Source organism: Pararge aegeria, chromosome 7, assembly GCF_905163445.1.
Source record: "Pararge aegeria chromosome 7, ilParAegt1.1, whole genome shotgun sequence".
In the NCBI taxonomy this organism is placed as follows: Eukaryota; Metazoa; Arthropoda; class Insecta; order Lepidoptera; family Nymphalidae; genus Pararge; species Pararge aegeria.
The window spans coordinates 20,014,104-20,158,282 of NC_053186.1; the positions used below are offsets into that span (position 1 = coordinate 20,014,104).

Below are 144,179 nucleotides of genomic sequence, written 5' to 3' on the forward strand. Positions count from 1 at the left end.
ATTCTGACAGCAGCTCGATTCATAGATTAGATATTTTATTCTACTTGTCGGCATGGATGGCGGCTGTCGCTAAAACCTTAATAATTCCTAGCAGTGTGAGACATACAGGAAAAACGGTTCCTATAATAATATAGTAGGTAGGTAGGTTTTGAAATAATATTGCAACATAACGACTTCTTGACTTCATGCGCTTCGGAATTCGTGTCAATTGCACAATGCACAGATAAAGAACATTTGATGTCAAGTGTCAATCTGCGTCAACTCAGCGCGATTCATTTCGTACGCTTTCGTATGTTTACTCGGCAGCCAATCGAGCGTATGTTTGGACTCGTGACCAATACGCAAACAAACATGGGTTTACTGTTCCCCCGATTGGTGACAAGTTCTACAAGGTCACGCGGTACTGTCAAGTGTCAGCACTGTCAGCTAACATTCATATGTTACAAAGAATTGCGCCACGCTATAGCACAATAACAATTGCGTTACCGACGGCAGTGGTTTGTTAAAGTTAATCGCTACAAATCTAGTGTCAATATCCAGCGGAGGTAACAACGAAGAGATATTTAATATCGACTAGTGCACGTCTGGGGCCAGGGTTGCGGCATCGAAGCGCTGCGGAATTTAAAGGTTAGTGACCTCTAAAAAAGGTTATTGACATCTCGAAATATTGTTTTAATTATTATTCGCTGTTCACTTTATTCGTCTGTGTAATTTTTATTGTTATGAAAGTACTTTTATAATATATAGGTAGGTATATATCTTTTATTTAAAAGTAGGTTAATTCTCATTTCGGTTCACAAAAGTGATACTGTAGCCAAAAATAAATAAAGTAACAATAAGTTTTATAAAAGCCTAGTCATTCTGCGAGGAGCCCCGTGCGCTGTAGTCGGCCGGAAATGGGTTGACAATGATGATGATGAGCTTCTATAAACCTAACCTTAGGTATAAAAGCAAGATAAAAATAAATAACACGTACCTACCTAAAGGCAAAATAAAACCAGAATAGTGAGTTTGTGATTGACCAGTTGCTATGTTATTTAGTCTATACCTACGAATTTAATCACTATCAATTTAATTTGCAGTGGCCCAGGGCCTCTCAGGCTCCATTTATGATGTTGGAATAAGTTATATCCTAACGTCCGACTTGAATAAAAATTCTTGGCCCCTGATCATCAAACCTCTACCGAAATCACAAAAAATTTAAGAATTTTAGCGTCTTTAAAATATTTCATCTTCATCATCAGCTTGGCAAGGGGGTGGACACCACTCATTTCCTAAATAAAATTTGGTAGGTACTGAGATTTACACCACCCACAGCTGGCCGTTGCTTAACCGAGAGCAACTGATCGATTTGCGCTCTCCCAGTGAGAAATCACACAACCTTCCACCAGTCCAGGCTCTGGCACCGCCGACAAAATAAAATGGCAACAAGATTGGAAATAAAATGTCGCATATACCTATTACGAGAAAAGTGATTTCTCGCCCGGCTGCTTAAAGGAGAAGGGAGAGGAGGAGGAAAACAATAAAGCACTAGGGTAGGAAGAAAAAAATTTCCGCACGCTAATGGAAAAGTTTACTTATTGAGCAAATGTATTAAAAAATAAATTCAATAATAAAATATTAAGATTGGTCGGTCGAACCCACAATATTTTTATAATATTGACGTAAATGGGTGTATTGAACCCGTACGACAGCGGTGATTAGTTGGGGACTTGTTATTTGTAGTAGGTACCTACCTAGATGTGGGGCAACGACATCTTATCTGGTTTTAATGTTTGTTTGTTGCATTTGATTGTAGAGTTGGAAAAGAAATACTTTTTCGATAGACCTTTCTAGTGTCTCACTCTTGCTATCGGAAGTAGGTACATTTGCGGTAACCCTTACCTAGTCATCACCCATCACCGGCCCACGTCCTATCCCACTACTGCCACTAGAACGGTTTGGTTGGGAGCGACAACCACACTGTTCTCGTGGGAAGTCGATAACTCAATGGATCTTGAGTTGAGATCTTTTTGAGGTAACAATATGGCCTTTACTTTTCCAAAGCCGTCGGCGCGTCGACTCTAAACGTGGATAAAAGCTAAGCTCTATTTTTCTCCGGTGACAGATATAGACCCAAGCGAAGATGTTATATCAAAAATGTTATTGTGATTCTCAATTCATCTTTTATGTTATGTTCTGTTGATTTTCAATCTTAACTTCTTATTGGGTCGACTGTTTTTTGAAGGACCCTGCGGTTCCAATAATTGTCACGGTTATATGGGCCTCATCACGCAAGTTCTTTATCTCCCTCCTTGTCCCTTAGAACCCTTTTTCCTGTCATACATATTTTCAAATCCGAGGAAACCCTATTGAAAAGTAGTTAATTAGGGTGTGCATCAGTCCCGACAGCCCCGACAGCGCAGACATGCGGCTCATCATCCTGGAGGACGCGGGCGTGGTGGCGGACTGGGCGGCGCGCTTCGTGCTGCAGCGCATCACCGAGTTCGCGCCGGGCCCGGGCCGCCGCTTCGTGCTGGGGCTGCCCACGGGCGGCACGCCGCTGGGCATGTACCGCAAGCTCATCGAGTTCCACCGGGAGGGCCGCCTGTCCTTCCGCCACGTCACCACTTTCAACATGGACGAGTACGTCGGTCAGTATGAAACTCTTACACGTAAGGACCACTAGCGCTGGAATTCGAGAACTGCTAACGGTTGCTCTGCGCAGGCCTGCCGCGCGACCACCCGGAGTCGTACCACTACTACATGTGGAACGAATTCTTCAAGCACATGGACATCGACCCGGCGCAGGCGCACGTGCTGGACGGCAACGCGGAAAACCTCGCCGCAGAGTGCCAGCGCTTCGAGGACCTCATCAAGGAGGCCGGCGGCGTGCATCTCTTCGTCGGAGGTGTGTGTGAAATGGAGGCGGGGTAACGAATACTAAGTGTATATAAATATTAGATTCAATGAAAACTAAGCTTAATTTGCTATACTTACCTACTCCGCGAAAAGCAGAACCATCTGTACGGTGTTATTTATAATTTCTTAAATCTTCATAATCCACACCAAACATATCTACGCATGTTTTACACACCGGAGCATCCTCAGTAAATGTTAACTTCACAATGAACCATTGTTAAGTGAAAAATGTTTAAAAATTGATATTATCAACTTACATATATTATGCGTAGAGAGTACATTGCCGAAAACGTGTTTGGTGTGGAGTATAAAGATTATCCTGTTTATCGCGGAGAATTCCAAAGTGCTGCTATAGTAAGGCGCAGGCGCGTGGCTGTGAGGCCTGCCAGGTAACGTAGTGCTATTGCCGCTCGCAGGCATCGGGCCGGACGGGCACATCGCGTTCAACGAGCCGGGCTCGTCGCTGGTGTCGCGCACGCGCGTCAAGACGCTGGCCTACGACACGCTGGAGGCCAACAAGCGCTTCTTCGGCAACGACGTGCGCAAGGTGCCGCGCCAGGCGCTCACCGTGGGCGTGGGCACGGTGATGGACGCGCGCGAGGTCATGATCCTCATCACGGGCGCGCACAAGGCGCTGGCGCTAGCCAAGGCGGTGGAGGAGGGCGTCAACCACATGTGGACCGTGTCGGCCTTCCAGCAGCACGCGCAGGCGTTGTTCGTGTGCGACGAGGACGCCACGCAGGAGCTGCGCGTCAAGACCGTCAAGTACTTCAAGGTGGGGCTCGGCTCGGGCGGCGGCCTCGGCTGGCTCGCTTCAGCACTGCTAATGACTGCTAGTTAATACTATTTCCCTGCAACACTAGTGCATCTCCTTGACATTGGAACCGATTTTGGTCATTCATTCTTTATTCAAAATGTGAACCGTTGAAATCATCGGTCTGAATATTTTGGTTAGTTACTAGTCCGCCTTTTTTTTCTTGCAAAATAGCAACCGTTGTAGAAATAAGTAATAAACTGGAAAGAAGCTGGAATCAATACTAACAATTTTTAATCAATACTAACAAATTAATAGAACAAAATCTCATACTTTCAGAAATAAAAGTTATCAAACTTGAACCGGTGAATTACAAAGTAACGTAGGCATCAATGGGCTCTACTATTTCTCTAAAGTCTATATTTATTTAAAAGCCTACGTACGAAAGGAAAAACTTACCTAAAAAGCAAACCTTTCAGTTAATTTTAATTTGAGCTCTCTTGTGTTGAGTTTTGTGTTGACCAAGTCCTGGTTATTACAAAACAGCAGTCAATTGCGTACCTACTTCTCAGTTTAGTTTTATCTAAGGCAATCAATAACATTTTGTTAGTTATATCTCGGAAAAAAATATAGAAAGACGGTAAACGAAAGTATACGAGATTCTGACTTCTTATTTAATTATTGCAGCCAGGTTGCGTACTGAAATATTCAAACCCATTTGACGAGAACCCTTGAACCCTGTCGATCTCCTTAACGAACATTATCGATCATTAGTACCTCTAATACAACAAGCAAGCTTACCTATATTCCTATAAAAGAGGCATGTCAGTAAGTAGGGCGTACTAACATGGTGTGCGGGCGGGGGCGGTGCGGGTGGTGCGGTGGCGGGGGTGCACTGAGCGGCAGCTGAGCGCGTGTTGTGTGGCAGGCGCTGAGCGACGAGCACCAGAAGATGATCGCGGGCGTGCCCGTGCTGGAGCAGCGCGTGCTGCACTGAGGCGGGACGCCGCCGCGCCCCGCGGCCACGCCGGGAACCCGCGCCTCGGTGCTGCTCCTACCTACTATTAAGCCCAACAGACACGCGAGCACCCGCGTGGCTTGTGCGAAAGCCCGACGGGACCATCCTGTCCCGCGCGGTGGGCACCGCTCAGGGTTACCTGCGTTCATCTCCCTTTCTATGGTGTTGTCAATCGTGATCGTCTGATAATTCATTACAAATAACACACGCCACGGCCGCCGGGTCGCTCGTCTAATTGTAAACTCAAACCGGGGGACCTGATCGAGAGATGTGGTACTGGCTCGTTTATGATGAGGGTAGCCAGTCCTGTCCCCCGGATGACTCCATGCGAATACTCACAAACATACAACTAGAATATCACTGTTCGTCACTCCTACGAACTCGCAGCGGTAGCCCGCTGCTACTCCCGCCCCCCGCTACACCGACCCTGCTTGTAAGCCTGATTTTTTTCCCTTGTTAGTGATGCTCGGAGATTTCCCTACTCTTAGCTGGCACTAAAACCCGACCTGAGAATCGAACCCCCGCGAGCCGCAGTCGCCGCGCTCGTCACGGTGTAGCCGGCCCAATAGACTCAACAATTACCGCTTTCGAGAACATACCTACTGAACTCATATTTTTTGGAAAATTTACAAAGCTATTTAAAAAAATATTTTTGTTTGAGACGGTAGGTATATGACCCATTCGAAGTAGGTAAAATGTAGAAAACTACTGGTACTCTCCTTGCTTCTATATAAAATGAATACTAAGTGTAAATGTACAAAGTTACCATGTATAGTATGATCTATACATGGTAACTTTGTCGATTTTACTTAGCACCGACTTAAATATGTTGTAGAAAATATTTATTTCTTGCTTTTTAGTTGCATTACAAAGACGGGTTCTTTTGTAAAACAAATTTCTTTCGAGACCGGACCGCTAGCGTATTTGCGTCAATCAAAAAGCACCGTGTTATCGGCGCGCTGTTCATTTGCGGATATCTTTGTGCATAGCGACCGTCTGGAACTTAACATTTCCATGAAACATAGAGTTTATAAACTGTTGCAGAGCCTGATGGGTGAGCATAACAAAATGATCGCAGGGACCCGGCAAACGGACCTTCCGCCCGACCACCGCGCGGCGCACTAATGAGATTGCTGCGCTCGCACCGTGCGTGGAAGCACTCGCATTCAAATATAACACTTAATGTCATGTGATTACTTATATTGTAAGGTTATTTTTACTTTTATAGAATATTCCACTTACCCAATGAAAAATTATATTTTATTAAAAAAAATTGACAAAGAAATTTTTCATCTTGTTTCTTAAAAAAACCCATCCACGCAAATCAAAGATTTGTAATTTTTTTTTATTAAATTACACTGACGCTGCCACAGATATAGGAAAGGTTTAGAATCGAATAAACGTCTTCACCTCCATCCAAATTAGTAAAAAAAAAAATCAGAATGGTACATCAACGCCACAGTAACGAAGTATGTCGATACCACACATTCGTTGTTTTAATCGTGACACTTGTATTTAAAAACATATGCTTTAGTAATAAAGTTTAATTACTTTCTACTGCCATTGCATACGATGTTAATAATTTATCTTTAGGTTTTAAAACTAGCTGTTATCGCGGTTTCACCCGATTCAACGAAAGGGTCGCAACGAAATATTTGGAGCATGTGAGCTGCGCGGGCACCTTACTGATAGAAGTAAACACCTCTCCCGCACGGCGCAATCCTGCGGTATTTAAAATGTTCATTATCTATAAACGATGACCAAATCATACGGTGTATCTATCTACGCAACGTAAGTAAGGATGTCTTGATGAACAAATGGGTTTTTCGTAACGATTATTATTCTATGGCTACGACTACGACCTTTGGTCACTTTTAATTACTATTTTAGGTTTAGGTTTAAAGACATTTATTCCCTTAAAAAGACCTAAGTCACTTACATAGGAAAATTAGTTTTCTATAATAAATTAATACACTTCGCCATTAGACTTAACTAAATTCAATTTTAGTATTATCTAATCATTCAATGTATTCGTCTTTAAATTTATTGGTATCACTTAATATATAAGAAGCTAATTTAGTTTTGAATACATTGAATGAGTTTACATTTTTTATTATAAAATTTGGCGCCTTCAAAGGTAAATAAAGGTAATTTTCGACATAAAATGCGACATTGGGTTATTAATAAGAGACAGGTATATAAATAGGCTTTGCATAATATTTCTAGATGTACTAAAGACCAATATTTTAGCCATTTCGAAGCGGAGATAGCCCCGTGGGTAAGACTTGGACTTCACTTTTGGGGGGTCGAGTTCGAATCCCAGCAGTTCAGTTCGTGAGGAAACCTGCATACCTGAAAGTTCCATAATGTTGTCGAATGTGTGTGAAGTCCACCAATACGTCTAAAGTGGACTGCTGCTTAACCTCTTCTCATCGTGGCAGGACACCCGTAGTAGTGGGCCGGAAATGGGTTGATATGATAATGGAAAACCAATATTTTGAAAGAACATAGTATTTTTTTTCACTCCACTACAAGTTAACCCTTGACTGCAATCTCACCTGGTTGTAAGTGATGATGCAGTATGCGGGCTAACCTGTTAGGGAGTATGGCAGTTATATTTAACCCATAACCCTATTCGGTTTCTACATCATGGCGGAACGCTAAATCGCTTAGCGGCACCTCTTTGTCGGTAGGATTGTAACTAGCCACAGCCCACACGGCCGAAGCTTCCCACCATAACCAGACCAGAGAAAGTTCAGAAATAATAAATTCCCAAATGTCCCCGATCGAATCCGGGACCTCAAACTAAAAACCACAGCGCTCTCCGCTTCGCTAGGGAGGTCGACAAAAAGTAACAATTATTTAAATATTCAGTCCATTTACGTCACTCACGTGTGTGGCAGCTTGTAATACCACACTTGTGTTTTATTCATGTCCCGATTAATTTACGCTACTTAGATGGACCATCATTCATTTAACTTCTTTTTCTAGAATCAAGAAATTGTTTAATTCGGTTATAATGGTCCACATTATTTTAAAGGAACAATTATTTTGTACATTCTTTATAATTATGATAAATGAGCACCATTTTCCGCAATTTAAAATGTCTAAAGCAGAGCAATAGTAGATTTGACTTCGTCGGAAATAATTATGAGGAACGAGTGGCGGGTGCATAGGCGGCTGCCACTAAATTTTAGAGAGTAGCCCACGAAACTTTTATATAGTGCAAATCAGCCTAAATTGACAATTAAACTTTGAAAGCGTATTTGGAAGTTTATCCTATTTATTTAGTTTCATAAATTTTTCGACTTGAAACTTAATGTTATTTTATGGCCAATTATAGCACAATATGTTTAGAAATTATAGCTTATGTGTTATAATTGTGACATAATTGAGCTTTGTGTTATAATTGTAGTACATTATAGCTTATGTGTTATAATTGTGACATAATTTAGCTTTGTTTTATCAACTTCCATTAAGAAGTTTATTCGTGAAAGAGTAACAAACATCCATCCGTCTACCCATAGATATATTATTAAGTAGGATTAGTGAAGATCGTGTTAACTTGCACTTCGTGTTGCAATAAAAATAATTTGCAGTTCTATAAAAAATATAATAGCACATAATTGAAATAATCACAGCATTCAACATTGAGCAGCATGTCGCAATGCACCCGCAGTGACGTCACAGCTAGCCGGCGGCGCGGCACAGGCGGGCCAGCAGCGCGGCCAGCTGCAGCGGCGAGCGCAGGCCGTCGGCCACGCGCACGTGCGCGGCGCCCACCTCGCGCACGAGGCGCAGCTTCGGCTCCTCCGCCAGCTCCAGCGACTTGCACACGCGGAAGATGTTGCCCACGATGTCCTCCGCCGCGTAGCCCAGCTTCACCAGCTTGGCCATCACCTGGCAATGTCCAGTCGTTGCTTTTAGTGGGAGTACAGTTAGTTCTTTGATTTAATTGCAGAGACGATCTAAACTTCAGAAGCGGGTGTGATAAAGTGCGATACGAACCTTGTACGCTGCGTGCATGTCCTGCCGGCTGCAGGCCTCCAGCATGGTTCTCACCAACATGGGGTGAGGCTCATCGCACACCTTGAAAACATTGTCGGGACTGATGTGTCCGAAGCCCTGTGCGGTTGACTGCAGATTGTTCAAGGCGGAGCGCAAGTCTCCCTGAGCTGTGAAAACAACAGCATTCACTCCATCTTCTGTGTATGTGAGGTTCTCCTTTTCACATACTTCTATCACCTGAAACATTACCAATTGTTCGTTGTACTTATCCTAGGTCCTAGTCCACCCAATTCCGGCACCTACGAGAATTGGTCGTTCAGTGCATTCAACTGAAGGCAATATTCAACTCAGATATCCACCTCAGTTTGGATTATAGAATTCTCTAACTATGTTCTGGTCACATGTCTGTGAGGGCAATTTGTAAGGAGAGCTTTTTACATATGTTCACTGAGAACCGAACCAACACAACCATACTCAGTCTATTGGTGTTATTGTATTATTATCCCCCTCATCGAGGAGTGTGAGATTACAAGCTTAATCCAACTGCTTCCTGTAATATTTATTGAAACCAATAGCTTTCAAAAAAATTCAAAATTTCTTTATTCATGTAGGCCTATCACAGGCACTTATGAAGCGTTTATACATACATATTTACATAATTGTAAGGGGATGGTGATAAATTTGTTCGCCAACTTAAACCTAAAGCTACGAATGTTCTATGACACATTGTGGACTGACAGAAAATATTTAAAAAAAAACCAATGTAGCCTGAAAAACTACTACTACACCTATGAGGCAACAACTATTTTTAAAGTGTCTTTTATTTATATTGGTGTTGTTTTTTAAAAAGAGAACTGTCTATTATAACTTATATCTTTCATCTTTGTTAATTATGCATTGTAGTAAGGTGAGCAGTCAGCAGTCTCAAATAAGTCACTAATAAAGACACACACATTTGAACTTACAACCCATCAATGAAAGTGAACCTTACCATCTTAAACAGGTCGAATCCTATTAAATAATGTGTGGCAAAATGTTCATTGTATTTGACAGACACAGCTGGAAAGTGGTAAACAGAAGTTTAAACTTGAATTTAACCTACAACAATAGGCAGACCTTGGACAAACTAACATAAAAATGAAAGATTTACAAGTCACTTCAGTGCTCACCTTGGCCAATATCTGTGCATCACTGAGCTTGGTGTACCGCAGCACAGCACAGCGAGACTGTATGGGTTCAATGATCTTCTCACTGTTGTTGGCGGCTAATGCAAACCTAGTGGTGCTTGAGTATAGCTCCATGGTGCGGCGCAAGGCTTGCTGGGCACCATCTGTCATGCTATCTGCCTCATCCAGGATTACTATTTTGTGTCTTCCTGGGGGTAATGTGACCTGAAAAGGATAAAGATACTTAAGAGTCTTAATAAAAATCTTTGGATTAATGTTCTATTCATTAAAATCTACTTTTGTTTGTTCTATCTAGAGATCTAAAGATAGTACTTTTCAATTTGTACAAAAAATATTTGAATGGACACTACTGAAACAAATAAATCAAACTTTCTTTATAGCAAGGTTACTGACAACTGGAATTTATACATTTTCTACAGTGTGAGGAGTGTATATTTAGTACAGTTATGATAATCTATTCTATTTCGGTGACGTGTTGTGCATTGAAGGTGAGCGATAACAGCAATGCGAGCGGCACCTTCTGCTGCGCGAACATCTTGATCTTGTTGCGCACCACGTCGATGCCGCGGTCGTTGGACGCGTTCAGCTCCAGCACGGCGTCGCGCAGCGCCGCGCCCAACAGCGCGCGCGCCAGGCACAGGATGGTGGTGGTCTTGCCCACGCCGGGTGGGCCCGCGATGATGATGTTTGGCGCGTTGCCCGCGCGCGCGAACACCGCCAGCCGCGACACCGTGTCCTCGTTGCCCACGATGTCGCTGAAGCTTTGCGGCCGGTACTTCTCTATCCATGGCAGAGTGGAAGTCTTGCTCGGCAAGGCAGCCGGTTTGCTCGGTTTTGGATTCGGTTCATCCACTTCCATGATTGTGACTTCATCGTCACTCATTTTCAAAACACTACTTTGAGGTGTTGCGTCAGTTTATTCTTACTTATTAATCCTTTTCCAATAATCTTCCTTCAAACAGCAAACAAATTATTTCAAAATTCAAAAAAAGGGGGTTTTTAAAATCATAAAATGTCAAACTCCAAAATTTGACATTGTATGACACCGACAATTATTGACAAATTATAATTTATGGTTAGAACTTAGATTTATTGTAAATATTAATTTAATATTAAATTAATAGTTTGTAATTTTTATGTAATTCGTAGCATCGAAACGCACTAATTTTGTGAAGATTTCTTATTCTTCTTCTTTTGATTTATGTTTGAGAAGACTTCAAAAAGCCATACTTATTAACCTGTCAAGCCATGTCAAAATCTAAATGTCAGTTTTAAGTATAAAAAAAATAGACGTGTGAACTAATAACAACGAATAATAAACGTGTGACAGATGAAAATTTTGACATTGACATATTCTGTGCTTTTGATGACAGTTGTTTGTTGACGTGAAGTGTAAAAAAGTTAATATTAGTAAAAAAACATTATAATATAACGTTTTCTAATGAAAATTACTACAAACAATGCCAAATATCTTGTTTTACGCGTAAAGCTCATAAGTGTAGAAGTATAATATTGATTGCCCTTATCACATTCGTCTAAAAAATAGGCAAGCATTTGTGTATCCAGTTCTTGATATATTGGTGAATCATCACTCCCAAACAAGTGTTCATCGTATGCTTCTGATTATCCCAAGGTAATTGTGGGAACCACAATTCTAATGTGTATATGGGAGTTCTAGGGCAGAAATATTATGATGCAGAAAGATTTTATCTTGAATTTGAGTAAAAAAATATGAATATTTGTTTGTATTGAATAAACTCAAAAACTACTTAATCGAGTTTAAAAACTCACCTTCAGAAAGAAACATACTCAGCAGGTAATGATATAAGCCACATTTCATTTCAGTATTAATATGATTTCAACCTGAAATAATAGTTTTTGTAGAGCATATTAAACCAATTATTTAGTCCCATTATCCCATTAGAATAAAATGAAACAACAAATAAAATTGAGGCATAGACACATTGAGAAACTCAAATTGGATAGTTCCATAGTAGTTTTTGAAAATACTTCTCCTTTTTCTGCTTGGTGCTCTTGTGAGTCACAACTCACTTGCATTGGTTGCAACCTTTTGTGGCACCAACGTTTAAATAAAAAATTTAATAAATTTTTATTTAGTTAAGGATAAAATGAAGAATTCAAATAATTTTATATTAAAGTAGCTTAATTGTAGTTTGCAATAGGCATCCCAAATGCCTGCTCTAATGTAACATTTCTTGTTTATTCACATCAAATTTAGTTGAATTTAAAAATAGCTTGGCCATAAATAATCCCGAATAGAAGAGGAAGGAGCTAGAAAGTAGGTTACAGCATATACATATATAATTTTCCAGCGCAGTGACAGTTGATTCCACAATGGAGTGGTTGTTTGGGCACCGGATGACCCCAGAGGAGATGCTGCGCAAGAACCAGCGCGCGCTCAACAAGGCCATGCGTGACCTGGATCGGGAGCGCATGAAGATGGAGCAACAGGAGAAGAAAGTTATCGCTGACATCAAGAAATTAGCCAAGGATGGCCAGATGGTTTGTTTTATCACATGAAATTATTTAAGACTTATATTACTAATATTGAAACTAGAACTTTATAATTTGATTATAATATAATAACTGCAAAACTTAACTTTTACAAAATTGAACTGTCATCAGGCAGAAATAGTTGAGCTTGTCATGTAGCTTGAAACTGCGTGCAAAGTAGCGCGTTGTCGGCGCATTAACCAATACGTGGGCCTCCGCCACAACCGCATTGTGCTGCAGGACGCGGTGAAGATCATGGCGAAGGACCTGGTGCGGACGCGGCGCTACGTGCGCAAGTTCATGCTGATGAAGGCCAACATCCAGGCCGTGGCGCTCAAGATCCAGACGCTCAAGTCGCAGAGCAGCATGGCGCAGGCCATGCGCGGCGTCACGCGCGCCATGGCGTCCATGAACCGCCAGCTCAACGTGCCGCAGATACAGAAGATCCTGCAGGTACTCACAGCTGATGATCCCAGTTGCACAGTTGCCGATTATTGATACCAGCTCAACAAAACAACAGCTTCGCATTTCCTGTTGCGAGCTATCGAGTCACAGAGCCTGTATGTGATGCCGGTCGGTTGCAGGAGTTCGAGAAGCAGTCGGAGATCATGGACATGAAGGAGGAGATGATGAACGACTCCATCGACGAGGCCATGGAGGGCGACGACGACGAGGAGGAGAGGTGTGTGGAAACTGTTTCAATAGAACTCTCCTTACTATCTGTGTTTTACAAAATCCGTAAGTTCTATTCCTTCAGTTGAAGAATGTGTTGGAAATTACAATATATGATAATGACAATTTACACTTTAGGTGTGCAGCTATTGATGTTGTGATGTTATATTTTTACAATTAAAAGTAAATCATAACTGTTAATATATAAACTTAAACCATTAAAAGTATACCCATTCTCGGCTGATTTAATGCTTGCCTGCGTGGGTATTCGAAGTATGATAAAAGCCCTCACACTCAATTATAAGGAATGTATCCTAATCTGTATACGAAGAGTCCATTTAGACATCTGTCTTATTCTAAAAAATGCACCCAGAATGGAGTATTTGTATGTATAAGACAACATTTAAGTATTCATACAACAAATAGTTATTTATATTTTCCAAAGCTCCTTGTGCCAGCGAGGGTCTGCGCTAATCCATCAGTGTCGAAGTTCTGAAGCATTCGAATGTCTCTCCGCAGCGACGCGGTGGTGTCGCAGATCCTGGACGAGCTGGGCCTGCAACTCGACGACCAGCTGTCCGGCTTGCCGCAGGCCTCGGGCTCGCTCTCCGTCGCCGGTGCGTGCGCGCTCCCAGCCCCGCCCCTCTGCCGGGCGTGTGGACCCGCAGGGTAACGGCAGCTCTGTCGCAGGCAAGGCGCCCGCGGCGGCGGCGCTGGCGGCCGGCGGCGCGGCGGCCGGCGGCGCGGGGCCCGGCGGCGCGCCGGCCAGCGACGCCGACGCCGTGCTGCAGGCGCGCCTCGACAACCTGCGCCGCGAGTAGCCGCCTCGCCCGCACGACTTGTTCTCGTTCCACAGTGCCCGGGCTATGAACTGCGACGTCGGCCGACACACACATTTATGGTCCTACGACTTGGTTCATACCGCGGGCACTGTACATAATTTTATTTTCAAACTGACTTTAGTTTCTTATGATAAAATGTCGAGAATGCATGTCGGCGAACCGGCAGAATACGACCCGCGGCACTTGAATGACAGTTGCAATAGATGGTGCCCGGCGTGCGATTTATATCTCCGATTCGATGTGCCGCGACCCCTGTAGGCTCGCGGGTCGTTGAGCGGTTTCTTACTAAGAAAACGGTTATCGATTTAACCTAGATTTCAGCTTATCCTAAAACCGGTTCAAAGCCCTGGCTTCCTCCAAAACTGTACGAGTTGCATGTACATAATATATCTACGCCCCGCACATAGTGAGTGGCGCGACGCCCGAACGTTGCCGGCGAATTGATTTTGCTATACTATTGTAAATATTCGCATATAATATATTTAATATTAATGTAATAAATATTAATTCATGTACTTGCTTTATTTTATCAATTCCTGCGAAGGAGACGAAGCTGCGATACAATATATACTCATCATCGCCATCGACGACCTTAACAGTTCACTATTGCACTACGAGGCCTCGAGGCCAGCTGGACTGGTTCTCCGTTATATTCCCTGACAACTGCATTCTGATCTGCCGTCACCACGCGGCTCATACAACGTGCAACGAAACTACGAAATACTGTTAAAGCATGCATAAGAAAATTTCATACGGAATCGCCCCGTAAAAATATTAAATCAAAACAAGCATATTTGTATGTTTCAATACTAACAAATTCCACGAGGGTTTTTGTTACTACGTCACTATAAATTACCATCATCAAACCGATAACTGATCTACATAATAAGTGTTCGCTGATTTATTGTGGCCGAAGTAAAGTATCAACACCAACGCACAATATCATCTCGTAGCAGTGCCGTGCATCTCGTAGATGCGTATTAGCAGTGCTTACCCTGATCTCTGGGCCTCAGTTTTGTTTATCTAATAATTCAAATGAATTACGTACACAACAAAGGTTTTTCAACAAATTTTTAATTTTTTTCAAAAAAATTACGAAACCAATAATTTATAAAAACAAACATAGGTATAAAGAAGCCGCAGTGTCTGTGTCGGGCGGCGGCATGCTCTGTTATCGATTGCGCAGTTGCCCTTTCAGAATAAGAGTGGTTGGATCATGTGCGCTGGTCAAGTTCAGCGATGCGGGCTTTGCTCACCTTTGAGAACAGTTTGTTGAACTTTCAGGCATACAAGTTGCCTCAAAATGTTTTCTTTCGCTGCTACGCGATTGGTCTTTAGTTCATTAATACCCACTCAACTCTGTAGGACACTGATTATTAGTGTCCTACCCGACATGAATCCCTAGTGTAATTTAACAAGTAAATTAAACATTATTTGATAGGTTGATGTATTAAAAAACCACATTTTAACGGGTACTTTTTTAATTAATACTAAAAAGTATATTTGAATATAACATCGAATAAAATATTACACAAAAATAGTAATTAATACGGGTATCTAAAATTTCTATACGACCTAATTTAAAAACGATCTACTTTACTATCACACCTCGTCCTATCCAATGTGAGACTGCGAGCCGTACGAAGCCCCTCTGTGCGCAGCGCCTGGCCGCCGGCGGATTACTAACTCCAGATTGCCCGAACAGACTACATCGGACTCTACCTCTGAATGCGTGAATGCAAAACAGTAGCTTTCTTTGGCTCAAATCGGCAATTGGCTGAGTTTAGACCGCCGCTCCGAGATATGGTTATACCTCGGAGAGCACTCGGGTTGACTTTCCGACGACTTAACAGCTAAGTCAACCCCAAATACTACCAAAAGTTTAGCCACAGACTGCCGTTTTCCGGATGTCATCCGGGTGGCATCCCGGGCCGGTGGTATTCACCGACTCATGCAGCTGGAGATGCAGCTAGGCAATTCTAACTCTAGGAGCGAAACTAGATGTTCGTTACTAGTGGTCACGTCCAACTCATTCTGCGAGTGAGCTGTCTCACGTCGCGGCGGCTGCGGGCATGCTATCACAAACAATACGCACAGTACTTCTACGAAATATAATCATAGCTCAGGGCAGCTGAGCATATCTAGATATGTTTTACCGTTGTAAGTTCTCTTTCTAATAATAATTAAATGCCTTTGGCACCACATTAAAATTAAGGCAGGTATAACAGAGATGCAGAGTCAACATAAAAGTTGAAACAAGCAGTTACAGTTGCTTGAAATAATGCTGTGTTATATTTAGGATCTTAAGCGAACGATCTTAACTAAATAAAACTGAACGTTTCATTTGTATTCTGGAATGTTTTGAAGTGGGTCGTTATTGACTTTTGCAAGTCCCGGGGCTCCAGAATCAGATGAAAATCTCAGTATCTATAATAATTCGTACAAAAATTAAGGAAGACGCGGGCGCGGTGCAGTGCTAACCCGGGAAGACCGCAGGCTTCGCTCGGTAGTGCATTCCACCGGCTAGGAGTGCGCAAATATTCCAAATTTCAAACTGAGCCGCAATAATTGATCTACTGAATGTATAATTTCGGTCGCAACTTAAGCTACAAATAAATGTCGACGTCCCTCGTAAAATCAGCCTCCGCAGCGACCGGGCCCGCGGCCACCGAGTGCCCCTAGCGCAAGGCGCTGAGCGCGATGGCCAGCTGGGCCAGGTAGTAGGGCGCCATGACCAGCGCGGGCGGCAGCGGCGCGCGGAACAGGCTGTAGCCCAGCGCGGCGTCGGACAGCGCGAACAGCAGCGCGCCCGCGCGCGCCGCCCCGCCCCGCGCCGCGCCGCGCCACGCCATGGCGCCCAGCAGCAGCGCGTAGGCGGGCACCAGCGCGCCCAGCGCGCCCGGCGCCGCCAGCGCGCGCGCGTAGCCCAGCGCGCCCAGCAGCAGCGCGGCGCCCAGGCGCGGCGCGCGCGGCCGCAGCCCGAAGGCCGCCGCGTAGCACGCGTGCGCGCCCGCGAACGCCGCCATGCCGCCCACCAGCCGCTGCGGCCACACCAGCAGCGCGTCGCCCGCCGCCGACAGCGCCAGCCCCGCGCCCACGCGCCGCGCGTAGCGCGCCCTGCCACGGGCGTCGCAGGTGGCGGTGAGTCTACTTTATATTTAGTACCCACTTCGATATGATTGTATGCTATGATAATTAGTAGTGGGTAGTTTCCCCTTGTATATGAAAGGAAAAAAGATTGTTATCGACTACCATCGAGATGATATTAGGCGCATGAGCTACAGGAATATTTTCGTATTTACAACATAGAGGGAATGGATAGAAGGTTGGAAAAGTCGCATAAAACCTCTTTTTTGAATAAAAAACATCTGTATTACCCAACTAGTAGTTGCAGTGAGATGCAAACTAAACCCAATCGGGTCACCATAAGCACAAGTACGAGTAGGTACGGTAATTTTAAAATAAAACACGCGTTCTAATATCTTAAATTTTGAGCCTTATATCGATTTATGATTGTCAATCAAATTAAGATAGGCAGCTATTTATCTGAGTCATCAAGTATCTAAATGACCGATAAAATAACACACTAATGTCAATTCCTACGACATTCACCAACAAGTCATTGTCCATTTGATCTGCCAAAGATTTACTCGTGAATTGTAGCTAAACTGTGGGGATCTTTATTTGTCCGGCACAATAGGCACCTGTGGATGACGGGCACTGCGAGCGCGGCGGGTACTCACTGATGTGCGGGCGCGCTGAGCAGCACGCACAGCAGCAGGTACAGCACCGGCGCGCACTTCAGCGCGGCGACATACAACGAGGGCGCGCCGCCGCCCGCGACGAAGTACACGCACACCGCCTTGTAGAAGGGCAGTAGCCGCCCGCCGTGGCCAAGCGCCTTGGTGTGTGACCACTGAGAGAGACCATGCCAGAGTCAGGTCAGGTCTAAAAATACCAGTCATCTAGTCCAATATTTCTTCACCAGTACTGGTGACAAAGATTGTTTACGATGTGCAAGTTACATTCAGAGAATAGGGCCACCACCACCACCTTGGTATGAGTTCTAACAAGTCATCATAATAGAGATGATATCAACTACATAGGATATCTCTTAGATGATCTCGAGTTTCCACTTGCTGGCAAGTTAAACAATTATTGAGTAAGAAGACATCAGGTTCAAATAAATACAAATAAACTTCAATCCAACTTCTAGTTTAATAAATCTTTATTCATACTTGATTGTACCTATTGTATTATGTCGCAATGCTTTGGCCATAATAGCTACCTTTACACTGGGTACAATTGATTTTAATATAGTTTGCTGTATTATTGCACTAGCAAACTTCACTTCTATAAATAGAATGCGGACCCCTCCACTTGTGACCGACCAGTTTAACATCACATCCTCAGAATTGCTCACATCCAGTATTATGTGTTCACGGCTGGAGATGTAAAAGAGGAAACAGCAGTATATATTACAGCTGTGGACAAAATAAGGAAATGATCTCCAAATCATCAAGCAATCATTATTGAATGGTTTACTAGGAATCAACTTCCTCCGATCCGGTCATTCCCAGTTGTCACCCTTCACGGTGAATCATGTTCAGCACGACGTAATTTAATTACTCGTACTACTTTTGTCTTTTGTTGTTACTACACTAACCTATAGTTTATTTCTTAATGACTTCCGCCTATGTGAAATATAATTTAGAAATTGCTTAGCTAAATAAAGATGTAAGCTTTTTCAAATAAATGAAATACTGACCAGTTCCGAGGCCGTTATCATAGTAGTTTCTTTTCGCAGAGAACTGCAATTGGGCACGGACTACAAATAACAACTAAACATAACGTAAGGAAGAATAGAAGACAACCACCAGGACACGGCTCTAATATAATTATGGATTAATATAAAATATGCACTTCTTAAATCCGTTAATTCCTTTAAAAACAAGATCTAATCAGTATATACCTAGGTACCTAACGAAAACAACAACAAAAAAATATTATGAAGTTCTAACTTTGACGTTTACTGGAATGGAACATGGATAGGTAATCGTTTGGAAATAAATGTAGATAATAAGTAGTGCAGAAAATGATTAGAGATAAGGGATAATCATGCACTTGAAATTTCACGAAATTAATGATCTTATTTACATTAAAATTTAATTCCAGTAGTTGTTATAGACTTTAAAGTTAATTATTTTGATATTTTTTTTCAGTTTTATCGTTTATTTTTTTTGGGAGTTTGCTTAACTCTCTGTGATGTGACAAATGACACTGACAATTGAATTGACATTCCGATTTCTCTTCCATTTCCAGTTTTTCCAAAGCCCAATCAGCTGGCTTGGGGTCGCATGATATATTTAAATTGCTCTTTTGTACGAATTTTTAGTAGAATTTACTTCAATCAAGATGCCTAAGAAAAAGACTGGTCAACGTAAAAAAGCTGAGAAACAAAAGCAGCGACAAAAAGAAATTCGCAACGCCAGGGAGCACGTCGACATCGCGCAGCACCCCTGCAACCTGCCCATGGAGTGCGACAAGTGCCTCAAGTAACTATCCTGCCTCTTGCTTGACCCGCGCCCGCTGGCTGCTGATGAGCAATGCGGGTATGCAGGTGCGCTAGTCTCGGAGACTATGGCTGCTTAATAAACAACGTGGCATAGCACCGTAACGCTAGGCAGCATTGTTATACAGTTTTAGTGTCGGGTACCCGTGATTAACGTGGTCCAACTGGGAACCGAACCTGAAGTGGTTACAAACAGTAGGTGGTGTGTACAGTTGTTTATTGAGGTGGAGAAGCAGCATTCTTTTATATGTGTAGAATGGATTAGGTATAATCACATGATACAATACTAGGAAGGTGGAAGATATTGATAGTAATGGTATTGATTCAAAGGCATTATCAAAAATCTTGCTGGCACAAGTTTCATCATTATGTCAACCCATTACCAGCCCACTTCTGGGCACAGGTCTCCTCTCACAATGAGCGGTTGAGGCCCACCATGCTGGCCCATTGCAAATTGGTGGACTTATTATGGAGAACTCTCAGGTATGCAGGTTTCCTTACGATGTTTTCCTTCACAGTTTAAGTGATATTTTAATTGCTTAAAGCGCACATAACATAGAAAAGTTATAGGTATGTGCTGGAATTAAAACTCGCCTTTGCTATCACCGCTTTGACTCAAGTGTCAAGTGGCTTCAGTAAAATTTATTGCCAGCGGCCCTGTACAGTGAATTGCAGCAACTGTAGGACATCTGAGGGCTCAGCTACCCGGAAGTTTGTATTGGTTTCCTAATCTGCTATAATTGTTGTTTGTGTAGGAAGCAGAAGAGCCGTGCCTTCTGCTACTTCTGTTCGGCGGTGCAGCGGCTGCCACAGTGCGCGCAGTGCGGCAAGGTCAAGTGCATGCTGAAGGCGGGTGATTGCGTGGTGCGCCACCCCGGCGTCTTCACCACCGGACTAGGCATGGTGGTATGCACATGCTTGTTCCATGACCCTGTGCTGAGGATGATGATAGTCTTATATACCCTTAGCATGGACTGTTGATGACCAGAGGCTCAAATTCACGACTGCTAGACTATCTATCCAGTAAATGGACATCAAATTGAGAATCTACTGAGATTTTGAAAAAATTAGTGGGATTTAATTATATCCCTGCTCATGCAGTCCTTTTAGGTCCACATCATACACATGGTCCCCTAGGAACCCTAGTTCCTGGAAGTGACCATGTGTATTCAGTGGCGTGCACAGGGTTTTCGACCAGGGTAGGCATAAAGCGGGTAGATGGCGTAAAATGGAAATAATCCTTCTCCCAGATGAGTTTTATAAGCATTTTAGGGTATGTATGTCTTCTGTGTATCTATGAAGTGCAAATTGCAACCCACTGTGTGTATTGTTCTAGCATATGGTTGTATTATGTTCTTTCTGTTTTATTGCCGATTTTTTGTGTATATTAAATCTATGGTTAGTATATCAGATAGCTTAACCTTGTTTTCCAGGGTGCTATATGTGACTTCTGCGAGGCGTGGGTATGCCACGGCCGCAAGTGCCTCACCGCGCACGCGTGCACGTGCCCGCTCGCCGACGCCGTGTGCCTGGAGTGCGAGAGAGGTAATCGTTACGACCCGCGAGGTTAATTGCTATTATGTCTATCGAACCAGCGGTAGAATGACTACGAATAGACAAACTCAATGTTCCAAATTTTGTTCTTCTAAAGTAGTTTGCCCTCCTTATAATGTAAGTAGTTAAGGATTTATTAATATTTATTTCTGGAGCAAAGCTTCTATACTTTTCGACACTTCAACACTGTTTGCATTTTTTTTTAAACAAAATGTATTTTGGAATAATATTTATTGGAGAGAGACCGCGCTAACGTCGGTCCCGTGCGCAGGCGTGTGGGAGCACGGCGGCCGCGTGTTCCGCTGCTGCTTCTGCCAGGGCTTCCTGTGCGAGGACGACCAGTTCGAGCACCAGGCCTCCTGCCAGGTGCTGGAGTCCGAGACCTACAAGTGTGAGTGTACCCTGCCAGCTGGCATGCAGTCTTGCGTATTGCACTTCATGTTCTTATCTCCTAAGAGAAACCTCAGATTCAATTCTGTAAATGTTTTTAAAGTTTTGTGCGAGTAAAGGGAGATAAATGATATGATAAATATAATTGAAATTCAGTGAACTGCTAGTCAAATGTGACGCCAAAGAGCTGTAACGGAGCCCTGCCCGCAGGCCAGTCGTGCAACCGCCTGGGCCAGTACTCGTGCCTACGCTGCAAGACGTGCTTCTGCGAGGAGCACGTGCGGCGGCGCGGCGCCCGCAGCGCGCGCGGCGCCCCGCCCTGCCCGCGCTGCGCCTACGCGCTGCACGTCACGGCCGACCTCAGCATGTCCAGTGAGTGCTGTTCCGTGTCATACCGCCGTCTCGCTCTAACGTATGCGAGGAGCACGTGCGGCGACGCCCCGCCCTGCCCGCGCTGCACGTCACGGCCGACCTCAGCATGTCCAGTGAGTGCTGTTCCGTGTCATACCGCCGTCTCGCTCTAACGTATGCGAGGAGCACGTGCGGCGACGCCCCGCCCTGCCCGCGCTGCACGTCACGGCCGACCTCAGCATGTCCAGTGAGTGCTGTTCCGTGTCATACCGCCGTCTCGCTCTAACGTATGCGAGGAGCACGTGCGGCGACGCCCCGCCCTGCCCGCGCTGCACGTCACGGCCGACCTCAGCATGTCCAGTGAGTGCTGTTCCGTGTCATACCGCCGTCTCGCTCTAACGTATGCGAGGAGCACGTGCGGCGACGCCCCGCCCTGCCCGCGCTGCACGTCACGGCCGACCTCAGCATGTCCAGTGAGTGCTGTTCCGTGTCATACCGCCGTCTCGCTCTAACGTATGCGAGGAGCACGTGCGGCGACGCCCCGCCCTGCCCGCGCTGCACGTCACGGCCGACCTCAGCATGTCCAGTGAGTGCTGTTCCGTGTCATACCGCCGTCTCGCTCTAACGTATGCGAGGAGCACGTGCGGCGACGCCCCGCCCTGCCCGCGCTGCGCCTACGCGCTGCACGTCACGGCCGACCTCAGCATGTCCAGTGAGTGCTGTTCCGTGTCATACCGCCGTCTCGCTCTAACGTATGCGAGGAGCACGTGCGGCGACGCCCCGCCCTGCCCGCGCTGCACGTCACGGCCGACCTCAGCATGTCCAGTGAGTGCTGTTCCGTGTCATACCGCCGTCTCGCTCTAACGTATGCGAGGAGCACGTGCGGCGACGCCCCGCCCTGCCCGCGCTGCACGTCACGGCCGACCTCAGCATGTCCAGTGAGTGCTGTTCCGTGTCATACCGCCGTCTCGCTCTAACGTATGCGAGGAGCACGTGCGGCGACGCCCCGCCCTGCCCGCGCTGCACGTCACGGCCGACCTCAGCATGTCCAGTGAGTGCTGTTCCGTGTCATACCGCCGTCTCGCTCTAACGTATGCGAGGAGCACGTGCGGCGACGCCCCGCCCTGCCCGCGCTGCGCCTACGCGCTGCACGTCACGGCCGACCTCAGCATGTCCAGTGAGTGCTGTTCCGTGTCATACCGCCGTCTCGCTCTAACGTATGCGAGGAGCACGTGCGGCGACGCCCCGCCCTGCCCGCGCTGCGCCTACGCGCTGCACGTCACGGCCGACCTCAGCATGTCCAGTGAGTGCTGTTCCGTGTCATACCGCCGTCTCGCTCTAACGTATGCGAGGAGCACGTGCGGCGACGCCCCGCCCTGCCCGCGCTGCGCCTACGCGCTGCACGTCACGGCCGACCTCAGCATGTCCAGTGAGTGCTGTTCCGTGTCATACCGCCGTCTCGCTCTAACGTATGCGAGGAGCACGTGCGGCGACGCCCCGCCCTGCCCGCGCTGCGCCTACGCGCTGCACGTCACGGCCGACCTCAGCATGTCCAGTGAGTGCTGTTCCGTGTCATACCGCCGTCTCGCTCTAACGTATGCGAGGAGCACGTGCGGCGACGCCCCGCCCTGCCCGCGCTGCGCCTACGCGCTGCACGTCACGGCCGACCTCAGCATGTCCAGTGAGTGCTGTTCCGTGTCATACCGCCGTCTCGCTCTAACGTATGCGAGGAGCACGTGCGGCGACGCCCCGCCCTGCCCGCGCTGCGCCTACGCGCTGCACGTCACGGCCGACCTCAGCATGTCCAGTGAGTGCTGTTCCGTGTCATACCGCCGTCTCGCTCTAACGTATGCGAGGAGCACGTGCGGCGACGCCCCGCCCTGCCCGCGCTGCGCCTACGCGCTGCACGTCACGGCCGACCTCAGCATGTCCAGTGAGTGCTGTTCCGTGTCATACCGCCGTCTCGCTCTAACGTATGCGAGGAGCACGTGCGGCGACGCCCCGCCCTGCCCGCGCTGCACGTCACGGCCGACCTCAGCATGTCCAGTGAGTGCTGTTCCGTCTCATACCGCCGTCTCGCTCTAACGTATGCGAGGAGCACGTGCGGCGACGCCCCGCCCTGCCCGCGCTGCACGTCACGGCCGACCTCAGCATGTCCAGTGAGTGCTGTTCCGTGTCATACCGCCGTCTCGCTCTAACGTATGCGAGGAGCACGTGCGGCGACGCCCCGCCCTGCCCGCGCTGCACGTCACGGCCGACCTCAGCATGTCCAGTGAGTGCTGTTCCGTGTCATACCGCCGTCTCGCTCTAACGTATGCGAGGAGCACGTGCGGCGACGCCCCGCGCTGCACGTCACGGCCGACCTCAGCATGTCCAGTGAGTGCTGTTCCGTGTCATACCGCCGTCTCGCTCTAACGTATGCGAGGAGCACGTGCGGCGACGCCCCGCCCTGCCCGCGCTGCGCCTACGCGCTGCACGTCACGGCCGACCTCAGCATGTCCAGTGAGTGCTGTTCCGTGTCATACCGCCGTCTCGCTCTAACGTATGCGAGGAGCACGTGCGGCGACGCCCCGCCCTGCCCGCGCTGCGCCTACGCGCTGCACGTCACGGCCGACCTCAGCATGTCCAGTGAGTGCTGTTCCGTGTCATACCGCCGTCTCGCTCTAACGTATGCGAGGAGCACGTGCGGCGACGCCCCGCCCTGCCCGCGCTGCACGTCACGGCCGACCTCAGCATGTCCAGTGAGTGCTGTTCCGTCTCATACCGCCGTCTCGCTCTAACGTATGCGAGGAGCACGTGCGGCGACGCCCCGCCCTGCCCGCGCTGCACGTCACGGCCGACCTCAGCATGTCCAGTGAGTGCTGTTCCGTGTCATACCGCCGTCTCGCTCTAACGTATGCGAGGAGCACGTGCGGCGACGCCCCGCCCTGCCCGCGCTGCGCCTACGCGCTGCACGTCACGGCCGACCTCAGCATGTCCAGTGAGTGCTGTTCCGTGTCATACCGCCGTCTCGCTCTAACGTATGCGAGGAGCACGTGCGGCGACGCCCCGCCCTGCCCGCGCTGCACGTCACGGCCGACCTCAGCATGTCCAGTGAGTGCTGTTCCGTGTCATACCGCCGTCTCGCTCTAACGTATGCGAGGAGCACGTGCGGCGACGCCCCGCCCTGCCCGCGCTGCGCCTACGCGCTGCACGTCACGGCCGACCTCAGCATGTCCAGTGAGTGCTGTTCCGTGTCATACCGCCGTCTCGCTCTAACGTATGCGAGGAGCACGTGCGGCGACGCCCCGCCCTGCCCGCGCTGCGCCTACGCGCTGCACGTCACGGCCGACCTCAGCATGTCCAGTGAGTGCTGTTCCGTGTCATACCGCCGTCTCGCTCTAACGTATGCGAGGAGCACGTGCGGCGACGCCCCGCCCTGCCCGCGCTGCACGTCACGGCCGACCTCAGCATGTCCAGTGAGTGCTGTTCCGTCTCATACCGCCGTCTCGCTCTAACGTATGCGAGGAGCACGTGCGGCGACGCCCCGCCCTGCCCGCGCTGCACGTCACGGCCGACCTCAGCATGTCCAGTGAGTGCTGTTCCGTGTCATACCGCCGTCTCGCTCTAACGTATGCGAGGAGCACGTGCGGCGACGCCCCGCCCTGCCCGCGCTGCGCCTACGCGCTGCACGTCACGGCCGACCTCAGCATGTCCAGTGAGTGCTGTTCCGTGTCATACCGCCGTCTCGCTCTAACGTATGCGAGGAGCACGTGCGGCGACGCCCCGCCCTGCCCGCGCTGCACGTCACGGCCGACCTCAGCATGTCCAGTGAGTGCTGTTCCGTGTCATACCGCCGTCTCGCTCTAACGTATGCGAGGAGCACGTGCGGCGACGCCCCGCCCTGCCCGCGCTGCGCCTACGCGCTGCACGTCACGGCCGACCTCAGCATGTCCAGTGAGTGCTGTTCCGTGTCATACCGCCGTCTCGCTCTAACGTATGCGAGGAGCACGTGCGGCGACGCCCCGCCCTGCCCGCGCTGCGCCTACGCGCTGCACGTCACGGCCGACCTCAGCATGTCCAGTGAGTGCTGTTCCGTGTCATACCGCCGTCTCGCTCTAACGTATGCGAGGAGCACGTGCGGCGACGCCCCGCCCTGCCCGCGCTGCACGTCACGGCCGACCTCAGCATGTCCAGTGAGTGCTGTTCCGTGTCATACCGCCGTCTCGCTCTAACGTATGCGAGGAGCACGTGCGGCGACGCCCCGCCCTGCCCGCGCTGCACGTCACGGCCGACCTCAGCATGTCCAGTGAGTGCTGTTCCGTGTCATACCGCCGTCTCGCTCTAACGTATGCGAGGAGCACGTGCGGCGACGCCCCGCCCTGCCCGCGCTGCGCCTACGCGCTGCACGTCACGGCCGACCTCAGCATGTCCAGTGAGTGCTGTTCCGTGTCATACCGCCGTCTCGCTCTAACGTATGCGAGGAGCACGTGCGGCGACGCCCCGCCCTGCCCGCGCTGCGCCTACGCGCTGCACGTCACGGCCGACCTCAGCATGTCCAGTGAGTGCTGTTCCGTGTCATACCGCCGTCTCGCTCTAACGTATGCGAGGAGCACGTGCGGCGACGCCCCGCCCTGCCCGCGCTGCGCCTACGCGCTGCACGTCACGGCCGACCTCAGCATGTCCAGTGAGTGCTGTTCCGTCTCATACCGCCGTCTCGCTCTAACGTATGCGAGGAGCACGTGCGGCGACGCCCCGCCCTGCCCGCGCTGCACGTCACGGCCGACCTCAGCATGTCCAGTGAGTGCTGTTCCGTCTCATACCGCCGTCTCGCTCTAACGTATGCGAGGAGCACGTGCGGCGACGCCCCGCCCTGCCCGCGCTGCACGTCACGGCCGACCTCAGCATGTCCAGTGAGTGCTGTTCCGTGTCATACCGCCGTCTCGCTCTAACGTATGCGAGGAGCACGTGCGGCGACGCCCCGCCCTGCCCGCGCTGCGCCTACGCGCTGCACGTCACGGCCGACCTCAGCATGTCCAGTGAGTGCTGTTCCGTGTCATACCGCCGTCTCGCTCTAACGTATGCGAGGAGCACGTGCGGCGACGCCCCGCCCTGCCCGCGCTGCGCCTACGCGCTGCACGTCACGGCCGACCTCAGCATGTCCAGTGAGTGCTGTTCCGTGTCATACCGCCGTCTCGCTCTAACGTATGCGAGGAGCACGTGCGGCGACGCCCCGCCCTGCCCGCGCTGCGCCTACGCGCTGCACGTCACGGCCGACCTCAGCATGTCCAGTGAGTGCTGTTCCGTGTCATACCGCCGTCTCGCTCTAACGTATGCGAGGAGCACGTGCGGCGACGCCCCGCCCTGCCCGCGCTGCACGTCACGGCCGACCTCAGCATGTCCAGTGAGTGCTGTTCCGTGTCATACCGCCGTCTCGCTCTAACGTATGCGAGGAGCACGTGCGGCGACGCCCCGCCCTGCCCGCGCTGCACGTCACGGCCGACCTCAGCATGTCCAGTGAGTGCTGTTCCGTCTCATACCGCCGTCTCGCTCTAACGTATGCGAGGAGCACGTGCGGCGACGCCCCGCCCTGCCCGCGCTGCACGTCACGGCCGACCTCAGCATGTCCAGTGAGTGCTGTTCCGTGTCATACCGCCGTCTCGCTCTAACGTATGCGAGGAGCACGTGCGGCGACGCCCCGCCCTGCCCGCGCTGCACGTCACGGCCGACCTCAGCATGTCCAGTGAGTGCTGTTCCGTCTCATACCGCCGTCTCGCTCTAACGTATGCGAGGAGCACGTGCGGCGACGCCCCGCCCTGCCCGCGCTGCACGTCACGGCCGACCTCAGCATGTCCAGTGAGTGCTGTTCCGTCTCATACCGCCGTCTCGCTCTAACGTATGCGAGGAGCACGTGCGGCGACGCCCCGCCCTGCCCGCGCTGCACGTCACGGCCGACCTCAGCATGTCCACTGAGTGCTGTTCCGTCTCATACCGCCGTCTCGCTCTAACGTATGCGAGGAACACGTGCGGCGACGCCCCGCCCTGCCCGCGCTGCGCCTACGCGCTGCACGTCACGTATGATGGCGGCCTCGCCACTCGCCAGAAGCGCGAACCAGTATGGACTGTAAAAAAACCCTCCAAAACTTTATTTTTTTGCCCGCGGGGTGTTAAAAGTAGAGTATTCAACGCAGAAAACCATCGATTGCTCGGGATTTGTCCGGTATCACATTGTTTTACGCCCTTGTTGTATAATCTACTTGCTCGTCACGTGGACCGTAACGTATCACTTAGCGTACTAGTATCTGAACCATTATTTCATCACACCTGCTCGTAACATGGATCCTACGACATCGACATAATTCTCATAATCCAAGATATAAGACACGCGTGTTTTATTTAACATTACCGCATTTTTACCGCGCGTTTATGTTTATGGTTTCCCGATTAAATTAAGTTTGTACCTCACTGCAGTTATAGAAGATAGAACCATTTTAATTTAAAAAGGAGATCGTTATTTTCTAAGAGAGTAAAAGACTCTCCTAGAAAATAACGAATTTTAACCTCTGTTTTTCCTTGCAAGTATGATCAAAGTCATATGAAACGCGTATGGTGCATTGCTCATTACACTCTCGGCTCGCTTACCGCGCTCGCTGAGAAGGCGAGGCGCATTGTTATTACATTGAGTAAACTGCAGGTATTTATTTCATTGAGCTACCTCTGACATGAGCGTGCCTGTTATTTATCCGCTAATGTGTTCTCTCGCAGCTCGCTCGCACCGCTACGGGCGCCAGGGCACGGCGCTGGCCGACGACGACGACGACTCCGCGGACTACGGCCACTCCGGTAACGCTCTCCTCGCTTCACTTTACTGCTACATCCTTAAAGCTTCTCCTCAACGGTTTGCGAGACTTCCTACAATCAGAAAGGATACGTGTCGGATTCGACCTGTCCATTCCCATCCGTTGGACTTTTATGTCGGAACTCATACTGCAATGCGACACTTGGTCACAACGTTGGACTGATAATATTATTATTTCTAAAAATAAGGTGTTCTATGTTTGGAGAGGAGACGAGGTTGGCATCCCATTAAGTATTATTGGGTTTATATTTAAATGCTATAATTGCAAACAAGCATTTATCAATGGTGCTACTTACTAGATTACTAGTATACCTACAGCTAGAAAGGTATCTAAAAACTTTAAAGATTTAACTGTTAACAGGATACAGCGCCGATGGCGGGATAGAAGGCGGAGACTACTCGTATTCGGAGTCGGATGATGACGACGATGATGAAGACGATGCCGAGGATGACTCCGAGGATGAAGAATCCGAAGAGGAAGAAGCGGAGGCTAGTTCCGCTGATAAGACCAAGACATAAAACATTACTAGCCCCCCTGAATGCCTCACTTGTTCAAGAGCTGTTATTATATAATCGTCTAGGTTATGTTTGATGGTTTGTAACATATATTCAATAAAAATGTTTGTGCTTTTCATTTTACTGTTAATGATCATCATAATCATCACCGGCTGACGAAGCCGGTTGCTGTCCACTGAAATGTATTTATTTGCTGGACAAGAGATCCTGGGCCGCTCCCAGCGACTCGCTTGATGTAGTCTGTCGTCTGTCCACCTCGTTGAAGCCTTACTTACGCTGCGTTTACCGGCACGGGGACGCCATTCCAGCACCTTAGGACTCCAACGTCCATCGGCTCACTGAGCTATGTGAGCACATTGCCACTTCAGCTTTGCGACTCGTTGAGCTATGTCGGTAACTGTAATTCTTCTACGGATCTCCTCATTTCTGGTTAACGTAGAGATACTCCTAGCATAGCTCTCTCGATCGCTCGCTGAGTGACTGAGCCTTCATATGAGGCCCATAGTAACTCTACCATGTTTTATAACACAGAGCTAATTAATTAATACGCCAAAAGGATTAATTATTAAGTACATAGGTACTAATACATGCAGGACGACTATTAATAATCATTATGACTTTGTTTCTTTTCTCAATATCCCCTTACAATTACGTATGTAAAACATATATGTATGCTTCATAAGGCCTATCACAGGGCTTCATGAATATAGAATTTTTGAATTTGAATATATAATATATCTATGTAATAATATATTAGTAATTTTTCCTAAGTGGGTTTTGAATCAATAAAGTTACAGGTTTGACTAATCTCTTATAGTTCTCTAATAGTTAGTTTAACGTTTTGATCATAAAAATGTGTAGGAATACGCGAACTAATATACGTTGCAAAATTTTAATAAGCACCTCGTATAAGATTCCAGATAGAATTGTATTTGAATTAAAATTTGCTTTGACCGACCGAATTGTGAGAAAATCAGAGCTTAATTGATTTATATAAATATAGGGTCCTTTTCGCGGTCCAGACACGATAGGAAAAATCTGATTAACTACTTTGGGTTTAGTTAAATATTAGTGTTTAACTATAAAAATATTAGATTTTGTTTACAGCGTACATTGTAGGTACACAAAAACAGTCAAAAATTTTTTTAAAGCTCTGACTTGTGTTGGCTGCGAACGAGGAAATCGTGTACAAAGGCTACTGTTTGCTTTAAGCATCTAATATCAAAATAAGGTTGAGACGATTTAAACCTGAGGTAAGTTATCCATTAAACACAAAAAACATCGCTCGAGTTAAATTCGATGCATCGATGTTTCTGAATTAAGTCAATGTGTTGTCGCCACCCTATGCATGTGACAGTTCGCATAGAGTAGGTAGATAAGTCATATTTTTAATAGTTATCTGGCGACTACAACCACAGACCACTGTCCAGTAAATAAATACTACAACTACATTTTCAATGTGACAGTAACATAGTACATATCAGTCTTTCGCTTTACATATTCTAAAAAGAAAAATAGGTGTTAACTTAGTGTAGATTTTACTAAAGGTGTATGTGAGTGGCGCGTAAGTGTCGTGTGCGTGACGTCACCGCAGAGCTAGGTGCAGGCGCGATGTCGCAGGGTCGGTGAAAGTCCCGCACGAGAGCGCGATGGGCGTGGGCCTGCAGCCGCTGGAGTTCACGGAGTGCTTGGCGGACAGCCCGCACTTCCGCGAGAACCTGCAGCGCCACGAGAAGGAGCTGGAGCGCACCAGCCAGCAGATCAAGCGGCTCATCAAGGAGGTCAAGGATGTGGTGCAAGCCGCCAAACGTAAGCCTCCGCCACTCGTGAGCACAAATTAATATTCTACATTAGAGCAGCGCTTGATTAAATCATACCAGATGGTAGGTTCATATTGAGCGGAGTATAGGCTGGTCTAAGTCCCTGCAACATTGAGGCCCTGGAGCTGTTTATATTTCGCGACTTTTATTTTATGTCCAATCTCTTTGTAAAGAATACAACAAGCACCATTTGTAATATCTAAAAGTATGATATATTATGCAACAGACAGGTCAATTAACAATAGTTAAATGGCTGAGTCTCCCTGTCCCTCTGATGAGAGATGAGGCACGTGCCCAGTTGAATCAGCCTAACATGAATTTTCCAAGGTGCTTAAATTAAGCCTTGATATAAATGAATTTTATATACTTGCTATCTTTTCAGTAACTAAATATTATAATCAACATAATGTAAAACAAATTTGTGATCAGTTTGTTATCTTAATAACTGTTATAAGATAAGTGCTAGAAAGATAAGTTTTAAGCAGATTAAGAGTTGATTATTTGATTATGATGAGGATTGTTTGAGCAAATTGTTTCCTTTGTGTTGACATCATATACAGCATTTTTATCTAAATTAATTGAATTTAATGGATATAGCAAAACATTTGTAATGCAGCAAGTCGTATGGTAACAAATATTGTTTTCAACTGGTAAACATGTCATAGAATATGGCACTACTAGTTTGCACACTTGACTAGCTTCTAACCTTATCCATGTGCAACTAATATTTTCTCATACAAAGTTTCATCCCCTATACCCCCAGAATATTTTAGAATTAATATCTAAAGAAAACCAGTATAATATGTAATTTTTAAAACATTTAATTTTAAAGCAGTTGCTCAACTTCAAAAACAGGATTTTAAAATAATCAATACAAATCTAGCAACCTTTATTTCAACTGCTGAGAGATAAGCAAAAAGTGGCCTTTATCATTCAGTCCAGAATCCTCTACGTCCCTCTGAATTCTCACAATTTGGGTCTAAATCTTTAAGTACAGGAGAGACAAACAATATTTTACTGTAAAGATAGCAATAAAGAAGGCAAGGCATTTTCTGCCGGGCCCTGATAAGTGATCAACAATGGAGGAGCATTGTAGTACAGCAAACAAAACTTAAATACAAGTTGTGCCCTTGATGCCTTGTAACCTTGAGTTTATTGAAAGTATTGTATTGTCCTTTAATGTGTATTGCGCAACAGCTGTAGTTCAACAAAGTATAACAAGCTTACAATATAGTATTACAGAGGTCATCAGTGCCTAGCAAACAATCTTGTCATTAATAAGATGAAAAATTGATTTCTTGATTCTTTTCTTTCTCTGCCAATCCATGGAGTTAGTTCTACCATTTGGTTTAACTTCTATTATCACCATTCAAAATTAGGCCAACTAGCTTTACTTGAATTAAAATAGTAAATTTTGTAAAGATTAAATACAAAGGAATAGACTAACATACACATCAATACTATTAAAAGCATGCCATGAAATACACAATGTCACAGGGTAGCGAATTTCAGCTTAGTTTTATTATTCTTTTGTAGTTAAATAATTTCTGCTCTGTGGCACTCCTGACTGCAGTCAGATTTGCCTCACTTTTTGTGGTGTTTCGACACTATAATAATGCAGAGGAGAACACCTTTTTCTTAAAGCTGGTAGAAATTGAACCTCAGCAATCAAGGGTATGTTTAAATAAACTGCCATAACCTTTACATGTTTATATCTTAAGACTGCATTGTCCAGTGTCCGTGTCACAATGGATCTCTGCATGGTATCAGAACTCAAAGTTGTTCTGTGTTTACAGCACAAGACATCCTCATGTCATACTTTCCTTGAATTCAATAAATGGTGACATATCTTAATAAAATAATTGAGGTAACAATTAACCACATACGGCGGAAAACAAGTAGTACGCAATAATTACACATGTGACTGCTGTGTTGGTGTGAGTGCACCTGTGACTCGGAGCCTCGCGTGAGTCAGAGGGTCACCGCTGCGGGCTCTGCCCATAGCCGCCTCCGCCGCGACTAATAACAATAGGTAGTGTTTTGTAGCATCGCCTTATCGCCTACCTATACAGGCGTGTGTTGAAATTCTATTATCTTTAGTTCCATTGTAGGAACATTGGTTTCCAACTAATTAATATTAAAAGCTATGCTAATTAGTCTTTCTGCCAATATTTTCAAGTTTTCGGAGTTCTTCCTTTTATCTGCCTTCTATATACCTAAATTGTGGCGCGGAAACACTACTTTACCGCCTTGCTGGTGGTACATTAATTCAAAAAGCGAAGAGTCTGAACAGTTTCCAGTTCGCTATTTGTTTAATAGGCGATGTTGATTATAGTGTGGGCACAGACAGTCCTGCGGTGGCGACACCGCACTGGAAACACAGTGCTTGTGATAGACGACATTGAGCGTGTCGCAGGGAGGGCCCGAACACACGTGGAACTCTGTGTATGGTAGAAAGCTGTGCTAGAGACCTGTAACCCAGCCGCACGTGTGCGCTTATTATCGTACGTCATGAAAACTGAGTTTTATGTAGATGGTAATTTGACAGGTGAGCATGCTAGGTGAAATCGCTTTGTTCTTCAAAACCGACATTAGTTGTCTCCAACCCACGCAACCTATGTAGGTATTGAAGAACGTATCTCCGAAAGAAAGCAGGCAGGTAATAGTAAATTGCGTAAGCAACTAATGATTGTCAAAATCGTGCGTCGCGGCCGATTCGGAAACGTTACGCAGCACATGTGCCGGTCGTAACAATATCTCAATGATGACCCTACTCCTAGTTACCCGAAGAGTCTGTAATGACGACTTAATGACTTTGGTAATTTTGCACATGAGTCGACGGGTTGGCTAAAAATGAAATGAATCTACTTGGAACAGTCTATCTCGATCGAAAGATTGCTCTGACTCCCCACAAAAAGCTACAATCGAGCTTCTAGAGTGGGTATTAGAAGCTTTGACATAAGAACGAAGGGATTAGCAAGGACTGTTTGTCATGGCGCATAAGGAATAAAGGGTGAGTGCAACCGCTGAGAAGAGCCCGCCTCGCTACAGATAGAAAAAAGAACAATATTGAATTTGAAAACATTCATACATTCAACTTCAACATATTAAAAACACCGGGCCCTGAGTATCTGTTTTTTAAATGTATAGAAGTCGGTCCGTACTTGCACTGTAGGTACGTGAAGTACGTTTCGTCATACTTAGTTTGCCAGGAGTGTGACAATTAGCGTCGCGTTGTTTATTTATCTGATACGTGCTTATCTCGCCGACTGGTAATCGCGTACTTACCTTGCATTGGTGGAATGTGGTTTCCTTTCGTCGTTTGCTTTCTGAAGTAATCTATAACTAGACTGATTATTCAATTTATTTCAAATATAGCGGTTTCACCCGCGTCAACTACGGGTCGCAGCATAATGGTACATAGTACCTACCTATACATTTCCTTAATAAATAGACTATACCTACCTAGCGCAAATATTTTTTCAATCGGACTGACAGTTCCATTTATACAAACAAACTGTAAAGGTTATTGATAATAACTATATTCATGTGGCGCGGTTGCACGTGCTGAAGAAGCTGCCCTGTGTAGGTCTGAGATACTAGTCGAAGATGTGAACGATAGCAGCGCGTTTTGTGAGTTGCCGCGGTTGAGGCGGGAATTTATAAGACGGAATACCTACACAAGAATAAAATTTGCTTAGGAGCTATTTGCGCAAGTGCGCCTGAACTGAGCCCCGGCTGGCGATTGCTAACGGCGCTGTGTGCAGGTCTGGGCGCGGCGCAGCTGGCGCTGGCGGCCAGCATGGAGCAGTTCGAGTTCGCATGCATCGGCGCCTCCACCACGGAGGACGAGCGCGTCATCGGCCGCTCGCTGCACCACTTCGCGCAGCTCATCCGCACCGTGGAGGACGAGCGCGACCGCATGGTGAGCAGCGCGCGGACCCGGAATTACTTAATGCTGTCCCTTCATATGCACGTGCTAAAAAAATATAAATAATGGAAGGCCCAGGTATTCAGATATTCACTTCAATACCCACAATGTTCAGGATGGCACTTAGATCTTTCATTAATTAACAGTATTATTGAAGCTAAATACCTAGTTTCTTATCAGTAATCATTTATTCTCATAACTATTATTCTTCCTTCCTATTAAAGTATTCATTTTATAAAAGAAATCTTTAAAGCCCACCAACCTGCTTTAGAGCAGTGTTGTGGGTCTGTACTCTATAAACCTGACTTCCCAAGGAGTGAAATAAAACAACTGGACTGACTCTAATACTGTATATTAAGCTTCTCTATAATTCATATTACTTGTTACCTTCAAATGACTCTACTACCAGTTCGGAATGCTGTCTTCGGCAGAGAAGACCACTGGCAAGAAACTCTACCGTTGCTCTTTTATTCAATCAATTAAAACAACTTATAAACACAATTACAACATCATCATTACAACGTCATATGTAATAACGCTAGGCCCTTTGATACAAGACATATTTTAAGACAGGTAAAACATAACCACTATTACCACTTATAACATCAGGACTTTTGGAACAAGTTGTTTGTATAGAGCAACCTCTGCTACATAAACTGTCGGTATAAAGTTATGCTAGGGCTCCATATATGATACCTAAATAAACCAAAGGATGAGATATACTTATCTAATGCAACATCAGGTACAACCATAGTACCAACAACTTTTAACAACTCCATCACCAGTACATACGACTTGTGTCGCCACAACAATATTTCTTTAAGTGTATCGTTTCCATTATAAATCATCTCAACCCAATTTGTAACGTTCTATCCACAATACTTTAATTAATCTCCTTTTCTTAATCAATTCATTTTTAAATCCGTCCTCACTTTTCTTTGCCGCCAATCTAACTTGTCAAACTCGCGTCTCCCGCCATAGATCCTATACTTTTATTTGACAGTTTACTAAAGTCCATTATTCTATTTTCAATACATTATCAATGAGTATACAAACTATTATTTGTTGATATATTTAATATAATCATCGGGTTTATCATAGATAAAGTGCTGTAATTCCCTATTTCCTAACACGGCCATTCTGACAAGTACTTCGTTCTCGAAGTACATAGGGTTATTCTTTTTAGGTATATGTATTGTATCATAAGTCTTTAGGTTCAAAGAACATCCTTATAAATACATCATCTTATGTACACCTCTATAAAATTAGTTCATGGTATATAAGCATAAAAAATCATCAAATCAGTTACATTCTGTATACACTTTTATCAACTGTAAACAATATTTTATCAAAAGATAGGCATAATCATAACATTTTATAATTAAAGTGAAAGAGACCAAAAAAAATTTTCATCAAAATTCCACACCATTTAACAAATTATAACAATGTAATACTTCTATCAAAGTAAAAAAAAGATTAATTTTCAACAATGTAAATCAAAAATACTCATTTTCATTTATCTTGTACATGTACAATCACAATCCAAATATTTCCATCTCAATATAAATCTCAAACAATTTATCCATTTGCCTCCAGTCAAACTTTATCAAAATATACACATAATTGTATTTCTCCTCAATTCTGTTATTTGCATTGTTAGTCTTATTTAGTCAGAGATGCAATCGGTACAGTCTAATAGTCAAACCAATATATACCAAAACACCAACACCCACTGGTGATATCAACAACATCATCACTCTCAAGTGATATCAATAACATCATCACCCACTGGTGATATCAACAACATCATCACTCTCAAGTGATATCAATAACATCATCACCCACTGGTGATATCCACATCATCATCACTCTCAAGTGATATCAATAACATCATCACCCACTGGTGATATTCATATTTTTTCCACTGTCCAAGTCAAGTAATATATAAGATAAATATAAATAAATTAATATAAAAACGCTAAGATGGAATTATTTCTATTAGTTTACATCTTTTTTTTTTATCATCTCATCATAAAAGCCAAAGTATATTCAATGTTTGTTCAATTGTTATTTCTATTATTCAATGTTTTATTTCAATCTAAACATCAATTAAACCACCTGTTTAACAGAATCATTTATCATGCAAGGACTCTTAAAATTTCACATAAAATTTGAGATTTTAAACAACTGTTAACCTAAGTATAATCTAATTATTTATAATGCAACTAATATATTTTCCTTTGCAGCAGCAACATTAATTTAGTTTATAATTGTATTTTATTTATATCATTTTTAAAAACTTCTCTCAACATCATACTGAAAGATCACTGACCTAACCTAACCCACAACATTTAAGCTGACTCCTAATTCTTTTCTTCACACAACCCAACATAGAAACTAAACTATTTCATTTAGCTATTCAGTAGTAATTTTCCCTATATGTATTGTTCTGACACATAATCATATTCTATTCTATTCTACCAACAAATTTTTTTTTTTTTTTTTGTTTTGTTTTGTTTTATGTGTATTCTTTTATATGTTCTGAATAATTTACACAATCTCTCCTATCTCGGCTTTCCTGACAAGTACTTCGATCTCGAAGTACATAGAATAGTTCCTAAATAAAAGTCGACAGCTTGGCTAACCTGACTAGTTGCTCAATATAAACTTGAAATCTTGTATGTAATAAATAAGAATTAAAAGAAAAATCTATTACACATTCCGTTCGGCTAACCTGACCAGTTAATTTATTTTAGCCTGGACAGACTAATAAAATAAAAGTTAACACAAATTCCATTTGGTTAACCTGACTAGTTAAATAAAACTTGAAATTTTAAATTTATCAAACTTATCACACATTCTGTTTGGCCAACTTGACTAGTTGCTCAATTTAAACTTGAAATCTTGTATGTAATAAATAAGAATCATAGGAAAAATATATCACACATTCCGTTCAGCTAACCTGACCAGTTTATGTATTTTAACCTTGACAGACTAATAAAATAAAGCTTAACACAAATTCCATTTGTATAACCAGACTAGTTAAATAAAACTTGAAATTTTAAATTTATCAAACTTATCACACATTCTGTTTGGCCAACTTGACTAGTTGCTCAATTTAAACTTGAAATCTTGTATGTAATAAATAAGAATCATAGGAAAAATATATCACACATTCCGTTCGGCTAACCTGACCAGTTTATGTATTTTAACCTTGACAGACTAATAAAATAAAGCTTAACACAAATTCCATTTGTATAACCAGACTAGTTAAATAAAACTTGATAATTCAAATTTATCAAACTTATTACACATTCTGTTTGGCCAACTTGACTTGTTGGTTATCACAAACAAACTTAATCATTTCAGCAAAATAAACAAAGAGCCACTAGGCCATATCAGTTTCAGGTAATAAGTACTATCTTTCAAAAGTAGAAACCACAAAAAGAAAAGATAAATAAAAATATCACATCAATTGGTTCCCCGGACCACATATACTTCAATGGAATTTTACCAAGTCTGGTGCTCTGTCTCCAGAGTGTTTCTGTTTTAGCACATACCAGCTATTAGTTGAGACATCATCAAAAACATCAAACCATGTACTATATCCACATTTGCCGGGATGGTTATTAATTGGTTCCTCGGACCACATATCCTTAAATAGAATTTCAACAAGCATGGTGCTTTGTCTCCAGAGTGTTTCTGTGTTAGCACATAGCAGCAAAAAGTTGAGGCATCATCAAAATCATCAAACTCTTTACTATGTCCATATTTGTCGGGATGGTTCTAAAAAAAGTAAATCTGCATTAGAGAAAGGCATAAATTGGACATGAATAGGATCCAACTTCTGATGCTAAAAAAATATAAATAATGGAAGGCCCAGGTATTCAGATATTCACTTCAATACCCACAATGTTCAGGATGGCACTTAGATCTTTCATTAATTAACAGTATTATTGAAGCTAAATACCTAGTTTCTTATCAGTAATCATTTATTCTCATAACTATTATTCTTCCTTCCTATTAAAGTATTCATTTTATAAAAGAAATCTTTAAAGCCCACCAACCTGCTTTAGAGCAGTGTTGTGGGTCTGTACTCTATAAACCTGACTTCCCAAGGAGTGAAATAAAACAACTGGACTGACTCTAATACTGTATATTAAGCTTCTCTATAATTCATATTACTTGTTACCTTCAAATGACTCTACTACCAGTTCGGAATGCTGTCTTCGGCAGAGAAGACCACTGGCAAGAAACTCTACCGTTGCTCTTTTATTCAATCAATTAAAACAACTTATAAACACAATTACAACATCATCATTACAACGTCATATGTAATAACGCTAGGCCCTTTGATACAAGACATATTTTAAGACAGGTAAAACATAACCACTATTACCACTTATAACATCAGGACTTTTGGAACAAGTTGTTTGTATAGAGCAACCTCTGCTACATAAACTGTCGGTATAAAGTTATGCTAGGGCTCCATATATGATACCTAAATAAACCAAAGGATGAGATATACTTATCTAATGCAACATCAGGTACAACCATAGTACCAACAACTTTTAACAACTCCATCACCAGTACATACGACTTGTGTCGCCACAACAATATTTCTTTAAGTGTATCGTTTCCATTATAAATCATCTCAACCCAATTTGTAACGTTCTATCCACAATACTTTAATTAATCTCCTTTTCTTAATCAATTCATTTTTAAATCCGTCCTCACTTTTCTTTGCCGCCAATCTAACTTGTCAAACTCGCGTCTCCCGCCATAGATCCTATACTTTTATTTGACAGTTTACTAAAGTCCATTATTCTATTTTCAATACATTATCAATGAGTATACAAACTATTATTTGTTGATATATTTAATATAATCATCGGGTTTATCATAGATAAAGTGCTGTAATTCCCTATTTCCTAACACACGCGTCGACATTCTGCGATGTCGCTCTACCCGGTAGCGGTCCCCAGCGACTGCGGCTACTGCAGCTGCTTCCGGGACTCTGACCTTCCCATTGAACTCGTACCTATAGATCTGCACGCTTGCGGTTTGGTCGTGAACGAGTATCGTAATTCGTACTTCGAAATAAAGTCGTACATGCAGTAGGTACTGTTTTGTAAACATTTCCCTATGAGCGCCAACTGTAAAAACGATGACCAATTGAAGCTTTATAACAAATTATCATAGTATTATTCACTTTTCTCTTCTCACTTTTCGAACACTGCGCCTGCCAGTGTCTCCTGGTAAGAACGTGCGGCTAGAACAGCCATTCATTTGTAGATTTTATAACAGCGCGTGAAAATAAAAATGGTATGGTATGGCTAAGGAAAGTTGCGAATTTTATACAATTTTACATTTAACGGCGTCATATTTAATACCCGACTCTTACTTTTATCGAAATCACTATTTGTTTATTTTTACTCGATAACCATTAGATTTGATAGCAACATCACCTTACCGTAGGTCGGTTAACCGTACAGAATGTGTGCCTGATCTACCTTCACCAAATAGAAACCTGCCCCAATATAGCGGGTCTGCATATTCTCGGCATGCTCGGAGCCCAGATCCGGCCAGCTACCGAGCTGACGCATACGTTGCAGTAGCCGATCCTTACGGACGCGAGGACTCTACCGCCGATATATCCATCGTTTTAAGGGACTCGCATAGCAGCACTTACGTCGGAAGCTTCCCGTAGTATAATGGAACGACCATTACGGCATTTTCCGATGCCACAAGTGTGTGTAGCGATGTTGTCACTTATCGAGCGTGTGCGACGAAATCTGGTGACAATCGCCGACGCGACGGCGCTCTCGAATGGAATCCGGAAGCCTTTACTGCCGCATATGGTCACGACTGACTTCAATACTGTCGCCGACAGGTATGGCCGTGAGCGCACGACGCGTGGTAGGGGCCGGAGTGGTCATTTCGCTACGGCCCTGATGATTGATTGATAATTTTTTCATCTATTACTAGTTAGCCCTTGACGGATGATGCAGTCTAAGATGGCAGCGGGCTGACCTGTTTGTGGAATGGCACCCCAATCGGTTCAGAGGCAACGTACCCTAAATCGTTCAGCGGCACTTTTTTATCGGTATGGTGGTAACGGCCTAAGCCTCCCACCAGACCAGACCAGAGATAATTCAGAAATTATTAATTCCCAAATAGCCACCGCTGGGACCAAACCCGCTAATACCATAACGATGACCTCTGCGCCAGAGATGCCGTAAAAAAAAATCTATCTAGGTATGAATGAATGAATGAATGAATATACCTTTATTGCACGTCATAAAACTACATTAAAAAGAAATGTATAACAAAACAACGTATATAATTTGGCTGCCTTATCGCTTCATAGCGATTTCTTCTAGGCAACCAATCGTGAAGGAAACAAATACAAATATAATATTTAAAATATTATATTAAATATTACTATATTTACGATCTTTTGGTCTTCAGAAACAAAGTATCTTAAATTATCTTTTAGTCCCCGTAGTTAGCAAGTTTTAAAAGAACATCCCTGAACCCTTAAAGCTACTCGTACTTAGCCGGCGTCGCAACCGGCCCTGGGTACTAGACCTACGCTCAAGTTATTGGAGCAATTGAAGAAGGCAAATGTCCTCACGCCTCACGCATTCGTACCCGGGACCTCGGCAGACGTAATCGTATCGACAGGCGCCGGATAGTTCCGGTAGCACGCGGAGCGCGGTGGGCGGCTCTGTCGGCCCGCCTGCGATAGGCGCGTGACTAACTGACCACTAACATCTGTTTGACTAAACGTTCCTACCTCATTGTAGGCTTCAGTCGCATACTTGCAAAATCTAATGATAAATTCAACGTTTTCTATTGCAATCAGATCTTTAATCAGTTTCATACGCACAATAAATTTCGTAAAAATGTTAGTTTTACAGCTCAAGTCCAAGACTGGTGTGAATTCACCGTAGTTATTGCCTTGTGGCGATGTATCCGCATCGATGCATTTAGTTAAGCGCGTCTTAACGCCCGCAATCGCTTCAATACTCCAGTTAACTAGATATATATATTTCCAGGAAATAGAGTAAAAAAGGTATATAATATGAAAACTGGATAAATTTATTTTACGTTCGATTAGGTATACCTGTGGCTGTTATTACGGATACTATTAAGTATTACACAGTCTATTATTCTAAATCGATGAGAAAATCTAAAGTGACAGAAGGTTCTGATATTTCTGATATGAACGTGTCCGCATCAGTATGCAATACTGGCGACGTAAATATAACTGGATAGTCCGTTCGGTGCATTCTTGAGTCACGTCCGTCACGAGTCATTACTGGCGTGTGACGTCACGCCGCGTCGTCGACGAGTAGGCACGTGCCGCGAGCTTCATTATCATGACTGCACTGACGTGGCGTAACTGCCTAATGCTGGCCGCACACAGCTGGGCCTGCTCCGCCGGCCGTACACGCATGAATTAGGAGCACCAGAACGTTAAGCAATTTTAGGCAATTTGGTTTCCTCAGCGTAGTTGGTTACCATACCCACCGGAGCATCAAGCAATGTACCTACGTTCTAGTACGATATCATATACAAACCGACTATGGGTACAGGTTTAATATTAATGCCTTACGTACTCCTTATTAGTCTTATCTAATGACTTCTAAATACGGATTACTATTACTAACTAGATAGTTACCGTCGCAGATCTAACAATAGAATACGGGATAACTAGGTACTTTCATATTTCGGATGGAATTGACGAGATACGCGACAAGGGAAACAGGGCCGGCGCGTGACTTGCCTGAAACGTGTATTGATTAATTATTTACGTTGTTTTTAGTCCACTTCGGCCCTAACCCAACAGCCCGCCTCTGTGCGGCGGGACGTGATCGCGCGCGCAATTGCAAACAGGTCACGTTTACGTGACGTTACATCGCCCGATCGTCACTGCAGCACGCGCGACACTATTAGTATGCTAGAAGCCTTTTTGCGGCGTGTTTATTGCGGCCTCTAGCTTTCATTTTAACCTTTTTTTTATGGGAGATGGTCTTTCTATCAATAGATTTTTGAATGTTACATATTCGATAGTAATGGTAACCCCATTAGTCTAATTTCGATAAACGACTTATAGGCAGTGGTAGCATAAAGCCCTTTGCTATGAAAAAGGAGGTCTGTGGCCAGCGGTGATGTATAAACGTGGTCCACGCTGGTAAAGGGTGTTCCTATGAGTTCCGGCTCAGGCCCATTTCCGAGATTCTAATGAGACAAACTTTGGTCTGATGGGAGGATTCTGCAATGGCTACCAATACCGTAGTAATCGTCGAGTCGTTAAGTTGTTCGATATGTTGCCGTTTAATTGACTTTGGTTTAATTTGATCATTAGTGTTCGCTGTCAGTGAAGCATGCTATTGAATAAAATGCTTGCAAATTGTGTCAAAACAAATTAATTAAAATCTACACGACTCAAAGTTCACTCTTCCGCCTCCTAGGCAATTGCTTATAATCTCCGAACAGCTAATAATCAGCTCGGAGGTGATCTTCTGTTGCACCACGCAGCAGTTAGATGGCACCTGGCACCAACCCTACTCGCGTCATTGTCGGCAGCTCGGCCGCGCGCACGAGCAGATCATCCAGCCGCTGGAGCGCTTCCGGAAGGACCACATCGGCGCTGTCAAGGTAATGCCACCGGCCGTATCTGAATGAACACCCTTACTTTTGAGTTTTAAGACCGCCTCAGGTTTACCTATTTTAATCAGTTAATGTGTTTGTATATCAGCCGTTCCTTATAGCTACCAAAATACAGACGTACTAGATTTTAATTAAGAAAGGGTCGACTTGGTCAGGATTAATAATATCAGGAGATAGGACATTATTTTATAATCTCCTATCACACATGAAATAAATAGTGAGGATTCATAAGTAGTGTTCGAAATGTTGAACGTGCTAGGTACGAAGCAGAAATGCTACAACTTTAAAACAAAGGTCATAAATCCAAACATTGTGAGAAGGAGTAAAGCCTGCAGTATATAAATATTAAGTCGAAGGCTAAGCTAAGCAAAACCAACGAGTGCGAACTGCACGCCCAAAAAGAAAGGGAATTGTGTCCGGTTGAGTTCAAAATACAAGTCAAAAATGTGGTACGAAGCTAGTCAAAGACGTACAACACGAGCCGGCTCGCAGTACCACAACAGAACAGGGCGCACACTAATTTATATACGACAAGTAGTTGCTCTTTCGTACATTATGGGCAAAGTGGGGACTTTTTTACTTTGCTCTGCGTGTAATGTTTCGCCGCGCACTAATCATAACGCGTGTTCTCGCTTGCAGGAGGGCAAGAAGAAGTTCGATAAGAAGACTGCCAAGTTTTGCCAGAGCCAAGAGCGGACTTTGTCGCTGTCAACTAAGAAGCCGGAGACGGTGTTTCAAGAGGTAGGCGTATGAGCGCTGCTCCCTCGGGCCCGCGGGCCCAGCCACGTGGGTCACCTCACTCACAGCGACGTGCAGTCTTTCCATACAGCCTGCAATTTAAAGCTTTATAATCTCCTAAAACATGATATTTTCATAAAAAATTTTCAAAGATTAATTAATGTTCTGTCTAAAAGTTCCGATCGAACACGTTTCTGTGAACTAGTGCTCAGTAGTATAATGTCGCAGGCGGACGCCGCCATGGACATGGCGGAGCGCGACTTCTGCCAGGCGTCGCTGGAGTACGTGTTCCAGCTGCAGGCCGTGCAGGAGCGCAAGAAGTTCGAGCTGGTGGAGACGCTGCTGGGCTTCGTGTTCGGCTGGTGGACCTTCCACCACACGGCGCACGACGTGCACGCCGACGCCGAGCCGCTCGTGCGCGACTTGCAGCTGCGCATCCAGCGGGTACGTGCGCGGCTCCGCGAATAAGTGGCAGCGAGGCATCATTTACGTTTTATGACGCACGTTTGACAGACTATCAATAAATCGAGCATCAGGCGAAAGACACACTCACATTACTCAGAAGTGTCAAACGACACAAAATTTAGGTTTGTTTTTCATTACGCAAGTCCAGCAGTGTTTAAATGAATAAAATGATGAAAGAAAAGGGTTTTAATTCGACTAAATGATGAATTAGCGTGGTTTGATTTTAAATTTAGCTATTTGTTTTTTTATGTTTTTTTTAATATAATACCTACAAAGATGGAGGCAAAAGTAAAAAATAGTAGGTATATTTGTTTGCTTTTATTTTTTTAATAATAAAAGCTAGCTATTATATAGGTAAAATAGCCCTTCACGCCGCAACGGAAGGGTACACGCGAGTAATCTGCAAGTTTTTATTTATATGTGCTTCTTTCGCGCAGCAACGTGCGCATTTACTTTAGTATGGGTGTAAGGAATAGTACCTATACACTAACAATTTAGGTACATGGACATCGCTGCGAGTGTGTTTAAATTTTCCAAATAACGATGTCCAGCGTTACCAATGAACCGGCAGTACCTAATCGTCTGTTATATATTTAGCGGACCAATATACCAGCAGTTAACTTGAGCGGCCCGTCAGGAAAGATGATCACTTGTTGTTGAGTGGTGGGCCACCCAGTAACAAACAGTGATTGGTGAAATCGGCCCTAAGCCTCTGAGCATTCAAGCCGGTGGAAGCGGGCGGATCTCTCGCGTGAGGCGCGGCGCGGCGGCGGCGCGGCGCTCCCTCGGCAGCAGGTCCCGCTCGCTTGTTTCGTCTAACTGAACTACCACGTTTGTGCTCGAGTGTGACGCGGGGAGTTTGCCCGGGAGCGTGCATTAACCCTGTTAAACTGAATAACCGACATTTGTGCGATTACTATTCATTATGACGTTGAAATCGTAATCAGTAGTGATCATTGATTTTTGCCATCGAGTGCTAGTAATTAATCCCTTGAAAGCGTTTTGTTTTTGTCCCAGCACGAGAGTGAATTTAAATTTCAAAAGTATCAAGGAGTGCTCAATGCCTAGTTGTGTGACCGTTGCCTTTTAGCAAATCTCATTTTCCCTGTAATTAAGACCATGAGTCGAACGAATGGACTGTTTTGGCCCCTCATGAGTCAATATCGGCACGGATCGCCACCGGCACTGGGCACGTCCTTGCGATGCCGAGCGAGCGGCGCTGGCCCGCTCGCGCCGTGCTGACCGCGCGTGCTTGCAGACGCGGAGCAACTTCGAGGAGACCAGCAAGCAGACCGAGTCGCTCATGAAGAAGATGATGGAGGTGAGGCAGATGGTGAGCGGCGTCTTCATACTACTCCACCGCGCTCGCGCTCGCGAGCTCATCATATCAACCCAATGCCGGCCCACTACGGGGCACGGGTCTCCTTCCAGAATGAGGAGGGGTTTAGGCCGTAGTCCACCACGCTGGCCCACTTAGATTGGTGGACTCCGCACGCCTTTGAGAACGTTATGGAGCCCTCTCAGGCATGCAGGTTTCTTCACCATGTTGTCCTTCACCTTTGAAACGAGTGATATTTGAATTTCTTAAAACGCACATTTTTTAGAAAAGTTAGATGCGCGTGCTGGGATTCGAACTCGGCCTTCCGAAAGTGAGGTCGAACTCCTACCCAATGAGCTGATATAGTTTACAGCAAATACCGATCTATATCCTCCCTGCGATTAACTAACTAACTCGACTCGCCTCATCGGGCTATTGCTAGCAGATCGGCTGCGGACTAAGAGGTTCCTTGGGCAAAGCATTATTAGGTAGTGTGTGCAGGGTATAGTGTCAGACCGTCGTTCAGACGGTGACGGGTCGAGGGTGTATATCTGGGAGAAACCAAAAGTTTCACAACTACTAGACTAGAATTAATTTGTAATCGTTTTGGGATTGAAGCCAAAGAAAAACATTTTTAGTGTTAGTATATAGTAAAATAGAACAGTTTCTAGTTCATATACTTAACTATGAAAAGCTTATTAGTCGATTCAATTAGCGATCCACCTCGGAAAGAGAGATAATGAGAGACCTGTGGGCAAACATAAATAAGAAATAAAGTTTGAGTTTGGGTTGAGGTTTGGCGATAGAGGGCGGTGAGCGCTACTTGTGTGTACTAGCTTCCATTTGAAATATACATTGTATTGAATTAGATTTAATACTTTGATTTATTAATATTTAGGTTATTTTTGAAGCTCATTTAATGTAATAGGAACTCGTTGTATATCGTAATTTACCATGACGATTACCATGTTAAAAATGGTCAGGAAATAATTCTCGAGAAATCAATTCAATCGCAGAGATAGGGATGTCGGGTGCTCCAAAATGAATTTCTAAAGCCATTGACAACGATATTCATTTTGTAATAATTATAAGAACGGACGTGGTCCGCGGTGCAGGCATAGAACATCGCGGTTGCAATGCACTCCAGCTTGCGTCCGTCGCGGGCGAGCTGCTCTCAATGCTGTGGCACTGCAAGTGACTGAGCAAGAGAGTACATTCGGAGAGTGCCAGGCCAGTGAAAATGTCGATGAAACAAATTCCGAATTTAGAACTCTGAGATTTTTTTAAAGAAAATTGATAAACAAAAATTCCGCTCATTATCTCTCATTCCGAGGCGGTCCCCTACGTGTGCTAAAGCGAGTGGCCCGTGCAGTGTGCGGGCGAGCGGGGCGCGGGCGGCGCGCGCGCGACGGAGCCCGCCGCGGCCGCGGAGCCGGGCGAGGCGGGCGGCGGCGTGGCGCGCGCCGGATACCTGTTCCTGATGGAGAAGAGTGAGACCGCAAACTGCTGCGCGCTTGTAGTGTTCACGATCAATACATAAGCTATGAAGGGGACGGCGGAGTCGGAAAGGAATTCCCTTCTAACGACCTTTCCGACTCGGCATTTATTTAATTCCGGCAGATATAACTAGTCCCGAAAGTTTAAGCTGAACTCCGACGGATGTGTATAGCCGATCCGAACCTAGCTTTACTTTTAAATATTACACCGCAATTTTAAAGTCATAAACACAGTGATTACCGGCGTCGCCATAGAGGCGTAGTCCCCCGGGGCCGGCCGGTGGCTCTGCGGGACGCGCGCTCAGCTCCGACGTGTCTGTCGCAGAGGCGTTCGGCACCACGTGGAGCAAGCACTACTGCAGCTACGAGCGGGGCTCGCGCGTGCTCTCGCTGATGCCCTTCAACCAGATCAACGTGAAAACCGTACGTACCGGCGACTCCGGCTGCCACGTGTGTACACTACTCAATATAATCGAAGTCAATTTTAAAAGATTTTTTCCGCTCGACAAGTGCTACTGCCGTATATATAATGTGTATATAATGAAGATGTAGAAATATTTTATTCATTTATGAGCATTATATAGTTATGTATATAAAGAAATCAATTAAAATGTTACGTTTACTAAAATGTTCTATAAACCATATGATTAAGTACTTATTAGTCTTTAAACTAAAATACTGACAAAATCAATTAATCCAATAACTTAAATTAGTCAAAAGAAGAAGCTACATAATAAATATATTCATCACACTTGATCGTAACGTGGACCTTATTACATAGTTATACGCGTGTTTTATTTAACATTACCACACTTGCGTTTTAGTTTGCGCTAAGTTAAGTTTGAACCTAACTGCAAGTATAGTATGAATTTGACCGAGTAAGTAATGGGTACAGATCATTTTTTTAACACCAACTGAGAGTTATTATGCGGCTAAAAATAGTACGCATTTTATTTAATGAATATATCGTTACAAAGTATCTTATTACTAGGAACGTAAATTATGTAATTACGTAACATAATAGTATATTATCACAATTGTGAGGATATTATGAAAATGTAGCTTAATTTGCTATACTCCGCGAAAAGCAGGAAAATCTCCACACAAAACAGATCTTCTGCAATGTGCCCTCTACGCACATTTTGCTCCAAAACCGGAGCATCTTCAGTTGTTGTCTTTACAATGAATAATTGTTTAGTCCTCAGGAGATGTTGACTTAACAATTATTCATCGTACAGTCAACATCTCCTAAGTTTCTCCGGTTTCGGGACGAAACTAGTGTGGAGTGTAAAGAGAGAAAAGATTGAGAAAGTTAAAAATTACACCATACAGATTCTCCCGCTTTACGCAGAGTAGGTATAGCAAAGTAAAATTTATTTTTATAATATATCATGGAATTCCGAAAAGTAACGATTGCTTCTATCATCTGTGTTTGGTGGGAAAATATTAAGAAGAGAAGTGAAAACAGCCAATCGTCTCATACTTTACAATTTTTTTATGTTGTTGTATTCATTTGTTTTTATTAACGCACTTAAAGTTATTAAATCAAAATTTTCATCAAATTTACATTAAAATTTAATATAATTATTGTTAAGTTGATTAATAAATGTTATAACTTGGCAAAAAGTAGTAGAATTATTTTTTACAGTTCTTCCTAGTAATATTGGGAAATTACAGAAAAATTACACCATGCAGAACAATACAACGCAACATATTTTCTCTAGCTATTATTGCAGTGCATTTTGAGCTGTTAAACGCATGGATGGATTTATTATTACATTTATAAGCATATACACTATACTCTAGAGATAGAAATAGAAAAAATAGTTCTTGTTCTAAACTTTATTTTTAGCTGCAATAGGAATCAAGCCTAAGCTTTTGGCACGTTTCCGGCCAAAGATAAAATAAACTCTGCCCGTTAAATTAAGATAAGTACCTAAAACATAACAAATATTGTTATACGACTGAATAGGCTGTATGGACAATGATTTTAGCCTGTCCGGGTCAAAAAACAACAAACATTGTACGATATGGCGCGATGAAAAATAGTGAAATCTTCAGAAATATTTTTTAATGTTTTTCATTTCATTCTTTCTTCTCACGATTGATATGAAAAGAATCATGTTCAACTCGGGAGCACACCCCACGCTCACCTTCAAACTGCGTACGCCGCGCTGGTGCGTACAAATATCTCGTGTGAAGATGGGGTGTTTAGCGAAAATATTATTAGAATGACGAAAAATGGCGCGAAGGTTTTATCTCGCGCCAAGGCCAGGTTTTGGAATATTTTTGTTGTTTAAAGTTATTAATTAGTTATTATTTTTCATGAAATATTGTATTCAACATATATTTGATCAAAATTTATCGTATATTTATGTTTATTTACGCAATGAAGGCTCGAGGTCACAAGGAACGAGGTGAGTATTTTCATTTAAGCAGATACGTGCTATTTCTAGCCGCATAAAAACTCTGTCGGTATAAAAAAAAATATCTGTACGACGGTGTAATTAAAAATAACCATACGTACAACTCGTAGGGAGGCACAAACTTAACTTTAAATTTAAACGTTAAATAATTATTCACGTAGACCTATCGCGGTCACCTACGAAGCGTTCACGCACATATGATAATATTATTGCAAGGCGTCGGTGATAGTCACATTATAGTCTTATAAACTTCACAATCTTTCGTCGCGATCTCGGATCATGAGCCTCGGGGCGTCGTAGTGAGGTCCTCGGTACGAGCGAGTGTCGCCAAGCTACGAACTGTCGCAGGCGGGCGGCGCGGAGGCCGTGCCGCTGGCGGGCGCGCGCGCGGCGCCCGAGCTGGAGCGGCGCTTCTGCTGGGAGGCCGCGCCCGCCGACGAGCGCGCGCCGCTCGCGCTGCAGGCGCTGGGCGAGCGGGACCGCGCCGCCTGGCTGCGCGCGCTGCACGCGGCGCCGCCCGCCGCGCCGCCGCGTGGCGCGCCCGACGCGCCCGAGGCCTGGCCGCTGGACGACGCGGGCTTCGCCTTCGTGCGCCGCCTCATCGCGGCGCTGGAGGCGCGCGGCCTCGACGAGCAGGGCCTGTACCGGTGCGTGCGCCGCGCCCCCGCGGGTGCGCGCGGCGGCGGTGCTGACGCGGTTCCGTGTGCGCAGGGTGGCCGGCGTGTCGTCGAAGGTGTCGCGGCTGGTGGCGCTGGGCCGCGCGGGCCGGCCGGCGGCGCTGGAGCCGGCCGAGTGGGAGAGCAAGACGCTGGCGTCGGCGCTCAAGGCCTACCTGCGCGCGCTGCCCGAGCCGCTGCTGACGCGCGCGCTGCACGGCGCCTTCCTGCGCGCGGCCAAGAGCGAGCGCGCCGCCCGCCCGCGCGCGCTGCACGCGCTCGTGCACGCGCTGCCGCCGCGCAACCGCGACATGCTGCACCTCGTGCTGGCGCATCTGTGCCGGTGAGCCCGCGCCGCCCCCGCCACGCTCCTAGTCCCCCGCGCGATGTTTCTCTTCACATAAAGAAGTGAGAGGTGCGCGCTGGGAATCCGACTCGGCCCCCCGGAAATTAAATCGAGCTCCCACCCGATGCGCTATCGACGCTACTTGTAGTGTAGACCTCGTTACGGGCACTTGTGAAGCGTTCCTACCTTTAACGTGTTACGCTAATGTTAGTGATGGTGATAACTGCATTCGTTAACTTAAAACTAAAGCTAGAAGGGTTCCAAACGCGCCCTGCTCTTCTTCACGGCGAACTTAGCCAGGTCTTTTTTGTTATCACCGTCTCACAGTCTAGTTAATGTTGAACTATGAAGTTAGAGCGATGCATACCGAAGCGTTTTTATCAAACATGTAATCCTTGATATTATAATAGGATTTTTCTGTAAGCTTACGTTTCATTTAACTTTGAACATCTCAAGGATTTCATCTGATAATTACCCTTAAATGAATTACTAATTTAATGCAGGCTAGTAAACTGCACTACAAGTTTATTTTTACTTCAATATCACATGAAACACGTCGTCCAACAAGTTTTGTCTTGTGATCGATGAGTGTGTGTGTGCAGCGGATGAAGTCTGTTCTCAGAGTGGCCGCGCACAGCGACCGCAACCTCATGACGGCGTCCAACCTGGCCGTGTGCTTCGGGCCCACGCTGCTGCGCGCCGAGCGAGAGACCGTGGCCTCCATCCTGGAGCTGAAGTTCTACAACGTGCTGGTGGAGGCGCTGCTGGAGCACTGCGCCGCCGTGTTCAGCGCCGAGCCGCCGCCCGCGCCGCCCGAGCCGCCGCCGCCGCCCGAGCAGCACAACGGCACGGCGGGGTAAGTGCCGGCCATTGCTCATATTCTGCTGAGCGCAGACTACTTAATTAGAGCACGCGTCAAGTAATGATGAACGTATTGTAACTACGTTATTATTTTCTGGTCGTCGCTGTAATTTTTTCGTGAATTTGGGTATTTGAAACATCAAGAAATAAATAAATATGAACAAGAAGTGGACGAAAACATTTAAAAAAAACGTGTGTGTACTTATGTACACGCTTTAGAAGTTATACTTTGGCGTAGCAAATTAAAAAACAATAGAAAAAAAGATATTTAACAAAAAAAAATAATATTATAATTTGTTCAATTTTAATTTTTATCACAAACTTTTTATTGAATTTATTTCTTTATTTTGTAAATATTAAATAACCAATAATAAGTATTTAACATTAATAATTTAATTATATTTAGTGTTAATTATATTAAATAAAAGTATTTTAATTTATATCAATAAATAATACATACGGATAGTTAACCTCAATTATATTGGAGCACTTGAAAAAGTATATAAGCACAATTTTTTTCACAAGTAAAATCAATCAAAATATTCAATTTAAATCACTACTGAATATAATTTATTAGCACATATATAATTCGCACTGTTAATTTTGTGTCACAGATGCGCGCGCATCTTTAAATTTCACTCTCATCATTTTTTTATAACGCGCCTAAAGAAGTATAACTTCAAAAACTAAATTAGGAAATTTTACGAACAACGGTGTGTTTATATACTCTTTGCATCTAAATACTAGAACCCAGAGCCAGACAACAATTGTAACTGTATACTTTTGTGTATATATAATTGAGTTTTAGTCCGCTTACACATAGCCTAAAGTACAAATTCAATATTTATTTATTCATGTAGGCCTTTCACAGGCACTTATGAAGCGTTCATGCATATATGTTTACATAATTGTAAGGGGGTGGTGATAACTTCGTTCACCAACTTAAACCTAAAGCCACGAGGGCTCCAAACGCGCCCTGGTCTAAGAAGACCCCACAACAAAATTAGCCAGGTAAATATATGTTTTTTTTTTATAGAAACCAAATTTTCCGCATTGTTGCACCTAATATGCTTTTTATTATTTTTGCAAGTTCACTGTCGCAAATTTATTATAAACAAAGTGTAAATATTCTACTTTTAAGGAACGATCTTGTTAAGTATGTATGTATGTAAGGAAGACTCTACGAAGCGTAAATTTTTTACAGCTATTATTTAAACATTTTTTTTTTACTTACAATTAAGAGGGAAGCTCGAGAAAATTTTGTTAGTTAACAATTATTTAACTTATTGGAAAATTATACGGGAATAAATGACATATAGTTCATATTACTTGTTACCTTTAAATGACTCTACTACCAGTTCGGAATGCTGTCTTCGGCCAACCACTGGCAAGAAACTCTACCGTTGCTCTCTTGTTCAATCAATTAAAACAAGACTTATAAACACAATTACAACATTGTCATATGTAATAACGCTAGGCCCTTTGATACAAGACATATTTTAAGACAGGTCAAACAACTACTATATTCTATAAATTATCTATAATATATATCTATCTATTCTATGTATTATTTTGTTTTATAGTCGTAAGAATGTAATAGGCCCGTTTTGACATTTGTCATCGCGACGTAACTAGTTATGGAACCATAAGACTCGGGACTCGATACTCACGATAAATCAATTCAAGTTTGTATCAGTACTTGATAGATATTATTATGTATTGTAAAGTGTTCGTTCGTTCAAAGTATTCCTTTAACTTCACAATCAATACGCGTGACTGGCTGTTGATTATACGTCCACTTTTCAACATGTTGAAACAGAGTTAGTACTATATAACAACAAACACAAAAAACGAGTCAAATCACTATGTTTAAATTAATGTCCAAAATAGAAGATCCATAGTTAACGTAATAGTAAAAAATATATATCAAACTTAAACGAGCGCACAGTCAACTTTACAAGATGAGGAACGAAAAACTGCACAGTGCGCGCGGGGACGCTTCAGTCATGTGCCGCTTGGTCAGATACATCAACTCAGACTCATTATTTAGAACCGATTTTGAGAACCAAGCTCATTCTTTGCAGTAAAGATAACTACACAATATTTTATTTCGATATTCAGTAAAAAAATGGTTACAGTTCTAGTATAAAAAAAAAAGACTGAGAACGTAACTGTTTTCGGAACTTTTCGCAACAATTATAAATTACATGCTACTATAAAGTAAGCGCAAAAAGAATAATCGCAATATATTCTTTCATATTATTTAAGGTCCCAAAAAATTTTTGCGTATTTTTTAAAACACTGTATGTTATTTATTTTTATTTTATTGTTTCTTTCTGTTTCGTTTCAAGTTACATTCTATGGTCTTGCACAAATTTCAAAACGGGCCTATTACATTTTTACGACTATAGGAGTTATTTTTTTCTTTTTTAGAAATAATTTATTTTTTTCACCGCAATCGAAATTAAAATCAGTTGAACCTTAAACCTCGAACAAATTTTCTCGCAATCGAAGTGAAAAGCAGAGTTTGTAACTCGGACACAAAATGGATTGTTTTATTTCCTTGTAGCACAATCTACAATGTTTTTCTATGACCTGATAATGTTTCAAACATGGAGCAGACTTTGAGGTGCTGGAAATAAGCGCAGGAGGTCCCGCGGACAACGGCTAGTACACCTATATAGGCTACTATACCAAATACCATGTCTCCGAGTAAGATCATATCTGTGAAACACGGTTGGACGCCATTGCCACTTTCATCTTCACTGTACCGACAGTGAACGACGGATGCTCTATAAAAACTGAGACATATCCGGGGTGCAGTAGAGCCAGAGAGAGGACCGCGGTACGATATTGGTGGCGCTGTAGGTGCGACGCGTGGGAGTTCCGCGACACTATGTTGATGATTGTCTGGTCAAGTCGTTGCGGATCACGATGGCGTGCGGAGGCTTCGCGCGCCGGCAGCGGCAGTGCGGCTGAGATGCGCCGGCGCAGGTGCGCGCGCCAGCTGCCGGGCGCGGGGCGGGGGCCAGGTGCGCGCCGAACCTGCTGCGGGGCTGTGATGCCAATAATTGCGACGAGGCAGTGCACTGATTACAATACTAAGCCGACGTCAAAGTCCAATGCACCTACAGCCACTGTTGACGCGTTCGTCCACTGTTTGCATTGTATTCCATCGAGGCGATGCTGATGATTTTCAAAATTGTATTGTTGTGTAAAAAAAAACTGAACAAAAATTTAATTCCCGGCCTCTAACAATTAATAATTATTGTCTGGTTATATAGGCTTCGGCCGTGGCTACCTTCCACCCTTCCGCAAAGGTGTGCCGCCAACCAATTTAGCGTTCCGGTACGATGCTACGTAGCAACCGATTAGGGATATGGGTTATCCCGCTACCGTCGTGGCATAACTCACCGGCAGATGAGATTGCAGTTACGTGCCGTTGTGTAAACTTTTGTGGAATGAAAACCACTACGAAGCTTTGTTTGTCACGGATTTGGACGTAGAGCGATCTTTCAAAGTACATTTGCTCATATGTTTACAAACAAACAAACACGTGCGTTGCTCGCGAATCGTCGAACTTTAGCGCGTTATGCCGTTACCAAACCAGTATTTCAAGGTCGCCATATGACTGCAAAGATCCGACAGTATATATGGGGGTCGATATGATTGCCGCATATGTACCGATTTAGAACTGAAAGCGCTAGGAAATCTTCCCTCGAAAACTCTATGTCAAATAATTGCGACGAGGGGCAGTTCCCATGGCTTCACAGCACGACATTTACGAATTTTTAAGAGATAGCTGGGATCCTAAAGACTGGCATACTACGGGAAACTAAATGGTAAATGCGGGAAATTTAATAATCGAAGTAAAACGTGGACGAAATCGCGAGCATCAGCTAGCACTCTTATATGTAGTTAAATCAATTGCTTGGGTGTGCCTCGCAATAACCTAAAAATGGCACAAAAGATTTAAACTTGGTTTGTCCGCCTCCTTACCGTCTGACATCGTTTCCTACATCTTTTTTTTTTTTTTCGAATATTAGGAAAATACAGTCTTTTGGACTACTTTTGGTATTTACTGGAAAAATCAATGTTTAGCTGGTACATCGCATGAAGATAGCAATAAAAGAACAAATAATCTGTCTGACATACGGAGAGCGATAAGGTCAGAAGCACAGGGTGTCTGGTCTGCCATCGTGATCCCTAGGCCCGTGGGGCTTCTCTAGCGATTGGCTCATTTGCCGCTTCGCGCGACGCGCCTGCATTTGTAAGGATTGTAAGGTAACAAAAAAGTGTACAAATGAAATCCGGGCCACGTGTCTTCCGCCCGCCCGCTCCGCCTCGCCCCGCGCGCGTTGTTTTTGCTGCGACAGCTGGCGTTGCGTGGATTTCTTTTCCATTATCTGTCTCCTACCTGAGCCTTTAGTTAACTGATGTACCTACATCATTCAGGCAATGGATTCAATCGAGAACGGAATGGATAACGCATTTTTATTTACGTTTGGAACTGGGCAGACAGCCCCAAACTCCCAACTGTGGGCTGGTACGGAATTTCTGATTAATTACGTTTTCTCCTTTATAGGTAAACAAAAACTTACTAAACCATTTTAAATTCTTATCTCTAATCTCTATGTTGTAATCACCTGCAACTTATATTTAAATATCTGCAGATTTTTCTTAACTCGAGAATCATGAGACATCAAGGTGCCCCTGCCGCGGACCGAACCCGCCACCGCGCACTTATATGTCCACAGCGATCACTAATGCGCCAAGACTAAACAGAAAATCCCACACTCACCCCGCGTGCCACCCCCGGCGCACGTCATCCAATGATCATCCGATAAAACAAAAGTAAAAGTTGTTAGAAGCGATTTCGCGCGCCTACAACTTCTAATAAGGCCTTATATGTATATTTTTTCTTATCGTAGGCTCCTTAAAGAGATGGGCTATCACATTCAAAAATATCTAACAAATTACATCAGCTGGAAAATGTTACAAATCACAAATGGAAAACGAGATATCCCAAGTGCGCCGAAACACTCCGCGTGTGGCTCATATTGCACCCGCACTCTGATTCACATTGTATTCTCTTCCTCTTGTGGTCGTCCGCCGGGACATTTTAGAATCATCTATAAAATCATAGCTCGTTCTGGAGAGGGCGTAGGTGAATTTATTTATTTATTATTTATTTACCATAAATTGTGATTGTGAACATAAGATACATGAAGTGTACAAAGGAAAGCTTATCTCTATAAGAGATCTCTTCCAGCTACCCCAGGATGTGAGTAAGATGATTTAATTGTGGTATAGGTCAAATAAAGGTACAATATACTTCATAATAACTACTAAGTATATTTAATATATCTAAATAATAACAAAATTCTACTTACTAATACAATAACATTTAATTTTTGAATTTAATTGTCAACGGAATCTTTTGTTTGCCAATTTAATGTTACTATCAACCAGTTGTTGTTTATTATCAACTACTAAACAATCTTATTGAATATAATATGTATAATGCTATGTATTACTTGTGAGATACATTGTGTTTCATGCGATGGCCTAGTCAATCTATTTACATAAAAGATTTTTAATATTGATACGGTCACTACAAGATGTTAGGTTAACTAGTTTCGTAATAACTTAAGACAGAAGTTAAGTAGGCCCTTAATAAAGTAACCAACTCTATATTGCATGGATCTCACAACTGTTTACGGTGGAAGAACTAATTTGCGAGAATTTTTTTCGGCTTAAAGACATTTATTTCTCAAAAAGAACTTACTTATGTTTTTGATGAATAAAATGAATGCGCTCGCAAAGTTATAATTTCCTCCGCCGACGCGGGATGCGAGCGTGTTGCGGCATTGCACATAGTTCACGTGCGCACCGCTCGGCAGCTGCGCGCCGGAATGCGCACCTGCCGGCCGCCGCATCTCGCCACATAGCAGCTGCGCGCTACCTGCGCCGCCACTCGCCAGTGGATCCTTACAGCCCGCCCAACCCACTCCACGCAGTGCGGCGGGAATGTGCTCTAAAATTGCTCGCGGAACCCTACGCCAATTTCAATTTATTAAAAACGGGGACCATTCATTCCTAATTTAGGAAATGTAATTATTGTTACTAAGTTCTAAATTGTTATTGTCCAATAATTACTTAATTTTTTAAATATGGTAATTTTTTCTAATATAAATGGTGTTCAATAGGAAGTAAAAAATAACCGGGCATAAGTTGTGGGATTCTTATTGGTGGTAGGCGCTTCTTGAGTAGATTAGAAAAAGTCAAAATCGAAATGAATTGATACAAAATTGTACGAATGATATCTAGAGCGAAAGAAAAAATATAAGTGTCTTGTCTGACTGATGAATCGCGGTGAAAGAGGCTAGTGAACTGCGGCTGGCAGGGTCGCATCTCGGGTGCCGCACCTGCCGGCGCTCGCGCATATATAGCGCGCCGCGGCGGCCGGCCGGCTAGTCGCCGCTCGGGCCCGCCACCGCGCACATCGGTGCTCCGCGTACGCTCAGTGCATCCGCGATCTGTTGTCGATAACCAGTGCTCACGATGATCATCTGCCTCTCGGGATTTGTTATTGCGGGGTTGGTACAACAGTTATCTACTCGATTTCGCCAACGCGAAAGAAGTGAAAATTAGTTTTAGAATCATACGTTGTAATTGTCATTCAATATACACATAAACCAATTAAATCAGTAAATGCTACAAGATGCTGGGGTTTGTTTGCCGTAATTGCAAAATTTTCGGCTCTTAAAAACGATTTATTCCGCATTAAGTTATGAGTAGCTCCAGCATTAAGAATCTACTTTATAAGGATCCTATTCAAAGGATTGATAGAATCCAAAAGCGTTTTCATTTCTTGTTATCAGTTCATCAAAAGAAACTATTTGTTGTCATAGCATTATATAGCGAAAGGTTAAACTTCTTTAAGTTAACTACATTAGAATGTCGTCGTTTTGTGCCGATCAAGCACTTTTCTACATTTAAATAATAAAATGAATTGCCTAAATATTTTAGTTAAAATTAATTTTACAAAATTATAATTTGTTCCACTTAAAGATGCGCGCCTAAGTACCTAATTTTGAACAGTTTGTTAGCAACAAATTTAGGCGCTCACATCATCCCGGCTGAGGACCTGTCGGGAGCACAACAAGTGATTCCGAGCTACTCATGCTGACATCCATTCATGTTCTCTTCAGCAATACAAAAAATTGTACGGCAATATATTAGTACAGCTCTATGATGATTGTCTCGAACGTTTCTGTTTACTCTGGTTACAGCAATAATAATCAATGTAAACTTGCCGACCCGCACCTGTATCTTTCAGATACGCATGCAGGTTGCGAGTAATTGTGTTTACATTATAATTTCTAGGTAAATTCAGTGTATCAGTGTACCTGTTGACGAACCTAATAAATAATATAAAAATAATATTGGTTAAATAAAATGTGCTCATTTCTGTTTTTTCGATTAAAAAATTCTTTAATCGGCCTCTAAGGTCGATAAGGCCGTTATGACCTTTAAGGAACAAAACACACGACTGACGTGTTGTTTGTTTGTTGCAGGCCGTCGCCGGCGATACCCATGTCCTCGCGAAATGATATCGTAAGTATACTCTCTGTGTTATCTATACTTATTTATACTTAGTACATCGACTTTATTGAGTTTGTTTGAACGCCCTGCTGCGAAAGTTTATTTGTATTGTTGCTCAGGCAGCAGAGAGAAAATTATTAGTTGCTTTTTTCAATTTAATGAGTTGAAATAATTTGATTTAAAATTCATAGTAAAAATATTGAAGTTGGTACCTAATTCAATATTTGGTAGCTAATCATTCTACATCGTTTCTCGAATAAAATTATATGAGTTTGCGGAGCGAGGCTCATAATTAATAAGTCTGAGCCCCCTAGTCTCACTTTACAAGAGTCACAACGAACGTCGCGATCATTTGTCAAATTAGTAAGCAGTTGTCAAATCGTGACGTTGGATCGTCTGCGTAAAGTGACAGATTGGCGGCTCAAGTGCCGGTCGTTCGCTCGAAGGCTGTGCCCCTGCAACTCACTGACTCCACTATCAGCACCGGACCGGCCGCTGTGACACAAATCACAGCTGCTATCTTGTCGGAGATCGTTCCTCGCACAGCCGTGCTGACGCGCGCCTTGTTACAGAGCGTGCCGCTGTGCGCCTACGCGCCGCACCAGCAGCAGCTGCTGCAGCACTTCGCGCGCCCGCCCCGTGAGTGCCGCCGGCCGCCGCGCCGCGCGCAACTGCCGCCACTAACCGCCGTCCCGCCCGCAGGCGCGCCCAGCAGCAGCTCGTCGTCCGTGCGCAGCGCGTCGCCGCCGCCGCGCCCGCAGCCGCCCGCGCCGCACGCGCCGCACGCCCCGCACGCCCCGCACGCGCCGCGCACCTCGCGCGTGCGCACGCTGTACGCCTGCGTGGGCGAGAGCGAGGGCGAGCTGTCCTTCGAGCCCAATCAGATCATCACCAACGTGAGCGCGTCGGCCGAGCCCGGCTGGCTGCGCGGCTCGCTCAACGGCAAGAGCGGTCTCGTGCCGCAGAACTACGTGGAGCCGCTGCCCTAGCCTAGCCGCCTCGCCTGTTGACTAGTGTATACGTTGTACAGTGTAAATACAGAGTTGTTGACTATTTTAACTATTTATACTATATTATATGAATGTTGTGAATTTTGTACCAAATATACTTTAGTGTATGTGGATTTGTATTATAAAGCTATACTAATTATTACTGACGCATTTTCATTGCCGCCCTGCGGCGGGTTAGTCTTGTGTTGAATCACTACAGAATTTTCATCTTTCATCTTAGAGTTGAGATGTAATGAAATTGATACGATGAAAAAAGTGTGAAGTGTCTTTCCAAATAAAAGCGTCTAAAGAGCATCATACAGTCACCGCGGTCAGTGGAACGGTGGGACTACATCGTTTTGTACAAAACAGTGTTTTGCATGAAAAAGTAGCCAATATTTTAGAGACATGAAAAGTATCCGTGTCCACAGTATGCAAGCTATCTCTGTCAATCGCAAGAGACCGTCCCGGGGACAGCTACTTCGGTTTTATCATGCCTGTTATATTTTTCATTCCCTGTTACAAAATACGTTTACTGAAGTACCCCCAGGATGGGCAACGTCGCTAAATTAAAAGTCAATATCGTGCAGACAACAAAAAAGATTTATTCAAATCGATTTAGATATGGGAATAAAGGGTGTAAAGGCGCTAAAATATTTCAACGCCTATCACGACGGAACTTTATCGGTACTTGGGATAAAAATATTTAGGCTTCCCCTACTTACTATAAAATGTACAAGAACCCACCAGTTACACTGTAACTCGTCCAGATAATAGATCAGTCTGTTACAATTTTTTTTATAAGGAATCATAGATAAATAGATAAAGGACTTTCTCTCAGCGAACCTCAGCAGCACCCATACTGAAGGCCTAACCATACAATGTACATGCACCTATATGCTACATAAATAAGGGTGACCGCTAGCACTTAAAAAACCATCCATTTACTGCCTCGAGTCAACGTTGCTTAACCAGAACAATAGACAAATATTTCAATAAAAAATATTTGTCATAGGTAAAAAAATGATAAAGGTAATTTGTCGACCGAGACCCCGTTAGCGAATACAAAAAAAAATAAAAATCATGCCTGTTCTCCCCGCTGCAGACCGTATTCAATTTATTAATATGACCGATTAAAATTTTCAGTTAGTTTTATTATAAGTAAAAAAGAAAGAAAGAAATATACTACGACAATACACACATCGCCATTTAGCCTCAAAGTAAGCTTAGCTTGGTTTATGGGAACTAAGATAGCTGATGAATATACGATTATAATATACATAAATACTATAAGTATCTAAGTATTTATGTATATTATATTCGTGATGAAATACTATAAGTATTTATGTATATTATATTCGTAAAATATACAGATAAACACCCAGACACTGAAAAACATTCAAGTTCATCACACAAACATTTTAGTTGTGGGAAGGGAACCCACGGCCCTGGACGCAGAAAGGGTCGCTGCCCACTGTGCCAATCGGCTGTTATAAGTATGGATAGATTCTGGACACACTGCAGAAAATTTGACGAAACTTGATGACAGAGTCAAGTAATAACATTACAACTCATATAGTTTATAGAGACATTTAGAACCATAAAACTAAACATTATTTATTTAATCATAATGATTTCATTCACTCATTTGAAACCTGGTAATATATCCAAAATGGTATGCAAATACATTTATAACCCTCCTTTTGGAAGTCAGGAAATAAATCACAGCACTACCTACCTACTACGTACTAAATCACATTCAGAATGTTATCACGAATGTCAAAAAGAGCCCAATGAAGTGGGCGCGGGTCAGCTATAATGTTTGAGTTTATTTAGTTGAACGCCCTAATCTGAGGAACAAAAAAAAACAAAAAAAAATCGAACCAGCAGTTCGATTTTTTTTTGTTTTTTTGTTGGATAGTCTAGTTATCGGCTTAAGGCTATATTACATCACGCTACGACCAATAGCTACCCAGACCACGCTACTCAATGGTAAATGTTGCAAAAACAGCAGAAAATATGCTTTTTGAGAGATTCCAATGCGTGCGATGTGTAAAGCGTAGGTAACGTTTACCACCTTACCCTACACCATAACGACGAAAGTAAGTGCCTAGTAAGGAAGTATGACGGAATTGTTCCCCTTCAAAATTCTAAAAAAGTGTGCGACAACATATGACTATCGTTTAAGGTTGAGGACCGCTCGTAAAATAATAAAGATAAACATAATACATAGGTATCTATATATACAAACTAATATGGTAACAGTAATGAAGGAAAAAAGCTAATAAAAGCGTGTTAAAAAAAGAGAGCACTTCCTAAAATCAGAGCTTTGCGGTACTTTGCGCCCCAGCACAGGCTTCTCCTATATGCAGCGCAAGTTCGGCGTCGCATGGAGTGTTGTTCACACTTCTGGGCCGGACCACCGCAATATCAACTTATTCCATTATTTTGATCAGATTGAAAATTGGGCAATTTGGCTGGATACTTTGGAAAGGCGTAGTGACTTTAGTTCTCTTTGTTTTATTCCACCACCTGTATAATGAGAAGTGTTCTGAAGAATTGTTTCTGCTGATTGTACTTGTATTTGTAATTTCATCCCCACCACCTTTACTGCACTTCTTCAACTGTCTGTTATAGTAGATAATTTCTTTCACAGATCTGCCAATTCTGGAACCAACTTCTGCCAAAAGTGTTTCCACTCGAGTTGAATGGAAATTTTTACACGATTTAAAGTGTTTTAACTATTTTAAATAATTTTATTGAAATCTCATTGACCCAGTTAACAAGGGTAGATGGGGACAACGGGTTTAACGGCCCCCCGTTGCACACCAGATTTACAGAAGTCCCACTTATTTAAAGAATTTGTTGAGATTAGATATGCACAATAAGAGCTTTTTTTAATTTTTCACAGAAAAGTTTGCTAAACCTATTTCTAAGCATTTTCTAAAAAAATAGGTGACCCTCGACCCATATATTAACTTCAAGACTAGCTCAGGAAGGCACTTAGATAATTTCATTATTTAATAGTATTATTGAAGCTAAATACCTTGTTCTTTAGCAGTAAGTATTTATTCTCATGAATATTCTGTTTAGTTCAGACATACTATTAAAGTATATTTTATAAATTATATCATTTAAACCCACTATCCTTCATTAAAGCATTGTTGGTCTATACTCTATTAAGTGTATATTAAGCTTTCCTATAATTCACTTTTTCTGTTACCTTAAAATGTCTCTTACTACCAGTTGGGAATGCAGTCTTCAACAGGGAAGACCACTGGCTAGAAACTCTACCTTTGCTCTTTCATTCAAACAATTAAAACAAGAGTTATAATCACAAATATAACATTGTCATATGTTATAACGCTAGGCCCTTTGATACAAGACATATGATAGGTGAAATATAACTACTATTATGACTTATAACATCAGGACTTTTGGAACAAGTTGTTTGTATAAAGCAACCTCTGCTACATATACTGTCTGTATAAAATAATGCTAGGGCTCGATATATGACACCTAAATAACCCAAGGGATATAAGAGATATACTTATCTTATGCAACATCAGGTACCACCATAGTTCAAACAACTTTTAACAACTCCATCACTAGTATATACGACTCTTGTTCTGCCACAAATATATTGCGTTAAGTATTTATCGTTTTCATTATAATTCGTCTTTTTCCAATTTGTAACGTTCTATTATTTATTATTCATATCTCTTTTTCTCAATTGATTAATTCAAATCTGTGCTAACTTTTTTTTCCCGCCAATCGATCTTGTCAAACTCGCGTCACCGCCATAGATCATATACTTTTTCTTTGAGAATCTAGTAAGGGCGATAATTCCATTTTCAAGGACAAGGACTATGAGTATACAAACTGTGGTTCGTTGATATATTAAATATAATCATCGGGTTTATCATAGATAAAGTGCTGCATTTCCCTTTTTCGCCGTTCAAAATCATGCCACCTCGAGGCCTAAAGCCAATAGAAACGGCATAATGATTGGATCGTGATTTGACTAATAATAATAATAAAGAAAATTACTGGTACTTTCCCTGCAACTATATAAAAGGGAATACAAAGTATATGGTATATCCTAGTAATTTTCGACATTTCACTTGGCATCTACTTCAAAATGTTGTAGAAAATATTTATTTACCAGAGAATAGTTATAACTGTTCTCCCTTCGGTACGAGGCGACTAAGGCCGTAACCGACTCGCCTGCTTTTGGTAATTTCGAGTGGCAACATTCTTGGTCGGCAAAGATGAATCGGTCTATACCTGTAATAGTTCCCAATGAAACAACATTTTCCGAAAAACTATATATATTACATTGTTTGTAGGTACATCGTCTCACGAGCGCATACTTCCGCTGACGAGTGAGCTTCGAGCCGGCCGTACCCCGGCCCGCCATTTCCGCGCCCCGCGCGCGGGGTGGCACTAACGACGTCTCTGCATTTCTGCGGCGACGCGACGGCATATCACAAAAGGATGCGTCGCTACTACTATCGTCAGCGGCCGAGACTCGTCAGCGAGCGGACGACTCGTTACGGCCACGAATACAAGCGATAACGATACATTATAACGTAACTCCAACGACACCGGCGCCGACACGCGCGAGCGAGCCACTACTCGCGGTCGGGACTCGTGATCGTCCACGGCGACTACACTGCGACACCCCGCCCCGCTGCGCGCGGCCCCCCCGCCCCGCGCCCTAGCTGCGCCGCTCGGCCGCGCCCGCCGCCAGCCGCCCGGCCGCCGGCGCCTCCGCCAGGCGCTCCAGGCGCCGCGCCTCGCCCGCGCGCACGGCCCGCGCCAGCGCCGCGCACTTGTCCTGCAGCGCGCGCTGGCGCGCCGCCGCCGCCTCCGCCGCCGCGCGCGCGCCGCGCTTCAGCTCCGCCGCCGCCGCCTCGCGCGCCGCCAGCGCCGCCTCCAGCTCGTGCGCGCGCGCGCCCGCCGCCTCCGCGCGCGCCGCCTGCGCCTCCGCCTCCGCCTCCGCGCGCGCCAGCGCCGCCCGCAGCGCGCGCTCCTCGCCCGCCGCGCGCGCCGCCTCCGCGCCCGCCGCGCCGCCCGCGCGCGGCCGCGCCTCGCGCTCCGCCAGCACCAGCAGCTCGCGCCGCAGCCGCCGCACGTGCTCGGCGCGCCGCTCGGCCGCCAGCGCGCAGCGCGCCAGCGCCTCCACGTGGCGCGCCGCCTCGAACGATTCGCCGCGCGCGCGCCGCAACTCGGCCGCGTCCTGCGCGCGCGCCGCCTCCGCCTCGCGCAGCGCCGCCTCCGCGCGCAGCCGCGCCGCGCTCTCGGCGGCCAGCGCGGCCTCGAGGCGCGGCTCGGGCTCGGCGGGCGGCGCGGGCGTGGCGGGCGCGCGCGCCAGCAGCGCCGCGCGCTCGGCGGCGGCGGCGCGCAGGCGCTCCCGCAGCGCGGCGGCCTGCAGCTCGGCGGCGCGCGCGTGGCGGCAGCGGCCCAGCAGGCGGCGCGTGCGCTCGGCGTGCGCCTCGCGGCGCCAGCGCTCGTACATGAGCTGCGCGTGCACCAGCGCCAGCTGCTCGGCCAGCGCGGCGGGCGCGGCGGGCGCGCGGCCGTCGTACAGCGCGGCCAGGTAGTCGTCGAGGCGCCGGCACGGCTCGGGCGCGGCGCCGCGCGGCTCCGCGTCGTCTCCCTGCATAGTTAAGTCGAATATTTCATTCGTCGGTGATATTTACAGTCATAAAAATATAAATAAGAGCCATACTTAAGGGCCCCGTTTAAGTTTAGCTTCTAACGTATCGACCAGTTTCCATTCCGCATTATCGAGTAGTATAGTGATTTTCACTACGCACTTCATTTTTTAACATTTAAAACCAAGTTATTAGCTTAGAACCATTGAAGTACTTTAGCGAGAGCGTTGTTTACATCTTTAAAAATCAATTCACGTCTATTAGTTTTGAAAATAAATGATGTATCATCAGCAAACAATAATATCCCGCGATTGTCCTTAGCGAGGTACAGAAGGTCATTAATGTAAATAAGGAATAGAAAAGGTCATAACGTAGTACCCTCTGGAACACCAATTTTCACAACTGACCCATTAGACCGCTTTACATCGAATCTACCATTTGAACCCTATCGCGAAAGTAGTAACTGATCAAGTCGCGAGCTACGCCCTGAATTCTTTAGTGGTGTAGTTTTCTGACTAACGTTTCAGGTACAACACAATCAAACGCCTTACTACCAACACAAGAAAAAAACCAATTTGAAACCACAGTTCCTGAGATTAGCGCGTTTAACCGAACAAATTCAAAAGCTTTGATACATTATAACTAACCCTTGCCCACTTCATTTGGCGTTTAACCTTTTTACTGGTATTCAAATATTCTTATATATATTATGTATGTTATATCTATTTTATATTCATGTCTTTTCGTCATCATCTTCATGTATGTTATACGTGCAATATAGTGTTTCTTCTTCTTCTTCAAATTATGAATGTGGTTCGTTTAGGAGGCTCATATTTTTACTTAATATGTGCGTATGTAATCGCATGGCACTTTGGCTATATTAACAGGTTACAAATTAGTGAATGAAATGATGAATGATGTAATAAGTAATGTTAATTTTTATCGTTCAAAATTTTGATTATTCCAATTTTCATATAAAAATAAGATGGCGTTACCAACAGATGGCGTTCGCGTACCTAACAGCGAAATCTAATGTAAAATACTAATTCCACAGAAAACATTAAGCTACTAGATGATAGAGGGCGTTAGCTGTTACTTTTTAATGGGCTGTTTTGAATAATAATTAGAACTTGCATTTCGAGAGACACTCTGATCGGGCACTCAGCTTAGCAGCACCCGCGTAGGGACTGTTATGGTAGTTACGTCTTAATATAGATTCCTGAGCGGGTAATCCCCCGCCCTAAAAGCCCTCCCTTAAGATTGATATAACATACAGAACACCTATTCCTTCCTATCTTTATAATTATTTTTAGTTTTGCTGTGTTTACATGTCATTATTATTATTTTTTTTGTGTACATCTATTATGTACACAAAAAATATATAACAAGTGACCGTGAGGCCACTATATAGATGTACATATAAGGGAATTTGTTAAATATTGTACAAGTTTATTACTGTATATGGTAAATATGTATATTGTTAGTGTCCTTAATAAATAAATAAATAAATGAGGCTCTTACCGTACACATTAATAATTTGGAAAATAATTACACTTACTTAGTTATCACGGAATTGATAGTAGATTAGATCAAATAACAGTTTAAAATAAACCAAACTAAAAAGTAGAAAATAAATTTAAAAAAATTTAAATTAAGAATAGGGTTAAAATTTTTAATAAATATGCATTAATAATAGAATGTATAAAACAAAATTATTTTATTTTAAAAAAAGTGTGGGGTGCTTTTTAAGATAATAATTACACACAATAATTTTTTTTTTTTATTCACAATATTATTAATTTATATTTATTGAAATTTTTAACACTATTCGAAATTTAAATTTATTTTCTATTTTTTTAGTTCGGTTTTCTATAAAAAGCGTGTTTTTTAGTTTTTTTTAAACTATTATTTTTTCTCTGACTTACATTGTAAATCTGACCCTCACGAAAAGTTCTTTTCAGTTTCCAGGTAAATATATAGCCTATGACCCTCCGAAATAACGTAGCTTTCTATTGGTGAAATAATTTTGAAAATCGGTTCAGTAGATCCAGAGATTACCCCTTACGACGTCACAGACACAGAAACGTTACCTCTTTATAATATTAGTATAGATTTTCTAATGGCTAAGCACCTACTCGACTTCAGTCTTCGAAACTGTTCGAGTTAAAAGCATGAACTGAAATATTTGTGAGACATACCATATATGTGTATACCTGTATGCGCTCTTCGTCGGGAATGTTGCGATAGAAATCGGCAATAAGAAACTCGTACGGCGCCGGCCACACGTCCACCGTCTGCACCTCCACGGAGCGGGAGCCGCGCGCTCGCGCCGTGGGCGAGCAGGTGGCGGCGCGGCGCGCGGGCGGCGGCGCGGCGCGAGCGCGCGGGCGGCCGCGCTCGGCGGCGCGCGGGTCGCGCACGCGCGCCTCGGGCTCCTCCGCCGCCCACGCGGGCTCGGCGCACCCGCGCTCCGTCAGCTCGCGCACCTCGCGGTCCTCCACGTCCGGCGGCTCGGCCACGCGCGCCTCGGGCCGGGCCAGCGCGCCCGCGGGAGGCGCGCCGCCGAAGGCCACGGGCGACTCCGCCGCGCGTCGCTCCAGCGCCACGCGCGCCAGGCGCGCCGCCAGCGCGTCGCCCGGCGGAGACGGCTCCTTGCGCTCGTCGCGTCGCCCCAGCGCGCGCACGGCGGCCGAGTCGGGCGCGCGCGGCGCGGCGCGCGGCTCCTTGGCCGGCGTGTTCTCGGGCGTGGCCTCCACCGCGGCCTCGGGCTCGGCGGCGTCCGCGTCGGCCGGCAGCGGCGTGTTGGGCGCGGAGTCGGCGCCGCAGCGCTCGGCGAGCGGGAACCACGGCTCGGCGCCCGGGCGCAGCGCGGCGGCGGCGCGCGCGGCGTGCGCGCCCGAGCCGGCGGCGGGCGGCGCGGCGGGCGCGGCGGGCGGGTGCGGCGACGCGGCGGGCGGCGCGGCGCACGCGGCGTCGGGCGCGTCGGGCGCGTCGTGCGCGCGGCGCGCCGCCTCCTGCTCGGCCAGGCGCGAGCCGCTGACGAGCGCGGGATGCAGGCGCACGCGGCGCAGCAGCGGCGCGAGGCGCAGCCAGGCGGCGGCGCCGGCCGCGCAGTCGGTGCGCAGCGCGTCCAGCAGCGAGCAGGGCTGCGCGGCGTAGAGCGCGTGGAACAGCGCGAGCTGCGCGAGGCGCAGGTGCGCGCGCGTGGCGGGCGCGGCGGTCGCGGGCGGCGGCGCCAGCGCGGCGGGGCGCAGCAGCGCGTCGGCCAGCTCGGGCCAGTGCGGCGCGGCCAGCGCGGGCGCGGCGGGCAGCAGCGCGGCCAGCGCCAGCAGCGCGTGCAGCGCGGGCAGCGGCTCTCGCTCGCGCGGCGCGGCGCGCAGCAGCTCGCGCGCCAGCGGGTGCGCGGGCAGGCGGTGCAGCCAGGCGGGGCGGCGCGCCACGAGCGGCGCCAGCGCGGCCAGCGCCAGCGCCCGCTGCGCGCGCTCGCCGCGCAGCTGCTCGAGCAGCGCGTCCAGCAGATGGCGCGCGTGCAGGTCGGGCGCGCGCGCCAGCAGGTCGAGCGCGCGCGCGGAGCCGGTGCGCGCGTGGTACAGCAGCAGCGCGCGCGTGAGCCAGGGCTCGCGCACGGCGGCGTAGAGCGCGGCGCCGTGCTCGAGCGAGTCGCGCGCCTCGAGCAGATCGAACACCTCGCCGGTCTCGCACGCGGCCAGCATCTCCGACCACCTGCGCCGACGATACCGTAATCTAAGGTTGGCCTCTTTATATATCTATTAGTAAGTACTTAGCGGTCCCTCGCTTCTTCGTCTAATCTAATTTTACGTCAAGTGAATTTCCCCAGAATATAATTCCATAATTAAGTAACGAGAAAATATTTGTGTATTACGTATTTACAGCTACCTGTTCACATGTGGTATATGAAAGTCGTTGACAATAACTATCTTATAATTACCTTTTTCAATACGACATTTTCAGTTTTTGTAATTACATCTATGTGACACCTAAGAAATATGCATTTTCCGTATTCTCTATTTTACAGTTATTGACTTCTATATTTAGTTCTGTTGGTTTTGTTTTGTAGCTCCTAAATTGGGTCTTTTAAGTTTTTGAAGCTTTTATTGTTAAATTTATAGTCTTCAACCAAGTGTACTTAATGTTTCTTTTTCTTTATAGTCATAACTATGAGTTTATTGCATCATAATCATAATTATGTGTTTTGCAATGTCTACAAATATGAAAAATATAATAGCAGGTGATTTTAATATCGATTAAATGAAGAAAGTTAAATAATCCCAGTCTTGATAGTGTCTGTAGCTGTCCACTACTACGGCGTTCACTAAGCACCAAGTATCTCGATGTGATTATGGATGGTTTCGTGACATGGTACCACCAGATCGATTCTCTAGTGTCTCGACTAAGAAAACTCATTTTTGTTTTCTAGCGCTTGAGAAATGTGCTTGACATGAGTTCCTTAAAAATTGTTTACTTTATCCTAGCTCAGTCAATTTTATCCTACTGTATAACCTGTTGGGCCGGCTCCGGGACAACTTCAATGTTGAGACTTGAAAGGGCTCAAAGATTAGTTTTAAAAGTCATGTGTAATAAACCCATCCTTTTTGCAACTTTTGACCTCTATGCAAACACTAAGGTTCTAACAGTGCGAAAACTGTTTATTTTATGTACCATTTTGCGGAAACACCCCCAAGTTCCCTGTGATCCAATTATTAAAACCAAACGAAGAATGTATTTGGTGGCTACATATAAGTCTGTTCGTACTGCAATTTCCAAGCGGCATTATCCTTTCTGAAGTTGCCTACTGTACAAAAGAGCTAACAAATTATTAAACATACTCCCCATTTAAACATGCACACAACTCACATTTGTAAAGTTGTAAAATGTTCCAAATGGCTTCAGTCACTCTCTTACGAAGAGACTGCAAAACTGCTATTAGTAGTTACATAATGTTATATATTTATACTCTTTTGGTACGCCACATACATGCACACGCTCGCATAATCACTCCACTCACAACAAACATAAACACTCTTACACTTATATACACACACACACACAAATACACATGCACACACACGCACGCATAAACACACACATTATTATGTTTCTTGGATGCAGAACTAACTGTATACTTTATTCATAAAACAACTTGGTTTGGAACATAACATAATCATAGCTTAAGTTTCAAAGGTGGGTGTGGTGGCTGGAACGCAGTTTTAAACTTTTCCTGTGGTTATTGATCCAATGTAATCTGATCATAAATAAACGAATTTTTGAATTAATTTTCAATAAAAATGTACAATCTGTGAACCTGCTGTGTATACTGCACCACTGCAAAAGTAACATAAATAATATCATAACAAATGCCACGAAATACGAATCAAAATACAAAATCTCTACTCCAATAAGCACAAAAATTAAACTGCTATCCAGGTTTTTTTTCCCTATGTTTAAGAAATCAAAAAGATGAAAAACAAAGGGAATCAAACAATCAACCAAAGGCTTTTTAAAATCGCATTTTATGCGTCTATAATTATATAAAGTATAAAAAAGTCACAAAACCAAGCTAATCACTATAAAAGATAAATAAATATGCCAAATCTCCAATAAGATCAGCTTTGATTGAAAACTATAGCAAATATCAAATCTAAAATATATAAATAACAGCAACTATAAATCAGGTGCAACTTGGTACTAACAAACTCATAAAGGAGTAAAGGTTTACATCCAGTAAAGGTAGGAGATATAATAATTTCAAAACCAGCTGAGATAGCCAAAAATTTTAATAACATGTTAGAAACTCAAAATATAAGTGCAATTTTGTTGATAATTATGCTTGTAATTCTTCTTTTACTGTCAAAAAACTAAAGAATAAAATACGCTGTGGAAATGATAATGTGTCACTCCAAGTTATCTAACAATGCATTGAGTATATTGCCTTGCCCTTGACAAACATAATAAATATTTTTTTAGAAACTGGAAAGTGTCCAGGTAGATTGAAGGAAAGCATTATTAAAACCTTTATACAAAAAGGACCAAAAAATTATGCAAAAAAACTATCAAAAAACTATATTTCTTCCAAGCTTTGTAAAAATTGTTGAGCAGGTTACATTTATAAGACTAATAATTAAAAACAAAAAAAAAACAAGTGCTAGCAGCCTAGACACTGTGAAGTATCTCTGCAATGTCAAGAGTTTCATACAAGTAGTAAGTATGACGGAGTATGTTTCTCTAAAAATTCTAAAAAACAGGCTGCAAAAACATATGACTATTTGTTTAAGGTTCACAAACATGTAAAAAGTCTTAAGCCAAATATAATTTTAATTATTTCTTAAAAAAATATTTATTGGCTTTCATAACAAAAGATCAACATCGTTGGCTATATTTAAATTCATGAGGGGTGTTTGGAGCTCTATTAATAAAAAGAGACAATGTATTGCCATAATGTTAGACATGTCAAAAGCTTTTCACTAGTCTGTGCATATGATGGTACTTAAAAAACTAGAACATTGAGGAATTAAGAGGGGTTTTCTGAACACTCATGAAATTATGAGTTATGACCACCTTTAAAAACATATCAATCGATGTGGCATCTTGGACCCATTATAATTTATAATTTATGTAAATGACTTGCCCAATTTAACTGAATGAGAAATAAAGCTAAAACAATTACATTTATTTTCTATCCTTATAGATAATTTTTTATTCCACTACAAGTTAGCCCATGTCTCAACCAACAATTATACCAATCTCACCTGCTGATAACTAATGATACATTCTAAGATATATCTTCTAGGGGCGAGGCAGTTCTTTATAACCCGTACCCCATATCTTTTTCTACTCAGAATCGTACCGGGACGCTAAAATAGCTTAGCAGCACATCTTTGTTGGAAGGGTGATAACAAGCCATGGCCGAAACCGCCCTCGAGACCACCTCCCATCATTCCTTTTACCGAGGTTGTCTGATGGAGACTGTATTAAGGCAACCTTTTAAATTTCATCTTTTTCGTTGTGGTGTTAAAGTGTACAATAATAGTATTTTGCATAAGCTTCAATTGGCTTGTGATTCAGCTGTAAGTCAGTGGCGCCAACGGAGCCTCGACCAGTAGCGCTACTCGAGTACACAGCATATGAATATCAGACCTACCAATTAGCAGTTCGGAGAGAAGATCCTTCGTTTACCGCAGCTGGAGGAATTTTGATTAACAATTAGAACTCCGGTGAAAAGAGATATGCGGCAACGACGTAGTTGTTACGTGGACGGACCGAGCGCGTGCGGGTAAATAGCTTATTACAATTTTTTATATTACTGTACAACGAAAAAGAAAGACCGACAATTTTTATTTTTTGAAGACTACTATGACTACAATTGTCAAACTCAAATTTGCATGGTGACATCTGAGATTGTGACATTCAAGAAAATTTCATTTTCACTAATCTCTGGATTCTAGCCCTTTTAAGCCTTAAACTACAGACTCCTAACCCCAGTGCCAGTGACAAGCAACCTCAAATTAAATTAATTACTTTCAAACATGGCAAAATTTAGAAATAAAACTAATTTAATTTTTACTCGTTTATTGTAAGGTTACGTGAGCGAGAAAAATTAATATAGTATTATAATAGTCTTCAAAGTTTCAGGATCTTTTATATATTTGTAAAAAAATATAGTATTATAATAGTCTTCAAAGATTCAGGATCTTTTATATATTTGTAAAAAAAGTAAAAACATTGTTGAAAACAATACTGAATAATCATTGTAGTTACCAGGCAATTAAAAAAAAAATATTACCCAAATTTTTTATTCACTCTCACTAGCAAGTGTTACCACGCATAGTCATTTTCTATTAAGAAATAAGAAACTAAGAACATATTGGTGATAACATTGGTTACAGACAACCTGGTCTTGATATTGTAAAGAAATATTGGCAAATTTGTATTGATAATTAATTTATGATGAGTTTGCCGCTAGCAATAACTACGAGGTCAATGAGGATATAAACACGACTTGTGTTGGATTAGAAGGTTCACAATAGCCTTAACCCAGAGCCCTGAAGACTACTGAATCTGTTTTAATGGACCGTAAAAAAAATATCAAAATTTATTGCACTAAGTGCCTCTAGACTTTTTAAAATTTGCGGCTTCAGAATTCAGATTTATAATTATTCGCAACGAAATGTGATAAAGAAATGAAGTTAATAAATAAGTAGAATAAGTGTTAATAAATCGGTTCTTGCCAAATTTCTGCATTTAATATGCTTAGAGCGATTGCAAACATTTACATCGAAAGTCAGGCTCTGCCTAGACGAGATGCATTTAAAATATTTCGTAAGTAAAATTAAAAATACTCCAAAGTTAGTTCGGAATAACTTAACATTATAAGCTTATAATTCTAAAAATAGTGAATATATAAATATATCTAGTGAATATATATATATATAAGTAATTACATATAACAACTTTGAACTACGGTATCAGAGTTATAACCTCTTACAAATTTAAATAACCCTATTATTATTATAATAACAGTTAGTACATACTTTTCAGGAGTCTGCAATTACTCAACCGTACCTGTAAATGACAAGGTAATAGTAACATATTTTATATATTCATCAATTGTGTGTGTATTGTGAACTAAATACATATATCTCTTATATATAGTTCAACGGGTGCAGACCACGATAATATTTTGGATTTGTCGATATTTCTATATTTAAGAAATGTTGATTAACCACGAAAACCTTAGTTTAAATATATCTGCCAATTCCAATACTATTTGTGGAAGGTCCTAATTATCATCATGTGTTAGGACATGAACTGTAACAGACAGCTTAACATGCCCTCTAAAACAACATACGGGGTGGAACAAACTACCAATCGGGAAGAATATTACTACATTGGGGTATCAAATCACATATAAGTTTGTTTCAATATAATATTTTGCCTGTAGGATTGTTACTGGTAGGACGGAAATGTTTTTGTGTTTGTAATTGCTCAATTGTAATGGATGAATTGGCATGTGTGTATCACTTCTGTGGTGCTACTAGGGTTGACTGAGTAGCGTAATGTAAGCTAGCATATGCATCTATGCACTACTGACCTCATAAAGTCAAGAATTGAACTGTATTGAATATGTGTTTCTGTGCAAGCTTTCAAGGAAGCTGCGGAGGTATCGAACGGTAATGTACTATTGAAACTTTATTTGCATACAGTGAAGATTTGCTCTGTAAAGAATTGAAGAAGATTAATTTACCTTTATCTCCAACAACCAGACTAATTTGATATTATTTAGTAGTTTAGTACTCTAAACATATTAGATCAAAATCAGGTTCTATTATGCTTGTAACTTGGAATCTCATCAGCAATGTCACATTAATCAAGTATATTTTATGTTGATGCCTAGAATAACATTTAGGTATGTAACAGCACCACCTAAAAATTATTCTCACTAAAGTACATAAGGAATGGAGGGTAATTGTCCAAACACAATTAGTATAAATGTAGTATGTATGTATGTATTAGTAAATGTGCAACGGAACTCTCTCAAATTAGGTGTTCAAGAGACCGATTTTCAAGAGACTTTTTTAAAACGTTTATGTCATGTCATGCTACACTATTTTTTTTTCTTGTGTTCTTTTCCTGTGTTGTTGGCTTATACTTTGTATGATACAATGATTGGTATTTTTTATTATTTGTGTATATCATATAACTTATCGTTTTTATTTTTCCCTTTCCTTTGTTGGGTTACCTGGCTGAGATCCAGATAAGAAAGAATTATTACGTGAATAGATTTAACAGTGCATTTTTGAAACTAAATTATTAAAGAAAATATCTAAAACAATAATTACATATCCAAAATGTTGAGATGAGTTTCCTAATGTGGGGTGCAATCATTTGTTGAATTTGGTTTCAATTCTGTGTACATAAATCGCTAATATGAATGAAATAATAGAAATTGATTTTTGGATTTAGACTTGTCAATTTGTTTACGTTGAAATGAATGTAAAACAAATGGATCCTAATCTATAAAAGTATTATTCATTGAAGCAAGTAGATGAGCATTAATTTTTTTGCTTCAAATATCTCCTCATCATAATAAGTGCACTTTTCTATACAATAGTATTACACGAGTCACACCTTTTTTTCTGTTATTTTCATGTTGCAGGTAAACGGGAAATCAGTGATTTCCCGAATTTCCTAGTCGTCATGTTAATATACATATTATATTAAAAAGCGTATTCATTCATTCAATGATTTGCACCCGCGGAGCGAGCGATCTTCCTTGTGCATATTCATGTTTCAACACACTTTAAGCCGAATTGCTGCAATTCGAAACCACCACACTAATGTGTATTATTTTTAAGATACTTAATGGTGTAAAGCGGTCTTATATTGACCCTCGCAACTTTGTCTGCATCAAATCGGTTATTATCGGTTTGAATATCTTCAAAACCCAAGAACCTAATATGAGCGCCATCTACCGGGTCCAGTTTTGTTTCCAAACTATATAATACGCGGTAGGGCGGCCCTCGGCATTTTTCTTGCTTTTAGCATTTCATTACCCGTCGTAAAGCGTAACAAACATCCATCCATCCATCTATACATACATACATCCTCACAAACTTTCACATTTATAATATTAGTAGGATGGTACGCATGCATTCGATCGTTGTCCCCTATGCCTTGCGACTTGCTGTTATCTTCGACTATCTATCAAGAGTTACGTCCTTTATCGTCGACATTATTTATCTGATCATTTAATCAATTATTTGCAAAAAAAAACATGTGTAATTATAGATGTTAAAAATATAATAAGGAACAATGTTTTAGCCCATTTAGAGGCTTGCAAATCTTAACTTAAAAATAATTAAAAACATTCATAATTAGATTACGTCAATTATAATATAAATTAATTAATTACAATGTCAATTTTATGTCCGATGCTATATAATACAATGAATCTATAAGAACAGATCTTCGTTAAAATTAAACAATACATGCACATTGAAATAAAAAAAAGAATTAATTAAATCTTACGGAGCTATGAAGTAAATTTGATAAAAACTTTCTTCCCATTTCCCGGAGGAAACTTTTTTTTTATTGGGATAAAAAGTATCCTATATGTTGACCCGGTATATCGGCTACCACTATATTTAATTTTATTTGAATCCATTCAGTAGTTTTCACGTGATGCCCGGACTGACAGGCAGTCAGACAAAAATTAAATTAAAATCTGTTTTGGAATCGGTAACGATTATAAAGTACCCCGGCATATAGTAAATGTACATACATTTTCAGTTACAGTTTTATCTAAGTATTAAGATAAACGAAAAAAAAAATACAATTTTACGCCGCACGTAGTATTTTTCTAATGTCAAGAGTCGAGAGTTAGAACTAAACGTGTTAGCAGACCGTGCTCAGCAGTCACGGTGCCGCCGCGCCGCCCCCGCCGTCGTCGCCTCCGCCTCCGCCCGCCCCCGCGCCGCCGCCCGCGCCGCGCCGCGCCGCCTGGGCCGCGCTCGCCGCGCTCGCCGCGGGAGCGTCGCTGGGCGGAGTACGTATGCGTGGGACGCCGGTGTGGCCAGTGCCAACCGGTGGTGCCGTTTAGCTGCAGTCATGTGCTCAAAAGTAGATGAGGTCAACCTCACCTCACCTCATCTACTTTTTAATTAATTTAAAAAAATTTCTGTCTTTAATGAAAGGGGTGGAAAGTGTGTCGAGAATTCCTTATGCACAGAATTACTAAACGGTATTCGTTGAAGATCGTACAGCAGGAGAGAGACGAGAAGGAGAGATCGATAGGGCATCTGCGCCGACCTCGGCACACCCAGACGAGGTTGTAGAGATTTTGTTTGAAGTCATTTCAAAAGCCACACATGCCTCGAACACCTAGTATTGTGATTGGGGATTTCAACGCAAAGCTTCGTAAGCAAACTGGTACAGAGTTGTGAGAGTGGGCATTTTGGGTGTTGACAGCGGAACCACAGGGGCCAAATGTTGGCTGACTTCATGGAGAAAGAGGGCCTTATATGATGGACTCCTCGTTCGAGAACTGGCCACACAGGAAATGGACCTGGATAAGCCCCGATGTTTCCATGAGAAACGAGATTGGCTTCGTCACGAAAACGGCATACATTCAATGATGTCTCTGTGATCAATAATCGGTTGATATGATAATGATAATAATATGTTTTTCCAGGTATATTACTATCGGAAATTAGATAATGAAGACACCAAGAACACTTCCGAGTCGACGCTGACAACCGGTGAGTTATTAAATTTTGAATTCTAAAATTTGGCGTCGGAATCGGATGCGCCAAGGACGACCCACGTGCGATGCTATACGAGGATATATTCCTTCGGAAGGTAATTTAATTTGGACGATTCAGACGCGTCCGCGGTCGCAGCGGACGAGGCGGACGAGGCCGAGGGCCCGCTGCCGGCGCGCGCCGACCAACTGCCGGCGCACGCGCAGTTCCTGCTGGTGGGCGGCGGCACGGCGGCCTTCGCGGCCATGCGCGCCATCCGCAGCGCGCGGCCCGACGCGCACGTGCTCATCGTGGGCGCCGAGCGCGAGCTGCCCTACATGCGCCCGCCGCTCAGCAAGGAGCTGTGGCGCGAGCCCGAGCTGGCCCAGCGCGCCGCGCGGCCCGACGCGCTCACCTTCCGCCAGTGGAACGGCCGGCGCCGCGGCCTGGCCTACGAGCCCGCCGCCTTCTACACGCCGCCCGAGCGCATGCGCGACGCGGCGCCCGGCGCGGCGCTGGCGCGCGGCTGGCGCGTCGTGCGCCTGGACCCCGCCGCGCGCCGCGCCACGCTGCGGGCGGGCGCGCAGACGCACGAGCTCAGCTTCGGCGCCGCGCTGCTGGCCACGGGCGCGCGGCCGCGCCGCCTGGCCGCGCTGGCGCCGGCGCGCGAGGCGGGGCGCGCGCTGGCGCTGCGCGGCGTGCGCGACGCGGCGCGTCTGGCGCGCGCGCTGGCGGCGCCCGAGGTGCGCACCGTGGCGGTGCTGGGCGGCGGGCACCTGGCGGCCGAGCTGAGCGCCGCGCTGGCCGCGCGCCTGGCGGCCGAGGGCGCGGGCCGGCGCGTGCTGCAGCTGTTCCGCGAGGACGCGCCGCTGGCCGGCGTGCTGCCGCCGTACCTGGCGGAGCACGCGGCGCGGCGGCTGGCGGCGGCGGGCGTGCAGCTGCGGCCGCGCGCCGAGCTGGCGGGCGCGGCGCTGCACGGCGCGGACGTGGCGCTGCGGCTGGCGGACGGGCGCGAGGAGCGCGCGCAGCTGGTGGTGGAGTGCGTGGGCAGCGAGCCCGCGGCCGAGCTGGCGCCGGGCGCGGGCCTCGAGCTGCACGAGGCGCTGGGCGGCGTGCTGGTGAACGCCGAGCTGGCGGCGCGCTCCCACGTGTGGGCGGCGGGCGACGTGGCGTGCTTCTACGACGCGGCTTTGGGCCGGCGCCGCGTGGAGCACCACGACCACGCCGTGGTGTCGGGCCGTCTCGCGGGCGAGAACATGGCCGGCGTGGCGCCGCCCAAGACCTACGAGCACCAGAGCATGTTCTGGAGCGATCTGGGCCCGCAGCTCGGCTACGAGGTGAGTACGCGCGCGGAAGCCGGCGCCGGATCTCGCTGATCGCCGTCCCGTTGCAGGCCATCGGCATCATCGACTCGCGGCTGCCGACGGTGGGCGTGTTCGCGGCGGACGCGGTGGCGGAGGGCGCGGCGGCGCAGGGCGTTGGGGCGGAGGGCGCGGGGGCGGAGGGCTCGGGGGCGGAGGGGGCGGAGGGCGCGGCGCCGCGGCGCTTCGAGCGCGGCGTGGTGTTCTACCTGCGGGACGAGCGCGTGGTGGGGGTGCTGCTGTGGAACCTGTTCAACCGCATGCACGTGGCGCGGCAGGTGCTGGCGCGCGGCCATTTCGACGACCTGTTTGAGGTGGCCAAGCTGTTCTCGCCGCAGGAGGAGGAGTAGGGAATGAATTGTCTGCTGTAAATACTATAGTATTATGTCTTATATTAAAGTTATTAGAAGAATTGGCTTGTTTTACTTCTTTGAATTAAGTTTACATCATGAGAGTGAAATTATACGATGTAACGAAATGCGTGCGCACAGGGTTATACGATTTTAACAGGTAAAGGTAGTTGCGAAACCGACTAAGAGGGGCATACATTGCCCGCCACCGGCTCACTTTTAACGATGCGCGCGCACACCGTCACAAAAAGACCCCAGGGTGTCCCTGAAGTTAGTTATCGTCGACATTTTATTTTTTTTAAAAAAGGTTTGATACTTTCAATTGTCTGTGTCTGCGGGCTCATTCCGGTCACAGAAGTGTACAAAATTCTCAAATTGTAATATTCAGTGAAACTTGGGGGTCCGATAATGAGATAACTAGATAATGCGTTGTAATAAAACTTGAAATGTTGTAAATATCTTTTTTCTATTGTTAGTGTCGTTTTCTCTACAAACGTAGAATAAGGTTTAAGATAAAACTTTTGAAAAGATTTTTATCGTGGCATATATAAAAACTATAACTTCTAACGCGTATACATAAGAACACACATGTTTTTAAACCTAAAGTTAATCTAACTTCGGACAGGCTAAGAGGCGCCATGTTAAGCTCTAATAGGAGGTTTAAAATCATTAAACCAGACCTTTCAGCAACTGTCCGATTTTGCAACAAGACTGTAACCTTGTGAAAGTGACTGACTTTGGAACTGTGAATATACTTTAATAGTGAATAAATGACACGGGAAATGGGATTTTGACGGACGTGGTTTATAGATTTTCATATTTAATTATTGAAAAAAGTGGATCAGTCGAGGAACACTGGTGCCAACGTTGCTCTGCCCCAGGTCTCTCACAACAGCGAGATAGAAAGTATGTTAGCACAGATTCCGGCCTTTCGCTGTCCACATACAAAGACTTACCACATCCCCGAACAATCCTATGACACCCATGGCAAAGATAGAAAGGCTGCAAGAGTATAAGGATGTGCGGTATGCTAGAAAAAGCGTAACCTTGGCGTTCACTGAATTTTAAAATCAATAATTTATCCTAAGCTTTGGTTTTCTTTTTAATCGTAAAGTCGTAATGATGAGTGACAGTGATGGCGAAACAGTGGTATTTTTAATTTATTAAAAATTTCCAGGTATTTCTTGTATTAAAACAAGCAATTGTTGTTGGAGATCTTCCTTCGCTGTGCTGTGTAGCGAGCAATCTTTAATAAAGATATCTTTGCATTTGAATCTGTGCAGGTACCCGCCAAAACCCGCGTGTCCTGTTAGCACTTGCATTAATGTTGTTAACGGGTGCTAATTTAATAATTTGAAGAGTTTTGTATGCTCTCTCTACATCTGGAGTGGGAAGAAAGTGTTTGTGCTTGCTGCCATTTAACTGTTACTAAATCTGTGTTGCCAGTTCTTAATAGATTCTTTTCTGATGTTTTTCTGGATAAATGATATAGTACAGGCGTTGTAGTCGGGTCCGTTTTCTTTTTTAAGGCCGCTTCTTTTTCTAGTTGCTCGGCTCTCTCGTTGCCTTCCGTTCCAGCGTGTGCCATAATCCAAATAGTCGTGTAACTTGTTTATCTTTTAACTTTTTTCGAATCTCTACTGCCAATGTGAATTTATATGTTTTATAGTATCTTAAGATGACCTAGAACCGCTATAGATACTTATCATTTTTTCTTTAGGTTTGGTAGTAACATCAGTGGCTTGGTAAAGTGCATACATTTTGACCAAATATACTGTGCAGTGAGCCTACAACAGAAACTTCTTTTTAACTATTTACGTCGTACGTTAATGATTTTATTTTTATGTGTTACTGTTTTTTTACAGTCGTGCAGTTTCAGTGGATAAATATTTAGTAGTCTATTTTATTCTATTATACAGCAGACAAGATTGTTTCTTTAGTTGCCTAGAGGCAAAGGTTTTATGATTTTTTAAGATCACTAGGAGTATATATATTGTCCGACTGTTAGGACATTACTTAGGGCATATAATGAGTTAGTGGGATGCCGAAAACACTTAAAATGCATCACCTTTTATAAATATCGTTGAGCCCTTTTAACGTCAATAAATCTCGTTTTGGCAGCACCTACCCACATATACCTACCTATAGGCATACAGGAGGTAGTTATGGATTGAGTCAGACCTGAAAAAACTCTATCTGAGGGTACCTACCAAGATAAGATTCTGACTCTTTTAACATTATTCCAAAGCGTTTTATTATTATCTGACTTGGGTAATTGATCCCTATCATATTGTTTTTTAAGTCTTTTTATAAGTTTGTTGCAAAAATTTCGATATCGTTAGTATGTGATAGTTAAAATTTCATCATGAGGGTTTAGTTTTAATTTTAGCTGCATTTTATTTCGATTTCCGATACCTCGGAGGACGCCTGCAGTAATCCAAGGCTTGATAATACGTTTGCTTCTTGGTGCTATAACTATTTTAGAATTTTCATGTATTGACTCAGTTATTTTGCTTATTAGCTGTTGAATTATGGTGTTAGGGTCATCACAAAAGAGTAAAAGAGAAAGATTTTTTTCTACTAGTGTTTTCAAAGCATCGTCATAGTTTGTTATTTTTCTTGTTCTAGGAGCTCTGTTATTTAATTTTGGATTTCTGAGACTAAGAATAATCGTCAAGTGATCAGTTATAGTTGTGTTAAGCCCTGCTACATGTGATGATATAATATTTTTATTGAGTTTTAAGAAAAAGTGATCGAGACAATTGGCATCACGCGTTGGTAAAACGTGGCCAGGTGAGAAACCATTAGTAGATAGCAGCATATTTAGATATTAGATCTATTATTTCGTTCATAAGTCTGGTCCGAGATTTTAGGAATAATGGTCATGTTTATGTCTCCTGGTGAGATAATATTTTTATGAGTTTTAAGTTATCCAAATGACTGTTTAAAGATTCAAAAAAACTGTCAGCAACATTGTTGGAGGGAGACCTGTCAATACCAAGAACGATGCTATTATGTAATTCAATTTGTAAACAGGACTTATTTCCGTTGCGTGAACTATTAATGATTTTTTAACATAGAGCACAACACCATCATTTTGATTAAAGAGTTGAGTGGTAGCAAAAGAATATGTCTTTGTACGTTACCCGTGTACGTTTGGTAAGATTTTCTTAGAATTAGCCAACAATCTGTCAGAATAATTAAGGACATCTGCTTCGAAGTAAACATTGAGAGGTTAATTTGTAGGTCATGTATGATACTAAACATAACATTTTTATATATAGGTATAGATATGTGTTTTAGCACTAAAAATGTCCCTCCTACTTCCAGAGGCAACCAGTATTATTTGGAAATTATAGATAGTTGCAATCATTGTCTGCAAATCTTACATAGACTCTTCCGCACTTAAAGTTTTAGTAGTAGTACCTATTAAAGCATTTTGTGGCCAAGCTTGTCCAGGGAAGTCCCTACTATCCCCATACCTATTTAAGCTGCTAAGCTGCGTTCCAGTCCGAAGGGTGTCATTTCATAGTTCCTTGCATGGCATTCGAAGTGTTCCTCTGTTTATGTAACAAATTATGGTTTTTCACTAATCATTAGGTAACCACAGCTTGGTCCATCATTTATTACTATAAAAAAACCTTAAGGATGTTATCAACAATTATAATTATATAAATAATTTTAACGCCCCCACAATCTCCTCTAGGGCTAAAATTTTTCGAAATCTGATAGTAAGTGATCTTAATTGAATGAAACTTTTATTAAATTTTAAGTTAAATTTATAGCCCAAAAAAATTCTGTCCAAATTTCATGTCTAAAAGAGTTAAAATTCAAAATTTAGCTTTTTATAATTTTTTCTAATGATTTAACACTTATAAAAAAGTTAGCCTATCCATTAAGTCAATGTATCCTCTACATGGATGCAAAATTTCAAATCAATCGTATGTATAGTTTAATAGTTTTAACGGAACAACCGTAAAAAACTATAGATTTATATATTAGTATACATATAGATTTGCCATAAGTATTTCCTCTGTGTCCTTGTACGCTAGTGTTTTAACCAGTTTGTGATGGTATGATTTGCCTGTTTAGTTGTTAGGTGTTTAGGATTACAAGACTTGGCAACATAGTTGTAGATGGGCACGGGGGGGAGGTAGGGGTAGGTAGTGACGAAAAATAACGATACGGGACTCTTACGAGGCCTCGTAATCGGAATGAGTACACTTTAAATATTTTAACGAGGCACAATTTGAGGGCAAGTCTGGTGCCAGTGGTTGATTAGATGCACACACTAAACTTTTATAATTATCCTATACAAGTATAAGTACTGGTAAAAATATTTCAAAAGTATCGAAGAATCAATACACGAACTGCCCACACACTTGTAAATATAGACCATTTTACAATATATAAATGTCTATCAAACGATAACAAGCTAAATAAATGCATTATAGTAAAGTACTATGCAAACACATATTACATATACGCGATAAGGGAACTTTAAACTGGAGATTTTACATATTTAATACTACCGAACCTACCACACCCGTCTTGTCTCATTCTGAAAACTATTCAAAATAATTGCTATTTTTTTCATTCTCATTCAAATATAAATAATAGTAAATAATATATATAATTTTTGACTGAACTGAACCCAGTCATATTCATGTTCTAACCTAACCTAACCTAAATCTAGTTTTGATTCTTGAAAATACTTTTGTTTTTTTTTTTTAACGGAACTGAACCTAAGTCTGAACCCGTCTTATTCATATACCTATCCTAACCTAACCAAAAACCTAAACTAAAACTAGTTTGGATTCCTTTAGACTTTAGATTCAAGACTTAATGTGAATATATGCATTAATAAAAACTCATTACTATTTTAATACTAGTTATGCTGCTGTTGATGCACTGATGAAAGCCAGATAGCTAGATCAGTGTTTAGTTAGTCGTAGTTGCCGGTGGGCTTAGGTCTAAAGGAATCCAAACTAGTTTTAAAAGGTTTGGGTAGGTTAGGTTAGGTTAGAACATGAATAAGACGGGTGCCCGGCCGCAGGCCGGTCACTTAGGTTCAGTTCCGTTTAATAAAAAAAAAAAACAAAACAAAAACGTACCACTACAAAGTACTCTGTACAAATGAAGTCACAACGAAGCTTGAAAAGTGCATCAAGGAACTTGAGCAGCAACGCGACCAGTTCCTGCAGGATACCAGAGTTATCAAAAATAAAGTCGGCGCACTGGAAAAGAAAAATGAAAAGCTTGAAAGCTCTTTAACTAACTTGTCGGACTTTTACGATGATCTAAAGGAGAAGAATAAAGCTCTGGCCGCTGAAAATGGTCAGCTAAAGTCTCAAATTTCCTCACTCACAAAGAGCTCGCATGACATGCAGCAGCAAATCGATGACGCGACGAGCTATATTACGGCAAAATTTATTGAAATCCGGAATGTACCACCAAATAATGAAGAGAATCTTCTGGACTATTTCAAAAAGCTATGTACAGCACTTGGTACAGAATACAAACCAAATCACATCTCGAACATTTATCGTAGGCGCACATACAAGCAAGAGTCTCAACATATTCTCGTCGAATTGAATAATGAAATATATAGAGGGGACCTGCTAGGCGCAGTCAAGGAGCGCATAAAACGCAAGGATAAACTAAGCACTAGTCATATTGGCATGTAGGGTGACCCAAAGTACATTTACATTTCTGAGCTGCTAAGCTCAAAGCAAAAGTACATCTAGTTCAAGGCGCGCGAGCATGCTAAGGAACAACATTACGGGTACCGCTGGTTGAAAAACGGCAAGATTTACCTGCGGAAACGTGAGAGCGAACCGGCGATACTTCTTCGTAGCGAAGAGCAACTGAAGGAGCTTTCCGCCTCGCGGTCGTCTGCCCCATTAGAAGCGCCCGTATCCCTAGCGAGCGGGTCCCCGCACAATTTCTGACGGTGGCTTCTTACTCTTAGCGGTAACCACTCACTATGCGCACTTACACTTACAAAATATTACACTACACAAACACGTTCCTGTACCCATAATATATCTACAAGCGTGCTACAACTACGGCTTTTAAGAACAAATGCGCTAATGTGCAAGCTACCTATTAAACTCAATTTTACTATAATGGACTCAAGTAATTTGCCTTACATTCAACCCTGTTGAAAGTATTTTAGCAGCCGATATTGATCGGCATACCTCCGTGTCTTGTACACAGGTGGCGAACACTGATGCATTCCATAGCTTATATAAAGCGCACACTTTAAGTTACTCAACATACCTTAACGTGCTTACAATGAATATAAGAAGTGTTAATAAGAACTTGGATGACTTCCTTGTATTCATTACGCGACTTCAAGTAAAAATAGACCTAATAATATTAACAGAGTGTTGGACTCAGCATGTTATTAGCCCTCCAATGGTACCTGGCTACTCAAGCGCCCACACTAAAAATAATCATAACCAAAACGACGGAGTCATTATTTATTTCGCAACCGATTAGCATGTATCTGCAGCTGAAGTTCCAATCTCAGAGGCGAACTGCCTTGTTATAGCTTATAGTGACATTCAAATAGTAGCCATTTATAGACCAGCGGGCTTCCGGAACCCACAACCATTTTTAGATTCTTTCTGTCGATTTTTGGAGGATGCAAACTATAAGCGGATTATTTCAACAGGTGACTTAAATCTTGATCTCCTTCCGGGGAGCCAATGTACCCATAGCCAGGAATATCAAAATATTCTCGCGCTAAACTATCTTATTCCAGCTATTAATTGCCCGACACGGGAATTACGCTGTCTCGATCACTTTGCAATCAAAAACTTAACAAGTTTACGCACGTATGTCTTTGAGCCCACCATTACAGATCATGCACCTATACTATTAAATCTAAAAATAGGAACAAATGCAGTAAAAGCGACGTTGAATCCTAAAATTAAATCTACATATAATTATGATGCCATGCAGGAATGTCTTAAGCAGTTAAACTGGGAAAACTTCTATAAATCTTATGATACAAATTTTACGGCTAACTATCTTAGTAATAATATCAAGGAAATAATTGCAAACAATACGCATGCCAAAAAAATCCCGAACAAACTAAGACCTATTAAGCCTTGGATTAATCAGTCGTTATTGAAGTGTATGAGGAAAAGAGATCGCTTATATAAAGTTTTTAAAAAGTCGCCCTCGGCTCATAATAAAATAACATATAATAGATATAGAAATGTTTGTAGCAAATTACTTAAGTGGCTTAAGCGTGAATACTTACGAGGAAAGCTGAAGCTGAACTGTGGCAACTCCAAAGGTACCTGGGATACTGTTAAAGAGATTTGTAACTTGCCTACCGCCAATGAGCCCCCTACTAACTTACTATAAATAAAGCACCTGAAGAATCTTTATCAAGTGTGAATAGGTATTTTACAAGTATAGGTCGTGATCTTGCTACCTCGATCATTAACAAGCTCGGCGAACACCCAATCATCTCATCAGATACGGTGCCCCTTAACTCACTCATGTTCTATCCAACTGACGTTATTGAAGTCCATAGTATCATCTTAAAGCTAAAATCACGTAGTGCTGCAGGATATGACAAAATAAGCTCAGCTTTTATTAAAAGATTTAGAAACTTACTAGCGGAGCCTATTGTGCACCTAATTAACGTGAGCTTATCTAGTGGAGTGTTCCCAGATGTCTTGGTCAGATGTCAGGGGTAACAGGCTGTTGTTACCCCTGTTCATAAAAACGGTGACAAAGGAATAGTTTCGAACTATAGACCCATTTCGCTGCTGAGTGTGCTAAGCAAGATTTTGGAAAAGGTAGTTAATTCAAGGTTAACAAAATATCTTGAAAACGCTAAAATGCTTGCCCCAAACCAATTCGGCTTTAGGTCTAAAAGATCTACACTAGACGCGGTTCTTGAAGTTACCAGTTATATAACCAGCTGTCTTGATGGTGGCAAAAAGTGCCTTGGTATATTCTTAGACCTACAAAAAGCGTTTGACACCGTCTCAATTCCAATCTTGCTTGGCAGACTCTCCAACGTAGGTGTCAGGGGTATTGCCCTGGACTGGTTCAAAAACTACCTTATGGGTAGGCAACAATGTGTTAAAATAAGTGATAAAACTAGTGACTTTGCTGACATCACCTCACCTACGGAGTCCCTCAGGGTAGCGTCTTGGGTCCTACTCTTTTCCTAGTGTATATAAACCCTCTCTGCGAAATATCACCACAATTCGGCCGTGTCTGTTGTTTTGCGGATGATACTGTCGTTTTATTCGAAGGCTCAAAGTGGGAAGAAGTGAAAGCGTCAGCTGAAAAGGGACTGAGCCAAATCACCTCCTGGCTAGAAGACAGTCTATTAACGGTTAACGCAACTAAGACTAAATTCGTGTGTTTCAGTGTCTCCCGCAGAACAGAACCAGACAAGAATTTTGCCCTTTCTATCCATACTTTCCCCTGTAACCGAAGCAGTAGTCAACTCGGCTGTAATTGTAGCATTCTAGTGAAAGAAAAAACTATAAAATACCTCGGTGTTACAATTGATGAGCACCTTAACTGGTCGACCCATATTCAAAATACCACGAACAAAATAAAAAAGCTTATTCCCCTATTCAGAATCCTGAAAGATGTTGCTCCAAATGAGACCACGTTGTTGGTGTACAAATCCCTATGTCTTCCTATCATGACCTACTGCATCAGTGCATGGGGATGTGCCGGTAAAACATTCATGCTGCAACTAGAGCGCGCGCACAGAACACTGCTTAAAACGATCTTTAGCAAGCCGTACAGATACCCTACGGTAAAATTATATAATGAACTCAGTAACCTTTTTAATGTTCGGCAGCACCACCCTCATACGGCTGGTAATGTTGCTAAAGTTAGTATTACTAGGGTTACCAAATTTCCAGTACCCAGGAGTAGCACTCGCTTTGCACAAGCACAATTTGAATTTAGATCGGCCCATGTATACAATACATTTATAAAGGTAAACAAAAACCTAATCAATGCCAGTAAATATGACCTTGCAAAATCAGTAAAAGGCTGGCTATCAGGTCTTAGCTATAACGACACTGAAGATATACTTAAGATTATGAGGTAAACATTTACACAATTTACATTTCACACATTTGTACAACATTCTTTCATGTTAGTGCACTGTTTTTGAATGTCTTAAATGTTGTTCACGCACGCACGCAAGCATCCACTTGCACATTCATGTACGCACTCACACGCGCACACCCACACACACACACTTTCACACACAACACACACACACACAGGCACACTCACACACACACACTTTCACACACACACAGGCACACTCACACACACACACACTTTCACACACACTCACCCAGAATACCCCACACAGACCTACAAAATTAATTCTTTACTTATAGTTTAATTTTTATACATAGGTTAAACATAGGTTTCAAATAATCAAGCGCCCTTGTAACATCAGGAAGGACCTAGCCTCTGTAACACAGGTTTTCCTTCCGCAGAGGTTAGGGCATTCATGTAATTATTATATCCATCATTTTTAGCCTGAATAAATGATTATTATTATTATTATTATTATCCCAGGAAGGCAGCAGGCGCGCAAATTACCCACTCCCTGCACGGGGGGGGGGGGGGGGGGAGGTACGGGTAGGTAGTGACGAAAAATAACGATACGGGACTATTACGAGGCCTCGTAATCGGAATGAGTACACTTTAAATATTTTAACGAGGTAAAATTTAAGGGCATTGAGGGTCTGGTGCCAGTGGTTGATTAGATGCACACACTATACTTTTTATAATTATCCTATACAAGTACCAGTACAATTACTGGTAATGACATAGAGTTGAGTTTGAGAATTATAAATATTTCAAAAGTATCGAATAATCAATACACGAACTGCCCACACACTTGTAAATATAGACGCGCAAGGTCGTTACACGAACCGCTTACCATTATAGTAAAGTACTATACAAACGCATATTACATATACGCAATAAGGGAACTTTGAATTGGAGATTTTACCCTACCACACCCGTCTGTCTCATTCTGAAAACTATTCAAAATAATTGCTATTTTTCATTCTCATTCAAATATAAATAATAGTAAATAATATATAATTTTTGACTGAACTGACAAGTGCCCGGCCTGCGGCCGGGCACCCCTCATATACATGTTCTAACCTAACCTAACCTAAATCTAGTTTTGATTCCTTTAGACTTTAGATTCAAGATTTAATGTGAATATATGCATTAATAAAAACTCATTACTATTTTAATACTAGTTATGCTGCTGTTGATGCACTGATGAAAGCCAGATAGCTAGATCAGTGTTTAGTTAGTCGTAGTTGCCGGTGGGCTTAGGTCTAAAGGAATCCAAACTAGTTTTAAAAGGTTTGGATAGGTTAGGTTAGGTTAGAACATGAATAAGACGGGTGCCCGGCCTCAGGCCGGGCACTTAGGTTCCGTTTAAAAAAAATAAAAACAAAAAAAAGACGTACCACTACAAAGTACTCTTATTTATATTAGAAGATATTGTAAAATAACAATTATTTTAATTTTTTTTTTTTTTTTTCACTAACACATTAGGCCCATCGCGCCGCGCCACTACTATATGGGGCGAAGGTGCGAAGGTGACGGTGAGGACGAAGTACCGAGTCTGATGGCGGCGCCACATAGTGGCGTTATGTCTCTATAAAAGTGGTGGTCTTTTATTATATTATTTATTAATGGTATTTTTTTAATATCATATCAATATTGTACCCCGCACGGGGGGAGGTAGGGGGGTAGGGGTAGTAACGAAAAATAACGATACCGGACTCTTACGAGGTCTCGTAATCGGAATGAGTTTCTGCGACTACCATTGTTTGTCGCAGGTAACGGGGAATCAGGGTTCGATTCCGGTGAGGGAGCCTGAGAAACTGCTACCACATCCAAGGAAGGCAGCAGGAATGAGTACACTTTAAATATTTTAACGAGGTAAAATTTAAGGGCATTGAGGGTCTGGTGCCAGTGGTTGATTAGATGCACACACTATACTTTTTATAATTATCCTATACAAGTACCAGTACAATAACTGGTAATGACATAGAGTTGAGTTTGAGAATTATAAATATATCAAAAGTATCGAATAATCAATACACGAACTGCCCACACACTTGTGAATATAGACGCGCAAGGTCGTTACACGAACCGCTTACCATTATAGTAAAGTACTATACAAACACATATTACATATACGCAATAAGGGAACTTTGAATTGGAGATTTTACCCTACCACACCCGTCTGTCTCATTCTGAAAACTATTCAAAATAATTGCTATTTTTCATTCTCATTCAAATATAAATAATAGTAAATAATATATAATTTTTGACTGAACTGACAAGTGCCCGGCCTGCGGCCGGGCACCCCTCATATACATGTTCTAACCTAACCTAACCTAAATCTAGTTTTGATTCCTTTAGACTTTAGATTCAAGATTTAATGTGAATATATGCATTAATAAAAACTCATTACTATTTTAATACTAGTTATGCTGCTGTTGATGCACTGATGAAAGCCAGATAGCTAGATCAATGTTTAGTTAGTCGTAGTTGCCGGTGGGCTTAGGTCTAAAGGAATCCAAACTAGTTTTAAAAGGTTTGGATAGGTTAGGTTAGGTTAGAACATGAATAAGACGGGTGCCCGGCCTCAGGCCGGGCACTTAGGTTCCGTTTAAAAAAAATAAAAACAAAAAAAAGACGTACCACTACAAAGTACTCTTATTTATATAAATAAATATATAATATATATATAATAAGAAGATATTGTAAAATAACAATTATTTTAATTTTTTTTTTTTTTTTTTCACTAACACATTAGGCCCATCGCGCCGCGCCACTACTATATGGGGCGAAGGTGCGAAGGTGACGGTGAGGACGAAGTACCGAGTCTGATGGCGGCGCCACATAGTGGCGTTATGTCTCTATAAAAGTGGTGGTCTTTTATTATATTATTTATTAATGGTATTTTTTTTAATATCATATCAATATTGTACCCCGCACGGAAAGAGGTAGGGGGGTAGGGGTAGTAACGAAAAATAACGATACCGGACTCTTACGAGGTCTCGTAATCGGAATGCGTTTCTGCGACTACCATTGTTTGTCGCGGGTAACGGGGAATCAGGGTTCGATTCCGGTGAGGGAGCCTGAGAAACTGCTACCACATCCAAGGAAGGCAGCAGGCGCGCAAATTACCCACTCCCTGCACGGGGAGGTAGGGGTAGGTAGTGACGAAAAATAACGATACGGGACTCTTACGAGGCCTCGTAATCGGAATGAGTACACTTTAAATATTTTAACGAGGTAAAATTTAAGGGCATTGACGGTCTGGTGCCAGTGGTTGATTAGATGCACACACTATACTTTTTATAATTATCCTATACAAGTACCAGTACAATAACTGGTAATGACATAGAGTTGAGTTTGAGAATTATAAATATTTCAAAAGTATCGAATAATCAATACACGAACTGCCCACACACTTGTAAATATAGACGCGTTTACCCTACCACACCCGTCTGTATCATTCTGAAAACTATTCAAAATAATTGCTATTTTTCATTCTCATTCAAATATAAATAATGGTAAATAATATATAATTTTTGACTGAACTGACAAGTGCCCGGCCTGCGGCCGGGCACCCCTCATATACATGTTCTAACCTAACCTAACCTAAATCTAGTTTTGATTCCTTTAGACTTTAGATTCAAGATTTAATGTGAATATATGCATTAATAAAAACTCATTACTATTTTAATACTAGTTATGCTGCTGTTGATGCACTGATGAAAGCCAGATAGCTAGATCAGTGTTTAGTTAGTCGTAGTTGCCGGTGGGCTTAGGTCTACAGGAATCCAAACTAGTTTTAAAAGGTAGGTTGGATAGGTTAGGTTAGGTTAGAACATGAATAAGACGGGTGCCCGGCCTCAGGCCGGGCACTTAGGTTCCGTTTAAAAAAAATAAAAACAAAAAAAAGACGTACCACTACAAAGTACTCTTATTTATATTAGAAGATATTGTAAAATAACAATTATTTTAATTTTTTTTTTTTTTTTTTCACTAACACATTAGGCCCATCGCTCCGCGCCACTACTATATGGGGCGAAGGTGCGAAGGTGACGGTGAGGACGAAGTACCGAGTCTGATGGCGGCGCCACATAGTGGCGTTATGTCTCTATAAAAGTGGTGGTCTTTTATTATATTATTTATTAATGGTATTTTTTTAATATCATATCAATATTGTACCCCGCACGGGGGGAGGTAGGGGGGTAGGGGTAGTAACGAAAAATAAATAATGGTAAGCGGTTCGTGTAACGATCTTGCGCGTCTATATTTACAAGTGTGTGGGCAGTTCGTGTATTGATTATTCGATGACGAGACCTCGTAAGAGTCCCGTATCGTTATTTTTCGTCCCTACCTACCCGTACCTCCCCCCCCGTGCAGGGAGTGGGTAATTTGCGCGCCTGCTGCCTTCCTTGGATGTGGTAGCAGTTTCTCAGGCTCCCTCACCGGAATCGAACCCTGATTCCCCGTTACCCGCGACAAACAATGGTAGTCGCAGAAACTCATTCCGATTACGAGACCACGTAAGAGTCCCGCGTATCGTTATTTTTCGTCACTACCTACCCCCCTACCTCCCCCCGTGCGGGGTACAATATTGATATGATATTAAAAAAATACCATTAATAAATAACATAATAAAAGACCACCACTTTTATAGAGACTTAACGCCACATAATTATAAAAAGTATAGTGTGTGGATCTAATCAACCACCACTGGCACCAGACCCTCAATGCCCTTAAATTTTACCTCGTGAAAATATTTAAAGTGTACTCATTCCGATTGCGAGACCTCGTAAGAGTCCCGTATCGTTATTTTTCGTCACTACCTACCCGTACCTCCCCCCTGTGCGGGGTACAATATTGATATGATATTAAAATAATACCATTAATAAATAACATAATAAAAGACCACCACTTTTATAGAGACATAACGCCACTGTGTGGCGCCGCCATCAGTCTCCTTAGACTCGGTACTTTGTCGTCGCCGTCGACTTCGCACCTTCGCCCCATATAGTAGTGGCGCGGCGCGACGGGCCTAATGTGTAAGTGAAAAAAAAAAAAAAAATTTAATTAATTGTTATTTTACAATATCTTCTAATATGAATAAGAGTACTTTGTATTGGTACGTTTTGTTTTTTGTTTTTTTTTTTTTAAACGGAACTGAACCTAAGTGACCGGCCTGCGGCCGGGCACCCGTCTTATTCATGTTCTAACCTAACCTAACCTATCCAAACCTTTTAAAACTAGTTTGGATTCCTTTAGACCTCAGCCCACCGGCAACTACGACTAACTAAACACTGATCTAGCTATCTGGCTTTCATCAGTGCATCAACAGCAGCATAACTAGTATTAAAATAGTAATGAGTTTTTATTAATGCATATATTCACATTAAATCTTGAATCTAAAGTCTAAAGGTGTCAAAACTAGATTTAGGTTAGGTTAGGTTAGAACATGAATACGAGGGGTGCCCGGCCACGGGCCGGGCACTTGGGTTCAGTTCAGTCAAAAATTATATATTATTCACTATTATTTATATTTGAATGAGAATGAAAAATAGCAATTATTTTGAATAGTTTTCAGAATGAGACAGACGGGTGTGGTAGGGTAAAATCTCCAATTTAAAGTTCCCTTATTGCGTATATGTTATGTGTGTTTGCATAGTAGTTTACTATAATGGTAAGCGGTTCGTGTAACGATCTTGCGCGTCTATATTTAAAAGTGTGTGGGCAGTTCGTGTATTGATTATTCGATGACGAGACCTCGTAAGAGTCCCGTATCGTTATTTTTCGTCCCTACCTACCCGTACCTCCCCCCCCCGTGCAGGGAGTGGGTAATTTGCGCGCCTGCTGCCTTCCTTGGATGTGGTAGCAGTTTCTCAGGCTCCCTCACCGGAATCGAACCCTGATTCCCCGTTACCCGCGACAAACAATGGTAGTCGCAGAAACTCATTCCGATTACGAGACCTCGTAAGAGTCCCGCGTATCGTTATTTTTCGTCACTACCTACCCCCCTACCTCCCCCCGTGCGGGGTACAATATTGATATGATATTAAATAAATAACATAATAAAAGACCACCACTTTTATAGAGACATAACGCCACATAATTATAAAAAGTATAGTGTGTGGATCTAATCAACCACCACTGGCACCAGACCCTCAATGCCCTTAAATTTTACCTCGTTAAAATATTTAAAGTGTACTCATTCCGATTGCGAGACCTCGTAAGAGTCCCGTATCGTTATTTTTCGTCACTACCTACCCGTACCTCCCCCCTGTGCGGGGTACAATATTGATATGATATTAAAATAATACCATTAATAAATAACATAATAAAAGACCACCACTTTTATAGAGACATAACGCCACTGTGTGGCGCCGCAATCAGTCTCCTTAGACTCGGTACTTTGTCGTCGCCGTCGACTTCGCACCTTCGCCCCATATAGTAGTGGCGCGGCGCGACGGGCCTAATGTGTAAGTGAAAAAAAAAAAAAAATTAAATTAATTGTTATTTTACAATATCTTCTAATATGAATAAGAGTACTTTGTATTGGTACGTTTTGTTTTTTGTTTTTTTTTTTTTTAAACGGAACTGAACCTAAGTGACCGGCCTGCGGCCGGGCACCCGTCTTATTCATGTTCTAACCTAACCTAACCTATCCAAACCTTTTAAAACTAGTTTGGATTCCTTTAGACCTCAGCCCACCGGCAACTACGACTAACTAAACACTGATCTAGCTATCTGGCTTTCATCAGTGCATCAACAGCAGCATAACTAGTATTAAAATAGTAATGAGTTTTTATTAATGCATATATTCACATTAAATCTTGAATCTAAAGTCTAAAGGTGTCAAAACTAGATTTAGGTTAGGTAAGGTTAGAACATGAATACGAGGGGTGCCCGGCCACAGGCCGGGCACTTGGGTTCAGTTCAGTCAAAAATTATATATTATTCACTATTATTTATATTTGAATGAGAATGAAAAATAGCAATTATTTTGAATAGTTTTCAGAATGAGACAGACGGGTGTGGTAGGGTAAAATCTCCAATTTAAAGTTCCCTTATTGCGTATATGTTATGTGTGTTTGCATAGTAGTTTACTATAATGGTAAGCGGTTCGTGTAACGATCTTGCGCGTCTATATTTACAAGTGTGTGGGCAGTTCGTGTATTGATTATTCGATGACGAGACCTCGTAAGAGTCCCGTATCGTTATTTTTCGTCCCTACCTACCCGTACCTCCCCCCCCGTGCAGGGAGTGGGTAATTTGCGCGCCTGCTGCCTTCCTTGGATGTGGTAGCAGTTTCTCAGGCTCCCTCACCGGAATCGAACCCTGATTCCCCGTTACCCGCGACAAACAATGGTAGTCGCAGAAACTCATTCCGATTACGAGACCTCGTAAGAGTCCCGCGTATCGTTATTTTTCGTCACTACCTACCCCCCCCTACCTCCCCCCGTGCGGGGTACAATATTGATATGATATTAAAAAAATACCATTAATAAATAACATAATAAAAGACCACCACTTTTATAGAGACATAACGCCACTGTGTGGCGCCGCCATCAGTCTCCTTAGACTCGGTACTTTGTCGTCGCCGTCGACTTCGCACCTTCGCCCCATATAGTAGTGGCGCGGCGCGACGGGCCTAATGTGTAAGTAAAAAAAAAAAAAAAATTAAATTAATTGTTATTTTACAATATCTTCTAATATGAATAAGAGTACTTTGTATTGGTACGTTTTGTTTTTTGTTTTTTTTTTTTTTAAACGGAACTGAACCTAAGTGACCGGCCTGCGGCCGGGCACCCGTCTTATTCATGTTCTAACCTAACCTAACCTATCCAAACCTTTTAAAACTAGTTTGGATTCCTTTAGACCTCAGCCCACCGGCAACTACGACTAACTAAACACTGATCTAGCTATCTGGCTTTCATCAGTGCATCAACAGCAGCATAACTAGTATTAAAATAGTAATGAGTTTTTATGAATGCATATATTCACATTAAATCTTGAATCTAAAGTCTAAAGGTGTCAAAACTAGATTTAGGTTAGGTTAGGTTAGAACATGAATACGAGGGGTGCCCGGCCACAGGCCGGGCACTTGGGTTCAGTTCAGTCAAAAATTATATATTATTCACTATTATTTATATTTGAATGAGAATGAAAAATAGCAATTATTTTGAATAGTTTTCAGAATGAGACAGACGGGTGTGGTAGGGTAAAATCTCCAATTTAAAGTTCCCTTATTGCGTATATGTTATGTGTGTTTGCATAGTAGTTTACTATAATGGTAAGCGGTTCGTGTAACGATCTTGCGCGTCTATATTTACAAGTGTGTGGGCAGTTCGTGTATTGATTATTCGATGACGAGACCTCGTAAGAGTCCCGTATCGTTATTTTTCGTCCCTACCTACCCGTACCTCCCCCCCCCGTGCAGGGAGTGGGTAATTTGCGCGCCTGCTGCCTTCCTTGGATGTGGTAGCAGTTTCTCAGGCTCCCTCACCGGAATCGAACCCTGATTCCCCGTTACCCGCGACAAACAATGGTAGTCGCAGAAACTCATTCCGATTACGAGACCTCGTAAGAGTCCCGCGTATCGTTATTTTTCGTCACTACCTACCCCCCTACCTCCCCCCGTGCGGGGTACAATATTGATATGATATTAAATAAATAACATAATAAAAGACCACCACTTTTATAGAGACATAACGCCACATAATTATAAAAAGTATAGTGTGTGGATCTAATCAACCACCACTGGCACCAGACCCTCAATGCCCTTAAATTTTACCTCGTTAAAATATTTAAAGTGTACTCATTCCGATTGCGAGACCTCGTAAGAGTCCCGTATCGTTATTTTTCGTCACTACCTACCCGTACCTCCCCCCTGTGCGGGGTACAATATTGATATGATATTAAAATAATACCATTAATAAATAACATAATAAAAGACCACCACTTTTATAGAGACATAACGCCACTGTGTGGCGCCGCCGTCTCCTTAGACTCGGTACTTTGTCGTCGCCGTCGACTTCGCACCTTCGCCCCATATAGTAGTGGCGCGGCGCGACGGGCCTAGTGTGTAAGTGAAAAAAAAAAAAAAATTAAATTAATTGTTATTTTACAATATCTTCTAATATGAATAAGAGTACTTTGTATTGGTACGTTTTGTTTTTTGTTTTTTTTTTTTTTTAAACGGAACTGAACCTAAGTGACCGGCCTGCGGCCGGGCACCCGTCTTATTCATGTTCTAACCTAACCTAACCTATCCAAACCTTTTAAAACTAGTTTGGATTCCTTTAGACCTCAGCCCACCGGCAACTACGACTAACTAAACACTGATCTAGCTATCTGGCTTTCATCAGTGCATCAACAGCAGCATAACTAGTATTAAAATAGTAATGAGTTTTTATTAATGCATATATTCACATTAAATCTTGAATCTAAAGTCTAAAGGTGTCAAAACTAGATTTAGGTTAGGTTAGGTTAGAACATGAATACGAGGGGTGCCCGGCCACAGGCCGGGCACTTGGGTTCAGTTCAGTCAAAAATTATATATTATTTACTATTATTTATATTTGAATGAGAATGAAAAATAGCAATTATTTTGAATAGTTTTCAGAATGAGACAGACGGGTGTGGTAGGGTAAAATCTCCAATTTAAAGTTCCCTTATTGCGTATATGTTATGTGTGTTTGCATAGTAGTTTACTATAATGGTAAGCGGTTCGTGTAACGATCTTGCGCGTCTATATTTACAAGTGTGTGGGCAGTTCGTGTATTGATTATTCGATGACGAGACCTCGTAAGAGTCCCGTATCGTTATTTTTCGTCCCTACCTACCCGTACCTCCCCCCCCGTGCAGGGAGTGGGTAATTTGCGCGCCTGCTGCCTTCCTTGGATGTGGTAGCAGTTTCTCAGGCTCCCTCACCGGAATCGAACCCTGATTCCCCGTTACCCGCGACAAACAATGGTAGTCGCAGAAACTCATTCCGATTACGAGACCTCGTAAGAGTCCCGCGTATCGTTATTTTTCGTCACTACCTACCCCCCCCTACCTCCCCCCGTGCGGGGTACAATATTGATATGATATTAAAAAAATACCATTAATAAATAACATAATAAAAGACCACCACTTTTATAGAGACATAACGCCACATAATTATAAAAAGTATAGTGTGTGGATCTAATCAACCACCACTGGCACCAGACCCTCAATGCCCTTAAATTTTACCTCGTTAAAATATTTAAAGTGTACTCATTCCGATTGCGAGACCTCGTAAGAGTCCCGTATCGTTATTTTTCGTCACTACCTACCCGTACCTCCCCCCTGTGCGGGGTACAATATTGATATGATATTAAAATAATACCATTAATAAATAACATAATAAAAGACCACCACTTTTATAGAGACATAACGCCACTGTGTGGCGCCGCCATCAGTCTCCTTAGACTCGGTACTTTGTCGTCGCCGTCGACTTCGCACCTTCGCCCCATATAGTAGTGGCGCGGCGCGACGGGCCTAATGTGTAAGTGAAAAAAAAAAAAAAATTAAATTAATTGTTATTTTACAATATCTTCTAATATGAATAAGAGTACTTTGTATTGGTACGTTTTGTTTTTTGTTTTTTTTTTTTTTAAACGGAACTGAACCTAAGTGACCGGCCTGCGGCCGGGCACCCGTCTTATTCATGTTCTAACCTAACCTAACCTATCCAAACCTTTTAAAACTAGTTTGGATTCCTTTAGACCTCAGCCCACCGGCAACTACGACTAACTAAACACTGATCTAGCTATCTGGCTTTCATCAGTGCATCAACAGCAGCATAACTAGTATTAAAATAGTAATGAGTTTTTATTAATGCATATATTCACATTAAATCTTGAATCTAAAGTCTAAAGGTGTCAAAACTAGATTTAGGTTAGGTTAGGTTAGAACATGAATACGAGGGGTGCCCGGCCACAGGCCGGGCACTTGGGTTCAGTTCAGTCAAAAATTATATATTATTCACTATTATTTATATTTGAATGAGAATGAAAAATAGCAATTATTTTGAATAGTTTTCAGAATGAGACAGACGGGTGTGGTAGGGTAAAATCTCCAATTTAAAGTTCCCTTATTGCGTATATGTTATGTGTGTTTGCATAGTAGTTTACTATAATGGTAAGCGGTTCGTGTAACGATCTTGCGCGTCTATATTTACAAGTGTGTGGGCAGTTCGTGTATTGATTATTCGATGACGAGACCTCGTAAGAGTCCCGTATCGTTATTTTTCGTCCCTACCTACCCGTACCTCCCCCCCCCGTGCAGGGAGTGGGTAATTTGCGCGCCTGCTGCCTTCCTTGGATGTGGTAGCAGTTTCTCAGGCTCCCTCACCGGAATCGAACCCTGATTCCCCGTTACCCGCGACAAACAATGGTAGTCGCAGAAACTCATTCCGATTACGAGACCTCGTAAGAGTCCCGCGTATCGTTATTTTTCGTCACTACCTACCCCCCTACCTCCCCCCGTGCGGGGTACAATATTGATATGATATTAAATAAATAACATAATAAAAGACCACCACTTTTATAGAGACATAACGCCACATAATTATAAAAAGTATAGTGTGTGGATCTAATCAACCACCACTGGCACCAGACCCTCAATGCCCTTAAATTTTACCTCGTTAAAATATTTAAAGTGTACTCATTCCGATTGCGAGACCTCGTAAGAGTCCCGTATCGTTATTTTTCGTCACTACCTACCCGTACCTCCCCCCTGTGCGGGGTACAATATTGATATGATATTAAAATAATACCATTAATAAATAACATAATAAAAGACCACCACTTTTATAGAGACATAACGCCACTGTGTGGCGCCGCCGTCTCCTTAGACTCGGTACTTTGTCGTCGCCGTCGACTTCGCACCTTCGCCCCATATAGTAGTGGCGCGGCGCGACGGGCCTAGTGTGTAAGTGAAAAAAAAAAAAAAATTAAATTAATTGTTATTTTACAATATCTTCTAATATGAATAAGAGTACTTTGTATTGGTACGTTTTGTTTTTTGTTTTTTTTTTTTTTTAAACGGAACTGAACCTAAGTGACCGGCCTGCGGCCGGGCACCCGTCTTATTCATGTTCTAACCTAACCTAACCTATCCAAACCTTTTAAAACTAGTTTGGATTCCTTTAGACCTCAGCCCACCGGCAACTACGACTAACTAAACACTGATCTAGCTATCTGGCTTTCATCAGTGCATCAACAGCAGCATAACTAGTATTAAAATAGTAATGAGTTTTTATTAATGCATATATTCACATTAAATCTTGAATCTAAAGTCTAAAGGTGTCAAAACTAGATTTAGGTTAGGTTAGGTTAGAACATGAATACGAGGGGTGCCCGGCCACAGGCCGGGCACTTGGGTTCAGTTCAGTCAAAAATTATATATTATTTACTATTATTTATATTTGAATGAGAATGAAAAATAGCAATTATTTTGAATAGTTTTCAGAATGAGACAGACGGGTGTGGTAGGGTAAAATCTCCAATTTAAAGTTCCCTTATTGCGTATATGTTATGTGTGTTTGCATAGTAGTTTACTATAATGGTAAGCGGTTCGTGTAACGATCTTGCGCGTCTATATTTACAAGTGTGTGGGCAGTTCGTGTATTGATTATTCGATGACGAGACCTCGTAAGAGTCCCGTATCGTTATTTTTCGTCCCTACCTACCCGTACCTCCCCCCCCGTGCAGGGAGTGGGTAATTTGCGCGCCTGCTGCCTTCCTTGGATGTGGTAGCAGTTTCTCAGGCTCCCTCACCGGAATCGAACCCTGATTCCCCGTTACCCGCGACAAACAATGGTAGTCGCAGAAACTCATTCCGATTACGAGACCTCGTAAGAGTCCCGCGTATCGTTATTTTTCGTCACTACCTACCCCCCCCTACCTCCCCCCGTGCGGGGTACAATATTGATATGATATTAAAAAAATACCATTAATAAATAACATAATAAAAGACCACCACTTTTATAGAGACATAACGCCACATAATTATAAAAAGTATAGTGTGTGGATCTAATCAACCACCACTGGCACCAGACCCTCAATGCCCTTAAATTTTACCTCGTTAAAATATTTAAAGTGTACTCATTCCGATTGCGAGACCTCGTAAGAGTCCCGTATCGTTATTTTTCGTCACTACCTACCCGTACCTCCCCCCTGTGCGGGGTACAATATTGATATGATATTAAAATAATACCATTAATAAATAACATAATAAAAGACCACCACTTTTATAGAGACATAACGCCACTGTGTGGCGCCGCCATCAGTCTCCTTAGACTCGGTACTTTGTCGTCGCCGTCGACTTCGCACCTTCGCCCCATATAGTAGTGGCGCGGCGCGACGGGCCTAATGTGTAAGTGAAAAAAAAAAAAAATTAAATTAATTGTTATTTTACAATATCTTCTAATATGAATAAGAGTACTTTGTATTGGTACGTTTTGTTTTTTGTTTTTTTTTTTTTTAAACGGAACTGAACCTAAGTGACCGGCCTGCGGCCGGGCACCCGTCTTATTCATGTTCTAACCTAACCTAACCTATCCAAACCTTTTAAAACTAGTTTGGATTCCTTTAGACCTCAGCCCACCGGCAACTACGACTAACTAAACACTGATCTAGCTATCTGGCTTTCATCAGTGCATCAACAGCAGCATAACTAGTATTAAAATAGTAATGAGTTTTTATTAATGCATATATTCACATTAAATCTTGAATCTAAAGTCTAAAGGTGTCAAAACTAGATTTAGGTTAGGTTAGGTTAGAACATGAATACGAGGGGTGCCCGGCCACAGGCCGGGCACTTGGGTTCAGTTCAGTCAAAAATTATATATTATTCACTATTATTTATATTTGAATGAGAATGAAAAATAGCAATTATTTTGAATAGTTTTCAGAATGAGACAGACGGGTGTGGTAGGGTAAAATCTCCAATTTAAAGTTCCCTTATTGCGTATATGTTATGTGTGTTTGCATAGTAGTTTACTATAATGGTAAGCGGTTCGTGTAACGATCTTGCGCGTCTATATTTACAAGTGTGTGGGCAGTTCGTGTATTGATTATTCGATGACGAGACCTCGTAATAGTCCCGTATCGTTATTTTTCGTCCCTACCTACCCGTACCTCCCCCCCCGTGCAGGGAGTGGGTAATTTGCACGCCTGCTGCCTTCCTTGGATGTGGTAGCAGTTTCTCAGGCTCCCTCACCGGAATCGAACCCTGATTCCCCGTTACCCGCGACAAACAATGGTAGTCGCAGAAACTCATTCCGATTACGAGACCTCGTAAGAGTCCCGCGTATCGTTATTTTTCGTCACTACCTACCCCCCTACCTCCCCCCGTGCGGGGTACAATATTGATATGATATTAAAAAAATACCATTAATAAATAACATAATAAAAGACCACCACTTTTATAGAGACATAACGCCACATAATTATAAAAAGTATAGTGTGTGGATCTAATCAACCACCACTGGCACCAGACCCTCAATGCCCTTAAATTTTACCTCGTTAAAATATTTAAAGTGTACTCATTCCGATCGCGAGACCTCGTAAGAGTCCCGTATCGTTATTTTTCGTCACTACCTACCCGTACCTCCCCCCTGTGCGGGGTACAATATTGATATGATATTAAAATAATACCATTAATAAATAACATAATAAAAGACCACCACTTTTATAGAGACATAACGCCACTGTGTGGCGCCGCCATCAGTCTCCTTAGACTCGGTACTTTGTCGTCGCCGTCGACTTCGCACCTTCGCCCCATATAGTAGTGGCGCGGCGCGACGGGACTAATGTGTAAGTGAAAAAAAATAAAAAAAAATTAAATTAATTGTTATTTTACAATATCTTCTAATATGAATAAGAGTACTTTGTATTGGTACGTTTTGTTTTTTGTTTTTTTTTTTTTTAAACGGAACTGAACCTAAGTGACCGGCCTGCGGCCGGGCACCCGTCTTATTCATGTTCTAACCTAACCTAACCTATCCAAACCTTTTAAAACTAGTTTGGATTCCTTTAGACCTCAGCCCACCGGCAACTACGACTAACTAAACACTGATCTAGCTATCTGGCTTTCATCAGTGCATCAACAGCAGCATAACTAGTATTAAAATAGTAATGAGTTTTTATTAATGCATATATTCACATTAAATCTTGAATCTAAAGTCTAAAGGTGTCAAAACTAGATTTAGGTTAGGTTAGGTTAGAACATGAATACGAGGGGTGCCCGGCCACAGGCCGGGCACTTGGGTTCAGTTCAGTCAAAAATTATATATTATTTACTATTATTTATATTTGAATGAGAATGAAAAATAGCAATTATTTTGAATAGTTTTCAGAATGAGACAGACGGGTGCGGTAGGGTAAAATCTCCAATTTAAAGTTCCCTTATTGCGTATATGTTATGTGTGTTTGCATAGTAGTTTACTATAATGGTAAGCGGTTCGTGTAACGATCTTGCGCGTCTATATTTACAAGTGTGTGGGCAGTTCGTGTATTGATTATTCGATGACGAGACCTCGTAAGAGTCCCGTATCGTTATTTTTCGTCCCTACCTACCCGTACCTCCCCCCCCGTGCAGGGAGTGGGTAATTTGCGCGCCTGCTGCCTTCCTTGGATGTGGTAGCAGTTTCTCAGGCTCCCTCACCGGAATCGAACCCTGATTCCCCGTTACCCGCGACAAACAATGGTAGTCGCAGAAACTCATTCCGATTACGAGACCTCGTAAGAGTCCCGCGTATCGTTATTTTTCGTCACTACCTACCCCCCCCTACCTCCCCCCGTGCGGGGTACAATATTGATATGATATTAAAAAAATACCATTAATAAATAACATAATAAAAGACCACCACTTTTATAGAGACATAACGCCACATAATTATAAAAAGTATAGTGTGTGGATCTAATCAACCACCACTGGCACCAGACCCTCAATGCCCTTAAATTTTACCTCGTTAAAATATTTAAAGTGTACTCATTCCGATTGCGAGACCTCGTAAGAGTCCCGTATCGTTATTTTTCGTCACTACCTACCCGTACCTCCCCCCTGTGCGGGGTACAATATTGATATGATATTAAAATAATACCATTAATAAATAACATAATAAAAGACCACCACTTTTATAGAGACATAACGCCACTGTGTGGCGCCGCCATCAGTCTCCTTAGACTCGGTACTTTGTCGTCGCCGTCGACTTCGCACCTTCGCCCCATATAGTAGTGGCGCGGCGCGACGGGCCTAATGTGTAAGTGAAAAAAAAAAAAAAATTAAATTAATTGTTATTTTACAATATCTTCTAATATGAATAAGAGTACTTTGTATTGGTACGTTTTGTTTTTTGTTTTTTTTTTTTTTAAACGGAACTGAACCTAAGTGACCGGCCTGCGGCCGGGCACCCGTCTTATTCATGTTCTAACCTAACCTAACCTATCCAAACCTTTTAAAACTAGTTTGGATTCCTTTAGACCTCAGCCCACCGGCAACTACGACTAACTAAACACTGATCTAGCTATCTGGCTTTCATCAGTGCATCAACAGCAGCATAACTAGTATTAAAATAGTAATGAGTTTTTATTAATGCATATATTCACATTAAATCTTGAATCTAAAGTCTAAAGGTGTCAAAACTAGATTTAGGTTAGGTTAGGTTAGAACATGAATACGAGGGGTGCCCGGCCACAGGCCGGGCACTTGGGTTCAGTTCAGTCAAAAATTATATATTATTCACTATTATTTATATTTGAATGAGAATGAAAAATAGCAATTATTTTGAATAGTTTTCAGAATGAGACAGACGGGTGTGGTAGGGTAAAATCTCCAATTTAAAGTTCCCTTATTGCGTATATGTTATGTGTGTTTGCATAGTAGTTTACTATAATGGTAAGCGGTTCGTGTAACGATCTTGCGCGTCTATATTTACAAGTGTGTGGGCAGTTCGTGTATTGATTATTCGATGACGAGACCTCGTAAGAGTCCCGTATCGTTATTTTTCGTCCCTACCTACCCGTACCTCCCCCCCCCGTGCAGGGAGTGGGTAATTTGCGCGCCTGCTGCCTTCCTTGGATGTGGTAGCAGTTTCTCAGGCTCCCTCACCGGAATCGAACCCTGATTCCCCGTTACCCGCGACAAACAATGGTAGTCGCAGAAACTCATTCCGATTACGAGACCTCGTAAGAGTCCCGCGTATCGTTATTTTTCGTCACTACCTACCCCCCTACCTCCCCCCGTGCGGGGTACAATATTGATATGATATTAAATAAATAACATAATAAAAGACCACCACTTTTATAGAGACATAACGCCACATAATTATAAAAAGTATAGTGTGTGGATCTAATCAACCACCACTGGCACCAGACCCTCAATGCCCTTAAATTTTACCTCGTTAAAATATTTAAAGTGTACTCATTCCGATTGCGAGACCTCGTAAGAGTCCCGTATCGTTATTTTTCGTCACTACCTACCCGTACCTCCCCCCTGTGCGGGGTACAATATTGATATGATATTAAAATAATACCATTAATAAATAACATAATAAAAGACCACCACTTTTATAGAGACATAACGCCACTGTGTGGCGCCGCCATCAGTCTCCTTAGACTCGGTACTTTGTCGTCGCCGTCGACTTCGCACCTTCGCCCCATATAGTAGTGGCGCGGCGCGACGGGCCTAATGTGTAAGTGAAAAAAAAAAAAAATTAAATTAATTGTTATTTTACAATATCTTCTAATATGAATAAGAGTACTTTGTATTGGTACGTTTTGTTTTTTGTTTTTTTTTTTTTTAAACGGAACTGAACCTAAGTGACCGGCCTGCGGCCGGGCACCCGTCTTATTCATGTTCTAACCTAACCTAACCTATCCAAACCTTTTAAAACTAGTTTGGATTCCTTTAGACCTCAGCCCACCGGCAACTACGACTAACTAAACACTGATCTAGCTATCTGGCTTTCATCAGTGCATCAACAGCAGCATAACTAGTATTAAAATAGTAATGAGTTTTTATGAATGCATATATTCACATTAAATCTTGAATCTAAAGTCTAAAGGTGTCAAAACTAGATTTAGGTTAGGTTAGGTTAGAACATGAATACGAGGGGTGCCCGGCCACAGGCCGGGCACTTGGGTTCAGTTCAGTCAAAAATTATATATTATTCACTATTATTTATATTTGAATGAGAATGAAAAATAGCAATTATTTTGAATAGTTTTCAGAATGAGGCAGACGGGTGTGGTAGGGTAAAATCTCCAATTTAAAGTTCCCTTATTGCGTATATGTTATGTGTGTTTGCATAGTAGTTTACTATAATGGTAAGCGGTTCGTGTAACGATCTTGCGCGTCTATATTTACAAGTGTGTGGGCAGTTCGTGTATTGATTATTCGATGACGAGACCTCGTAAGAGTCCCGTATCGTTATTTTTCGTCCCTACCTACCCGTACCTCCCCCCCCCGTGCAGGGAGTGGGTAATTTGCGCGCCTGCTGCCTTCCTTGGATGTGGTAGCAGTTTCTCAGGCTCCCTCACCGGAATCGAACCCTGATTCCCCGTTACCCGCGACAAACAATGGTAGTCGCAGAAACTCATTCCGATTACGAGACCTCGTAAGAGTCCCGCGTATCGTTATTTTTCGTCACTACCTACCCCCCTACCTCCCCCCGTGCGGGGTACAATATTGATATGATATTAAATAAATAACATAATAAAAGACCACCACTTTTATAGAGACATAACGCCACATAATTATAAAAAGTATAGTGTGTGGATCTAATCAACCACCACTGGCACCAGACCCTCAATGCCCTTAAATTTTACCTCGTTAAAATATTTAAAGTGTACTCATTCCGATTGCGAGACCTCGTAAGAGTCCCGTATCGTTATTTTTCGTCACTACCTACCCGTACCTCCCCCCTGTGCGGGGTACAATATTGATATGATATTAAAATAATACCATTAATAAATAACATAATAAAAGACCACCACTTTTATAGAGACATAACGCCACTGTGTGGCGCCGCCATCAGTCTCCTTAGACTCGGTACTTTGTCGTCGCCGTCGACTTCGCACCTTCGCCCCATATAGTAGTGGCGTGGGCCTAATGTGTAAGTGAAAAAAAAAAAAAAATTAAATTAATTGTTATTTTACAATATCTTCTAATATGAATAAGAGTACTTTGTATTGGTACGTTTTGTTTTTTGTTTTTTTTTTTTTTAAACGGAACTGAACCTAAGTGACCGGCCTGCGGCCGGGCACCCGTCTTATTCATGTTCTAACCTAACCTAACCTATCCAAACCTTTTAAAACTAGTTTGGATTCCTTTAGACCTCAGCCCACCGGCAACTACGACTAACTAAACACTGATCTAGCTATCTGGCTTTCATCAGTGCATCAACAGCAGCATAACTAGTATTAAAATAGTAATGAGTTTTTATTAATGCATATATTCACATTAAATCTTGAATCTAAAGTCTAAAGGTGTCAAAACTAGATTTAGGTTAGGTTAGGTTAGAACATGAATACGAGGGGTGCCCGGCCACAGGCCGGGCACTTGGGTTCAGTTCAGTCAAAAATTATATATTATTCACTATTATTTATATTTGAATGAGAATGAAAAATAGCAATTATTTTGAATAGTTTTCAGAATGAGACAGACGGGTGTGGTAGGGTAAAATCTCCAATTCAAAGTTCCCTTATTGCGTATATGTTATGTGTGTTTGCATAGTAGTTTACTATAATGGTAAGCGGTTCGTGTAACGATCTTGCGCGTCTATATTTACAAGTGTGTGGGCAGTTCGTGTATTGATTATTCGATGACGAGACCTCGTAAGAGTCCCGTATCGTTATTTTTCGTCCCTACCTACCCGTACCTCCCCCCCCGTGCAGGGAGTGGGTAATTTGCGCGCCTGCTGCCTTCCTTGGATGTGGTAGCAGTTTCTCAGGCTCCCTCACCGGAATCGAACCCTGATTCCCCGTTACCCGCGACAAACAATGGTAGTCGCAGAAACTCATTCCGATTACGAGACCTCGTAAGAGTCCCGCGTATCGTTATTTTTCGTCACTACCTACCCCCCCCTACCTCCCCCCGTGCGGGGTACAATATTGATATGATATTAAAAAAATACCATTAATAAATAACATAATAAAAGACCACCACTTTTATAGAGACATAACGCCACATAATTATAAAAAGTATAGTGTGTGGATCTAATCAACCACCACTGGCACCAGACCCTCAATGCCCTTAAATTTTACCTCGTTAAAATATTTAAAGTGTACTCATTCCGATTGCGAGACCTCGTAAGAGTCCCGTATCGTTATTTTTCGTCACTACCTACCCGTACCTCCCCCCTGTGCGGGGTACAATATTGATATGATATTAAAATAATACCATTAATAAATAACATAATAAAAGACCACCACTTTTATAGAGACATAACGCCACTGTGTGGCGCCGCCATCAGTCTCCTTAGACTCGGTACTTTGTCGTCGCCGTCGACTTCGCACCTTCGCCCCATATAGTAGTGGCGTGGGCCTAATGTGTAAGTGAAAAAAAAAAAAAAATTAAATTAATTGTTATTTTACAATATCTTCTAATATGAATAAGAGTACTTTGTATTGGTACGTTTTGTTTTTTGTTTTTTTTTTTTTTAAACGGAACTGAACCTAAGTGACCGGCCTGCGGCCGGGCACCCGTCTTATTCATGTTCTAACCTAACCTAACCTATCCAAACCTTTTAAAACTAGTTTGGATTCCTTTAGACCTCAGCCCACCGGCAACTACGACTAACTAAACACTGATCTAGCTATCTGGCTTTCATCAGTGCATCAACAGCAGCATAACTAGTATTAAAATAGTAATGAGTTTTTATTAATGCATATATTCACATTAAATCTTGAATCTAAAGTCTAAAGGTGTCAAAACTAGATTTAGGTTAGGTTAGGTTAGAACATGAATACGAGGGGTGCCCGGCCACAGGCCGGGCACTTGGGTTCAGTTCAGTCAAAAATTATATATTATTCACTATTATTTATATTTGAATGAGAATGAAAAATAGCAATTATTTTGAATAGTTTTCAGAATGAGACAGACGGGTGTGGTAGGGTAAAATCTCCAATTTAAAGTTCCCTTATTGCGTATATGTTATGTGTGTTTGCATAGTAGTTTACTATAATGGTAAGCGGTTCGTGTAACGATCTTGCGCGTCTATATTTACAAGTGTGTGGGCAGTTCGTGTATTGATTATTCGATGACGAGACCTCGTAATAGTCCCGTATCGTTATTTTTCGTCCCTACCTACCCGTACCTCCCCCCCCGTGCAGGGAGTGGGTAATTTGCGCGCCTGCTGCCTTCCTTGGATGTGGTAGCAGTTTCTCAGGCTCCCTCACCGGAATCGAACCCTGATTCCCCGTTACCCGCGACAAACAATGGTAGTCGCAGAAACTCATTCCGATTACGAGACCTCGTAAGAGTCCCGCGTATCGTTATTTTTCGTCACTACCTACCCCCCTACCTCCCCCCGTGCGGGGTACAATATTGATATGATATTAAAAAAATACCATTAATAAATAACATAATAAAAGACCACCACTTTTATAGAGACATAACGCCACATAATTATAAAAAGTATAGTGTGTGGATCTAATCAACCACCACTGGCACCAGACCCTCAATGCCCTTAAATTTTACCTCGTTAAAATATTTAAAGTGTACTCATTCCGATCGCGAGACCTCGTAAGAGTCCCGTATCGTTATTTTTCGTCACTACCTACCCGTACCTCCCCCCTGTGCGGGGTACAATATTGATATGATATTAAAATAATACCATTAATAAATAACATAATAAAAGACCACCACTTTTATAGAGACATAACGCCACTGTGTGGCGCCGCCATCAGTCTCCTTAGACTCGGTACTTTGTCGTCGCCGTCGACTTCGCACCTTCGCCCCATATAGTAGTGGCGCGGCGCGACGGGACTAATGTGTAAGTGAAAAAAAAAAAAAAAAAATTAAATTAATTGTTATTTTACAATATCTTCTAATATGAATAAGAGTACTTTGTATTGGTACGTTTTGTTTTTTGTTTTTTTTTTTTTTAAACGGAACTGAACCTAAGTGACCGGCCTGCGGCCGGGCACCCGTCTTATTCATGTTCTAACCTAACCTAACCTATCCAAACCTTTTAAAACTAGTTTGGATTCCTTTAGACCTCAGCCCACCGGCAACTACGACTAACTAAACACTGATCTAGCTATCTGGCTTTCATCAGTGCATCAACAGCAGCATAACTAGTATTAAAATAGTAATGAGTTTTTATTAATGCATATATTCACATTAAATCTTGAATCTAAAGTCTAAAGGTGTCAAAACTAGATTTAGGTTAGGTTAGGTTAGAACATGAATACGAGGGGTGCCCGGCCACAGGCCGGGCACTTGGGTTCAGTTCAGTCAAAAATTATATATTATTTACTATTATTTATATTTGAATGAGAATGAAAAATAGCAATTATTTTGAATAGTTTTCAGAATGAGACAGACGGGTGCGGTAGGGTAAAATCTCCAATTTAAAGTTCCCTTATTGCGTATATGTTATGTGTGTTTGCATAGTAGTTTACTATAATGGTAAGCGGTTCGTGTAACGATCTTGCGCGTCTATATTTACAAGTGTGTGGGCAGTTCGTGTATTGATTATTCGATGACGAGACCTCGTAAGAGTCCCGTATCGTTATTTTTCGTCCCTACCTACCCGTACCTCCCCCCCCGTGCAGGGAGTGGGTAATTTGCGCGCCTGCTGCCTTCCTTGGATGTGGTAGCAGTTTCTCAGGCTCCCTCACCGGAATCGAACCCTGATTCCCCGTTACCCGCGACAAACAATGGTAGTCGCAGAAACTCATTCCGATTACGAGACCTCGTAAGAGTCCCGCGTATCGTTATTTTTCGTCACTACCTACCCCCCCCTACCTCCCCCCGTGCGGGGTACAATATTGATATGATATTAAAAAAATACCATTAATAAATAACATAATAAAAGACCACCACTTTTATAGAGACATAACGCCACATAATTATAAAAAGTATAGTGTGTGGATCTAATCAACCACCACTGGCACCAGACCCTCAATGCCCTTAAATTTTACCTCGTTAAAATATTTAAAGTGTACTCATTCCGATTGCGAGACCTCGTAAGAGTCCCGTATCGTTATTTTTCGTCACTACCTACCCGTACCTCCCCCCTGTGCGGGGTACAATATTGATATGATATTAAAATAATACCATTAATAAATAACATAATAAAAGACCACCACTTTTATAGAGACATAACGCCACTGTGTGGCGCCGCCATCAGTCTCCTTAGACTCGGTACTTTGTCGTCGCCGTCGACTTCGCACCTTCGCCCCATATAGTAGTGGCGCGGCGCGACGGGCCTAATGTGTAAGTGAAAAAAAAAAAAAAATTAAATTAATTGTTATTTTACAATATCTTCTAATATGAATAAGAGTACTTTGTATTGGTACGTTTTGTTTTTTTTTTTTTTTTTTTTTAAACGGAACTGAACCTAAGTGACCGGCCTGCGGCCGGGCACCCGTCTTATTCATGTTCTAACCTAACCTAACCTATCCAAACCTTTTAAAACTAGTTTGGATTCCTTTAGACCTCAGCCCACCGGCAACTACGACTAACTAAACACTGATCTAGCTATCTGGCTTTCATCAGTGCATCAACAGCAGCATAACTAGTATTAAAATAGTAATGAGTTTTTATTAATGCATATATTCACATTAAATCTTGAATCTAAAGTCTAAAGGTGTCAAAACTAGATTTAGGTTAGGTTAGGTTAGAACATGAATACGAGGGGTGCCCGGCCACAGGCCGGGCACTTGGGTACAGTTCAGTCAAAAATTATATATTATTCACTATTATTTATATTTGAATGAGAATGAAAAATAGCAATTATTTTGAATAGTTTTCAGAATGAGACAGACGGGTGTGGTAGGGTAAAATCTCCAATTTAAAGTTCCCTTATTGCGTATATGTTATGTGTGTTTGCATAGTAGTTTACTATAATGGTAAGCGGTTCGTGTAACGATCTTGCGCGTCTATATTTACAAGTGTGTGGGCAGTTCGTGTATTGATTATTCGATGACGAGACCTCGTAAGAGTCCCGTATCGTTATTTTTCGTCCCTACCTACCCGTACCTCCCCCCCCGTGCAGGGAGTGGGTAATTTGCGCGCCTGCTGCCTTCCTTGGATGTGGTAGCAGTTTCTCAGGCTCCCTCACCGGAATCGAACCCTGATTCCCCGTTACCCGCGACAAACAATGGTAGTCGCAGAAACTCATTCCGATTACGAGACCTCGTAAGAGTCCCGCGTATCGTTATTTTTCGTCACTACCTACCCCCCTACCTCCCCCCGTGCGGGGTACAATATTGATATGATATTAAATAAATAACATAATAAAAGACCACCACTTTTATAGAGACATAACGCCACATAATTATAAAAAGTATAGTGTGTGGATCTAATCAACCACCACTGGCACCAGACCCTCAATGCCCTTAAATTTTACCTCGTTAAAATATTTAAAGTGTACTCATTCCGATTGCGAGACCTCGTAAGAATCCCGTATCGTTATTTTTCGTCACTACCTACCCCCCTACTTCCCCCCGTGCGGGGTACAATATTGATATGATATTAATAAAATACCATTAATAAATAACATAATAAAAGACCACCACTTTTATAGAGACATAACGCCACTGTGTGGCGCCGCTATCAGTCTCCTTAGACTCGGTACTTTGTCGTCGCCGTCGACTTCGCACCTTCGCCCCATATAGTAGTGGCGCGGCGCGACGGGACTAATGTGTAAGTGAAAAAAAATAAAAAAAAATTAAATTAATTGTTATTTTACAATATCTTCTAATATGAATAAGAGTACTTTGTATTGGTACGTTTTGTTTTTTGTTTTTTTTTTTTTTTAAACGGAACTGAACCTAAGTGACCGGCCTGCGGCCGGGCACCCGTCTTATTCATGTTCTAACCTAACCTAACCTATCCAAACCTTTTAAAACTAGTTTGGATTCCTTTAGACCTCAGCCCACCGGCAACTACGACTAACTAAACACTGATCTAGCTATCTGGCTTTCATCAGTGCATCAACAGCAGCATAACTAGTATTAAAATAGTAATGAGTTTTTATTAATGCATATATTCACATTAAATCTTGAATCTAAAGTCTAAAGGTGTCAAAACTAGATTTAGGTTAGGTTAGGTTAGAACATGAATACGAGGGGTGCCCGGCCACAGGCCGGGCACTTGGGTTCAGTTCAGTCAAAAATTATATATTATTTACTATTATTTATATTTGAATGAGAATGAAAAATAGCAATTATTTTGAATAGTTTTCAGAATGAGACAGACGGGTGTGGTAGGGTAAAATCTCCAATTTAAAGTTCCCTTATTGCGTATATGTTATGTGTGTTTGCATAGTAGTTTACTATAATGGTAAGCGGTTCGTGTAACGATCTTGCGCGTCTATATTTACAAGTGTGTGGGCAGTTCGTGTATTGATTATTCGATGACGAGACCTCGTAAGAGTCCCGTATCGTTATTTTTCGTCCCTACCTACCCGTACCTCCCCCCCCGTGCAGGGAGTGGGTAATTTGCGCGCCTGCTGCCTTCCTTGGATGTGGTAGCAGTTTCTCAGGCTCCCTCACCGGAATCGAACCCTGATTCCCCGTTACCCGCGACAAACAATGGTAGTCGCAGAAACTCATTCCGATTACGAGACCTCGTAAGAGTCCCGCGTATCGTTATTTTTCGTCACTACCTACCCCCCCCTACCTCCCCCCGTGCGGGGTACAATATTGATATGATATTAAAAAAATACCATTAATAAATAACATAATAAAAGACCACCACTTTTATAGAGACATAACGCCACATAATTATAAAAAGTATAGTGTGTGGATCTAATCAACCACCACTGGCACCAGACCCTCAATGCCCTTAAATTTTACCTCGTTAAAATATTTAAAGTGTACTCATTCCGATTGCGAGACCTCGTAAGAGTCCCGTATCGTTATTTTTCGTCACTACCTACCCGTACCTCCCCCCTGTGCGGGGTACAATATTGATATGATATTAAAATAATACCATTAATAAATAACATAATAAAAGACCACCACTTTTATAGAGACATAACGCCACTGTGTGGCGCCGCCATCAGTCTCCTTAGACTCGGTACTTTGTCGTCGCTGTCGACTTCGCACCTTCGCCCCATATAGTAGTGGCGCGGCGCGACGGGCCTAATGTGTAAGTGAAAAAAAAAAAAAAAATTAAATTAATTGTTATTTTACAATATCTTCTAATATGAATAAGAGTACTTTGTATTGGTACGTTTTGTTTTTTGTTTTTTTTTTTTTTAAACGGAACTGAACCTAAGTGACCGGCCTGCGGCCGGGCACCCGTCTTATTCATGTTCTAACCTAACCTAACCTATCCAAACCTTTTAAAACTAGTTTGGATTCCTTTAGACCTCAGCCCACCGGCAACTACGACTAACTAAACACTGATCTAGCTATCTGGCTTTCATCAGTGCATCAACAGCAGCATAACTAGTATTAAAATAGTAATGAGTTTTTATTAATGCATATATTCACATTAAATCTTGAATCTAAAGTCTAAAGGTGTCAAAACTAGATTTAGGTTAGGTTAGGTTAGAACATGAATACGAGGGGTGCCCGGCCACAGGCCGGGCACTTGGGTTCAGTTCAGTCAAAAATTATATATTATTCACTATTATTTATATTTGAATGAGAATGAAAAATAGCAATTATTTTGAATAGTTTTCAGAATGAGACAGACGGGTGTGGTAGGGTAAAATCTCCAATTTAAAGTTTTCTTATTGCGTATATGTTATGTGTGTTTGCATAGTAGTTTACTATAATGGTAAGCGGTTCGTGTAACGATCTTGCGCGTCTATATTTACAAGTGTGTGGGCAGTTCGTGTATTGATTATTCGATGACGAGACCTCGTAAGAGTCCCGTATCGTTATTTTTCGTCCCTACCTACCCGTACCTCCCCCCCCCGTGCAGGGAGTGGGTAATTTGCGCGCCTGCTGCCTTCCTTGGATGTGGTAGCAGTTTCTCAGGCTCCCTCACCGGAATCGAACCCTGATTCCCCGTTACCCGCGACAAACAATGGTAGTCGCAGAAACTCATTCCGATTACGAGACCTCGTAAGAGTCCCGCGTATCGTTATTTTTCGTCACTACCTACCCCCCTACCTGCCCCCGTGCGGGGTACAATATTGATATGATATTAAAAAAATACCATTAATAAATAACATAATAAAAGACTACCACTTTTATAGAGACATAACGCCACATAATTATAAAAAGTATAGTGTGTGGATCTAATCAACCACCACTGGCACCAGACCCTTAATGCCCTTAAATTTTACCTCGTTAAAATATTTAAAGTGTACTCATTCCGATTGCGAGACCTCGTAAGAGTCCCGTATCGTTATTTTTCGTCACTACCTACCCTTACCTCCCCCCTGTGCGGGGTACAATATTGATATGATATTAAAATAATACCATTAATAAATAACATAATAAAAGACCACCACTTTTATAGAGACATAACGCCACTGTGTGGCGCCGCCATCAGTCTCCTTAGACTCGGTACTTTGTCGTCGCCGTCGACTTCGCACCTTCGCCCCATATAGTAGTGGCGCGGCGCGACGGGACTAATGTGTAAGTGAAAAAAAATAAAAAAAAATTAAATTAATTGTTATTTTACAATATCTTCTAATATGAATAAGAGTACTTTGTATTGGTACGTTTTGTTTTTTGTTTTTTTTTTTTTTTAAACGGAACTGAACCTAAGTGACCGGCCTGCGGCCGGGCACCCGTCTTATTCATGTTCTAACCTAACCTAACCTATCCAAACCTTTTAAAACTAGTTTGGATTCCTTTAGACCTCAGCCCACCGGCAACTACGACTAACTAAACACTGATCTAGCTATCTGGCTTTCATCAGTGCATCAACAGCAGCATAACTAGTATTAAAATAGTAATGAGTTTTTATTAATGCATATATTCACATTAAATCTTGAATCTAAAGTCTAAAGGTGTCAAAACTAGATTTAGGTTAGGTTAGGTTAGAACATGAATACGAGGGGTGCCCGGCCACTGGCCGGGCACTTGGGTTCAGTTCAGTCAAAAATTATATATTATTTACTATTATTTATATTTGAATGAGAATGAAAAATAGCAATTATTTTGAATAGTTTTCAGAATGAGACAGACGGGTGTGGTAGGGTAAAATCTCCAATTTAAAGTTCCCTTATTGCGTATATGTTATGTGTGTTTGCATAGTAGTTTACTATAATGGTAAGCGGTTCGTGTAACGATCTTGCGCGTCTATATTTACAAGTGTGTGGGCAGTTCGTGTATTGATTATTCGATGACGAGACCTCGTAAGAGTCCCGTATCGTTATTTTTCGTCCCTACCTACCCGTACCTCCCCCCCCCGTGCAGGGAGTGGCTAATTTGCGCGCCTGCTGCCTTCCTTGGATGTGGTAGCAGTTTCTCAGGCTCCCTCACCGGAATCGAACCCTGATTCCCCGTTACCCGCGACAAACAATGGTAGTCGCAGAAACTCATTCCGATTACGAGACCTCGTAAGAGTCCCGCGTATCGTTATTTTTCGTCACTACCTACCCCCCTACCTCCCCCCGTGCGGGGTACAATATTGATATGATATTAAATAAATAACATAATAAAAGACCACCACTTTTATAGAGACATAACGCCACATAATTATAAAAAGTATAGTGTGTGGATCTAATCAACCACCACTGGCACCAGACCCTCAATGCCCTTAAATTTTACCTCGTTAAAATATTTAAAGTGTACTCATTCCGATTGCGAGACCTCGTAAGAATCCCGTATCGTTATTTTTCGTCACTACCTACCCCCCTACTTCCCCCCGTGCGGGGTACAATATTGATATGATATTAAAAAAATACCATTAATAAATAACATAATAAAAGACCACCACTTTTATAGAGACATAACGCCACTGTGTGGCGCCGCTATAAGTCTCCTTAGACTCGGTACTTTGTCGTCGCCGTCAACTTCGCACCTTCGCCCCATATAGTAGTGGCGCGGCGCGACGGGACTAATGTGTAAGTGAAAAAAAATAAAAAAAAATTAAATTAATTGTTATTTTACAATATCTTCTAATATGAATAAGAGTACTTTGTATTGGTACGTTTTGTTTTTTGTTTTTTTTTTTTTTTAAACGGAACTGAACCTAAGTGACCGGCCTGCGGCCGGGCACCCGTCTTATTCATGTTCTAACCTAACCTAACCTATCCAAACCTTTTAAAACTAGTTTGGATTCCTTTAGACCTCAGCCCACCGGCAACTACGACTAACTAAACACTGATCTAGCTATCTGGCTTTCATCAGTGCATCAACAGCAGCATAACTAGTATTAAAATAGTAATGAGTTTTTATTAATGCATATATTCACATTAAATCTTGAATCTAAAGTCTAAAGGTGTCAAAACTAGATTTAGGTTAGGTTAGGTTAGAACATGAATACGAGGGGTGCCCGGCCACAGGCCGGGCACTTGGGTTCAGTTCAGTCAAAAATTATATATTATTTACTATTATTTATATTTGAATGAGAATGAAAAATAGCAATTATTTTGAATAGTTTTCAGAATGAGACAGACGGGTGTGGTAGGGTAAAATCTCCAATTTAAAGTTCCCTTATTGCGTATATGTTATGTGTGTTTGCATAGTAGTTTACTATAATGGTAAGCGGTTCGTGTAACGATCTTGCGCGTCTATATTTACAAGTGTGTGGGCAGTTCGTGTATTGATTATTCGATGACGAGACCTCGTAAGAGTCCCGTATCGTTATTTTTCGTCCCTCCCTACCCGTACCTCCCCCCCCGTGCAGGGAGTGGGTAATTTGCGCGCCTGCTGCCTTCCTTGGATGTGGTAGCAGTTTCTCAGGCTCCCTCACCGGAATCGAACCCTGATTCCCCGTTACCCGCGACAAACAATGGTAGTCGCAGAAACTCATTCCGATTACGAGACCTCGTAAGAGTCCCGCGTATCGTTATTTTTCGTCACTACCTACCCCCCCCTACCTCCCCCCGTGCGGGGTACAATATTGATATGATATTAAAAAAATACCATTAATAAATAACATAATAAAAGACCACCACTTTTATAGAGACATAACGCCACATAATTATAAAAAGTATAGTGTGTGGATCTAATCAACCACCACTGGCACCAGACCCTCAATGCCCTTAAATTTTACCTCGTTAAAATATTTAAAGTGTACTCATTCCGATTGCGAGACCTCGTAAGAGTCCCGTATCGTTATTTTTCGTCACTACCTACCCGTACCTCCCCCCTGTGCGGGGTACAATATTGATATGATATTAAAATAATACCATTAATAAATAACATAATAAAAGACCACCACTTTTATAGAGACATAACGCCACTGTGTGGCGCCGCCATCAGTCTCCTTAGACTCGGTACTTTGTCGTCGCCGTCGACTTCGCACCTTCGCCCCATATAGTAGTGGCGCGGCGCGACGGGCCTAATGTGTAAGTGAAAAAAAAAAAAAAATTAAATTAATTGTTATTTTACAATATCTTCTAATATGAATAAGAGTACTTTGTATTGGTACGTTTTGTTTTTGTTTTTTTTTTTTTTAAACGGAACTGAACCTAAGTGACCGGCCTGCGGCCGGGCACCCGTCTTATTCATGTTCTAACCTAACCTAACCTATCCAAACCTTTTAAAACTAGTTTGGATTCCTTTAGACCTCAGCCCACCGGCAACTACGACTAACTAAACACTGATCTAGCTATCTGGCTTTCATCAGTGCATCAACAGCAGCATAACTAGTATTAAAATAGTAATGAGTTTTTATTAATGCATATATTCACATTAAATCTTGAATCTAAAGTCTAAAGGTGTCAAAACTAGATTTAGGTTAGGTTAGGTTAGAACATGAATACGAGGGGTGCCCGGCCACAGGCCGGGCACTTGGGTTCAGTTCAGTCAAAAATTATATATTATTTACTATTATTTATATTTGAATGAGAATGAAAAATAGCAATTATTTTGAATAGTTTTCAGAATGAGACAGACGGGTGTGGTAGGGTAAAATCTCCAATTTAAAGTTCCCTTATTGCGTATATGTTATGTGTGTTTGCATAGTAGTTTACTATAATGGTAAGCGGTTCGTGTAACGATCTTGCGCGTCTATATTTACAAGTGTGTGGGCAGTTCGTGTATTGATTATTCGATGACGAGACCTCGTAAGAGTCCCGTATCGTTATTTTTCGTCACTACCTACCCGTACCTCCCCCCCCGTGCAGGGAGTGGGTAATTTGCGCGCCTGCTGCCTTCCTTGGATGTGGTAGCAGTTTCTCAGGCTCCCTCACCGGAATCGAACCCTGATTCCCCGTTACCCGCGACAAACAATGGTAGTCGCAGAAACTCATTCCGATTACGAGACCTCGTAAGAGTCCCGCGTATCGTTATTTTTCGTCACTACCTACCCCCCCCTACCTCCCCCCGTGCGGGGTACAATATTGATATGATATTAAAAAAATACCATTAATAAATAACATAATAAAAGACCACCACTTTTATAGAGACATAACGCCACATAATTATAAAAAGTATAGTGTGTGGATCTAATCAACCACCACTGGCACCAGACCCTCAATGCCCTTAAATTTTACCTCGTTAAAATATTTAAAGTGTACTCATTCCGATCGCGAGACCTCGTAAGAGTCCCGTATCGTTATTTTTCGTCACTACCTACCCGTACCTCCCCCCTGTGCGGGGTACAATATTGATATGATATTAAAATAATACCATTAATAAATAACATAATAAAAGACCACCACTTTTATAGAGACATAACGCCACTGTGTGGCGCCGCCATCAGTCTCCTTAGACTCGGTACTTTGTCGTCGCCGTCGACTTCGCACCTTCGCCCCATATAGTAGTGGCGCGGCGCGACGGGACTAATGTGTAAGTGAAAAAAAATAAAAAAAAATTAAATTAATTGTTATTTTACAATATCTTCTAATATGAATAAGAGTACTTTGTATTGGTACGTTTTGTTTTTTGTTTTTTTTTTTTTTTAAACGGAACTGAACCTAAGTGACCGGCCTGCGGCCGGGCACCCGTCTTATTCATGTTCTAACCTAACCTAACCTATCCAAACCTTTTAAAACTAGTTTGGATTCCTTTAGACCTCAGCCCACCGGCAACTACGACTAACTAAACACTGATCTAGCTATCTGGCTTTCATCAGTGCATCAACAGCAGCATAACTAGTATTAAAATAGTAATGAGTTTTTATTAATGCATATATTCACATTAAATCTTGAATCTAAAGTCTAAAGGTGTCAAAACTAGATTTAGGTTAGGTTAGGTTAGAACATGAATACGAGGGGTGCCCGGCCACAGGCCGGGCACTTGGGTTCAGTTCAGTCAAAAATTATATATTATTTACTATTATTTATATTTGAATGAGAATGAAAAATAGCAATTATTTTGAATAGTTTTCAGAATGAGACAGACGGGTGTGGTAGGGTAAAATCTCCAATTTAAAGTTCCCTTATTGCGTATATGTTATGTGTGTTTGCATAGTAGTTTACTATAATGGTAAGCGGTTCGTGTAACGATCTTGCGCGTCTATATTTACAAGTGTGTGGGCAGTTCGTGTATTGATTATTCGATGACGAGACCTCGTAAGAGTCCCGTATCGTTATTTTTCGTCCCTACCTACCCGTACCTCCCCCCCCCCGTGCAGGGAGTGGGTAATTTGCGCGCCTGCTGCCTTCCTTGGATGTGGTAGCAGTTTCTCAGGCTCCCTCACCGGAATCGAACCCTGATTCCCCGTTACCCGCGACAAACAATGGTAGTCGCAGAAACTCATTCCGATTACGAGACCTCGTAAGAGTCCCGCGTATCGTTATTTTTCGTCACTACCTACCCCCCTACCTCCCCCCGTGCGGGGTACAATATTGATATGATATTAAATAAATAACATAATAAAAGACCACCACTTTTATAGAGACATAACGCCACATAATTATAAAAAGTATAGTGTGTGGATCTAATCAACCACCACTGGCACCAGACCCTCAATGCCCTTAAATTTTACCTCGTTAAAATATTTAAAGTGTACTCATTCCGATTGCGAGACCTCGTAAGAATCCCGTATCGTTATTTTTCGTCACTACCTACCCCCCTACTTCCCCCCGTGCGGGGTACAATATTGATATGATATTAAAAAAATACCATTAATAAATAACATAATAAAAGACCACCACTTTTATAGAGACATAACGCCACTGTGTGGCGCCGCCATCAGTCTCCTTAGACTCGGTACTTTGTCGTCGCCGTCGACTTCGCACCTTCGCCCCATATAGTAGTGGCGCGGCGCGACGGGCCTAATGTGTAAGTGAAAAAAAAAAAAAAATTAAATTAATTGTTATTTTACAATATCTTCTAATATGAATAAGAGTACTTTGTATTGGTACGTTTTGTTTTTGTTTTTTTTTTTTTTTTAAACGGAACTGAACCTAAGTGACCGGCCTGCGGCCGGGCACCCGTCTTATTCATGTTCTAACCTAACCTAACCTATCCAAACCTTTTAAAACTAGTTTGGATTCCTTTAGACCTCAGCCCACCGGCAACTACGACTAACTAAACACTGATCTAGCTATCTGGCTTGGGTTCAGTTCAGTCAAAAATTATATATTATTTACTATTATTTATATTTGAATGAGAATGAAAAATAGCAATTATTTTGAATAGTTTTCAGAATGAGACAGACGGGTGTGGTAGGGTAAAATCTCCAATTTAAAGTTCCCTTATTGCGTATATGTTATGTGTGTTTGCATAGTAGTTTACTATAATGGTAAGCGGTTCGTGTAACGATCTTGCGCGTCTATATTTACAAGTGTGTGGGCAGTTCGTGTATTGATTATTCGATGACGAGACCTCGTAAGAGTCCCGTATCGTTATTTTTCGTCCCTACCTACCCGTACCTCCCCCCCCGTGCAGGGAGTGGGTAATTTGCGCGCCTGCTGCCTTCCTTGGATGGGGTAGCAGTTTCTCAGGCTCCCTCACCGGAATCGAACCCTGATTCCCCGTTACCCGCGACAAACAATGGTAGTCGCAGAAACTCATTCCGATTACGAGACCTCGTAAGAGTCCCGCGTATCGTTATTTTTCGTCACTACCTACCCCCCCCTGCCTCCCCCCGTGCGGGGTACAATATTGATATGATATTAAAAAAATACCATTAATAAATAACATAATAAAAGACCACCACTTTTATAGAGACATAACGCCACATAATTATAAAAAGTATAGTGTGTGGATCTAATCAACCACCACTGGCACCAGACCCTCAATGCCCTTAAATTTTACCTCGTTAAAATATTTAAAGTGTACTCATTCCGATTGCGAGACCTCGTAAGAGTCCCGTATCGTTATTTTTCGTCACTACCTACCCGTACCTCCCCCCTGTGCGGGGTACAATATTGATATGATATTAAAATAATACCATTAATAAATAACATAATAAAAGACCACCACTTTTATAGAGACATAACGCCACTGTGTGGCGCCGCCATCAGTCTCCTTAGACTCGGTACTTTGTCGTCGCCGTCGACTTCGCACCTTCGCCCCATATAGTAGTGGCGCGGCGCGACGGGCCTAATGTGTAAGTGAAAAAAAAAAAAAATTAAATTAATTGTTATTTTACAATATCTTCTAATATGAATAAGAGTACTTTGTATTGGTACGTTTTGTTTTTTGTTTTTTTTTTTTTTAAACGGAACTGAACCTAAGTGACCGGCCTGCGGCCGGGCACCCGTCTTATTCATGTTCTAACCTAACCTAACCTATCCAAACCTTTTAAAACTAGTTTGGATTCCTTTAGACCTCAGCCCACCGGCAACTACGACTAACTAAACACTAGCTATCTGGCTATCTGGCTTTCATCAGTGCATCAACAGCAGCATAACTAGTATTAAAATAGTAATGAGTTTTTATTAATGCATATATTCACATTAAATCTTGAATCTAAAGTCTAAAGGTGTCAAAACTAGATTTAGGTTAGGTTAGGTTAGAACATGAATACGAGGGGTGCCCGGCCACAGGCCGGGCACTTGGGTTCAGTTCAGTCAAAAATTATATATTATTTACTATTATTTATATTTGAATGAGAATGAAAAATAGCAATTATTTTGAATAGTTTTCAGAATGAGACAGACGGGTGTGGTAGGGTAAAATCTCCAATTTAAAGTTCCCTTATTGCGTATATGTTATGTGTGTTTGCATAGTAGTTTACTATAATGGTAAGCGGTTCGTGTAACGATCTTGCGCGTCTATATTTACAAGTGTGTGGGCAGTTCGTGTATTGATTATTCGATGACGAGACCTCGTAAGAGTCCCGTATCGTTATTTTTCGTCCCTACCTACCCGTACCTCCCCCCCCCGTGCAGGGAGTGGGTAATTTGCGCGCCTGCTGCCTTCCTTGGATGTGGTAGCAGTTTCTCAGGCTCCCTCACCGGAATCGAACCCTGATTCCCCGTTACCCGCGACAAACAATGGTAGTCGCAGAAACTCATTCCGATTACGAGACCTCGTAAGAGTCCCGCGTATCGTTATTTTTCGTCACTACCTACCCCCCTACCTCCCCCCGTGCGGGGTACAATATTGATATGATATTAAATAAATAACATAATAAAAGACCACCACTTTTATAGAGACATAACGCCACATAATTATAAAAAGTATAGTGTGTGGATCTAATCAACCACCACTGGCACCAGACCCTCAATGCCCTTAAATTTTACCTCGTTAAAATATTTAAAGTGTACTCATTCCGATTGCGAGACCTCGTAAGAGTCCCGTATCGTTATTTTTCGTCACTACCTACCCGTACCTCCCCCCTGTGCGGGGTACAATATTGATATGATATTAAAATAATACCATTAATAAATAACATAATAAAAGACCACCACTTTTATAGAGACATAACGCCACTGTGTGGCGCCGCCATCAGTCTCCTTAGACTCGGTACTTTGTCGTCGCCGTCGACTTCGCACCTTCGCCCCATATAGTAGTGGCGCGGCGCGACGGGCCTAATGTGTAAGTGAAAAAAAAAAAAAAATTAAATTAATTGTTATTTTACAATATCTTCTAATATGAATAAGAGTACTTTGTATTGGTACGTTTTGTTTTTTGTTTTTTTTTTTTTTAAACGGAACTGAACCTAAGTGACCGGCCTGCGGCCGGGCACCCGTCTTATTCATGTTCTAACCTAACCTAACCTATCCAAACCTTTTAAAACTAGTTTGGATTCCTTTAGACCTCAGCCCACCGGCAACTACGACTAACTAAACACTAGCTATCTGGCTATCTGGCTTTCATCAGTGCATCAACAGCAGCATAACTAGTATTAAAATAGTAATGAGTTTTTATTAATGCATATATTCACATTAAATCTTGAATCTAAAGTCTAAAGGTGTCAAAACTAGATTTAGGTTAGGTTAGGTTAGAACATGAATACGAGGGGTGCCCGGCCACAGGCCGGGCACTTGGGTTCAGTTCAGTCAAAAATTATATATTATTTACTATTATTTATATTTGAATGAGAATGAAAAATAGCAATTATTTTGAATAGTTTTCAGAATGAGACAGACGGGTGTGGTAGGGTAAAATCTCCAATTTAAAGTTCCCTTATTGCGTATATGTTATGTGTGTTTGCATAGTAGTTTACTATAATGGTAAGCGGTTCGTGTAACGATCTTGCGCGTCTATATTTACAAGTGTGTGGGCAGTTCGTGTATTGATTATTCGATGACGAGACCTCGTAAGAGTCCCGTATCGTTATTTTTCGTCCCTACCTACCCGTACCTCCCCCCCCCGTGCAGGGAGTGGGTAATTTGCGCGCCTGCTGCCTTCCTTGGATGTGGTAGCAGTTTCTCAGGCTCCCTCACCGGAATCGAACCCTGATTCCCCGTTACCCGCGACAAACAATGGTAGTCGCAGAAACTCATTCCGATTACGAGACCTCGTAAGAGTCCCGCGTATCGTTATTTTTCGTCACTACCTACCCCCCTACCTCCCCCCGTGCGGGGTACAATATTGATATGATATTAAATAAATAACATAATAAAAGACCACCACTTTTATAGAGACATAACGCCACATAATTATAAAAAGTATAGTGTGTGGATCTAATCAACCACCACTGGCACCAGACCCTCAATGCCCTTAAATTTTACCTCGTTAAAATATTTAAAGTGTACTCATTCCGATTGCGAGACCTCGTAAGAGTCCCGTATCGTTATTTTTCGTCACTACCTACCCGTACCTCCCCCCTGTGCGGGGTACAATATTGATATGATATTAAAATAATACCATTAATAAATAACATAATAAAAGACCACCACTTTTATAGAGACATAACGCCACTGTGTGGCGCCGCCATCAGTCTCCTTAGACTCGGTACTTTGTCGTCGCCGTCGACTTCGCACCTTCGCCCCATATAGTAGTGGCGCGGCGCGACGGGCCTAATGTGTAAGTGAAAAAAAAAAAAAAATTAAATTAATTGTTATTTTACAATATCTTCTAATATGAATAAGAGTACTTTGTATTGGTACGTTTTGTTTTTTGTTTTTTTTTTTTTTTTTTTAAACGGAACTGAACCTAAGTGACCGGCCTGCGGCCGGGCACCCGTCTTATTCATGTTCTAACCTAACCTAACCTATCCAAACCTTTTAAAACTAGTTTGGATTCCTTTAGACCTCAGCCCACCGGCAACTACGACTAACTAAACACTAGCTATCTGGCTATCTGGCTTTCATCAGTGCATCAACAGCAGCATAACTAGTATTAAAATAGTAATGAGTTTTTATTAATGCATATATTCACATTAAATCTTGAATCTAAAGTCTAAAGGTGTCAAAACTAGATTTAGGTTAGGTTAGGTTAGAACATGAATACGAGGGGTGCCCGGCCACAGGCCGGGCACTTGGGTTCAGTTCAGTCAAAAATTATATATTATTTACTATTATTTATATTTGAATGAGAATGAAAAATAGCAATTATTTTGAATAGTTTTCAGAATGAGACAGACGGGTGTGGTAGGGTAAAATCTCCAATTTAAAGTTCCCTTATTGCGTATATGTTATGTGTGTTTGCATAGTAGTTTACTATAATGGTAAGCGGTTCGTGTAACGATCTTGCGCGTCTATATTTACAAGTGTGTGGGCAGTTCGTGTATTGATTATTCGATGACGAGACCTCGTAAGAGTCCCGTATCGTTATTTTTCGTCCCTACCTACCCGTACCTCCCCCCCCCGTGCAGGGAGTGGGTAATTTGCGCGCCTGCTGCCTTCCTTGGATGTGGTAGCAGTTTCTCAGGCTCCCTCACCGGAATCGAACCCTGATTCCCCGTTACCCGCGACAAACAATGGTAGTCGCAGAAACTCATTCCGATTACGAGACCTCGTAAGAGTCCCGCGTATCGTTATTTTTCGTCACTACCTACCCCCCTACCTCCCCCCGTGCGGGGTACAATATTGATATGATATTAAATAAATAACATAATAAAAGACCACCACTTTTATAGAGACATAACGCCACATAATTATAAAAAGTATAGTGTGTGGATCTAATCAACCACCACTGGCACCAGACCCTCAATGCCCTTAAATTTTACCTCGTTAAAATATTTAAAGTGTACTCATTCCGATTGCGAGACCTCGTAAGAGTCCCGTATCGTTATTTTTCGTCACTACCTACCCGTACCTCCCCCCTGTGCGGGGTACAATATTGATATGATATTAAAATAATACCATTAATAAATAACATAATAAAAGACCACCACTTTTATAGAGACATAACGCCACTGTGTGGCGCCGCCATCAGTCTCCTTAGACTCGGTACTTTGTCGTCGCCGTCGACTTCGCACCTTCGCCCCATATAGTAGTGGCGCGGCGCGACGGGCCTAATGTGTAAGTAAAAAAAAAAAAAAAATTAAATTAATTGTTATTTTACAATATCTTCTAATATGAATAAGAGTACTTTGTATTGGTACGTTTTGTTTTTTGTTTTTTTTTTTTTTTTTTTAAACGGAACTGAACCTAAGTGACCGGCCTGCGGCCGGGCACCCGTCTTATTCATGTTCTAACCTAACCTAACCTATCCAAACCTTTTAAAACTAGTTTGGATTCCTTTAGACCTCAGCCCACCGGCAACTACGACTAACTAAACACTAGCTATCTGGCTATCTGGCTTTCATCAGTGCATCAACAGCAGCATAACTAGTATTAAAATAGTAATGAGTTTTTATTAATGCATATATTCACATTAAATCTTGAATCTAAAGTCTAAAGGTGTCAAAACTAGATTTAGGTTAGGTTAGGTTAGAACATGAATACGAGGGGTGCCCGGCCACAGGCCGGGCACTTGGGTTCAGTTCAGTCAAAAATTATATATTATTTACTATTATTTATATTTGAATGAGAATGAAAAATAGCAATTATTTTGAATAGTTTTCAGAATGAGACAGACGGGTGTGGTAGGGTAAAATCTCCAATTTAAAGTTCCCTTATTGCGTATATGTTATGTGTGTTTGCATAGTAGTTTACTATAATGGTAAGCGGTTCGTGTAACGATCTTGCGCGTCTATATTTACAAGTGTGTGGGCAGTTCGTGTATTGATTATTCGATGACGAGACCTCGTAAGAGTCCCGTATCGTTATTTTTCGTCCCTACCTACCCGTACCTCCCCCCCCCGTGCAGGGAGTGGGTAATTTGCGCGCCTGCTGCCTTCCTTGGATGTGGTAGCAGTTTCTCAGGCTCCCTCACCGGAATCGAACCCTGATTCCCCGTTACCCGCGACAAACAATGGTAGTCGCAGAAACTCATTCCGATTACGAGACCTCGTAAGAGTCCCGCGTATCGTTATTTTTCGTCACTACCTACCCCCCTACCTCCCCCCGTGCGGGGTACAATATTGATATGATATTAAATAAATAACATAATAAAAGACCACCACTTTTATAGAGACATAACGCCACATAATTATAAAAAGTATAGTGTGTGGATCTAATCAACCACCACTGGCACCAGACCCTCAATGCCCTTAAATTTTACCTCGTTAAAATATTTAAAGTGTACTCATTCCGATTGCGAGACCTCGTAAGAGTCCCGTATCGTTATTTTTCGTCACTACCTACCCGTACCTCCCCCCTGTGCGGGGTACAATATTGATATGATATTAAAATAATACCATTAATAAATAACATAATAAAAGACCACCACTTTTATAGAGACATAACGCCACTGTGTGGCGCCGCCATCAGTCTCCTTAGACTCGGTACTTTGTCGTCGCCGTCGACTTCGCACCTTCGCCCCATATAGTAGTGGCGCGGCGCGACGGGCCTAATGTGTAAGTGAAAAAAAAAAAAAAATTAAATTAATTGTTATTTTACAATATCTTCTAATATGAATAAGAGTACTTTGTATTGGTACGTTTTGTTTTTTGTTTTTTTTTTTTTTAAACGGAACTGAACCTAAGTGACCGGCCTGCGGCCGGGCACCCGTCTTATTCATGTTCTAACCTAACCTAACCTATCCAAACCTTTTAAAACTAGTTTGGATTCCTTTAGACCTCAGCCCACCGGCAACTACGACTAACTTAACACTAGCTATCTGGCTATCTGGCTTTCATCAGTGCATCAACAGCAGCATAACTAGTATTAAAATAGTAATGAGTTTTTATTAATGCATATATTCACATTAAATCTTGAATCTAAAGTCTAAAGGTGTCAAAACTAGATTTAGGTTAGGTTAGGTTAGAACATGAATACGAGGGGTGCCCGGCCACAGGCCGGGCACTTGGGTTCAGTTCAGTCAAAAATTATATATTATTTACTATTATTTATATTTGAATGAGAATGAAAAATAGCAATTATTTTGAATAGTTTTCAGAATGAGACAGACGGGTGTGGTAGGGTAAAATCTCCAATTTAAAGTTCCCTTATTGCGTATATGTTATGTGTGTTTGCATAGTAGTTTACTATAATGGTAAGCGGTTCGTGTAACGATCTTGCGCGTCTATATTTACAAGTGTGTGGGCAGTTCGTGTATTGATTATTCGATGACGAGACCTCGTAAGAGTCCCGTATCGTTATTTTTCGTCCCTACCTACCCGTACCTCCCCCCCCCGTGCAGGGAGTGGGTAATTTGCGCGCCTGCTGCCTTCCTTGGATGTGGTAGCAGTTTCTCAGGCTCCCTCACCGGAATCGAACCCTGATTCCCCGTTACCCGCGACAAACAATGGTAGTCGCAGAAACTCATTCCGATTACGAGACCTCGTAAGAGTCCCGCGTATCGTTATTTTTCGTCACTACCTACCCCCCTACCTCCCCCCGTGCGGGGTACAATATTGATATGATATTAAATAAATAACATAATAAAAGACCACCACTTTTATAGAGACATAACGCCACATAATTATAAAAAGTATAGTGTGTGGATCTAATCAACCACCACTGGCACCAGACCCTCAATGCCCTTAAATTTTACCTCGTTAAAATATTTAAAGTGTACTCATTCCGATTGCGAGACCTCGTAAGAGTCCCGTATCGTTATTTTTCGTCACTACCTACCCGTACCTCCCCCCTGTGCGGGGTACAATATTGATATGATATTAAAATAATACCATTAATAAATAACATAATAAAAGACCACCACTTTTATAGAGACATAACGCCACTGTGTGGCGCCGCCATCAGTCTCCTTAGACTCGGTACTTTGTCGTCGCCGTCGACTTCGCACCTTCGCCCCATATAGTAGTGGCGCGGCGCGACGGGCCTAATGTGTAAGTGAAAAAAAAAAAAAAATTAAATTAATTGTTATTTTACAATATCTTCTAATATGAATAAGAGTACTTTGTATTGGTACGTTTTGTTTTTTGTTTTTTTTTTTTTTAAACGGAACTGAACCTAAGTGACCGGCCTGCGGCCGGGCACCCGTCTTATTCATGTTCTAACCTAACCTAACCTATCCAAACCTTTTAAAACTAGTTTGGATTCCTTTAGACCTCAGCCCACCGGCAACTACGACTAACTAAACACTGATCTAGCTATCTGGCTTTCATCAGTGCATCAACAGCAGCATAACTAGTATTAAAATAGTAATGAGTTTTTATTAATGCATATATTCACATTAAATCTTGAATCTAAAGTCTAAAGGTGTCAAAACTAGATTTAGGTTAGGTTAGGTTAGAACATGAATACGAGGGGTGCCCGGCCACAGGCCGGGCACTTGGGTTCAGTTCAGTCAAAAATTATATATTATTTACTATTATTTATATTTGAATGAGAATGAAAAATAGCAATTATTTTGAATAGTTTTCAGAATGAGACAGACAGGTGTGGTAGGGTAAAATCTCCAATTTAAAGTTCCCTTATTGCGTATATGTTATGTGTGTTTGCATAGTAGTTTACTATAATGGTAAGCGGTTCGTGTAACGATCTTGCGCGTCTATATTTACAAGTGTGTGGGCAGTTCGTGTATTGATTATTCGATGACGAGACCTCGTAAGAGTCCCGTATCGTTATTTTTCGTCCCTACCTACCCCCCCCTACCTCCCCCCGTGCGGGGTACAATATTGATATGATATTAAAAAAATACCATTAATAAATAACATAATAAAAGACCACCACTTTTATAGAGACATAACGCCACATAATTATAAAAAGTATAGTGTGTGGATCTAATCAACCACCACTGGCACCAGACCCTCAATGCCCTTAAATTTTACCTCGTTAAAATATTTAAAGTGTACTCATTCCGATTGCGAGACCTCGTAAGAGTCCCGTATCGTTATTTTTCGTCACTACCTACCCGTACCTCCCCCCTGTGCGGGGTACAATATTGATATGATATTAAAAAAATACCATTAATAAATAACATAATAAAAGACCACCACTTTTATAGAGACATAACGCCACTGTGTGGCGCCGCCATCAGTCTCCTTAGACTCGGTACTTTGTCGTCGCCGTCGACTTCGCACCTTCGCCCCATATAGTAGTGGCGCGGCGCGACGGGCCTAATGTGTAAGTGAAAAAAAAAAAATAATTAAATTAATTGTTATTTTACAATATCTTCTAATATGAATAAGAGTACTTTGTATTGGTACGTTTTGTTTTTTGTTTTTTTTTTTTTTAAACGGAACTGAACCTAAGTGACCGGCCTGCAGCCGGGCACCCGTCTTATTCATGTTCTAACCTAAACTTACCTATCCAAACCTTTTAAAACTAGTTTGGATTCCTTTAGACCTCAGCCCACCGGCAACTACGACTAACTAAACACTGATCTAGCTATCTGGCTTTCATCAGTGCATCAACAGCAGCATAACTAGTATTAAAATAGTAATGAGTTTTTATTAATGCATATATTCACATTAAATCTTGAATCTAAAGTCTAAAGGTGTCAAAACTAGATTTAGGTTAGGTTAGGTTAGAACATGAATACGAGGGGTGCCCGGCCACAGGCCGGGCACTTGGGTTCAGTTCAGTCAAAAATTATATATTATTTACTATTATTTATATTTGAATGAGAATGAAAAATAGCAATTATTTTGAATAGTTTTCAGAATGAGACAGACAGGTGTGGTAGGGTAAAATCTCCAATTTAAAGTTCCCTTATTGCGTATATGTTATGTGTGTTTGCATAGTAGTTTACTATAATGGTAAGCGGTTCGTGTAACGATCTTGCGCGTCTATATTTACAAGTGTGTGGGCAGTTCGTGTATTGATTATTCGATGACGAGACCTCGTAAGAGTCCCGTATCGTTATTTTTCGTCCCTACCTACCCCCCCCTACCTCCCCCCGTGCGGGGTACAATATTGATATGATATTAAAAAAATACCATTAATAAATAACATAATAAAAGACCACCACTTTTATAGAGACATAACGCCACATAATTATAAAAAGTATAGTGTGTGGATCTAATCAACCACCACTGGCACCAGACCCTCAATGCCCTTAAATTTTACCTCGTTAAAATATTTAAAGTGTACTCATTCCGATTGCGAGACCTCGTAAGAGTCCCGTATCGTTATTTTTCGTCACTACCTACCCGTACCTCCCCCCTGTGCGGGGTACAATATTGATATGATATTAAAAAAATACCATTAATAAATAACATAATAAAAGACCACCACTTTTATAGAGACATAACGCCACTGTGTGGCGCCGCCATCAGTCTCCTTAGACTCGGTACTTTGTCGTCGCCGTCGACTTCGCACCTTCGCCCCATATAGTAGTGGCGCGGCGCGACGGGCCTAATGTGTAAGTGAAAAAAAAAAAAAAATTAAATTAATTGTTATTTTACAATATCTTCTAATATGAATAAGAGTACTTTGTATTGGTACGTTTTGTTTTTTGTTTTTTTTTTTTTTAAACGGAACTGAACCTAAGTGACCGGCCTGCGGCCGGGCACCCGTCTTATTCATGTTCTAACCTAACCTAACCTATCCAAACCTTTTAAAACTAGTTTGGATTCCTTTAGACCTCAGCCCACCGGCAACTACGACTAACTAAACACTGATCTAGCTATCTGGCTTTCATCAGTGCATCAACAGCAGCATAACTAGTATTAAAATAGTAATGAGTTTTTATTAATGCATATATTCACATTAAATCTTGAATCTAAAGTCTAAAGGTGTCAAAACTAGATTTAGGTTAGGTTAGGTTAGAACATGAATACGAGGGGTGCCCGGCCACAGGCCGGGCACTTGGGTTCAGTTCAGTCAAAAATTATATATTATTCACTATTATTTATATTTGAATGAGAATGAAAAATAGCAATTATTTTGAATAGTTTTCAGAATGAGACAGACGGGTGTGGTAGGGTAAAATCTCCAATTTAAAGTTCCCTTATTGCGTATATGTTATGTGTGTTTGCATAGTAGTTTACTATAATGGTAAGCGGTTCGTGTAACGATCTTGCGCGTCTATATTTACAAGTGTGTGGGCAGTTCGTGTATTGATTATTCGATGACGAGACCTCGTAAGAGTCCCGTATCGTTATTTTTCGTCCCTACCTACCCGTACCTCCCCCCCCGTGCAGGGAGTGGGTAATTTGCGCGCCTGCTGCCTTCCTTGGATGTGGTAGCAGTTTCTCAGGCTCCCTCACCGGAATCGAACCCTGATTCCCCGTTACCCGCGACAAACAATGGTAGTCGCAGAAACTCATTCCGATTACGAGACCTCGTAAGAGTCCCGCGTATCGTTATTTTTCGTCACTACCTACCCCCCCCTACCTCCCCCCGTGCGGGGTACAATATTGATATGATATTAAAAAAATACCATTAACAAATAACATAATAAAAGACCACCACTTTTATAGAGACATAACGCCACATAATTATAAAAAGTATAGTGTGTGGATCTAATCAACCACCACTGGCACCAGACCCTCAATGCCCTTAAATTTTACCTCGTTAAAATATTTAAAGTGTACTCATTCCGATTGCGAGACCTCGTAAGAGTCCCGTATCGTTATTTTTCGTCACTACCTACCCGTACCTCCCCCCTGTGCGGGGTACAATATTGATATGATATTAAAATAATACCATTAATAAATAACATAATAAAAGACCACCACTTTTATAGAGACATAACGCCACTGTGTGGCGCCGCCATCAGTCTCCTTAGACTCGGTACTTTGTCGTCGCCGTCGACTTCGCACCTTCGCCCCATATAGTAGTGGCGCGGCGCGACGGGCCTAATGTGTAAGTGAAAAAAAAAAAAAAATTAAATTAATTGTTATTTTACAATATCTTCTAATATGAATAAGAGTACTTTGTATTGGTACGTTTTGTTTTTTGTTTTTTTTTTTTTTAAACGGAACTGAACCTAAGTGACCGGCCTGCGGCCGGGCACCCGTCTTATTCATGTTCTAACCTAACCTAACCTATCCAAACCTTTTAAAACTAGTTTGGATTCCTTTAGACCTCAGCCCACCGGCAACTACGACTAACTAAACACTGATCTAGCTATCTGGCTTTCATCAGTGCATCAACAGCAGCATAACTAGTATTAAAATAGTAATGAGTTTTTATTAATGCATATATTCACATTAAATCTTGAATCTAAAGTCTAAAGGTGTCAAAACTAGATTTAGGTTAGGTTAGGTTAGAACATGAATACGAGGGGTGCCCGGCCACAGGCCGGGCACTTGGGTTCAGTTCAGTCAAAAATTATATATTATTCACTATTATTTATATTTGAATGAGAATGAAAAATAGCAATTATTTTGAATAGTTTTCAGAATGAGACAGACGGGTGTGGTAGGGTAAAATCTCCAATTTAAAGTTCCCTTATTGCGTATATGTTATGTGTGTTTGCATAGTAGTTTACTATAATGGTAAGCGGTTCGTGTAACGATCTTGCGCGTCTATATTAACAAGTGTGTGGGCAGTTCGTGTATTGATTATTCGATGACGAGACCTCGTAAGAGTCCCGTATCGTTATTTTTCGTCCCTACCTACCCGTACCTCCCCCCCCGTGCAGGGAGTGGGTAATTTGCGCGCCTGCTGCCTTCCTTGGATGTGGTAGCAGTTTCTCAGGCTCCCTCACCGGAATCGAACCCTGATTCCCCGTTACCCGCGACAAACAATGGTAGTCGCAGAAACTCATTCCGATTACGAGACCTCGTAAGAGTCCCGCGTATCGTTATTTTTCGTCACTACCTACCCCCCTACCTCCCCCCGTGCGGGGTACAATATTGATATGATATTAAATAAATAACATAATAAAAGACCACCACTTTTATAGAGACATAACGCCACATAATTATAAAAAGTATAGTGTGTGGATCTAATCAACCACCACTGGCACCAGACCCTCAATGCCCTTAAATTTTACCTCGTTAAAATATTTAAAGTGTACTCATTCCGATTGCGAGACCTCGTAAGAGTCCCGTATCGTTATTTTTCGTCACTACCTACCCGTACCTCCCCCCTGTGCGGGGTACAATATTGATATGATATTAAAATAATACCATTAATAAATAACATAATAAAAGACCACCACTTTTATAGAGACATAACGCCACTGTGTGGCGCCGCCATCAGTCTCCTTAGACTCGGTACTTTGTCGTCGCCGTCGACTTCGCACCTTCGCCCCATATAGTAGTGGCGCGGCGCGACGGGCCTAATGTGTAAGTGAAAAAAAAAAAATAATTAAATTAATTGTTATTTTACAATATCTTCTAATATGAATAAGAGTACTTTGTATTGGTACGTTTTGTTTTTTGTTTTTTTTTTTTTTAAACGGAACTGAACCTAAGTGACCGGCCTGCAGCCGGGCACCCGTCTTATTCATGTTCTAACCTAAACTTACCTATCCAAACCTTTTAAAACTAGTTTGGATTCCTTTAGACCTCAGCCCACCGGCAACTACGACTAACTAAACACTGATCTAGCTATCTGGCTTTCATCAGTGCATCAACAGCAGCATAACTAGTATTAAAATAGTAATGAGTTTTTATTAATGCATATATTCACATTAAATCTTGAATCTAAAGTCTAAAGGTGTCAAAACTAGATTTAGGTTAGGTTAGGTTAGAACATGAATACGAGGGGTGCCCGGCCGCAGGCCGGGCACTTGGGTTCAGTTCAGTCAAAAATTATATATTATTTACTATTATTTATATTTGAATGAGAATGAAAAATAGCAATTATTTTGAATAGTTTTCAGAATGAGACAGACAGGTGTGGTAGGGTAAAATCTCCAATTTAAAGTTCCCTTATTGCGTATATGTTATGTGTGTTTGCATAGTAGTTTACTATAATGGTAAGCGGTTCGTGTAACGATCTTGCGCGTCTATATTTACAAGTGTGTGGGCAGTTCGTGTATTGATTATTCGATGACGAGACCTCGTAAGAGTCCCGTATCGTTATTTTTCGTCCCTACCTACCCCCCCCTACCTCCCCCCGTGCGGGGTACAATATTGATATGATATTAAAAAAATACCATTAATAAATAACATAATAAAAGACCACCACTTTTATAGAGACATAACGCCACATAATTATAAAAAGTATAGTGTGTGGATCTAATCAACCACCACTGGCACCAGACCCTCAATGCCCTTAAATTTTACCTCGTTAAAATATTTAAAGTGTACTCATTCCGATTGCGAGACCTCGTAAGAGTCCCGTATCGTTATTTTTCGTCACTACCTACCCGTACCTCCCCCCTGTGCGGGGTACAATATTGATATGATATTAAAAAAATACCATTAATAAATAACATAATAAAAGACCACCACTTTTATAGAGACATAACGCCACTGTGTGGCGCCGCCATCAGTCTCCTTAGACTCGGTACTTTGTCGTCGCCGTCGACTTCGCACCTTCGCCCCATATAGTAGTGGCGCGGCGCGACGGGCCTAATGTGTAAGTGAAAAAAAAAAAAAAATTAAATTAATTGTTATTTTACAATATCTTCTAATATGAATAAGAGTACTTTGTATTGGTACGTTTTGTTTTTTGTTTTTTTTTTTTTTAAACGGAACTGAACCTAAGTGACCGGCCTGCGGCCGGGCACCCGTCTTATTCATGTTCTAACCTAACCTAACCTATCCAAACCTTTTAAAACTAGTTTGGATTCCTTTAGACCTCAGCCCACCGGCAACTACGACTAACTAAACACTGATCTAGCTATCTGGCTTTCATCAGTGCATCAACAGCAGCATAACTAGTATTAAAATAGTAATGAGTTTTTATTAATGCATATATTCACATTAAATCTTGAATCTAAAGTCTAAAGGTGTCAAAACTAGATTTAGGTTAGGTTAGGTTAGAACATGAATACGAGGGGTGCCCGGCCACAGGCCGGGCACTTGGGTTCAGTTCAGTCAAAAATTATATATTATTCACTATTATTTATATTTGAATGAGAATGAAAAATAGCAATTATTTTGAATAGTTTTCAGAATGAGACAGACGGGTGTGGTAGGGTAAAATCTCCAATTTAAAGTTCCCTTATTGCGTATATGTTATGTGTGTTTGCATAGTAGTTTACTATAATGGTAAGCGGTTCGTGTAACGATCTTGCGCGTCTATATTTACAAGTGTGTGGGCAGTTCGTGTATTGATTATTCGATGACGAGACCTCGTAAGAGTCCCGTATCGTTATTTTTCGTCCCTACCTACCCGTACCTCCCCCCCCGTGCAGGGAGTGGGTAATTTGCGCGCCTGCTGCCTTCCTTGGATGTGGTAGCAGTTTCTCAGGCTCCCTCACCGGAATCGAACCCTGATTCCCCGTTACCCGCGACAAACAATGGTAGTCGCAGAAACTCATTCCGATTACGAGACCTCGTAAGAGTCCCGCGTATCGTTATTTTTCGTCACTACCTACCCCCCTACCTCCCCCCGTGCGGGGTACAATATTGATATGATATTAAATAAATAACATAATAAAAGACCACCACTTTTATAGAGACATAACGCCACATAATTATAAAAAGTATAGTGTGTGGATCTAATCAACCACCACTGGCACCAGACCCTCAATGCCCTTAAATTTTACCTCGTTAAAATATTTAAAGTGTACTCATTCCGATTGCGAGACCTCGTAAGAGTCCCGTATCGTTATTTTTCGTCACTACCTACCCGTACCTCCCCCCTGTGCGGGGTACAATATTGATATGATATTAAAATAATACCATTAATAAATAACATAATAAAAGACCACCACTTTTATAGAGACATAACGCCACTGTGTGGCGCCGCCATCAGTCTCCTTAGACTCGGTACTTTGTCGTCGCCGTCGACTTCGCACCTTCGCCCCATATAGTAGTGGCGCGGCGCGACGGGCCTAATGTGTAAGTGAAAAAAAAAAAATAATTAAATTAATTGTTATTTTACAATATCTTCTAATATGAATAAGAGTACTTTGTATTGGTACGTTTTGTTTTTTGTTTTTTTTTTTTTTAAACGGAACTGAACCTAAGTGACCGGCCTGCAGCCGGGCACCCGTCTTATTCATGTTCTAACCTAAACTTACCTATCCAAACCTTTTAAAACTAGTTTGGATTCCTTTAGACCTCAGCCCACCGGCAACTACGACTAACTAAACACTGATCTAGCTATCTGGCTTTCATCAGTGCATCAACAGCAGCATAACTAGTATTAAAATAGTAATGAGTTTTTATTAATGCATATATTCACATTAAATCTTGAATCTAAAGTCTAAAGGTGTCAAAACTAGATTTAGGTTAGGTTAGGTTAGAACATGAATACGAGGGGTGCCCGGCCGCAGGCCGGGCACTTGGGTTCAGTTCAGTCAAAAATTATATATTATTTACTATTATTTATATTTGAATGAGAATGAAAAATAGCAATTATTTTGAATAGTTTTCAGAATGAGACAGACAGGTGTGGTAGGGTAAAATCTCCAATTTAAAGTTCCCTTATTGCGTATATGTTATGTGTGTTTGCATAGTAGTTTACTATAATGGTAAGCGGTTCGTGTAACGATCTTGCGCGTCTATATTTACAAGTGTGTGGGCAGTTCGTGTATTGATTATTCGATGACGAGACCTCGTAAGAGTCCCGTATCGTTATTTTTCGTCCCTACCTACCCGTACCTCCCCCCCCGTGCAGGGAGTGGGTAATTTGCGCGCCTGCTGCCTTCCTTGGATGTGGTAGCAGTTTCTCAGGCTCCCTCACCGGAATCGAACCCTGATTCCCCGTTACCCGCGACAAACAATGGTAGTCGCAGAAACTCATTCCGATTACGAGACCTCGTAAGAGTCCCGCGTATCGTTATTTTTCGTCACTACCTACCCCCCTACCTCCCCCCGTGCGGGGTACAATATTGATATGATATTAAATAAATAACATAATAAAAGACCACCACTTTTATAGAGACATAACGCCACATAATTATAAAAAGTATAGTGTGTGGATCTAATCAACCACCACTGGCACCAGACCCTCAATGCCCTTAAATTTTACCTCGTTAAAATATTTAAAGTGTACTCATTCCGATTGCGAGACCTCGTAAGAGTCCCGTATCGTTATTTTTCGTCACTACCTACCCGTACCTCCCCCCTGTGCGGGGTACAATATTGATATGATATTAAAATAATACCATTAATAAATAACATAATAAAAGACCACCACTTTTATAGAGACATAACGCCACTGTGTGGCGCCGCCATCAGTCTCCTTAGACTCGGTACTTTGTCGTCGCCGTCGACTTCGCACCTTCGCCCCATATAGTAGTGGCGCGGCGCGACGGGCCTAATGTGTAAGTGAAAAAAAAAAAATAATTAAATTAATTGTTATTTTACAATATCTTCTAATATGAATAAGAGTACTTTGTATTGGTACGTTTTGTTTTTTGTTTTTTTTTTTTTTAAACGGAACTGAACCTAAGTGACCGGCCTGCAGCCGGGCACCCGTCTTATTCATGTTCTAACCTAAACTTACCTATCCAAACCTTTTAAAACTAGTTTGGATTCCTTTAGACCTCAGCCCACCGGCAACTACGACTAACTAAACACTGATCTAGCTATCTGGCTTTCATCAGTGCATCAACAGCAGCATAACTAGTATTAAAATAGTAATGAGTTTTTATTAATGCATATATTCACATTAAATCTTGAATCTAAAGTCTAAAGGTGTCAAAACTAGATTTAGGTTAGGTTAGGTTAGAACATGAATACGAGGGGTGCCCGGCCGCAGGCCGGGCACTTGGGTTCAGTTCAGTCAAAAATTATATATTATTTACTATTATTTATATTTGAATGAGAATGAAAAATAGCAATTATTTTGAATAGTTTTCAGAATGAGACAGACAGGTGTGGTAGGGTAAAATCTCCAATTTAAAGTTCCCTTATTGCGTATATGTTATGTGTGTTTGCATAGTAGTTTACTATAATGGTAAGCGGTTCGTGTAACGATCTTGCGCGTCTATATTTACAAGTGTGTGGGCAGTTCGTGTATTGATTATTCGATGACGAGACCTCGTAAGAGTCCCGTATCGTTATTTTTCGTCCCTACCTACCCCCCCCTACCTCCCCCCGTGCGGGGTACAATATTGATATGATATTAAAAAAATACCATTAATAAATAACATAATAAAAGACCACCACTTTTATAGAGACATAACGCCACATAATTATAAAAAGTATAGTGTGTGGATCTAATCAACCACCACTGGCACCAGACCCTCAATGCCCTTAAATTTTACCTCGTTAAAATATTTAAAGTGTACTCATTCCGATTGCGAGACCTCGTAAGAGTCCCGTATCGTTATTTTTCGTCACTACCTACCCGTACCTCCCCCCTGTGCGGGGTACAATATTGATATGATATTAAAAAAATACCATTAATAAATAACATAATAAAAGACCACCACTTTTATAGAGACATAACGCCACTGTGTGGCGCCGCCATCAGTCTCCTTAGACTCGGTACTTTGTCGTCGCCGTCGACTTCGCACCTTCGCCCCATATAGTAGTGGCGCGGCGCGACGGGCCTAATGTGTAAGTGAAAAAAAAAAAAAAATTAAATTAATTGTTATTTTACAATATCTTCTAATATGAATAAGAGTACTTTGTATTGGTACGTTTTGTTTTTTGTTTTTTTTTTTTTTAAACGGAACTGAACCTAAGTGACCGGCCTGCGGCCGGGCACCCGTCTTATTCATGTTCTAACCTAACCTAACCTATCCAAACCTTTTAAAACTAGTTTGGATTCCTTTAGACCTCAGCCCACCGGCAACTACGACTAACTAAACACTGATCTAGCTATCTGGCTTTCATCAGTGCATCAACAGCAGCATAACTAGTATTAAAATAGTAATGAGTTTTTATTAATGCATATATTCACATTAAATCTTGAATCTAAAGTCTAAAGGTGTCAAAACTAGATTTAGGTTAGGTTAGGTTAGAACATGAATACGAGGGGTGCCCGGCCACAGGCCGGGCACTTGGGTTCAGTTCAGTCAAAAATTATATATTATTCACTATTATTTATATTTGAATGAGAATGAAAAATAGCAATTATTTTGAATAGTTTTCAGAATGAGACAGACGGGTGTGGTAGGGTAAAATCTCCAATTTAAAGTTCCCTTATTGCGTATATGTTATGTGTGTTTGCATAGTAGTTTACTATAATGGTAAGCGGTTCGTGTAACGATCTTGCGCGTCTATATTTACAAGTGTGTGGGCAGTTCGTGTATTGATTATTCGATGACGAGACCTCGTAAGAGTCCCGTATCGTTATTTTTCGTCCCTACCTACCCGTACCTCCCCCCCCGTGCAGGGAGTGGGTAATTTGCGCGCCTGCTGCCTTCCTTGGATGTGGTAGCAGTTTCTCAGGCTCCCTCACCGGAATCGAACCCTGATTCCCCGTTACCCGCGACAAACAATGGTAGTCGCAGAAACTCATTCCGATTACGAGACCTCGTAAGAGTCCCGCGTATCGTTATTTTTCGTCACTACCTACCCCCCTACCTCCCCCCGTGCGGGGTACAATATTGATATGATATTAAATAAATAACATAATAAAAGACCACCACTTTTATAGAGACATAACGCCACATAATTATAAAAAGTATAGTGTGTGGATCTAATCAACCACCACTGGCACCAGACCCTCAATGCCCTTAAATTTTACCTCGTTAAAATATTTAAAGTGTACTCATTCCGATTGCGAGACCTCGTAAGAGTCCCGTATCGTTATTTTTCGTCACTACCTACCCGTACCTCCCCCCTGTGCGGGGTACAATATTGATATGATATTAAAATAATACCATTAATAAATAACATAATAAAAGACCACCACTTTTATAGAGACATAACGCCACTGTGTGGCGCCGCCATCAGTCTCCTTAGACTCGGTACTTTGTCGTCGCCGTCGACTTCGCACCTTCGCCCCATATAGTAGTGGCGCGGCGCGACGGGCCTAATGTGTAAGTGAAAAAAAAAAAATTAAATTAATTGTTATTTTACAATATCTTCTAATATGAATAAGAGTACTTTGTATTGGTACGTTTTGTTTTTTGTTTTTTTTTTTTTTAAACGGAACTGAACCTAAGTGACCGGCCTGCAGCCGGGCACCCGTCTTATTCATGTTCTAACCTAAACTTACCTATCCAAACCTTTTAAAACTAGTTTGGATTCCTTTAGACCTCAGCCCACCGGCAACTACGACTAACTAAACACTGATCTAGCTATCTGGCTTTCATCAGTGCATCAACAGCAGCATAACTAGTATTAAAATAGTAATGAGTTTTTATTAATGCATATATTCACATTAAATCTTGAATCTAAAGTCTAAAGGTGTCAAAACTAGATTTAGGTTAGGTTAGGTTAGAACATGAATACGAGGGGTGCCCGGCCGCAGGCCGGGCACTTGGGTTCAGTTCAGTCAAAAATTATATATTATTTACTATTATTTATATTTGAATGAGAATGAAAAATAGCAATTATTTTGAATAGTTTTCAGAATGAGACAGACAGGTGTGGTAGGGTAAAATCTCCAATTTAAAGTTCCCTTATTGCGTATATGTTATGTGTGTTTGCATAGTAGTTTACTATAATGGTAAGCGGTTCGTGTAACGATCTTGCGCGTCTATATTTACAAGTGTGTGGGCAGTTCGTGTATTGATTATTCGATGACGAGACCTCGTAAGAGTCCCGTATCGTTATTTTTCGTCCCTACCTACCCCCCCCTACCTCCCCCCGTGCGGGGTACAATATTGATATGATATTAAAAAAATACCATTAATAAATAACATAATAAAAGACCACCACTTTTATAGAGACATA

At 42.4% G+C, this 144,179-nt stretch overlaps 8 protein-coding genes across 10 annotated transcripts; 5 read left to right on the forward strand and 3 right to left on the reverse strand.

Moving 5' to 3' along the window:
* The first annotated feature begins 320 nt into the window (after positions 1–320).
* On the forward strand, positions 321–5,951 carry LOC120625156 (glucosamine-6-phosphate isomerase). 2 transcript variants are annotated; one of them, XM_039892123.1, is made up of 6 exons: positions 321–627; positions 2,383–2,633; positions 2,708–2,890; positions 3,318–3,676; positions 4,584–4,700; positions 5,718–5,951. In XM_039892123.1, the coding sequence occupies exons 2-5, from the start codon at positions 2,408–2,410 to the stop codon at positions 4,650–4,652; spliced, it is 837 nt and encodes a 278-aa protein (XP_039748057.1). In that variant the 5' UTR covers positions 321–627; positions 2,383–2,407; the 3' UTR covers positions 4,653–4,700; positions 5,718–5,951. The 2 variants fall into 2 exon arrangements, with proteins under 2 accessions (XP_039748057.1, XP_039748056.1); XM_039892122.1 differs by lacking the exon at positions 4,584–4,700.
* Positions 5,952–8,271: 2,320 nt separating this feature from the next.
* LOC120625353 (replication factor C subunit 2) lies at positions 8,272–10,907 on the reverse strand. The gene is made up of 4 exons (XM_039892392.1): positions 10,386–10,907; positions 9,851–10,072; positions 8,682–8,918; positions 8,272–8,573 (listed from the first exon to the last, which is right to left on the reverse strand). Exons 1-4 carry the CDS (start codon positions 10,749–10,751, stop codon positions 8,364–8,366), a joined length of 1,035 nt encoding a protein of 344 aa, XP_039748326.1. The 5' UTR covers positions 10,752–10,907; the 3' UTR covers positions 8,272–8,363.
* Positions 10,908–11,158: 251 nt separating this feature from the next.
* LOC120625187 (charged multivesicular body protein 2a) lies at positions 11,159–14,411 on the forward strand. The gene is made up of 6 exons (XM_039892170.1): positions 11,159–11,501; positions 12,202–12,391; positions 12,623–12,835; positions 12,967–13,064; positions 13,574–13,671; positions 13,745–14,411. Exons 1-6 carry the CDS (start codon positions 11,482–11,484, stop codon positions 13,873–13,875), a joined length of 750 nt encoding a protein of 249 aa, XP_039748104.1. The 5' UTR covers positions 11,159–11,481; the 3' UTR covers positions 13,876–14,411.
* A 939-nt stretch (positions 14,412–15,350) lies between these two features.
* LOC120625189 (lysoplasmalogenase-like) lies at positions 15,351–18,933 on the reverse strand. The gene is made up of 3 exons (XM_039892171.1): positions 18,665–18,933; positions 17,640–17,812; positions 15,351–17,013 (listed from the first exon to the last, which is right to left on the reverse strand). The coding sequence occupies exons 1-3, from the start codon at positions 18,683–18,685 to the stop codon at positions 16,575–16,577; spliced, it is 633 nt and encodes a 210-aa protein (XP_039748105.1). The 5' UTR covers positions 18,686–18,933; the 3' UTR covers positions 15,351–16,574.
* A 185-nt stretch (positions 18,934–19,118) lies between these two features.
* Positions 19,119–29,235, forward strand: LOC120625186 (zinc finger protein 330 homolog). The gene is made up of 7 exons (XM_039892169.1): positions 19,119–19,451; positions 20,224–20,374; positions 20,902–21,013; positions 21,294–21,413; positions 21,623–21,784; positions 28,508–28,585; positions 28,963–29,235. The coding sequence occupies exons 1-7, from the start codon at positions 19,312–19,314 to the stop codon at positions 29,118–29,120; spliced, it is 921 nt and encodes a 306-aa protein (XP_039748103.1). The 5' UTR covers positions 19,119–19,311; the 3' UTR covers positions 29,121–29,235.
* Positions 29,236–30,381: 1,146 nt separating this feature from the next.
* On the forward strand, positions 30,382–60,613 carry LOC120624872 (rho GTPase-activating protein 26). The gene is made up of 14 exons (XM_039891625.1): positions 30,382–30,926; positions 34,705–34,862; positions 43,464–43,535; positions 44,187–44,288; positions 44,514–44,729; positions 46,009–46,083; positions 47,483–47,558; positions 47,890–47,987; positions 50,339–50,637; positions 50,702–50,989; positions 51,615–51,848; positions 59,434–59,473; positions 60,034–60,100; positions 60,164–60,613. Exons 1-14 carry the CDS (start codon positions 30,767–30,769, stop codon positions 60,448–60,450), a joined length of 2,172 nt encoding a protein of 723 aa, XP_039747559.1. The 5' UTR covers positions 30,382–30,766; the 3' UTR covers positions 60,451–60,613.
* Positions 60,614–65,120: 4,507 nt separating this feature from the next.
* LOC120625069 (nuclease SbcCD subunit C-like) lies at positions 65,121–73,504 on the reverse strand. Its single transcript, XM_039891981.1, is given in 4 exon segments — positions 65,121–65,222; positions 65,225–66,112; positions 68,324–69,833; positions 73,270–73,504. Coding segments are annotated over 3 exon segments (2,490 nt in total). The 5' UTR covers positions 69,824–69,833; positions 73,270–73,504.
* A 686-nt stretch (positions 73,505–74,190) lies between these two features.
* Positions 74,191–80,140, forward strand: LOC120625352 (apoptosis-inducing factor 1, mitochondrial-like). Of its 2 annotated transcripts, XM_039892390.1 has the most exons (7): positions 74,191–74,447; positions 74,667–74,704; positions 75,269–75,298; positions 77,530–77,673; positions 78,319–78,385; positions 78,509–79,704; positions 79,761–80,140. In XM_039892390.1, the coding sequence occupies exons 1-7, from the start codon at positions 74,375–74,377 to the stop codon at positions 80,076–80,078; spliced, it is 1,866 nt and encodes a 621-aa protein (XP_039748324.1). In that variant the 5' UTR covers positions 74,191–74,374; the 3' UTR covers positions 80,079–80,140. The 2 variants fall into 2 exon arrangements, with proteins under 2 accessions (XP_039748324.1, XP_039748325.1); XM_039892391.1 differs by lacking the exon at positions 75,269–75,298.
* The last annotated feature ends 64,039 nt before the right edge of the window (positions 80,141–144,179 follow it).

Coding starts and splice junctions, on each gene's coding strand:
- LOC120625156 (XM_039892122.1), top strand. CDS start 2,408: ATGCGGCTCATCATCCTGGAGGACGCGGGCGTGGTGGCGGACTGGGCG. Junction 2,634..2,707: donor CAACATGGACGAGTACGTCG/GTCAGTATGAAA, acceptor TGCTCTGCGCAG/GCCTGCCGCGCGACCACCCG. Junction 3,677..5,717: donor AGACCGTCAAGTACTTCAAG/GTGGGGCTCGGC, acceptor AAACTGTTGCAG/AGCCTGATGGGTGAGCATAA.
- LOC120625353 (XM_039892392.1), bottom strand. CDS start 10,751: ATGAGTGACGATGAAGTCACAATCATGGAAGTGGATGAACCGAATCCA. Junction 8,919..9,850: donor ATGCACAGATATTGGCCAAG/GTGAGCACTGAA, acceptor GTAATGTTTCAG/GTGATAGAAGTATGTGAAAA. Junction 8,574..8,681: donor ACATGCACGCAGCGTACAAG/GTTCGTATCGCA, acceptor GGACATTGCCAG/GTGATGGCCAAGCTGGTGAA.
- LOC120625187 (XM_039892170.1), top strand. CDS start 11,482: ATGCTTCTGATTATCCCAAG. Junction 12,836..12,966: donor AGATACAGAAGATCCTGCAG/GTACTCACAGCT, acceptor GGTCGGTTGCAG/GAGTTCGAGAAGCAGTCGGA. Junction 13,672..13,744: donor GGGCTCGCTCTCCGTCGCCG/GTGCGTGCGCGC, acceptor GCTCTGTCGCAG/GCAAGGCGCCCGCGGCGGCG.
- LOC120625189 (XM_039892171.1), bottom strand. CDS start 18,685: ATGATAACGGCCTCGGAACTG. Junction 17,813..18,664: donor TGATAACGGCCTCGGAACTG/GTCAGTATTTCA, acceptor GGTCTCTCTCAG/TGGTCACACACCAAGGCGCT. Junction 17,014..17,639: donor CTCAGCGCGCCCGCACATCA/GTGAGTACCCGC, acceptor CGCCCGTGGCAG/GGCGCGCTACGCGCGGCGCG.
- LOC120625186 (XM_039892169.1), top strand. CDS start 19,312: ATGCCTAAGAAAAAGACTGGTCAACGTAAAAAAGCTGAGAAACAAAAG. Junction 21,014..21,293: donor GTGCCTGGAGTGCGAGAGAG/GTAATCGTTACG, acceptor TCCCGTGCGCAG/GCGTGTGGGAGCACGGCGGC. Junction 28,586..28,962: donor CGCGGACTACGGCCACTCCG/GTAACGCTCTCC, acceptor AACTGTTAACAG/GATACAGCGCCGATGGCGGG.
- LOC120624872 (XM_039891625.1), top strand. CDS start 30,767: ATGGGCGTGGGCCTGCAGCCGCTGGAGTTCACGGAGTGCTTGGCGGAC. Junction 30,927..34,704: donor TGTGGTGCAAGCCGCCAAAC/GTAAGCCTCCGC, acceptor CGCTGTGTGCAG/GTCTGGGCGCGGCGCAGCTG. Junction 46,084..47,482: donor TGATGGAGGTGAGGCAGATG/GTGAGCGGCGTC, acceptor CGCGCGACGGAG/CCCGCCGCGGCCGCGGAGCC.
- LOC120625352 (XM_039892390.1), top strand. CDS start 74,375: ATGCTTAGAGCGATTGCAAACATTTACATCGAAAGTCAGGCTCTGCCT. Junction 74,705..75,268: donor CCGTACCTGTAAATGACAAG/GTAATAGTAACA, acceptor TTTCTGTGCAAG/CTTTCAAGGAAGCTGCGGAG. Junction 75,299..77,529: donor AGCTGCGGAGGTATCGAACG/GTAATGTACTAT, acceptor ACGTGTTAGCAG/ACCGTGCTCAGCAGTCACGG.